General features: G+C 41.2%; 2 protein-coding genes across 2 annotated transcripts; both read left to right on the top strand.

Moving 5' to 3' along the window:
* Nucleotides 1–64,862: 64,862 nt before the first annotated feature.
* LOC147635163 (uncharacterized) lies at nucleotides 64,863–65,444 on the top strand. The gene has a single exon (XM_086803251.1). It carries the CDS (start codon nucleotides 64,863–64,865, stop codon nucleotides 65,442–65,444), a length of 582 nt encoding a protein of 193 aa, XP_086659377.1.
* Nucleotides 65,445–92,964: 27,520 nt separating this feature from the next.
* LOC147635162 (protein ANTAGONIST OF LIKE HETEROCHROMATIN PROTEIN 1-like) lies at nucleotides 92,965–129,375 on the top strand. The gene is made up of 2 exons (XM_086802346.1): nucleotides 92,965–93,413; nucleotides 128,173–129,375. The coding sequence occupies exons 1-2, from the start codon at nucleotides 93,263–93,265 to the stop codon at nucleotides 129,216–129,218; spliced, it is 1,197 nt and encodes a 398-aa protein (XP_086658472.1). The 5' UTR covers nucleotides 92,965–93,262; the 3' UTR covers nucleotides 129,219–129,375.
* The last annotated feature ends 14,804 nt before the right edge of the window (nucleotides 129,376–144,179 follow it).

Genomic DNA, 144,179 nt, shown 5'->3' with positions numbered 1-144,179 from the left:
TACAAACCCTCCAAGATCCTCCTTAGGTGTCCTAGCACTTCACTCAGGGACCGCTTCATCGGCCCTCGTCCATCGTACCGAAAGCGTACCATTTTAACCATACTGAGAATGGTCAAGACCTGGGTAGGCTTTGCCGTGTCGTGAGCTGTCCTTTGAACACTCCCCGCCAGTTGTTGCAACCGAACTTCCCTTAGAACACACATATACCAAATGCTCCCTCTAGCATTTTGGCATAAGACAGTCCTTTAAGAAAACAGGGTTTCTATGCAAGTTTTCAGTTTTGATTTTCTTTTGAATACAATGAGTATATCTTAATTCCGTATCCCAAGACTTCTAGATCATAGGTCTGGATTCCCAAACAGAATTCCTTGAATTCTGAATTCTGAATTCTTGATCCTCAGATCAAAATCAAAGGTCTCAACTAATCACTCGACTTTTTTCCTTCCCAACCTTGGTTGACTTTCTTTTGTGAGCATTGAGTTGCTCGTGCTTGTTCAGGGGCTCTTGCTTGACCGTAACTGTGAGGTCGATGCCTCTGTTATAGCATGTGCCGTGGCCCTTTGCCTACTTTGTAGCCGGGTCAGAGCGTTGAGAGGGACTGCTCGAATGAAACCATCTCTCACACTTAGCACGTTAAGGCTGGTGCTGGGATTAGCTTCATGAGCCTTTCTAGATGATCCTAGTCTCAGAGCAGGGCGGAAAGTCTTATAAAGGTGATCAATACCACACCCCACACACAATGGAGCTGGGGTGGGAGTGATGGGCCTAGGTAGACCCACCTGCTTCGGTGTATGATGTCTTGGAAAGATGGACTTAGTTCTTGATCTAGTAAGGTTTCTAGAGCTCTTAATGAATAAACCATCCCTGAGACAGGTGTGGCTCTCCAGACTGGCAACTGGGTCTGGGTCTGGCTCTCGCTCTCGCTCGGGCAGACTTCCACTCTAGGATCTAGAGGCGGTTTAGGCCCACTTCCTTGAGGTTGATCCATATCTCTCACCCTGGGTTGCGGTTTCTCAGGCTGTGTGTTTCCCAGGATAAAATTACGAAGGCTTGATGCAAGGCTCTACCGAGAATGAGTTAAAGAGATAGGAGCTAGTTCCTGGACAGATGGTCTATCCATACACCGTGGTTCAGGCTCTCTTGCCTCAGGGTCTGGAGTCCCTCATCCACTACTGGGGAGGTCGCTTTCACTAGTACTTTCAAAGACAAGTACCATTTGACTCCACATAGCATTCACCGATGGGTCCGATCTGACTTGCGCAGGGGTATCTAGAGAGCTTACTTTGTCGAAGAGGGGGTTATTTCACACTAACCTACCCAAGCGTAGGTGCATGGAAATATGGGAATGCTATGCAGAACCCCCTCTAAGAAAGGAAATGATTTTTTTTTTCAAAAAGGAACGTCCGTATGTCTCAGAAATGAACGAGCATACGCATTTCAGGATGTAGTTTGAATGGGTGTTCGCTTCTAAGTGGGAGAAGGAACGGATATTCGCTTGCTACTAGTTTGGCACAAATGTGCACTTCAAGGATGACGAGATGGAACAACGGATGTTCGCTTCTAAAGGAGAAGGAACAAATATATGAAATGGTGTGGTAACTGTAACGGGCATGGCAATGTGAAGCCACGAGCATGAACTTCAAAAAATGGAATGGAACCGGCATTCACTCCTCAAGAGGGAGAAGGAACAGACATATGAAGTTATATGCTGAGTGGAACGGGCATGGCAATGTGAAGCCACGACGAGCTTTTGGTTTGGAGAAGGGACGGAATGGGCATATGCTTCAAAGGGGAAGGGAATGGATGTTTTCTCTCAAGATCTGGAATCAGGGAGGGAGGCTGGCGTGGCAGATGTAAATGTGCACTTGAACGGGCGTTTTCTCCAAGATGAGAAGCGAATGGGTAGGGCAAAGTTTGGAACGAACATTCGCATGGGAGCAAACGGGCATGGCACTATCAGACAAGGACTTTTTAAAAATTGATTGGCCTTAATGGCTATAGGTCTGACAGCCACCCCTGGATAACCTCTGATAGTACAGTATTCCCCTAGATTGAATGCACTTCAATGAACCTAATGCCCAATTAAAAACATTTAATCCAATTTTAATGCTTCTGCCAAATTTAAGCAGCAAATCTTGCCAAATTGGGCTTCAAGAAGCAGAAGGAACGGGCGTTGTAGATTTGGCATAGGTGTTCCTTGATGAGCGAATGGATGTGCACTTCTTAGAGCTACCTTGCAGAATGCAATTTTGCTTGGGATCTTCTTCAATCAGCAGTAGGCACCTTCTTAGGGTTTTTTGATGTTTTTGTTTCTACAAGGAGCTAGAGCTAGTCTCTAGCTACTTATTGATGCCTATAATGCATGGTTTAAGCTAATGAGTTAAGATTAATTAGATGATTAAATAAAAATGCAAACATGAAAAAAAAACATAGAAACCAAAAAATTGAAACTTGTTTGAATCTCAAGGGCAAAATTGGGGCACTCACTTGCTTCTCCCTGCTCTCGGTGAAGATTCCAATGTCTGATGCTCGATCAACACAAGGGCAAAATTGGGGCACTCACTTGCTTCTCCCTACTCTCAGTGAAGATTCCAATGTCTGATGCTCGATCAACAATCCAAACTCTAGGTAATCTCCGATAAAACACAAAACAAAACAATGTTAATCAACGTACCGGTGGATTTGCACTCCAACCAGGCTAAATCAAAGACTCTAGCTAATGAATCATGTGAAGGACCCTAAGATAAAGGCCTTTCCTGGGAGTGGCACCAAAAATGTTAATGGATTACTTACTTTGTCACACACACAAGAGAAGAAAGAAGAGAAAGGTGCATACAAGCATCGAACCCGATGGCACTTGGCCAACCCTATGAGGGTTAACTCCCCGATGTGAGGCCGCTATGGGCTCACTCCACGCTCTCCTTGTGCCACCTAAAGAGAGATCCAAGGCTAGGTAATGAGCAAGAGGGAAAGAGCTATGGAGAGCTCAATCTCTACCTCATGCCAATCGTATGAGAATAGGGCATGATAGATAGCAATGAGAAGGTAGAAGAGAAGAGAAGGGAGAGCACTACCATTCCTATTCATATACACTAACAATCTAAGCAAGCAAGCCACAACACAAGAAAGAAAGCAACCATAAACTTGAGTGAGAGAGAGAGAGAGAGAGAAGGAAAAACTCGATTGAGACAAATGGGATTGTCCCTTTTCATATTTCATCAAATGCCTTATATACATGAGCTCATATTTACAATGGCTGGCCGCCCAATTACAAGTGGGGACCCAAAACTAGTCTTCCTAGTTTTACTAGCTCTATGTACATCAAATCCTCATGACCGATGTTACACATGTCGTAAGCTCGATCGTCCCATGTCTCATTTACAAGTGAGTGCATTGCATAGGTACAAAAAGATGAGTTACAAAAGGTGTAGTAGCTGCACAAAGATCATGTTAACCAGGGTGACTAACAAGGCAGTACTTTGAAGGCGATGAACTCAACGTAGCTTTACCAATACCTTCAATGGCCTCCAAGTTACTGAAATCTTGGATGGGGAAGTCGGAGTGAGCATTGTTACCAAACAATGTTGGGAAAAATGGGGAGCACTTGCCTTGGCGATTGCTAGTTAAACTCGCTGATGGAGCCACCGCTAGATCCATTGGTTTATTAAGGGATCTTAAAATTAAGATTCTGGGAACCACCTACCACCACACTTTTGTGGTGTGATGAATTTTGGACGTCAGCCAGTTTCATATGACTGCATCCTTGGGGCAGACCCTTTATGAGAGAATCGAAGATGATCCATGACTTGGACACCAACCACATTTATATTTGAAGAAAAGATCTTACCTTCAACATCAATCTATGCACGTGGAAGGTACATTCCATGAGTGGCAAACTATTTGCAGAGGACTCGGTCATACCTACAAGAACTACTAAAGTTCATCTATGGCAGACATGCCATAAAATGCTGGAAGATAAAAGGGAGAGTGAGGATTGTGGCCCGCTCCCTCAGCCAGAAGACTCTGAGAACTGGATGCATATCCTTGCTACCTTGGATATCTTACCTCAACGCACTGGTACAAGGTTTGCCACAAAAAATGGGCAAGAGCTTACATCATTATACATGCTTACGCATTGTCAAGGTTTGCCCCATGGCAAATGGGCAAGAGCTTACGTCATTATACATGCTTAGTTCAGCATATCTGCCTAACATAGCCACCCAAGAGCTTGAACAGGCTGTTGGAGCGAGGCCATCAAAGAGTACACGCTCCCATAGGACTTACAGGCCAAAGGGATTCCCTGGGCTAGAAAGGTGTGTCTTCCTAGATAACTCAGAATCCCAGTGGTTGAAATATGTGGGTGTTGTGGAAGCACATGAGCATTTCAATGAAATGTGGCAAAAAGAGTTTACAAACAGCTCTCTTTTCGTCACACTACTGTCCCACGCTCCCATAGAACTCATAGGACAGAGGGATTCCCTGGGCTAGAAAGGTATGTCTTCCTAGATAACTCAGAATCCCATTGGTTGAAATATGTGGGTGTTATGGAAGCACATGAGCATTTCAATGAAATGTAGCAAAAAGAGTTTGCAAACAACTCTCTTTTCATCACTACTATCCCAAGCCAGTTGAACCCATTCAACCCAAACCAGTCCTCTAAAAGCTTTGCTGCTTTGCATGCAAGGCATGCAACAAAAAGTTAGCACTCACTTAGAAAGAAGCCAAGAAACTATTTATTAAGGATAGTGCTAAAGCAAAAGAGACAAGACAGGTGCCCAAGCACTTTAAGACCGATTTGTCCAATATGACTCGGCTCAGAGGTCTGCTTAGGGGGACAACCTGGGACCTCATATGACGGTATAGCTAAGGTCAAGGAAGTAAACTTAGCAGGCCCAGGTGAAGACCTGAGACCGGTATTTATTATAGAAGACCTTTCAAAGAAAGAAGAGTCCAACCTTATCACTCTCCTGACAAAATTCCAAGACTGTTTCGCTTGGAAGTACACAGATATGAAGGGTGTACCTCCAGAAGTAGTCCAACACACCATTTCAATGGTTGATGTAGCTATGCCGGTCAAACAACGAGCTTATCCTATGAACCCTAAGTACTCCAAGATGGTTTGGAAAGAGATTAAAAGACTTATCGATGTTGGAGTCATCTATGAAATCGAGCATATGAATTGGGTATCACTAATTGTAAGATAGTACCTAAAAAGAATGGAAAAGTTAGAGTGTGTGTTGACCTCAAAAAGGTTAATGCCGCCACCATTAGGGACCACTATCCCCTACCATTCACCGAACATGTGCTAGAAAGAGTAGCAGGAAAGGAAGCTTATAGTTTTCTTGACGAATTTTCAGGATACAACCAGGATCCCAAGGACCATCACAAAATGGCCCTTTGCCTATACCCCACTGAGTGGGGTACATATATATACCGAGTCATGCCCTTTGGGTTGACTAATGCCCCCGAAACCTTCCAACGCCTCATGTGTACCACTTAAAGGAATATCTTTGAGTGGGGTATATATATATACCGAGTCATGCCCTTTGGGTTGACCAATGCCCCCGAAACCTTCCAACGCCTCATGTGTACCGCTTAAAGGAATATCTTTAAAAGTTCCTTGAAGTCTTCATGGATGACCTTTGTGTCAATTCCTCTAGGAAGGAGCACCTAGCATGTCTACAGAAAGTGCTAGAAAGATGCAGGTTATATCACATCTCGTTAAACCCTCTCAAATGTCAATTTTGGGTTTGACATGGTGTGATCCTGGGACACATTGTCTCCAGGTAGGGAATTTCAACCGATGATAGCAAAGTGCAGCTCATTCTTGAGCTTCCCCCACCCAAAAACTTTAAAGGTGTCCAGCACTTCATGGGACATGTCGGCTATTATCCGGTGATTCATTTTCATGTATGCTAATATTGCTTGACCCCTTTACAAACTCCTTATTGTTTTTGAGTGGATATCAGCAACCTAATCCTGTGTGCTGATGTATGCCGCCGAGTCGATGTCGCTGCCAAGAATCTCTCCTTGATGAAGTGGTAATGTACCTCAATGTGTTTCGTCCACGCATGGAAAACTGGGTTCCTGGCCAACTGTACATTGCTAAGATTGTCACAATATATGACAACCTTTCTCTCCACATGCAACCCGAAATTAGCAAGTAGCTTGCATAACCAAGCTACCTCACATGCTGCCACCGCAGCTCCTCTGTACTCTGCCTCTGTACTACTCGACAAGGCAACTGTGGGTTGCTTCTTGCTAATCCATGTCACAAAAGCACTCCCCAATGAAAACATAAATCCACTGGTAGATCTCCTGTCTAAGGTGCTACGTGCCCAATCTGCATGTGTATCCATATAGCTCCAGTGGTACACCTGCTGCATAAAACAATGCATAATCAACAATGGCCCTCAAATACCGAAGTGTGCGTCGCACACTATCAAGATCTTCTTTGCGCGAAACTTGCACAAACTGGCTCTCTAAACCAACAGTGTAGCCCAAATCTAGCTTGCTGATCGTGACATAGATCAAACTCCCCACAATCTTCCTGTACATAGTGGGATCCTCTAACAAATAACCTGCATCCACACTAAGCTTGCCATTTTGATCTAATGGCATTGAGATTGGCTTACAATCAGCCATCCCATACTTGGACAACATGTCCAATGCATACTGTCTTTGTGACAGCCAAATACCCTCAGGTGTGCGAATGACCTCAATTCCCAAAAAGTAGCGCAGATCTTCCAAATCCTTCATCTCAAACTTCCTTTTGAGAAGACTTTTCACATGCTCAATCTCTTCCAAGTTGTCACCCCCAACAATAAGATCATCTACATAAATGGTGATGATCACAATACACTTATCACTCTTGCGCACATACAAAGAGTGATCTACATCTGCTATATGAAAACCATAGTGACAAGATACTCAGTAATCTTATCATGCCAGGCTCGTGGAGCTTGCTTCAGCCCATACAAGGCGTTACAAAGCTTACACACATACTCTGGGTGACATACTCTGGGTGACATGTATCCTCAAAACCTGGTGGCTGATCCATATACACCTCTTCTTGCAAGTCACCATGTAAGAACGCATTTTTGACATCCATCTGATGTAAAAATCAACCTTTAGCTTCTGCAGCTATTGCATCACAACTCTCACAGTTGCCATCTTTGCAACTAGGATAAATGTCTCCTCATAATCAATCCCATGTGTCTGCGCATATCATTTGGCTACCAATCTAGTCTTGTACCTGCTTATGATACTATCACTGTTATGTTTCACCTTATACACCCACTTATAGCCAATAGCTTTCTTGCCTTCAAGCAATGACACCAAATCCCAAGTCTCATTTCCATACAATGCATCCATCTCTTCATCCATAGCTTTCTCCCAATACACATTTCTAATAGCCTCATCAAAACATGTGGGTTCTACAACCTGCACAAATTTTGCCATATATGCATAGTGATGTGCCACATAACCATCATAAGTCAACCTCTGCACATGATTTTTGACTCTTCCAGATCTTCGTAACTTTTTATTCATGGCTTCCATAGCCTTCTTCACACCAGGTGTCCTCATTGCTAGAATCCCAAGCTCCTCCATCAAGGCTCATCTCCGAGCCACTAGAATCTCCATCAACAAGAGAATGCCTTGTAGAAATGTCAGGCATACCAAGGGGCTCAACCACTTTCTCTTTGCCTTTATGTGATGTACCAACTACATTTTTAGGACTGGTATTATGACACAGCCTGCCAGTCCATGGTCTATCAACATAACCATTGGATAAGGACTCTCTTGGTCCACTCAATGACTGTGATTGCCGACTTGCATTTTGTGCAACCACATTTCCACTTACATGAGCCCCAACAACATCCTTTTCAGTAGCATACCAGCTACTCATCTCATCAAATACAACATCCTTGCTTACCCTAAATTCACGAGTAGCAGGATTATAACATCTATATCCCTTTTGCTCAAGGGAATACCCAATAAACATGCATTTTTTTACTTTTGGATCTAGCTTGGTACGTAACTCATTTGACACATGCACATATCCAATATACATCCAAAAACTTTCAAGTGAGATAAATTAGGTTTCTTGCTAGTAAACTTATCATCTGGCATTACATCATGTATGGCTATAGTAGGAGTCATGTTCATGATATAAACTACTGTAGACACAGCCTCAACCCAATAGCTATGTGGCATATTCTTCTCAGCCATCAATGCTCGTGCTCTCTGTAATGTGCCTATTTTTTCGCTCAGCAAATCCATTTTTCTACGAAGTGTATCTACATGTAAATTGTCTCTGAATGCCATTCTTTTGCAAGAATTCAAAGAACTCATTGGAGAAATATTCTCCCCCTCCATCTGACCTTAGGCACTTCACATGCTTTCCTATATGTTTTTCAGCCATAACTCTGAAATTCTAAAAATGAGTGAACACTTCACTCTTCTACTTCATGAAGTATACCCACACTTTCCTCGTGTGGTCATCAATGAATGTTACATAGTACCTGCAGCCACCCATAGATATAGTCTTCGTAGAATCCCATACATCTGAATGCACAATATCTAGTACATTCCTGCTCACATTTCTGTTATGTGGAAATACATGTTTTGTTTACTTTCCAAATTGACATGCTTCACAAAATTTCTACATACCTTCAACTTTAAACTTAGGCAGCCCTGTCACACAATTTGTTTAGTCTGCATAGATTTCATTCTTTGCACATTGACATGCCCAATTCTTTTATGCCAAATTTCTATATCTACAACAACTCTTGAACCATTTGCAAACATTGCAGCACTCACTTCAGGCATATTTACATTCAATGTAAACATTCTGCCCACTCTATTGCCTTTTGCAACCAACCTGCACTTATCGTTAAGGTATTCTACATAACAGCCCATCAGGGTTAAACCAAACTTGCAAACCTTGCTCAATCATCTAGCCGATAGAAACCAGATTCTTTGTAATGTTTAGAACATTAAGTACATCTACAAGGTACTTCACCTTACCATCCTGCATAGACAATGGCACATCCCCAACATGGACAATAGGATGAGCAATGTCATCCCCTATTTTAACAAAACCTGGTCTTTCAAGACTCTTCATTTCCTTGAACCACTCACCATGACTTGTCATGTGGTTCAAAGTACCTGAATCAACATACCATACATCATCCTTACATGATGCTACATCATTTCTAGACACAGCATTAACCACATGTTGCATAACAAACAACCTCTCATTATCCTTATTATTTCTATTAGAGGATGCATAGTTGTTTTGCTACACTTTTCCATTTCGCATGTCACTCTGCTTATAGCAATTTGTTTGCACATGCCCAGGCTTACCATAGTAAAAATAGCCTCATGTATCATTATGATGCCTTTGCCAATTACCCACAACCTCATTGACTCTCCCTGCCTCTAAACTGGCCTCTTCCACCTGTCAATATTGGTGAAAGTATCACTTTTATAATAAAAAAATTATTTCCAATATGCATCTTTCTATGCATAGAATTTAATTCTAATGAAAATCACACTTTTATAATAAAAAATAACCAATATGCATCTTTCTGTGCATAGAATTTAAATCTAATGAAAATCACTCTTTTATATAAAAAAATATCCAATATGCATCTTTCTATGCATAGAATTTAAATCTAATGAAAATTACTCTTTTATAAAAAAATATCCAATATGCATCTTTCTATAAAAATATCCAATATGCATTTTTCTATGCATAGAATTTAAATCTAATGAAAATTACTCTTTTATAAAAAAATATCCAATATGCATCTTTCTATGCATAGAATTTAAATTTTAAACTTTCCACTTTTAAAAGAGAAACAATATGAAAAGTTTAATTCTAACAATTTGATTACTTATAAAGGATAAAGAAAGGCTGAATTTAAGAATGAAGAGAGGGGGAAAGCCTTTCCAACAAGGCATGACATCATTTTTTCATTTTAAAGAAAACAATTAGAAAACCATTAAAAGGAATAAAGAAAAAGTAGGATTTCTAACTTACATGAATTTCTGTGAGCTTTCCTTTGGCTTGATGGTTTGAGGGATCTACTCTTGTTTGCAACAAGAGTGGCCACCAATTCTTTTGAAGAGGGAAATGTAAAAAACTAATGAATTATCAATAAATTCATTGTTTTTGGCTCTGGGGAGGAGTAGAGTAACAGTGCATAAAACACTATTATGCTTCTACAAAGGGGGAGGCTTTTATTTATAGGAAAAGTGAGCTTCTAACGAAGCAAACTGATTCTAGAATTTTCCAGATCAGTTTGGTCAATTTTTGACCATTTTTGGTTCAGTTTAGCTTACTTTTTGGAACTAGACTTGAATTAGGAGAGAGGAGAGATGAAATATCTCAATATTTGAGAATTTAAAACTCCACCACACATGTGAAATAGGCGCCTCCTTCATGAGGGGGAATCCCCACTCTGAGGTGTCAAAAATTCATTTTTTTAGTATTTCCTTTGGTCCTTAGTCCACTCTTCATCTTATGTGAGTATTTACTCATTTTTAGGGGGGGGGATTTTCTTTATTTCTTCAATTTATCTCCTCCATACATTTGGATGAATCTGATTGGCCCCTTAGAACCTTAATTTAAAATTTTCAGAAAATCTGGACCCTTAGGATAAGGCCTTTTGAACAGATTCTAATTTATTTCTAATGCACCTTTTGAAAATCTTTTTGAACTTTTGTTTCGAGGGAATTTATTTTAATAAGAAGAGATATTTTTCCATCCAAAAATATCTAAAATTTGAATAATCTCTCTCTAGAATATTTTCTCTCTCTAAGCCAAAATAGGTAGAAACAAGATCTTTTATTAATCTGAAGAGGGGATTGATTATAAGAGAAGATACTGGACATCTTGAGGGGATGGGGAGGAATCTTACATTCTCTCCCACTTGAAAAACATGAGATATCCTCATCTCGCAAACTGCGGGTAATCCCGCAAACAGATCGGCTTCTTTCTCCTAGGTGGCATCTTCAAAAGGATAGAACTTTCATTCAACCAATAATTCTCTCAGAATTCTATTCTTGAGAACTTTTCTTGAACATCAAGGATTTCTTCAGGTTGGAGTTCCATCTCCCTTGGGTTGAAGAAGTTAAGATTTCATCATCAAGCACATGAGTCGGGCTTGGTATATACTTTTTAAGAAGGCTGATGTAAGAAAGCATTATGGGCCCAAGGCCATGGACAACTAGTAAGTAGGTGTGAACTCTTGGGTGGAGTATAAATACCAATGTAAATGGGATTATGGCTCATTCATGATAATGTTATTTGTTCCAAGAATCAATGGTGAGCTTCTCCCGTGAGATGCTAAGTGGTGACTCCTTCATGAGCCACTCCCTTGGTGAGGGACTAACCCACCCCTGTTATTTTCTTTCATTGGTATCAGAGCATGGCTTTTGATCCATGATTTTTAATTTTTCTTTTCTTCTTCTCATTTCGTGAAATTTCTGCTTCATTTGATTCATGGGGGAAGGGGATATGGCTAAGGTAGAGTTTGTGGTTCAAATCTGAGCACATGGACCTATTTTTTTTTTGGAATGAGTGGACCAAATTGGGGAAAATTTCTAATCTTGATTAGCAGTTGTTAATCAAAAACGTTTTTTGTTTGGGAGCTTTCTTGCAAACCCTAGCCATGGAATCTCAACATGAGCAAAGGGAATTGAGTCTCTCATGTATCTAGCAATGTTTTATGAAGTATTTCACCTATTTTCCATGAGCAATGGGGCTCCCAATGTGGCTGAAAATCACTACCAAAGCTGCCCACGTTTTTCACCAAAGTGACCCTAATCTTCATCTCCTTCAACAAATTCAAGCATTAAGGCTTCCCGGGTGACATTGGTGAGTTGCTCCATCACTTCCTTACAATTTTGAAGCATTCTTTCAAGCTATGGAGTGAATTAGGATTTTATTACACATAAAACCCCCATTTTCAGAAATTGGACTTTAATCATGGCCATTCATGCTGCTCTTTATGCATTATGAATGCTTGAATGCTACACATAGCCATTCAATGCTATGCCTTGCATATTGGCATAAGTGAGCATAGCTTTGGGCACATTTGGGGGATTGAATAAAATGTTTTGGGTTGGAAGCCTGCTTTTTGGTGACACCGTTTTCCATTGCCGGTTGCACGTTTTTGGTCATAACTCTCTCATACGAACTCCGTTTTTAGAGTTCTAGTACTCAAAACGACCGGCTCGTCGTCCTCTTCGAGACGAGCTATAGGTCTTGAGGTGCAGGATTCAGCAAGTGCTCTCTGTTTTCACTTTTGTACTGGATTTTCTAGTCCCGAGCGGGAACTCGCGCCCAGAACGCGACCCGAGTACACCGCTTCATAACACTTGGATGTTGTTGATGTATGTGGAAATGTATTGACATTGCCATGAGTGGATGTGATGAAGGAAGCACTATGAACCATGTATTATGATATGAATGAGCATGAGTCATGCTATAAATCAATTGTAAGTCAACTCTACTCATTCATTTGAGCTTGTAACCACATTCCACTCACGATTGTACCCCACTTTATTCCTAGAATCTAGAATGAAGTAAGGGTACCTTGGCATTTGGAGGAGAGGCCAAGGGGAGAATGTCTTGAATCTTCCTTGCCGTTAGTGCCGAGTAACGCGGTAAGGAAGAGGATTAGGTACTTGGTGGTAAAGAAATGGCCTCAACCTTCACCTTGGATGTAAACTTGGTGAAGGGGTGAGAAGTGCTTGGCCGGGAGATCGGCAAGCATCGACGCGCTTCATCGACCACTTCATTCGACTTGAGCAAACAAGCAAATCCTCTACATCGACTTCTTATGCAAAAGGACAAAATTGATGCCATAAGGTCACATGCTCAGATGGAAAAATGATTTAGGATTGATTTGCTTACAGTGGTCAAATGCATAAGGATTTTAATACTTGATTGAGATGCTTTGATTTGATTGAGATTTGGTGCAAAAAGAGGGGAGACTATGGCAAAATTTTTGTAAAATTTGCCTACTTGCAGCCAGGACAAATCCTTGAATTTCTAGGGTTTTTCAAAAGCTTTTCAAATCTGTCCTGAAAGCCCTTCAATCTACCCGAAAACCTCTTTCAAACAAGCTAAAGATCACTCAAATCGGAGTAGTATTGAGCGGTCAAAGTCAAGAGTTGACTTTCAGCTAGAATAGTTGACTGGTCAAAGGCTGTTGACTTTTTCAAATCTATTTTTGGGGATCCTTACTCATCTCGTCAAGAGCTTCGCATCGATATAAAGATCACCCAAATCGGATAAGAATTGAGTGGTTAACATCAAGAGTTGACTTTCAGCCGGTATAGTTGACTGGTCAAAGGTTGTTGACTTTTTCAGATCTATTTTTGGGGATTCTTATTCGTCTCGTCGAGAGCTTCGCGTTGATATAAAGATCACCCAAATCGGATACCGTTTGAATAGAGAAAAAAAAATCAAGTAAGTGGTCTTTGCAAAGGGGGATCAATTAAGCGCATGGAAATGACTAGAGGAGGTCAAAACAAGGGAGCCCGGAATGAAAATGATCAAAGACAACCGGAAGCAATGATGGCAACGAGTTCATCAACGAGGAATGAAGAAAGTTCAACCATAAAAGCACCATCTCCAGATGAATCTCAGCCAATGGAAATGCCTCAATCTTTGGGAACTACTCCGCTAACAGTGGACATGATGTTAATGGCTATGGAGAGTATGTTTCAAAGGATTGAAAATAACCAAACAAATCGGCAACAACAATTTGGTGAACACCTCATGGAACGGTTCGACAAGCGACACCACTACCTGGATGACGTGATGCAAAGAGGGTTAAAAGACTTGGAGAAAGCCATTAGTGCATTGGCTCCTCTCAAGCTCAACCAAGAAGCCGATATGAATGCAATGGATGGTGTACATTATGATGCCAAACATGATGGAAAGCCTTCTATGCCAGAAGAGAACAAAGTAAGACAAATGATGCCACCTCAAATGATGCCACATTCTTCTTACATGGACAAGGGCAAGAGACCTATGGGTGATGCTTCTTATGAGAGATCCAATGCCAGTATTCCAAGAACTTCATCCTTTATGCAAGATGCAAGAAGAGGGTATGAACAGAAGGGATTTAAAGATGCAGGTGATTGGCAATTGGAAGATGAGCAAATGCATAGACACTTGGGTGAAGGAAGAGGATTTGATGATCCAAGAGCACGGCAGAGGGGTTCAAGAATGCATGGTGATTTTAACAATGCTGTGAAGGAGAAAATCATATTTAATAAGTTCAAAGGAGAATCAAATTCTATCGAAGACTTTGAAGAGTGGGCAAACAAGATGGATCTCTACTTCGAAATCAGCCCAAGGAGCGAGATTGCCAAAGTCTACTTTGCCTCACTTCATCTTGAAGGTTTTGCTCACACTTGGTGGAGGAGGAAGCAATCTCATGGTTATGTCATCACTACTTGGGAAGAATTCAAGAATGACATGGCAGAAGAGTTTACTTCTCGCATGCAAAGGGACAATCACATTGTGGAATGGGACAAGCTAGAGCAAATCACTACCGTGAAGGAATATTCTCATAAGTTTCTAAAGCTTCTATTATACTTGGACGACTTTGATGAGCATTATCTTGTTGTTAAGTATATAAGGGGCTTGAAAGCTCCTATTGGTGGTGATGTCAAGTCTCATGAACCCGCCACTTTGAAGAAGGCAATGATGCTTGCAGAAATTCATGAAGAAAAGTACTTGACAAAGTGGGCTAGCAAAGGGAATATCAAAGGGGAAGTGATCACAAGGACTGAAATGGGTTCTCATGCAAACACAAGACCTAACCTTCCAAGATTTCCTACCGTGTATGGTAGAGGGTCTAATAGACTTCCATTTAAACCACCATTTATGTCCAACAAAGCTACATACAATGAGTCCAAGCCAGCAAATGGGGGTTCAAAAAGCAAGGTTATCAAGGAGGACCGTTTGCATGAAATGAGGCTCAAAGGTCTATGTTTCAAATGTGGAGAAAAATGGAACAAGGATCACTTCAAAGTATGCAAATCCAAGGATATGTCCATAAGCTACATTATCACTGAGGACAATGCTAATCATGAGGAGGAGGAATTCCTTGAATGCAATGATGTCTTAGGATGGGGAGATCCTCATGAGGGTGGAGGTTCTCATGATGATGGTTTTGATGAAGAAAATCCCGAGTTTCCTTTTGATCCGGGTGGGAAACTAAAGTTTGCTCATGACAAAATGGATGATGGGATGCCTCTATGCGTGTGGGATGAAGACAATAGTGCACATACTACCTTGTGTACAATCTCTCATGATGCTTATGCGGGAAGTAAGGGTGCCAACACATTGAGATTGAAGATCAAGGTGAATGGGAGAACAGCATATGCACTCATTGATACTGGAAGCACGCATAGTTTTGTCAATAAAAGGTCTTTGAACACTCTCAAAATGCAACCAACTTCTTTACCAAACAAGCACATGGTGCAAGTGGCCAATGGTGATTCAATGAGTTGCAATATGAAGTGTCAAAGTACAGAATTGGAGTTGTCCAAGAACTACTCTTGCAAAGTTGATCTTTTGGTGATTGAGTTGGGACCAATTGACATAGTACTTGGATGTGATTGGCTGTCCACTTTGAACTCTTTTACCATGAACTTACAGAAAAGTTTCATGAGTTTTGTGCATCATGGAAGGGTTATTACATTGAATGGAATGCAAGGGTCCAAGCTCTTCATGATCAATGCTACTCAAATGAAGAAAGAGTTCAAGAAAGAGGGCTATGTTTATGTACTACAGCTTTGCAAAGAGGAAGATAATAGCAAAAAGGATTGCATCGAAAATGTGGACATGGTTAAGCTACTCAAGGATTATGAAGATGTGTTTACCATGCCAAAATCAATGCCGCCAAAGAGGAGTGTTGATCATGCTATTGATTTGGAACCAAATGCCAAACCAATCAACAAGCCTCCCTATCGTTTGTCAAAGGTTGAAAAGGAAGAGGTGGCAAAGCAAGTCAAAGAACTCATTGACATGGGATGGGTTGAACCAAGTCAATCTCCTTTTGCTTCTCCGGTGCTACTTGTGAAGAAAAAGGATGGTACTTTTCGCATGTGCATTGATTACCGTGATTTGAATAAGATCACCATCAAAAATCGATTTCCAATACCAAGGGTGGATGATCTTTTGGATGAGTTGAAGGGTGCCACATGCTTTTCAAAGATTGATTTGCGTTCCGGATACCATCAAATAAGGATGAAAAGTGGTGATGAGTTCAAAACAGCATTTCGTACAGAAAGGGGTCTTTACCAATTCATGGTTATGCCGTTTGGATTATGCAATGCACCGACAACTTTTCAAGCATTGATGAACAAAGTGCTTCAACCTTTCCTCTACAAGTTTGTATTGGTCTTTTTCGACGACATACTTATCTATAGCAAAGATGAGGAAGTGCATTTGAAGCACGTGAAAGAGGTTTTGGAGGTCTTGAGGCAAAACAAGTTGTATGTTAAGGAGACAAAATGTACCTTCATGGCACATGAGGTGGAATATTTGGGTCACATTGTGAGCAAGGATGGCATTTGTGTGGATCCAAAGAAAGTGGAATGTATTAGGAATTGGCCGGTTCCTTCAAACACTACTCAATTGAGGGGATTTTTGGGGTTATCTTCATTCTATAGGCGCTTTATTGCCCACTATGCAGAAATTGCAGCCCCAATGACGGATAAATTGAAGAAGGAAACCTTCTTTTGGGATGCCATTGCCAACAAAAGCTTTGAAGATATGAAGAAGATGCTCACATCAGCACCTATTTTGGTATGTCCAGACTTCACCAAACCTTTCACAATAAGGGCGGATGCAAGTGGAAGAGGGATTGGTGCGGTACTTTACCAAGACCATGGAGTCATTGCTTATGAAAGTAGAAAGCTGAATGACAAAGAAAGAGAACTCCATGTGTATGAGCAAGAGATGATTGCTATACTCCATGCTATCAAGAAATGGCACCATTACTTATATGGGAGTCATTTTTATGTGAGAAGTGATCATAGGGTGCTGAAGTATTTCCTCACACAACCCAATTTGTCTCCTAAGCAAAGAAGGTGGGTAGCAACACTACAAAACTATGATTTTGAAATCACATACACAAAGGGCAAAGAAAATGTGGTTGCCGATTCCTTGTCTCGTATGTGGGCCTGCTCATTGTATGCTACTTCTGAGGTGCATAAAGATTGGATCATGGAGATACAAGAAGAGTACTTGTTTGATGAAGAAACCTCACAAATAGTGCAGAAATTACAGCAAGGTGTATGTGAAGAGTTACCCCATTATGAGCTGAAAAACGGTCTCCTCTACTACAAAGGAAAAGTCTACTTGGTTCCTACTTCATCATTTATCAAGAAGATCATGGAAGAGATGCATTGTACTCCTATGGCTGGTCATTTGGGTGTCTACAAAACCTTTGATGCAATAAGGAAAAGTTTCTTTTGGAAGGGGATGTGGAAGAGCATTCATGCTTATGTAAGTGGGTGCCGGTCATGTCAATTGAACAAGGATCCTACACATAAACCGGGAGGTTTGCTTCAGCCATTGCCCATTCCCGAAGGCAAATGGAGTCATATATCAATGGATTTCATTACTAACCTTCCGCGCACAAAGAAAGGGTGGGACAGCTTGTATGTTGTGGTGGATAGATTGACCAAAGTGGCCCATTTCATTCCTTCCAAGGTCACATATTCAGCCCAAAATGTTGCCAAGCAATTTGTTGATGGGGTTTTCAAGTTGCATGGTATGCCGTCACAAATTGTGAGTGATCGCGATGTCAAATTCATGAGCACTTTTTGGAGAACATTGTTTGAATATATGGGAACCAAGCTTACTCCAAGCACCGCCTATCATCCCGAAACCGATGGTCAAACAGAAAGAGTAAACAAATGGGTGGAAACATATCTACGCCACTATTGTCATGATACTCAAAGCACATGGGATGATTGGTTACCTTTGGCTGAGTTTGCTTACAACTCAACATATCATGTGAGCATTGGCATGTCACCCTTTGAGGCTTTATATGGTTACAAGGTCAATTTGCCTATGTTGGTGGGTACATATGAGACTTCTAACCATAATGCCAAGGAGGAAGCTGAAAGGATGCAAGCTTTGTTGCAACAATGCAAAAGTAATTTGAAGGTTGCACAAGAGAAAATGAGACAATATGCCAATGTTCATCGAAGACCATTGGAATTCAAACTGGGAGATTGGGTTCTTTTGAGAATACCAAAGTCAAGATATGCGTCTTTGAAGGGAAGCACAAACACCAAACTAGCTCATCGCTATTATGGTCCTTATCAAGTGATACGAAGAGTTGGGGAGGTTGCATATCAACTCTTACTTCCATCTACAACAAAGATTCATGATGTGTTTCATGTCTCTCACTTGAAAGGATATGTGGGTATGATCGATCAAATGGTTGATGAGTTACCTCCAATGAATGAAGAGGGAATGATTGAATACATTCCAGAAGCTATCTTGGGTACAAGGAAAAAAGTACTTCGCACTCGTACCTTGGTAGAGTATCTTGTTCAATGGAAGGGTTTACCTAAGGAAGAAGCTTCATGGCAACCTATTTCAGCATTGGAGGGATATGAAGCATTGATAGAGCAATATGGGTTGGTGTAAATTCAGCCACATGGAACATTCTTCTCCGAATTTGGGGTATTCATTTGAGGTTTCGAGGACGAAACCATTGGGGAAGGGATGGTTTGTAAGAAAGCATTATGGGCCCAAGGCCATGGACAACTAGTAAGTAGGTGTGAACTCTTGGGTGGAGTATAAATACCAATGTAAATGGGATTATGGCTCATTCATGATAATGTTATTTGTTCCAAGAATCAATGGTGAGCTTCTCCCGTGAGATGCTAAGTGGTGACTCCTTCATGAGCCACTCCCTTGGTGAGGGACTAACCCACCCCTGTTACTTTCTTTCAGCTAACATGAAATACATTATGTACTTTAAGATGAGGGGCAGAAGAAGTTCGTAGGCTAAGTCACCTACTTTCTTTGTAATCAGATATTGCCCACAATATCTGGGGGATAACGTCCTGTACTTCCCAAGAGATAGAGAACTTCTTTTGGGGCGTACTCAAATGAAGACCATATCTGCTTCTTCAAATTTTCTATGTGTCCTCTTCTTATCTGCATACTCTTTCTGTCTATCTTGGGTAGCTTTTATATTTTTGCGAATTGACTGCATCTGCTGCTCCATGTCATCAAGCATCTGTTTGGACATCTCGACCCTAATCAATGGGTCGGACCAAGTTAATGGAGTTAAACAATCTTGTCCATACAGAGCTTTGAAAGGGCTCATCCCAATACTTTGGTGATAAGAAGCATTGTAGGCGAACTCGACTAGGTGCAGAGAGCTTAGTCACTTCTTGGGTTCCTTGCCACAGCATGACCGAAGTATATCTTCGATTACTTCGTTCACCCTTTTAGTTTGACCATCGATCTCGGGGTAGTAAGGTGTGCCGAGATCCAAGAAAGTTCCTACTGCTTCGAAAAATGTAGTCCAGAATCTTGACGTGAATTTGGGGTCTCGATCACTTACTACTCTTCTGGGTAGGCCATGCAATCTGAAGATTTCCTTGAGGAACACTCTGGCCGCATCCATTGAAGTGTAGGTTTCTTTTATTGGAATCAAATGGGCAACTTTGGTTAGTCTATCACAACTACCATTAAGATGGAGTTGTAACTTGATTGCACTGAAGGTAATCCAGTAATAATAAAATCCATACTGATACATTCCCACTTCATCTGGGGGATGTCTAATGGATGTAACTTCCAGGCATTTTTACTCTCTCTCCCTTGACTTTCTGACATGTCAGACAATGACGTACATGATTAAGCACATCCTTTTTTAGACCAAGCCCAAAAGAAGCTTTTCTTCACAGACATGTAGGTTTTAATGAAACCTGGATGTCCTGCAATAAGGCTGTCATGGGCTTCATTCAAAATTTGACCCTTATATCCCTCATCATTGGGAATGCATAGCCTGCGATTATAATACATAATTCCATCATCCAGGCTGTACCCTTGAACTCGGTTCAACTCCTGTGGAGTTTTGCTTTCCTGCGCATAAGTAGGGTAGCAATAGGGCCAGAGAATCTATCCTGCATGATCTTCTCACTTGCTTCAATAATCAAAAGAATTTGACACTATAGTAATTGTAAGCAAGCAGGCTTTTCTACAGAGGGCATCTACTACCACATTTTCTTTGCCTGCATGGTACTTGATTTCAAAATCAAATTCCTGCAGGGTCTGCATCCACCTTCTTTGGCGCATGTTGAGATCCTTCTGAGTGAAGATCCACTTTAAGATCTCTGATGATCTGTCATCAGAGTGAATCTTTGACCCAATAGGTAATGTCTCTACACTTTGATGATCTGTCATCAAAGTGAATCTTTGACCCAGTCGGTAATGTCTCCACATCTTCAGGGCATATACTACTGAAAGTAGTTCCAGGTCGTGGACAACATAATTTCTCTCATGCGTTCTAAGTTTTCGGGATTCATAGGTCAATGCATGACGTTCCTGCATGAGTGCGGCTCCCAGGGCAAAACCACTGGCATCAGTTTACTACCTCAAAGGGTAGAGAGAAATCTGGCAACTTCAGAATGGGATTGGTTACCAAGGCGGTCTTCAGCTTATCAAAAGCACTTTGGCACCTCGCAGACCATTGAAACGGGATATTCTTCTTGAGAAGATTAGTCAGGGGGAAGCTATGAGAGCATACTTTGGTATAAAAATTCTATACCAACCAGTTCTCTGACTTCTTTCACTGTCTTTGGTTCAGGCCAATCTATGACTGCTTGGACTTTTGTGGAATCTGGGGAAATTCCATCTTTGGATACCAGAAAGCCCAAGTATTCAACATGGTCAGCAGAGAAAGTGCATTTGCTCTTTTTCGCAAAGAGTTGGTGCTTCCTTAGAATCTCAAGAACTTTTCTGACATGAGCTTCATGGTCAGCTGCATTGTTTGAGTAAATTAGAATATTATCAAAGAAAACAAGAACAAAATCATCCAAGTATTCTCTGAGAAATGATTGAATGTAGCTGGGGCATTTGTCAATCCAAATGGCATGACAGTGAATTCATAATGCCCATACCGAGTATTGATGGTGGCTGTCCTCGTGATATCTTGCTCATTAATCCTGATCTGATAATACCCATATTTGAGATCTATCTTTGTGAAGATCTGGGCTCCACTTAACCTGTCCAGAAGCTCATCAATTCTGAGGATACCATACTTGTTCTTAACTGTCAGCAGCTGATTGAGGCCTCTGTAGTCCACACAGAGTCTTAGCGTCCCATCTTTCTTTTTCTGAAAGAGAACTGGCGCACCCCAAGGTGAAACATTGGGTCTTATAAACCCTTGTTTTCTAACAGCTGTCTAAGCTGTTCTTTGAGTTCGATGGCTTCAAGAACTGGCATTTTGTACGTGCGCAAGGCTACTGGCTGAGCTCCGGGGGTCAATTCTATCACATGATCTACTTCTCGAATTGGAGGCATCTCTGTTAGTTCTACTGGGAATAAATCATCATAATCACTTAACCATTCAGGTTCTTTAGCTTTTAACTTTGAGTCTACTGGATTCATTTTGACAACATAAATGAGCTGCTTCTTTCTAAGTCCTTTCAGTAACTTAGAAGCCTTTATTAACTATAGACTTGGAGATCCTGAAATTCCAGTACCTTGAACTTATTTCCGTGAAGGTCAGGGAAGGAAATGGTTCCATTATGACAGTGAATGTCAGCTTGATTTTTGTGGAGCTAATCCATTCCAAGGACTCGTCGAAAACTCCCAAAGGTATAACTCTAAACTGACAGTCAGTTAAATTCCCATCTAGATTAAACCGAATACGATTTGTCTCAAGGTGAATGAAAAGAATCTTCCCACTCGCCAATTCAACTTGCTTAGGTTTCCCTAATTTCTGTTCTAAGACTAGCTTACACAAACATCTTGGGGAAATGAAAGAATGAGTACTGCCTGAATCAATCAAAAGCTTAAAAGGCTTACCCTGATACTCAGCTGGAGTATGGATGACTGAGAAATTGGCGATTTGGCCCTTGGTTTTCAATTGTTGCATAAATCTGTCCTCTTTCCTCTTCCACTACTTCTGCTATTGTGACTGCTTTGGGTGCTGCAGTAGTCTGAGGCGAAACTCTTTCTCTTTGGTTGCCCCAGTTCTGGGAAGGAGTTTTGAGGCTACTCTCTGGACAGAGGCAGATGGCTGAGCTGGAGTTCTCCTGGGATTGCCCTGATTTTGACGAGATGGACCCTGATTTGACTGATAGGAAGGAGCTGGTCTCTGCACTCTCGGTCCTTCACTTCCCTGTCCCCTTGACATGGTAGGAGTCGGGCAGTCTTTCAGCTGGTGACCAAAACCTTGACGTCCAAAACACCGGTTCTCACTTCTGAGCTCATCCCTCTGAATCCTTGAAAGAGGCGGGGCTCCTGAGAAAGTGTTTTGGGGAAAGGGTCTTCCTTCACTTCTAAATCTTCTGGTATCCTAATTTTTATTTGGGCCTTGCTGCCTCTTTGGGGGAGGAAAGTTTGAAGTACCTTCCGGGGTATGTAATCTTTTAAAGTTAGACAGGTTTGGCATTCTTCACTAAGGTGTCCAATGGCTCGTTCATTCCTCGAATGAATCTGGCCACCATCAGCTGCTCTTCATCCAATTGTGGTGAATATTTGAGGAGAAGGGCAAAAACTTCATCTGGCTATCCTGCTTTAGTTCCAAGAACTCATTCATTTTAGTTTCAAGGAAGCCCGGAGGACAAAACCTCTTTTTGAGGTAAGCTTTAAGATCGGTCCAGGTCTGGGTATTTCGGTCGAGACGGTTAGTCTTGCAGTGATTCCTCCAAGCGACCCTCGCCGTTTCCACAATCTTTAACCTAGCGAGAGCCATCTTGCTTCTCTCATTGTAGCCAGTTACATCAAAGTATTCTCTCATTGTAGCCAGGTTACATCAAAGTATTCTCTCATTGTAGCCAGGTACATCAAAGTATTCTTCCATAGCCTCAATTATTCACTTTTCCACTACTTCACCTAACTGCTCCCCTTCACCCTTGAAGGAACCAGGTTGGGATCTGTGCAGGGCTTTTTGAATATCTAGATCTAACTCTTCGACACATCGGTTAAGGGATCTGGTTGACTTATATGGGCTGCGCGCCTCATGATTCTGACAAAACGAGATTTTCGTCAACTTAACTTTGACAACATATTTATGATTATTTAATTTTTGCGATTTATTCTTTGAACAAATAATTATTTCATCATACTTCATGAAACAAGATTTACTCTGATAATTTTATTAACCATATTCATAATCATGAAAACAATTTGAAATTTTTTTGCAAAACATCATTTATTATCAAAAGTTTTCGATATATACATAGAGCATCATGGCTCCCAAAATCACTGCCTCAATCGCGTACGCATAAAGAAGCGAAACTCCAAAGGAGACATACCATGGTACACACGATTCATTACAGAAAGAGTTCTGTAATTCTACTTCTAGGGATAAAGCGGCTAAGAAGCCTAAAAACTGGGCATGAAATTCGAAAGTTCCTGGGTGAATGATCAAAGAGTTGTACATGCTGAACAAACCCTAGCCTTATCATAATCATGGCTAAGGAAATATTTTGCCTGAGCCTCTGATGCTGATTGGTACTGATATTAATACATCGTCCTCCAAAGAACCACATATACCAACGTCGCTCAACAGGATCAGGAAAGTAAAGACTCTCAAAATGACGTGCGAGTCTCACTCTGCTTACTCGGGTCGTAGCAGAGTTGATGAGGTGCTCGAATGCAAAGGCTATCATATCCTGACTCTGGGAGAGTTTAGGAATTCGAGATAGATTTGGGGTATCCATCTATAAATTTCCAATTCAACTTATGAGTTTTCAATTTTTGAAGTTCATTCAACATAATATTAACAAGTGAAAACATTATTTCTCAGATTTACTTTAAAATTTTAAGCAATTTCTGTGCTGTTACGTAAATTTACAAACTGTGGGATCCCACTACCCCCCTCTGCGCATCGGATTCTCGGATGGTAGCAGCAGAAGTAGCTTCCTCTTGCGCGGGCAGGGTTTCTCACTCGAGGCCTCGCCCTCGAATGTCCGGGCACAAGACTAAGCTGGTGGTCATTCAGAAAACCAAAACCAGGAAAATTTCCCATGCTCGGAAAACGGGGACGATTCCACCATTTTTTATTTTCTTAACAAATTTTTCTAACGAGGTCAAGATACTGAACTAACCTTCATCTAATTAAACCAGATAGAAGGAAAACTAATACAGACTTAGCTTGAAGGAATTAATGCTTTTTTTCTAATTGAATTAGGCACAGTCGTTGATCTATTCATTAGAGTAGTCTATTCGTTGATCTATTCATTAGAGTAGTCTATTTGTTGATCTATTCATTAGAGTAGTCTTCAAGCTTTTATTTAACTACTCAAGTTCTAAGCGTATTCCTATTAATCAATTTTATTATTAAAACTCTATTGATTCCAGCCTACCCCATCCGGCCCATGGGTTAGCCACCGCCCAACCACTAGAATTAGTAGAACCAGACAAGTACTCACCCACCCATAATTGAATGCCTTTCTTAACTTTTGCTTTAGAATACAGATACGCACACACTCCTCTTTAAACTTTAACTTTTAAAACAATCCATTGACAAACAATTATTGGTTACAGATGTCATAACTCAAAATTGTCATTCAATCCTTGTTTCTTACAAAAAAAAACAGTATCACTCTGGACTCTCTGTTGAGACCAGCTGGTCAGTAATGAGATCCAATAACAGATTACAATAAACATTGGTCCATCATATAATATATATCTTCCACGACATACGCATGGGTGTCCTAAGCACCGCGAGCCCGTGCATCGCCTGGTCAGAACCCTCTAGGATCCTCCTTAGATGTCCTGGCACTTCACTAAGGGACTGCTTCGTCGGCCCTTGCCCATCGTACCGAAAGCACTCCATTTTTCACCATACCAAGGCTAGTCAAGACCTGGGCAGGTTTTTACGCATGAGCCGTCCTTTGAAGACTCCCCCCGCCAGCTGTTGCACCCGAACTTCCCTTAGAAAAACACATATACCAAATGCTCTCTCCAGCATTCTGGTGTAAGACAGTCCTTTAAGAAAACAGGGTTTCTATGTAAGTTTTCAGTTTTGATTTTCTTTTGAAGACAATGGGTATATCTTAAATCCGTATCCCAATACTTCTAGATCGCAAGTCTAAAATTCCAACTGAATTTCCTGAATTCTGTAACCTTGATCCTCAGATCAGAATCAAGGGTCTTAACTTGATTTCAGATTCGGTGAGTAATTTGAGTGAAATTTTCCTGAACTGGTCACATTGTCTTTTCTTGAAACTGACGAAGGAGATTAAGTCTTGGTCATAGTCTGATTCAGGGTTTAAGTCTGGAAAGGTTCTTCCTGAACTAACTTTCTCGAAGGGTAATATTTTAATTACTACTTTATTGAATTTCATCTTGGTCATAGTCTGATTCAGGGTTTAAGTCTGGAAAGGTTCTTCCTGAACTAACTTTCTCGAAGGGTAATATTTTAATTACTACTTTATTGAATTTCATCTACTGAGTATTTTGGTTAACTGAATTTAAAACTAATCATGAATTCCTATGAGGAATAAATTAATCATTTATCTCAAATTTCGACTTCGATAGTTTTTCTGAATATTCTCATTACCATCTTAGAGAATATGAAACGGTAGATATTTCTCTCATAGAGTATTTACTTATTCATTTACCAATATTCATGGGATTTAAACATAGGATTAAAGAGAACTCTTATTTTCATATAAAAAATTATGTATATATCTATTTATGCATAAAATCCAACTTCTAATGAAATAACACTTTTATATAAAAGAAAATCCTTTTATGCATCTACTTATGCATAAAAATCAATTTTGATGAAAGTAACACTTTTATAATAAAGAAATTCTTTTATGCATCTATTTATGCATAAAAATCAATTTTGATGGAAGTAACACTTTCATAAAAAAATAATCTTTTATGCATAAAAATCAATTTTGATGAAAGTAACACTTTTATAATAAAAAAAATCTTTTATGCATAAAAATCAAATTTGATGGAAGTAACACTTCAATAATAAAAAAATTTCTTTTATGCATCTATTTATGCATAAAAATCAATATTGGTTAAAGTAACACTTTTATAATAAAAAAAATTCTTTTATGCATCATTTTATGCATAAAAATCAATATTGATGAAAGTAACACTTTTATAAAAATAAAAAAAATCTTTTATGCATCATTTTATGCATAAAAATCAATATTGGTGAAAGTATCACATTTATAATTAAAAAAATTATTTCCAATATGCATCTTTCTATGCTAGAATTTAGCTCTAATGAAAATCACACTTTTATAATAAAAATAACCAATATGCATCTTTCTATGCATAGCATTTAAATCTAATGAAAATCAATCTTTTATAATAATAAAAAATCCAATATGTATCTTTCTATGCATAGAATTTAAATCTAATGAAAATCACTATTTTATAAAAAAATATCCAGTATGCATCTTTCTATGCATAGAATTTAAATTTTAATAGAAATAACACTTTTATATTAAAATATTTCTACTATGCATTTTTCTATGCCTAGAATGAAAATAACACTTTTAGAATACATAAATGGTGGGGATTACTTTTTTTGAATAATAAAAGATAAAACTTATTTCACAAAATTTAAGAAAATTTTGCCATAACCTCCTTTGTATGGCTGACCATTTTTCAATTTTTTGTATCCTCAAGATACTTAACAATTATCCCAAATGGTTTAATGCATTCTAAACTAATCAAATTAAACTTTTAAAAGAGAAACAATATGAAAAGTTTAATTCTAACAATTTGATTACTTATCTAGGATAAAGAAAGGCTGAATTTAAGAATGAAGAGAGGGGGAAAGCCTTTCCAACAAGGCATAACATCATTTTTTCATTTTAAAGAAAATAAAAATTAGAAAACCATTAAAAGGAATAAAGAAAAAGTAGGATTTCTAACTTACATAATTTCTGTGAGCTTTCCTTTGGCTTGATGGTTTGAGGGATCTACTCTTGTTTGCAAACAAGAGTGGCACTGAAGAGGGAAAGGTCAAAAACTAATGAATTATCAATAAATTCATTGTTTTTGGCTCTGGGGAGGAGTAGAGTAACAGTGCATAAAACACTACTCTCAAATATATGTGCATTCTTGGTTGCAACACTATAACCAAATGCAACTCGTGCTAGCTCGATAAATTGCTGCACAAAATTCTCAACATTAGGCAATGTTATAAACTACTTTATCAATAATAACCAAGAATATATTGATGTATTTTTGAAAATACCAAATATTAAAAGGTTTACATCCCATTCTACATGTTGTTCACTTCTCTTTACAACTCCTTGGTGAGGCTTTGCAGGTCTATTAAATGCAATCCATTGATCCTTTACTTACTTCATGATATGAAGATTGCCACATTATATTTTGAGATTCTAGGTTTGCCATTCGACACAGCTCCAAAACGATCCTTTGGAGGAAAATTTTACACTGTTCTCTCACCACCCTTTCCATATAATACTTCTTTCTTTGATTCATGGCTTTATCAGTCACACTCTCTATGAAAACCCTGGCTACATAAATGGAGTGTTCAACTAGAAAGTATCCAATACTTGTATTTATGAATATGGTATATCCTTACCATCTCCAAAGGTTTGCCAGTGATATAGGTGGTTTAGAATTCAATCCAAAGTCGAGAGCTATTTTTTTTGACATGCTTCTTACTCAATTTTCTATAGACATATATAATTGTAGGAGCTTGTACACAATTTCTCACTGGGATATGGAAAGTCTCTTGTAATCTAAATGGGTATTATTGCTCATAAGTGACCAATCCAAAACAACCTTCACTAGTCTTTTTTGTAAGCTTCTTCTTTGTCTCATCATAGTCTCCCACAAAAGCAGTATCAAACAATGGTAGAACCTTTGGTTGTGTTTGTCACCAAAGTAGATGATGTTTGTGGTTTCTAATTCATTTTTTTTGTTTCACCTCTAGCCTCATCCTTTGAAAGATTGGCTTGGACCTTGTAAAATCCATCTATGCATTATATGATCATCCTCCTCCTCCTCTATACACCAAACACTAGTTTGGTAGTAATAGGACATAAAAGTATCCATGGAAACTAGTTTGGTAATAGGACATAAATGTGTCCATGGACATAAAAGTGTCCGTGGATATATTTATGTCCTCATTACAGACCAACTTTATGGAATTTTTTTGGAACACATGGATAGTGATAATCAAAGGTTTTCTTTTTTCATATCATCAAGTACATAATAAACAAAAATTGAGATTTTTTGGGATCACATTGGTTACCTCTAGATTTTTCAAATTTATAAGAATTCATAGGCCAAATTAGAGTCGTAATGTAGAGCTGTTTGGACTGTATCTGGATCAATGGATTTAATTAGCCAATTTCTCATTTCTTTTCAAAGTTTTTAGACAGATGTATGGTGCAGCACAATCCATCTCAAGTTAAAAAATCAATTAGAACTATAAAATTTAGGTTTTAATGAAAATTTTAAGGTATTTAGCTATCTCAAAAAAAAACTTTGAGGATTTTTATAGCTAATCAAAAAATCATAGACTAGGACCAAATCTTGCACACATGTTCTGTACAATGTTATACTTTGCTGGTGCAATCACATAAACATGTATCCTTTTAGACACTTTGTTTTAGATGAAAGTTTACAAATTTTGAACCATATTCATTACTATGGAATAAGAGACTACTTTATGCAATTTTATATAATAATAAACACTATTTTCATAACTTTCTCACTAGATAATCCAAATGTAAGTAAGAGTTCATGTACATTGTTTGTTATCACTGCAATTTTGAAAGTTAAGACCATCACCTTGTTTGCTAACTAAATTAAAATGTTTAGATATATATTCTTGACAGATTAATTTAGTGGAGATATTGATTTATTAGTATAGCTAAAGTAATCACCATATAAGCTCACACTATTATCGTATTTTGGGCGTCAAAGAATCAACAACTAAAAAGAGATTCTAAGTGAGAAATTTAATTGAATTAATTATTAATGTAATAATTTTTTAATCATAAAGAATCTATCTCTCATCTCTTAAATACTATATAAGGTTTAGGAGAAATTTATAATGAGTCGAGATCATTTTTTTCTTGCATATAAGAACCTACTTTGTAAATTCGTAACCTGTTTGGACTATTGTGCTGGATATACCTCTACTTATGGTGATTTATCAATTATATTTAAGGTTATTTTTATCATTTTAATAATTTTATAGGGTTTTTCACGTTCATGAAGACATGCCTTAGAAGAGAAATGCTAGAATATCCCTCCTATTCACAAACCCCTGAAAAGGCATATTTATGTCCTACTGAGCTACCAGACTAGTGTTAACATAGATTGAGAACCCATCAGTCTTCATCTTTGAATCATCATAATTAGATGCATCCAAAACTAAGATTTATTGGAGTCTCTAATATCCACACAAATGTGTGGAACTCTTTCTTTTCCGACAATCCCCTCAAATAATGCCTATACTATACCAAGACTTTTGTATGCCTCTTTCTTGGGCTATAATGAAAACAATCACACATGTTTCATTGGCTTCCCCTATTGAATTTTATGCATAAAATGATGCATAAAAGAATTTTTTATTATTATAAAAGTGTTACTTTCATCAATATTGATTTTTATGCATAAAATGATGCATAAAGAAATGTCTTTTATTATAAAAGTGTTACTTTCATCAAAATTGATTTTTATGCATAAATAGATGCATAAAAGAATTTTTTTTATTATAAAAGTGTTACTTTCATCAAAAATTATTTTTATGCATAAAAGAATTAATTATTATTATAAAAGTGTTACTTTCATCAAAATTGATTTTTATGTATAAATAGATGCATAAAAGAATTTTTTTATTATAAAATTGTTACTTCCATCATAATTGGTTTTCATGCATAAATAGATGAATAAAAGAATTTTTTTTAATATAAAAGTGTTACTTTCATCAAAATTGATTTTTATGCATAAAAAGACGCATAAAAGGATTTTCTTTCATATAAAAGTATTATTTCCATAGAAGTTGGATTTTATGCATAAATAGATGCATACATAATTTTTATATCAAAATAAGAGTTCTCTTTAATTCTATGTTTAAATCCCATGAATATTGGTAAATGAATAAGTAAATACTCTATGAGAGAAAATTCTACCGTTTCATATTCTCTAGGATGGTAATGAGAAAATTCAGAAAAACTATCAAAGTCGGAGTTTTAGCTAAATGATTAATTTATTCCTCATAAGAATTCATGATTAGTTTTAAATTCAGTTAAGCAAAATACTCAATGAATGAAATTTAGTAAAGTAGTAATTGAAATATTACCCTTCAAGAAAGTAGTAATTGAAATATTACCCTTCAAGAAAGTTAGTTCAGGGAGAACCTTTCCAGACTCAAACCCTGAATCAGACTATGACCAAGACTTAATCTCCTTCGTCAGTTTCAAGAAAAGACGATGTGACTAGTTCAGGAAAATTTCACTCAAATCACCCACCGAATCTGAAATCAAGTTAAGACCCTTGATTCTGATCTGAGGATCAAGGTTACAGAATTCAGAAAATTCTGTTGGAATTTTAGACCCGCGATCTAGAAGTATTTGGATATGGATTTAAGATATACCCATTGTATTCAAAAGAAAATCAAATCTGAAAACTTGTATAGAAACCTTGTTTTCTTAAAGGACTGTCTTATGCCAGAATGCTGGAGGGAGCATTTGGTATATATGTTTTTCTAAGGGAAGTTCGGTTGCAACATCCGGCGGGGAGTGTTCAAAGGATGGCTCACGCGGCAAAAACCTGCCTAAGTCTTGACCAGCCTTGGTATGGTGAAAAATGGTTTGCTTCTGGTACGATGGGCGAGGGCCGATGAAGCGGTCCCTGAGTGAAGTACCAGGACACCTAAGGAGGATCCTGGAGGGTTCTAACTTGGCGATGCATGGGCTCACGGTGCTTAGGACACCCATGCGTATGTCGTGGAAGATATATATTATGTGATGGACCAATGTTTATTGTAATAATCTGTTATACTGGATCTCGTTGCTGACCAGTTGGTCTCAACAGAGTGTCCAGAGTGATACTATTTTTTGTCAGAAACAAGGATTGAATGGAAATTTTGAGTTATGACATCTGTAACCAATAATTGTTTGTCAATGGATTGTTTTAAAAGTTAAAGTTTAAAGAGGAGTGTGTGCGTATCTGTATTCTAAAGCAAAAGTTAAGAAAGGCATTCAATTATGGGTGGGTGAGTACTTGTCTAGTTCTACTAATTCCAGTGGTTGGGCGGTGGCTGGGGCTAGAATCAGTAGAGTTTTAATAAAATAAAATTGATTAATAGGAATACGCTTAGAACTCGAGTAGTTAAATAAAAGCCTGAAGACTTCTCTAATGAATAGATCAACAGCTGTGCCTGATTCAATTAGAAAAAAAGCGTTGATTCCTTCAAGTTAAGTCTGTATTAGTTTTCGTTCTATCTGGTTTAATCAGATGAAGGTTAGTTTAGTATCTTGACCTTGTTAGAAAAATTTGTTAAGAAAATAAAAATGGTGGAATCGTCCCCGTTTTTCGAGCATGGGAAATTTTCTCGGTTTCGGTTTTCTAAATGACCACCAGCTTAGTCTCGTGCCTGGACATTCGAGGGCGAGGCCTCGAGTGAGAAACCCTGCCCCCCGCGCAAGAGGAAGCTACTTCCGCTGCTGCTACCATCCGAGAATCCGGTGCATAGAGGGGGGCAGTGGGATCCCACAGTTGGTATCAGAGCGCTGTTGTAAATTTACGTAACAGCAACAGAAATTGCTTAAAATTTTAAAGTAAATCTAGGAAATAATGTTTTCACTTGTTAATATTATGTTGAATGAACTTCAAAAATTGAAAACTCGTAAATTGAATTGGAAATTTATAGATGGATACCCTGAATCTATCTGGCATTCCTGAACTCTCCCAGAGTCAGGATATGATAGCCTTTGCATTCGAGCACCTCATCAACTCTGCTACGACCCGAGTAAGCAGAGTGAGACTCGCATGTCATTTTGAGAGTCTTTACTTTCCTGATCCTATTGAGCGACGTCGGTATATGTGGTTCTTTGGAGGACGATGTATTAATATTCGTACCAATCAGCGTCAAAGGCTCAGGCAAAATATTTCCTTAGCCATGATTCTGATAAGGCTAGGGTTTGTTCGGCATGTACAACTCTTTGATCATTCACCCAAGAACTTTCGAATTTCATGCCCAGTTTTTAGGCTTCTTAGCCGCTTTATCCCTAGAAGTAGAATTACAGCACCTCTTTCTGTAATGAATCGTGTATACCATGGTATGTCTCCTTTGCAGTTTCACTTCTTTATGTGTACGCAATTGAGGCAGTGATTTTGGGAGCCGTGATGCTCTATGTATATATCGAAAACTTTTGATAGTAAACGATGTTTTGCGAAAAAAATCCAAATTGTTTTCATGATTGTGAATATGGTTAATAAAATTATCAGAGCAAATCTTGTTTCATGAAGTATGATGAAATAATTATCTGTTTAAAGAATAAATTACAAAAATTAAATAATCATAAATCTGTTGTCAAAGTTAAGTTAACGAAAATCTCGTTTTGTCAGAATCATGAGGCGCGCGGCCCGTGCAAGTCAACCAGATCCCTTAACCGATGTGTCGAAGAGTTAGATCCGGATGTTCGAAAAGCCCTACACAGATCCCAACCTGGTCCCTTCAAGGGTGAAGGGGAGCACTTAGGTGAAGTAGTGGAAAAGTGGATTGAGGCTATGGAAGAATACTTTGATGTAACTGGCTACAATGAGAGAAGCAAGATGGCTCTCGCCAGGTTAAAGATTATGGAAATGGCCAGGGTCACTTGGGGGAATCACTTCAAGACTAATCGTCTCGACCGGAATACCCAGACCTGGACCGATCTTAAAGCTTACCTCAGAAAGAGGTTTTGTCCTCTGGGCTTCCTTGAAACTAACCTGTCTCAATGGCCGAAGCTTACCTCAGAAAGAGGTTTTGTCCTCCGGGCATACTTGAAACTAACCTATCTCAATGGCCGAAGCTGTAAGAATGGCAAAGGACTTTGCCAAAGCCTTTGTAGTTAAGGTCCCGCCGAAGCCTGCACCCTCTAACTTTAAAAGATTTCAAACCCTGGGAAGTACTTCAAACTTTCCTCCCCCAAAGAGGCAACAAGACCCAAATCAGAATCAAGATACTCGCGGTGTCAGGGTTTTGGTAACCAACTGAAAGACTTCCCAACTCCTGCCATGTCAAGGGGACAGGGAAGTCAAGGACTGAGAGTGCAAAGACCAGCCCCTTCCTATCAGTCAAATCAGGGTCCATCTCCTCAAAATCAGGGCAATCCCAGGAGAACTCCAGCTCAGCCATCTGCCTCTGTCCAGAGAGTAGCCTCAGAACTCCTTCGCCAAAACTGGGGCAACCAAAGAGAAAGAGTTCTGCCTCAGACAGCAGCCAAGGTAGTCACAATAGTAGAAGTAGTGGAAGAGGAAAGAGGACATATTTATGCAGCAATTGAAAACCAAGGACCAAATCGCCAACTCTCAATCATCCATACTCCAGCTGAGTATCAGGGTAAGCCTTTTAATTTTTTGATTGATTCAGGCAGTACTCATTCTTTCATTTCCCCAGGATGTTCCGTGACCTTCACAGAAATAAGTTCAAGGAACCGGAATTTCAGGATCTCCAAGTCTGCACTTAGTAAAGACTTCTAAGTTACTGAAAGGACTTAGAAAGAAGCAGCTCATTTATGTTGTCAAAATGAATCCAGTAGACTCAAAGTTAAAAGCTAAAGAACCTGAATGGTTAAGTGATTATGATGATTTATTCCCAGCAGAACTAACAGAGATGCCTCTAATTCGGGAAGTAGATCATGTGATAGAATTGACCCCCCGAGCTCAGCCGGTAGCCCTGCGCACGTACAAAATGCAAGTTCCTGAAGCCATCAAACTCAAGGAACAGCTTAGATAGCTATTAGAACAAGGGTTTGTAAGACCCAGTGTTCCAGAAAAAGAAAGATGGAACGCTAAGACTCTGTGTGGACTACAGAGGTCTCAATCAGCTGACAGTTAAGAATAAGTATCCTACCCCCAGAATTGATGAGCTTCTAGACAGGCTAAGTGGAGCCTAGATCTTCACAAAGAAAGATCTCAAATCAGGGTATTATCAGATCAGGATTAATGAGCAAGATATCCCAAAGACATCAATACTCGGTATGGGCATTATGAATTCCCTGTCATGCCATTTGGATTGACAAATGCCCCAGCTACATTCAATCACTTAATGCAAGACATTTAATCACTTAATGCAAGACATTCTCAGAGAATACTTGGATGATTTTGTTCTTATTTTCTTTGATGATATTCTGATTTACTCAGAATGTAGCTGACCATGAAGCTCATGTCAGAAAAGTTCTTGAGATTCTAAGGAAGCACCAACTCTTTGCAAAAAAGAGCAAATGTACTTTCTTTGCCGACCACGTTGAATACTTGGGCTTTTTGGTATCCAAAGATGAAATTTCCCTAGATTTTGCAAAAGTCCAAGCAGTCATAGATTGGCCTGAACCAAAGACAGTGAAAGAAGTCAGAGGATTCTTGGGATTGACTGGTTGGTATAGAATTTTTATACCAAAGTATGCTCTCATAGCTTCCCCCCTGACTAATCTTCTCAAGAAAAATATCCCGTTTCAATGGTCTGCCAGGTGCCAGAGTGCTTTTGATAAGCTGAAGACTGTCTTGGTAACCAATCCCGTTCTGAAGTTGCCAGATTTCTTTCTACCCTTTGAGGTAGTAATAACTGATGCCTATGGTTTTGCCTTGGGAGGCGCACTCATGCAGGAAGGTCATGCAGTGGCCTATGAATCCCGAAAACTCAGAACACATGAGAGAAATTATGCTGTCCATGAGCTGGAACTACTTTTAGTAGTATATGCCCTGAAGATGTGGAGACATAACCTACTGGGTCAAAGATTCACTTTGATGACAGATCATCAGAGCTTAAAGTGGATCTTCACTCAGAAGGATCTCAACATGTGCCAAAGAAGGTGGATGCAGACCCTACAGGAATTTGATTTTGAAATCAAGTACCGCCGAGGCAAAGAAAATGTGGTAGCAGATGCCCTCAGCAGAAAAGCCTCCTTGCTTACAATTACTGTAGTGTCAAATCCTTTGATTATTGAAGCAAGTGAGAAGATCATGCAGGATAGATTCTTTGGCCCTTTTGCTACCCTACTTATGCAGGAAAGCAAAACTCCACAGGAGTTGAACCGAGTTTAAGGGTACAGCCTAGATGATGGAATTATGTATTATAATTGCAGGCTATGCATTCCCAATGATGAGGGAACTAAGGTTCAAATTCTGAATGAAGCCCATGATAGCCTTATTTTGCAAGACATCCAGGTTTCATCAAAACCTACATGTATGTGAAGAAAAGCTTCTTTTGGGCTTGGTCTAAAAAAGGATGTGCTTAATCATGTACGTCAACATCTGACCTGTCAGAAAGTCAAGGCCAAGAGAGTAAAAATGCCTGGGAAGTTACATCCATTAGACATTCCCCAGATAAAGTGGAAATTATCAGTATGGATTTTATTACTGGATTACCTTCAGTGCAATTAGGTTACAACTCCATCTTCGTGGTAGTTGATAGACTAACCAAAGTTGCCCATTTGATTCCAGTAAAAGAAACCTATACTGCAGTGGATGTGGCCAAAAGAATAGTAAGTGATCAAGACCCCAAATTCATGTCAAGATTCTGGACTGCATTTTTCGAAGCAGTAGGAACTTTCTTGGATCTCAGCACAGCTTACCACCCCGAGACCGATGGTCAAACTAAAAGGGTGAACCAAGTAATCGAAGATATACTTCGGTCATGTTGTGGCAGGGAACCCAAGAAGTGGCTAAGCTATCTGCACCTAGTCGAGTTCGCCTACAATGCTTCTTATCACCGAAGTATTGGGATGAGCCCTTTCAAAGCTCTGTATGGACAAGATTGTTCAACTCCATTAACTTGGTCCGACCCATTGATTAGGGTCGAGATGTCCAGACAGATGCTTGACGACATGGAGCAGCATATGCAATCAATTTGCAAAGATATAAAAGCTGCCCAAGATAGATAGAAACAGTATGCAGATAAGAAGAGGACAGACAAAAAATTTGAAGAAGCAGATATGGTCCTCATTCGAGTACGCCCCAAAAAGAAGTTCTCTATCTCTTGGGAAGTACAAGAAGTTATCCCCCAAATATTGTGGGCCATATCTGATTACAAAGAAAGTAGGTGACTTAGCCTACGAGCTTCTTCTGCCTCCTCATCTTAAAGTACATAATGTATTTCATGTCAGCCTTCTTAAAAAGTATATACCAAGCCCGAATCATGTGCTTGATGATGAAATCTTAACTTCTTCAACCCAAGGGCAGATGAAACTCCAACCTGAAGAAATCCTTGATGGTCGAGAAAAGGTTCTCAGGAATAGAATTCTGAGAGAATTATTGGTTAAATGGAAGTTCTATCCTTTTGAAGATACCACCTAGGAGAAAGAAGCCGATCTGTTTGCGGGATTACCCGCAGTTTGCGAGATGAGGATGTCTCACGTTTTTCAAGTGGGAGAGAATGTAAGATTCCTCCCCATCCCCTCAAGATGTCCAGTATCTTCCCTTATAATCAATCCCCTCTTCAGATTAATAAAAGATCTTGTTTCTACCTATTTTGGCTTAGAGAGAGAAAATATTCTAGAGAGAGATTATTCAAATTTTAGATATTTTTGGATGAAAAAATATCTCTTCTTATTAAAATAAATTCTGCTGAAACAAAAGTTCAAAAAGAAATAAATTATAATCTGTTCAAAAGGCCTTATCCTAAGGGTCTATCTAGATTTTCTGAAAATTTTAAATTAAGGTTCTGAGGGGCCAATCAGATTCATCCAAATGTATGGAGGAGATAAATTGAAGAAATAAAGAAAATCCCCCCCTAAAAAAATGAGTAAATAATCACATAAGATGAAGAGTGGACTAAGGACCAAAGGAAATACTAAAAAAATAAATTTTTGACACCTCAGAGTGGGGATTCCCCCTCATGAAGGAGGCGCCTATTTCACATGTGTGGTGGAGTTTTAAATTCTCAAATATTGAGATATTTCATCTCTCCTTTCTCCTAATTCAAATCTAGTTTCAAAAAGTAAGCTAAACTGACCCAAAAATGGTCAAAAATCGACCAAACTGATCTCGAAAATTCTAGAATCAGTTTGCTTCGTTAGAAGCTCACTTTTCCTATAAATAAAAGCCTCCCCCTTTGTAGAAGCATAATAGTGTTTTATGCACTGTTACTCTACTCCTCCCCAAGCCAAAAACAGTGAATTTATTGATAATTCATTAATTTTTGACCTTTCCCTCTTCAAAAGAATTGGTGGCCACTCTTGTTTGCAAACAAGAGTAGATCCCTCAAACCATCAAGCCAAAGGAAAGCTCACAGAAATTATGCAAGTTAGAAATCCTACTTTTTCTTTATTCTTTTTAATGGTTTTCTAATTTTTGTTTTCTTTAAAATGAAAAAATGATGTTATGCCTTGTTGGAAAGGCTTTCCCCCTCTCTTCATTCTTAAATTCAGCCTTTCTTTATCCTAGATAAGTAATCAAATTGTTAGAATTAAACTTTTCATATTGTTTCTCTTTTAAAAGTGAAATTTGATTAGTTTAGAATGCTTTAAAAGTGGAATTTGATTAGTTTAGAATGCTTTAAACCATTTGGGATAAATTTTAAGTATCTTGAGGATAGAAAAATTTTAAAAATGGTGTTGGGATAAATTTAAGTATCTTGAAGATAGAAAAATTTGAAAAATAGTCAGCCATACAAAGGAGGTTATGGCAAAATTTTCTTAAATTTTGTGAAATAAGTTTGATCTTTTATTATTCAAAAAGAGTAATCCCCACCATTTGTGTATTCTAAAAGTGTTATTTTCATTTTAGGCATAGAAAAATGCATAGTAGAAATATTTTATTATAAAAGTGCTATTTTCATTGAAATTTAAATTCTATGCATAGAAAGATGCATATTGGATATTTTTTTATAAAAGAGTGATTTTCATTAGATTTAAATTCTATGCATAGAAAGATGCACATTGGATATTTTTTTAATATAAAAGAGTGATTTTTATTAGATTTAAATTCTATGCATAGAAAGATGCATATTGGTTATTTTTTATTATAAAAGTGTAATTTTCATTAGAATTAAATTCTATGCATAGAAAGATGCATATTGGAAATAATTTTTTTTATTATAAAAGTGATACTTTCACCAATATTTATTTTTATGCATAAAAGAATTTTTGTTTAATTATAAAAGTGTTACTTTCATCAATATTGATTTTTATGCATAAAATGATGCATAAAAGAACTTCTTTTATTATAAATGTGTTACTTCCATCAAAATTGATTTTTATGCATAAGTAGATGCATAAAAGATTTCTTTATTATTATAAAAGTGTTACTTTCATCAAAATTGATTTTTATGCATAAATACTCGGTATGGTCATTATGAATTCACTGTCATGCCATTTGGATTGACAAATGCCCCAGCTACATTCAATCACTTAATGCAAGATATTCTCAGAGAATACTTGGATGATTTTGTTCTTGTTTTCTTTGATGATATTCTGATTTACTCAAAGAATGCAGCTAACCATGAAGCTCATGTCAGAAAAGTTCTTGAGATTCTAAGGAAGCACCAACTCTTTGCAAAAAAGAGCAAATGCACTTTCTCTGCCGACCATGTTGAATACTTGGGCTTTCTGGAATCCTTTCCCCAGATTTTGCAAAAGTCCAAGCAGTCATAGATTGGCCTGAACCAAAGATAGTGAAAGAAGTCAGAGGATTCTTGGGATTGACTGGTTGGTATAGAATTTCTATATACCAAAGTATGCTCTCATAGCTTCCCCCCTGACTAATCTTCTCAAGAAGAATATCCCGTTTCAATGGTCTGCCAGGTGCCAGAGTGCTTTTGATAAGCTGAAGACCGCCTTGGTAACCAATCCTATTCTGAAGTTGCCTGATTTCTCTCTACCCTTTGAGGTAGTAACTGATGCCAGCGGTTTTGCCCTGGGAGGCGCACTCATGCAGGAAGGTCATGCAGTGGCCTATGAATCCCAAAAACTCAGAACGCATGAGAGAAATTATGCTGTCCACAATCTGGAACTACTTTCAGTAGTATATGCCCTGAAGATGTGTAGACATTACCTACTGGGTCAAAGATTCACTTTGATGGATAGATCATCAGAGCTTAAAGTGGATCTTCACTTTGATGACAGATCATCAGAGCTTACAGTGGATCTTCACTGAGAAGGATCTCAACATGCACCAAAGAAGGTGGATGCAGACCCTGTAGGAATTTGATTTTGAAATCAAGTATCACCAAGGCAAAGAAAATGTGGTAGTAGATGCCCTCAGCAGAAAAGCCTCCTTGCTTACAATTACTGTAGTGTCAAATCCTTTGATTATTGAAGCAAGTGAGAAGATCATGCAAGATAGATTCTTTGGCCCTATTGCTACCCTACTTATGCAAGAAAGCAAAACTCCATAGGAGTTGAACCAAGTTTAAGGGTACAGCCTGGATGATGGAATTATGTATTATAATCGTAGGCTATGCATTCCCAATGATGAGAGAACTAAGGGTCAAATTCTGAATGAAGCCCATGACAGCCTTATTGTTTGCAGGACATCCAGGTTTCATCAAAACTTACATGTCTATGAAGAAAAGCTTCTTTTGGCCTGGTCTAAAAAAGGATGTGCTTAATCATGTACGTCAATGTCTGACCTGTCAGAAAGTTAAGGCCAAGAGAGTAAAAATGCCTGGGAAGTTACATCCATTAGACATCCCCCAGATGAAGTGGGAATATATTAGTATGGATTTTATTACTGGATTACCTTCAGTGCAATTAGGTTACAACTCCATCTTCGTGGTAGTTGATAGACTAACCAAAGTTGCCCATCTAATTCTTGTAAAAGAAACCTACACTGCAGTGGATGTGGCCAGAGTGTTCCTCAAGGAAATCTTCAGATTACATGGCCTACCCAGAAGAATAGTAAGTGATCGAGACTCCAAATTCACGTCAAGATTCTGGACTGCATTTTTTGAAGCAGTAGGAACTTTCTTGGATCTCAGCATAGCTTACCACCCTGAGACCGATGGTTAAACTGAAAGGGTGAACCAAGTAATCAAAGATATACTTCGGTCATGCTGTGGCAAGGAACCCAAGAAGTGGCTAAGCTATCTGCACCTCCTAGTCGAGTCTACCTACAATGCTTCTTATCACCAAAGTATTGGGATGAGACCTTTCAAAGCTCTATATGGACAAGATTGTTTAACTCCATTAACTTGGTCCGACCCATGGATTAGGATCGAGATATCCAGACAGATGCTTGACGACATGGAGCAGCAGATGTAGTCAATTCGCAAAGATATAAAAGCTACCCAGGATAGACAGAAATAGTATGTAGATAAGAAGAGGACGGACAGAAAATTTGAAGAAGCAGATATGGTCTTCATTCGAGTATGCCCCAAAAGAAGTTCTCTATCTCTTGGGAAGTACAAGAAGTTATCCCCCAGATATTGTGGGCCATATCTCATTACAAAGAAAGTAGGTGCCTTAGCCTACGAGCTTCTTCTACCTCCTCATCTTAAAGTACATAATGTATTTCATGTCAGCCTTCTTAAAAAGTATATACCAAGCCCGAATCATCTGCTTGATGATGAAATCTTAACTTCTTCAACCCAAGGGCAGATGGAACTCCAACCTGAAGAAATCCTTGATGTTCAAGAAAAGGTTCTTAGGAATAGAATTCTGAGAGAATTATTGGTTAAATGGATGAAGATGCCACCTTGGAGAAAGAAGCCTATTTGTTGTTGCGGGATTAGCCCCAGTTTGCGAGATGAGGACGTCTCACGTTTTTCAAGTGGGAGAGAATGTAAGATTCCTCCCCATCCCCTTAAGATGTCCAGTATCGTCCCTTATAATCAATCCCCTCTTCAGATTAATAAAAGATCTTGTTTCTACATATTTTGGCTTAGAGAGAGAAAATATTCTAGAGAGAGATAATTTATATTTTAGATATTTTTGGATGGAAAAATATCTCTTCTTATTAAAATAAATTCTGCCAAAACAGAAGTTCAAAAATTTTTTCAAAAGGTGCATTAGAAATAAATTATAATCTGTTCTCAAAAGACCTTCTCCTAAGGGTCTAGATTTTTTGAAAATTTTAAATTAAGGTTCTGAGGGGCCAATCATATTCATCCAAATGTATGGAGGAGATAAATTGAAGAAATAAATAAAATCCCCCCCCCCCAAAAAAATGAGTAAATACTCACATAAGATGAAGAGTGGACTAAGGACCAAAGGAAATACTAAAAAAATAAATTTTTGACACCTCAGAGTGGGGATTCCCCCTCATGAAGGAGGCGCCTATTTCACATGTGTGGTGGAGTTTTAAATTCTCAAATATTGAGATATTTCATCTCTCCTCTCTCCTAATTCAAATCTAGTTCCAAAAAGTAAGCTAAACTGACCCAAAAATGGTCAACAATTGACCAAACTGATCTGGAAAATTCTATAATTAGTTTGCTTGGTTAGAAGCTCATTTTTCTTATAGATAGAAGCCTCCCTCTTTGTAGAAGCTTAATAGTGTTTTATGCACTGTTACTCTACTCCTCCCAGAGCCAAAAATAATAAATTTATTGATAATTCATTAGTTTTTGACCTTTCCCTCTTCAAAAGAATTGGTGGCCACTCTTGTTGCAAACAAGAGTAGATCCCTCAAACCATCAAGCCAAAGGAAAGCTCACAGAAATTCATGTAAGTTAGAAATCCTACTTTCTCTTTATTCTTTTTAATGGTTTTCTAATTTTTATTTTCTTTAAAATGAAAAAATGATGTTATGCCTTGTTGGAAAGGCTTTCCCCCTCTCTTCATTCTTAAATTCAGCCTTTCTTTATCCTAGATAAGTAATCAAATTGTTAGAATTAAACTTTTCATATTATTTCTCTTTTAAAAGTGGAATTTAATTAGTTTAGAATGCTTTAAACCACTTGGGATAATTTTTAAGTATCTTGAGGATAGAAAAAATTGAAAAATAGTCAGCCATACAAAGGAGGTTATGGCAAAGTTTTCTTGAATTTTGTGAAATAAGTTTTATCTTTTATTATTCAAAAAGAGTAATCCCCACCATTTGTGTATTCTAAAAGTGTTATTTTCATTCTAGGCATAGAAAAATGCATAGTAGAAATATTTTATTATAAAAGTGTTATTTCTATTAAAATTTAAATTCTATGCATAGAAAGATGCATATTGGATATTTTTTATAAAAGAGTGATTTTCATTAGATTTAAATTCTATGCATAGAAAGATGCATATTGGATATATTTTTTTTATAAAAGAGTAATTTTCATTAGATTTAAATTCTATGCATAGAAAGATGCATATTGGTTATTTTTTATTATAAAAGTGTAATTTTCATTAGAATTAAATTCTATGCATAGAAAGATGCATATTGGAAATAATTTTTTTTATTATAAAAGTGATACTTTCACCAATATTGATTTTTTTGCATAAAATGATGCACAAAAGAATTTTTTTATTATTATAAAAGTGTTACTTTCATCAATATTGATTTTTATGCATAAAATGATGCATAAAAGAATTTCTTTTATTATAAAAAAGATACTTTCATCAAAATTGATTTTTATGCAAAAAAAAAGATGCATAAAAGAAATTTTTTTATTATAAAAGTGTTACTTCCATCAAATTTGTTTTTATGAAGTGTTACTTTCATCAAAATTGATTTTTATGCATAAATAGATGCATAAAAGAATTTTTTTATTATGTATTATAAAAGTGTTACTTTCATCATAATTGATTTTTATGCATAAAAGAAATTTTTTTATTATAAAAGTGTTACTTCCATCAAAATTGATTTTTATGCATAAATAGCTGCAGAAAAGAATTTTTTTATTATAAAAGTGTTACTTTCATTAAAATTGATTTTTATGCATAAATAGATGCATAAAGGGATTTTCTTTTATATAAAAGTGTTATTTCCATGGAAGTTGGATTTTTTACATAAATAGATGCATACATAATTTTTATATCAAAATAAGAGTTTTCTTTAATCCTATGTTTAAATCCCATGAATATTAGTAAATGAATAAGTAAATACTCTATGAAAGAAAATTCTATCGTTTCATATTCTCTAGGATGGTAATGAGAAAATTCAAAAAAACTATCGAACTCAGAATTTTAGATAAATGATTAATTTATTCCTCATAGGAATTCATGATTAGTTTTAAATTCAGTTAAGCAAAATACTCAATAAATAAAATTCAGTAAAGTAGTAATTGAAATATTACCCTTCGAGAAAGTTAGTTCAGGGAGAACCTTTCCAGACTCAAACCCTGAATCAGACTATGACCAAGACTTAATCTCCTTCGTCAGTTTCAAGAAAAGACGATGTGATCAGTTCATGAAAATTTCACTCAAATCACCCACCGAATCTGAAATCAAGTTAAGATCTTTGATTCTGATCTGAGGATCAAGGCTACAGAATTCAAGAAATTCTGTTGGAATTTTAGACCTACGATCTAGAAGTATTGGGATACGAATTTAAGATATACCCATTGTATTCAAAAGGAAATCAAAACTAAAAACTTACATAGAAACCCTGTTTTCTTACAGGACTGTCTTACGCCAGAATGCTGGAGGGAGCATTTGGTATATGTGTTTTTCTAAGGGAAGTTCGGTTGCAATAGCTGGCGAGGAGTGTTCAAAGGACGGATCACATGGCAAAAACCTGCCCAGGTCTTGACCAGCCTTGGTATGGTGAAAAATGGTGTGCTTCAGGTATGATGGGCAAGGGCCGAAGAAGCGGTCCCTTAGTGAAGTGCCAAGACACCTAAGGAGGATCCTGGAGGCTTCTGACCAGGCGATGCCCGAGCTCCCGGTGCTTAGGACACCCATGCGTATGTCGTGGAAGATATATATTATATGATGGACCAATGTTTATTGTAATCTGTTACTGGATCTCGTTGCTGACCAGCTGGTCTCAATGGAGAGTCCAGAGTGATACTTTTTTTTTCTGAGAAATAAGGATTGAATGGAAATTTTGAGTTATGACATCTGTAACCAATAATTGTTTGTCAATGGATTGTTTTAAAAACTAAAGTTTAAAGAGGAGTGTGTGCGTATCTGTATTCTAAAGGCATTGAATTATGGGTGGGTGAGTACTTGTCTAGTTCTACTAATTCCAGTGGTTGGGCGGTGGCTAACCCATGGACCGGATAGGGTTAGGCTAGAATCAGTAGAGTTTTAATAATAAAATTAATTAATAGGAATACGCTTAGAACTCGAGTAGTTTTAATAATAAAATTGATTAATAAGAATACGCTTAGAACTCGAGTAGTTAAATAAAAACCTGAAGACTTCTCTAATGAATAGATCAACGGCTGTGCCTGATTCAATTAGAAAAAAAGCGTTGATTCCTTCAAGTTAAGTCTGTATTAGTTTTCCTTCTATCTGGTTTAATCACATGAAGGTTATTTCAGTATCTTGACCTCGTTAGAAAAATTCGTTAAGAAAATAAAAATGGTGGAATCATCCCCGTTTTCCGAGCATAGGAAATTTTTCCGATTTCGGTTTTCTGAATGACCACCAACTTAGTCTCGTGCCACCCAAAGAGTGAGAACCCCTGCCCCACGCAACAGGAAGCTACTTCCGCTGCTACCATCCAGGAATCCGGTGCGCAGAGGAGGGCAGTGGGATCCCACAGTTGGTATCAGAGCGCTGTTGTAAATTTACGTAACAGCAACAAAAATTGCTTAAAATTTTAAAGTAAATCTGGGAAATAATTTTTTCACTTGTTAATATTATGTTGAATGAACTTCAAAAATTAAACACTCATAAATTGAATTGGAAATTTATAGATGGAAACCCCGAATCTATCTGGCATTCGTGAACTCTCCCAGAGTCAGGATATGATAGCCTTTGCATTCGAGCACCTCATCAACTCTGCTACGACCCGAGTAAGCAGAGTGAGACTAGCACATCATTTTGAGAGTCTTTACTTTCCTGATCCTATTGAGCGACATCGGTATATGTGGTTCTTTGGAGGACGGTGTATTAATATCAGTACCAATCAGCCTCAGAGGCTTAGGCAAAATATTTTCTTAGCCATGATTCTGATAAGGCGAGGGTTTGTTCAACATGTACAACTCTTTGATCATTCACCCAGGAACTTTCGAATTTCATGCCGAGTTTTTAGGCTTCTTAGTTGCTTTATCCCTAGAAGTAGAATTACAGCATCTCTTTCGGTAATGAATCATGTGTACCATGGTATGTCTCCTTGGAATGCATTGGCTCCACAAAAATAGAAGTAGAATTGGCCAGTGGGAAGATTCTTTTCACTCACCTTGAGAGACAGATCGTATTCAGTTCAATCTAGATGGGAATTTAACTGACTGTCAGTTCAGAGTTATACCTTTGACGGGATCCTTGGAATGGATTGGCTCCACAAAAATCAAGCTCACATTCACTCTCATAATGGAACCATTTCCTTCCGTGACCTTCACGGAAATACAGTTCAAGGAACTGAAATTTCAGGATCCCCAAGTTTGCAGTTAGTAAAGGCTTCTAAGTTACTTAAAGGACTTACAAAGAAGCAGCTCATTTATGTTGTCAAAATGAATCCAGTAGACTCAAAGTTAAAAGCTAAAGAACCTGAATGGTTAAGTGATTATGATGATTTATTCCCAACAGAATTAACAGAGGCTCCAATTCGGGAAGTAGATCATGTGATAGAATTGACCCCCGGAGCTCAGCTAGTAGCCCTGCGCATGTACAAAATGCCAGTTCTTGAAGCCATCAAACTCAAGGAACAGCTTAGACAGCTGTTAGAACAAGGGTTTGTAAGACCCAATTTTCACCTTGGTGTGCGCCAGTTCTCTTTCAAAAAAAGAAAAATGGAACGCTAAGACTCTGTGTGGACTACAAAGGCCTCAATCAGCTCATAGTTAAGAATAAGTATCCTATCCCCAGAATTGATGAGCTTCTGGACAGGCTAAGTGGAGCCCAGATCTTCACAAAGATAGATCTCAAATCAGGGTATTATCAAATCAGGATTAATGAGCAAGATATCTCGATGACAACCATCAATACTCGGTATGGGGATTATGAATTCACTGTCATACCGTTTGGATTGACAAATGCCCCAGCTACATTCAATCACTTAATGCAGGACATTCTTAGAGAATACTTGGATGATTTTATTCTTGTTTTCTTTGATGATATTCTGATTTACTCAAAGAATGCAGCTAACCATGAAGCTCATGTCAGAAAAGTTCTTGAGATTCTAAGGAAGCACCAACTCTTTGCAAAAAAGAGCAAATGCACTTTCTCTGCCGACCATGTTGAATACTTGGGCTTTCTGGAATCCTTTCCCCAGATTTTGCAAAAGTCCAAGCAGTCATAGATTGGCCTGAACCAAAGATAGTGAAAGAAGTCAGAGGATTCTTGGGATTGACTGGTTGGTATAGAATTTCTATATACCAAAGTATGCTCTCATAGCTTCCCCCTGACTAATCTTCTCAAGAAGAATATCCCGTTTCAATGGTCTGCCAGGTGCCAGAGTGCTTAGAGTGCTTTTGATAAGCTGAAGACCGGCTTGGTAACCAATCCTATTATGAAGTTGCCAGATTTCTCTCTACCCTTTGAGGTAGTAACTGATGCCAGTTGTTTTACCCTGGGAGGCGCACTCATGCAGGAAGGTCATGCAGTGGCCTATGAGTCCCGAAAACTCAGAATGCATGAGAGAAATTATGATGTCCACAACCTAGAACTACTTTCAGTAGTATATGCCCCTTGAAGATGTGGAGACATTACCTACTGGGTCAAAGATTCACTTTGATGAGGACAGATCATCAGAGCTTAAAGTGGATCTTCACTCAAAAGGATCTCAACATGCGCCAAAGAAGGTGGATGCAGACCCTACAGGAATTTGATTTTAAAATCAAGTACCGCCCAGGCAAACAAAATGTGGTAGCAAATTCCCTCAGCAGAAAAGCCTCCTTGCTTACAATTACTGTAGTGTCAAATCCTTTGATTATTGAAGCAAGTGAAGATCATGCAGGATAGATTCTTTGGCCCTATTGCTACGCTACTTATGCAGGAAAGCAAAACTCCACAAGAGTTGAACCGAGTTCAAGGATACAGCCTGGATGATGGAATTATGTATTATAATTGCAGGCTATGCATTCCCAATGATGAGGGAACTAAGGGTCAAATTCTGAATGAAGCCCATGACAGCCTTATTGCAGGACATCTAGGTTTCATCAAAACCTACATGTCTGTGAAGAAAAGCTTCTTTTGGCCTGGTGTAAAAAAGGATGTGCTTAATCATGTACGTCAATGTCTGACCTGACCTGTCAAAAAGTCAAGCCCAAGAGAGTAAAAATGCCTGGGAAGTTATATCCATTAGACATCCCCTAGATGAAGTGGGAATGTATCAGTATGGAATTTATTACTGGATTACCTTCAGTGCAATCAGGTTACAACTCCATCTTCGTGGTAGTTGATAGACTAACCAAAGTTGCCCATCTGATTCCAGTAAAAGAAACCTACACTGCAATGGATGTGGCCAGAGTGTTCCCCAAGGAAATCTTCAGATTGCATGGCCTACCCAGAAGAATAGTAAGTGATCGAGACCCCAAATTCACGTCAAGATTTTGGACTACATTTTTCGAAGCAGTAGAAACTTTCTTGGATCTCAGCACAGCTTACCACCCTGAGACTGATGGTCAAACTGAAAGGATGAACCAAGTAATCGAAGATATACTTCGGTCATGGTGGCAGGGAACCCAAGAAGTGTCTAAGCTATCTACACCTAGTCGAGTTCGCCTACAATGCTTCTTATCACCGAAGTATTGGGATGAGCCCTTTCAAAGCTCTGTATGGACAAGATTGTTAAACTCCATTAACTTGGTCCGACCCATTGATTAGGGTCGAGATGTCTGACAGATGCTTGAGGACATGGAGCAGCAGATGCACTCAATTCGCAAAGATATAAAAGCTTCCCAGGATAGACAGAAACAGTATGCAGATAAGAAGAGGACAGAAAATTTGAAGAAGAGGATAGACAGAAACAGTATGCAGATAAGAAGAGGACAGACAGAAAATTTGAAGAAGTAGATATGGTCTTCATTCGAGTATGCCCCAAAAGAAGTTCTCTATCTCTTGGGAAGTACAAGAAGTTATCCCCCAGATATTGTGGGCCATATCTAATTACAAAGAAAGTAGGTGACTTAGCCTACGAACTTCTTCTACCTTCTCATCTTAAAGTACATAATGTATTTCATGTCAGCCTTCTTAAAAAGTATATACCAAGCCCGAATCATGTGCTTGATGATGAAATCTTAACTTCTTCAACCCAAGGACAGATGGAACTCCAACCTGAAGAAATACTTGATGTTCAAGAAAAGGTTCTCAGGAATAGAATTCTGAGAGAATTATTGGTTAAATAGAAGTTCTAATCTTTTGAAGATGCCACCTGGGAGAAAGAAGCCAATCTGTTGCGGGATTACCCCCAGTTTGCGAGATGAGGACATCTCGCGTTTTTCAAGTAGGAGAGAATGTAAGATTCCTCCCCAGCCCCTCAGGATGTCCAGTATCTTCTCTTGTAAAATCAATCCCCTCTTCAGATTAATAAAAGATCTTGTTTCTACCTATTTTGGTTTAGAGAGAGAAAATCTTCTAGAGAGAGATTATTCAGATTTTAGATATTTTTGGATGGAAAAATATCTCTTCTTATTAAAATAAATTTTCCCAAAACAGAAGTTCAAAAAGATTTTCAAAAGGTGCATTAGAAATAAATTATAATGTATTTAAAAGGCCTTATCCTAAGGGTCAAGATTTTTTGAAAATTTTAAATTAAGGTTTTGAGGGGCCAATCAAATTCATCCAAATGTATGGAACAGATAAACTAAAGAAATAAAGAAAATCCCCTCCCCCAAAATGAGTAAATACTCACATAAGATGAAGAGTGGACTAAGGACCAAAGGAAATACTAAAAAAATGAATTTTTGACACCTCAGAGTGGGGATTCCCGCTCATGAAGGAGGTGCCTATTTCACATGTGTGGTGGAGTTTTAAATTCTCAAATATTGAGATATTTCATCTCTCCTCTCTCCTAATTCAAGTCTAGTTCCAAAAAGTAAGCTAAACTGACCCAAAAATGGTCAAAAATATACCAAACTGATCTGGAAAATTCTAGAATCAGTTTTCTTGGTTAGAAGCTCACTTTTCTTATAAATAGAAGCCTCCCCCTTTGTAGAAGCTTAATAGTGTTTTATGCACTGTTATCCTACTGCTCCCAAGAGCAAAAAACAGTGAATTTATTGTTGATAATTCATTAGTTTTTGACCTTTCCCTCTTCAAAAGAGTTGGTGGCCACTCTTGTTGTTGTTGCAAACAAGAGTAGATCCCTCAAACCATCAAGCCAAAGAAAAGCTCACAAAAATTCATGTAAGTTAGAAATCCTACTTTTTCTTTATTCCTTTTAATGGTTTTCTAATTTTTCTTTTCTTTGAAATGAAAAAATGATGTTATGCCTTGTTGGAAAGGCTTTCCCCCTCTCTTCATTCTTAAATTCAGCCTTTCTTTATCCTAGATAAGTAATCAAATTGTTAGAATTAAACTTTTCATATTGTTTCTCTTTTAAAAGTGGAATTTGATTAGTTTAGAATGCTTAAAACCATTTGGGATCATTTTTAAGTAACTTGAGGATAGAAAATTTTGAAAAATGGTCAGCCATACAAAGGAGGTTATGGTAAAATTTTCTTAAATTTTGTGAAATAAGTTTTATCTTTTATTATTCAAAAAGAGTAATCCCCACCATTTGTGTATTCTAAAAGTGTTATTTTCATTCTAGGCATAGAAAAATGCATAGTAGAAATATTTTATTTATAAAAGTTTTATTTCCATTAAAATTTAAATTCTATGCATAGAAAGATGCATATTGGATATTTTTTTATAAAAGAGTGATTTTCATTATATTTAAATTCTATGCATAGAAAGATGCATATTGGATATATATTTTTTATAAAAGAGTGATTTTCATTAGATTTAAATTCTATGCATAGAAATATGCGTATTGGTTTTTTTTTATTATAAAAAAGTGATTTTCATTAGAATTAAAGTCTATGCATAGAAAGATGCATATTGGAAATAAAATGTTTTATTATAAAAGTGATACTTTCACCAATATTGATTTTTATGCATAAAATGATGCATAAAAGAATTTTTTTAATTATAAAAGTATTACTTTTATCAATATTGATTTTTATGCATAAAATGATGCATAAAAGATTTTTTTAATTATAAAAGTGTTACTTTCACCAATATTGATTTTTATGCATAAATAGATGCATAAAAGAATTTTTTTAATATAAAAGTGTTACTTTCATCAAAATTGATTTTTATGCATAAATAGATGCATAAAAGATTTTTTTGTTATAAAAGTGTTACTTCCATCAAAATTGATTTTTATGCATAAATAGATGCATAAAAGAATTTTTTTTAATTATAAAAGTGTTACTTTCATCAAAATTGATTTTTATGCATAAATAGATGCATAAAAGAATTTTTTAATTATAAAAGTGTTACTTCCATCAAAATTGATTTTTATGCATAAATAGATGCATAAAAGATTTTTTATGCATAAATAGATGCATAAAAGAATTTTTTTTATTATAAAAGTGTTACTTATTTTTATGCATAAAAGGATTTTCTTTTATATAAAAGTGTTATTTCCATAGAAGTTGGATTTTATGCATAAATAGATGCATACATAATTTTTATATCAAAATAAGAGTTCTCTTTAATCCTATGTTTAAATCCCATGAATATTGGTAAATAAATAAGTAAATACTCTATGAGAGAAAATTCTACCGTTTCATATTCTCTAGGATGGTAATGAGAAAATTCAGAAAAACTATTGAAGTTAGAATTTTAGATAAATGATTAGTTTATTCCTCATAGGAATTCATGATTAGTTTTAAATTCAGTTAAGAAAAATGCTCAATGAATGATTAATTTATTCCTCATAGGAATTCATGATTAGTTTTAAATTCAGTTAAGGAAAATACTCAATGAATGAAATTCAATAAAGTAGTGATTGAAATATTACCCTTCGAGAAAGTTAGTTCAGGGAGAACCTTTCCAGACTCAAACCCTGAATCAGACTATGACCAAGACTTAATCTTTTTCGTCAGTTTCAAGAAAAGACGATGTGACCAGTTCATGAAAATTTCAGGGAGAACCTTTCTAGACTCAAACCCTGAATCAGACTATGACCAAGACTTAATCTCCTTCGTCAGTTTCAAGAAAAGACGATGTGACCAGTTCATGAAAATTTCACTTGAAAATTTCACTCAAATCACACCGAATCTGAAATCAAGTTAAGACCCTTGATTCTGATCTGAGGATCAAAGTTACAGAATTCAAGAAATTCTGTTGGAATTTTAGACCTGCGATCTAGAAGTATTGGGATACGGATTTAAAATATACCCATTGTATTCAAAAGAAAATCAAAACTGAAAACTTGCATAGAAACCCTATTTTCTTAAAGGACTATCTTACGCCAGAATGCTGGAGGAAGCATTTGGTATATATGTTTTTCTAAGGGAAGTTCGGTTGCAAAAGCTGGCGGGGAGTGTTCAAAGGACGGCTCACGCGGCAAAAACCTAACCAGCCTTGGTATAATGAAAAATGGTGTGCTTTTGGTACGATGGGCAAGGGCCGACGAAGCGATCCCTGAGTGAAGTGCCAAGACACCTAAGGAGGATCCTGGAGGCTTCTGACGAGGTGATGCACGGGCTCATAGTGCTTAGGACACTCATGTGTATGTCGTGGAAGATATATATTATATGATGGACCGATGTTTATTGTAATCTGTTACTGGATCTGGTTGCTGAGCCAGTTGGTCTCAACGGAGAGTCTAGAGTGATACTGTTTTTTTTGTGAGAAACAAGGATTGAATGGAAATTTTGAGTTATGACATCTGTAACCAATAATTGTTTGTCAATGGATTGTTTTAAAAGTTAAAGTTTAAAGAGGAGTGTGTGCGTATGTGTATTCTAAAGCAAAAGTTAAGAAAGGCATTCAATTATGGGTGGGTGAGTACTTGTCTGGTTCTACTAATTCCAGTGGTTGGTGGGCAGTGGCTAACCCATGGGCCGGATGGGGTTAGGCTGGAATCAGTAGAGTTTTAATAATAAAATTGATTAATAAGAATACGCTTAGAACTCGAGTAGTTAAATAAAAGCCTGAAGACTTCTCTAATGAATAGATCAATGGCTATGCCTGATTCAATTAGAAAAAAAGCGTTGATTCCTTCAAGTTAAGTCTGTATTAGTTTTCCTTCTATCTGGTTTAATCAGATGAAGGTTAGTTCAGTATCTTGACCTCACTAGAAAAATTTGTTAAGAAAATAAAAATGGTGGAATCGTCCCCGTTTTTCGGGCATGGAAAATTTTCCCCGTTTCGGTTTTCTAAATAACCACCAGCTTAGTCTCGTGCCTGGACATTCGAGAGCGAGGCCCCGAGTGAGAAACCTTGCCCCCCACGCAAGAGGAACACGTAAGAGGAAGCTACTTCCGCTGCTACCATCCGAGAATCCGGTGCACAAAGGGGGGCAGTGGGATCCCACATTTGGTATCAGAGCGCTGTTTTGTAAATTTACGTAACAACAACAAAAATTGCTTAAAAATTTAAAGTAAATTTGGGAAATAATGTTTTCACTTGTTAATATTATGTTGAATGAACTTGTTAATATTTCGAATGTAGTTGATATGATTTTAAATTCTGATTGAGAAATGATGAGTTGATTTGGATTCTGATTGAAAAATGAAGATTTTTGAATTTTGGCTGAATTGTAATAACTAAGCAAAACCACAATGAGGATGAATGGGACGAGTCCCTGTGATAATGTTTGTAGCTGGAATGACGTTAATGACTTCAACAAATCACTATGAGATTAGTGGATTGTGCTGGCAGATTATTGCTGTTAACACTTAACCCAGCGGATCAAGTTAAGGGGGTGTCAAATTAAAAATTTCCATGGCGGACTATTCATACGATCTAATGGACCATTATTGTGATAAGGATTCGAATGTTATGATCTGAGTGAATTGTTATCTAATATGATGAGTTTTATATAAGGGATCTTTATCCCGGGATTCTGTTGGATTCTCCATACTATAAGGAACCCAGAATCAGTTGGATCTTAAGGAAAAGAATTCTCCTCTAGTTTTATGAGATGAGGACATCTCGCGTTTTTTAAGTGGGGTAGAATGTAAGATTCCTCCCCAGTCTCTCAGGATGTCCAATATCTTCCCCTGTAATCAAATCCCTCTTCAGAAAAGAAAGATCTTGTTTCTACCTGTAATCAAATCCCTCTTCAGAAAAGAAAGATTTTGGCTTAGAGAGAGAAAATGTTCTAGAGAGAGGTTATTCAGATTTCGGATATTTTTTGATGAAAAAATATCTCTTCTTATTAAAATAAATTCTCCCAAAACAGAAGTTCAAAAAGATTGTTAGAAGGTGCATTAGAAATCAATTATAATCTGTTCAGAAGGCCTTATCCTGGGGGTCCAGATTTTTGAAAAATTTTAAATTAAGGTTCTGAGGGGCCAATCAGATTCATCCAAATGTATGGAGGAGATAAATGAAGAAATAAAGAAAATCTCTCCAAAAATGAGTAAATACTCACATAAGATGAAGAGTTGACTAAGGACAAGGATATTAGTTAAAAAAAGAAGAGATATTTAGTGAAATGATGCATTTTTGACAGCTCAGTGTGGGTTCCCCTCATGAAGGAGGCGCCTATTTCACATGTGTGGGTGAGTTTTAAACTCACAAATAATGAGATATTTTCATCTCTCCTCTCTCCTGCTTCAACTAGATTCAAAAAGTAAGCTAAACTGACCTAAAAATGGTCAAAAATTAACCAAACTGATCTGCAAAATTCTAGAATCAATTTGCTTGGTTAGAGGCTCACTTTTTCCTATAAATAGAAGCCTCCTCCTTTGTTAAAGCTTAATAGTGTTTTATACACTGTTACTATGCTCCTCCCCAGAGCCAAAAACTGTGAATTTGTTAATAATTCATTAGTTTTTTTACCATTCCCTCTTCTAAAGAATTGGTGGCCACTCTTGTTGCAAACAAGAGTAGATCCCTCAAACCATCAAGCCAAAGGAAATCTCCTAGAAATTCATGTAAGTAAGAAATCTTACTTTTTCTTTATTCTTTTAATGGTTTTCTGATTTTTTGTTATCTTTAAAATGATAAACAGATGCTATGCCTTGTTGGAAAGGCTTTCCCCCTCTCTTCTTCTTAAATTCAGCCCTTCTTTATCCTAGTTAAGTAATCTAATTGTTGGAATTAAACTTTTCATATTGTTTCTCTTTTAAAAGTAGAATTTGATTAGTTTGGAATGCTTTAGACCAATTGGGGATAATTTTTAAGTAATTTTTGGATACAAAAATTGAAAAATGGTCAGCCATACAAAGAAGGTTATGGTAAAATTTTCTTAAATTTTATGAAATAAGTTTTATCTTTCATTATTCAAAAAGAGTAATCCCCATCGTTTGTGTATTCTAAAAGTGTTATTTTCATTCTATGCATAGAAAAATGCATAGTAGAACTAATTTTATCATAAAAGTGTTATTTCTATTAAAATTAAATTCTATGCATAGAAAGATGCATATTGGTTATTTTTTTATTATAAAAGAGTGATTTTCATTAGATTTTGATTTTATGCATAAATAGATGTATAAAGAATTTATTTTTATTCCAAAAGAGTTATTCTCATCAATTTTGATTTTATGCATACATAGATGCATAAAGAATTTATTTTTATTTCAAAAGAGTTATTCTCATCAATTTTGATTTTATGCATAAATAGATGCGTAAAGAATTTATTTTTATTCTAAAAGAGTTATTCTCATCAATTTTGATTTTATGCATAGAAAGATGCATAAAGAAATTTATTTTTAGTTCAAAAGAGTTATTATCATTAAAATTAAATTTATGCATAGAAAGATGCATAAAAGATTTATTTTTATTTTGAAAGTGTTATTCTCCTTAAAATTGAAATTATGCATAAATAGATGTGTAAAGAATCTTTATATCAAAAATAAGGATTCTCTTGCATTCTAAGAATAGATGTGATGAGATGTGATGCGAATCAAATAGATGAGAATGGATGGATGGATAGATGTGATGAGAATGAGAGGTAAATAGAAGTGATGAGAATGAGAGGTAAATAGATGTGATGAGATGGGATGCGAATCAGATAGATGGGAATGAAGGGATGGATGGATGCAATGAGAATAGGAGTGACGAGAATGTGAGGTGAATAGATGTGATGAGAAGTAATGTGAATCAGATAGATGAGAATGATGTGGATGGATATATGTGAAAGAATGGATGTGGATGTATGAAAAGGATGGAAGTGGATGTATGAGAAAGAATGGATGTGGATGTATGAAAAGGATGGAAGTGTATGTATGTGAAAAGATGGATGTGGATGTATGTGAAAGGATAGATGTGGATGTGTATGTGATAAGTATGGATGTGGATGTATGTGGAAGAATATATATGGATGTGAATGTGATGGATATGAACGAGGATAGAGGCAATGAGATGGAAGTAAATTGGATAGATATAAATGATAAAGGATGTGAATGAATGATAAAGGATGTGAATGAATGATATGGGATGTGAATGAATGTGTTAGCATGTGAATCAAGATGTGAATGAATGATAAGGGATGTGAATGAATGTGATAAGGGATGTGAATGAATGTGTTAGCATGTGAATCAGGATGTGAATGAATGTGTTAGCATGTGAATCAGGATGTGAATGAATGTGTTAGCATGTGAATCAGGATGTGAATGAATGATAAGGGATGTGAATGAATGTGTTAGCATGTGAATCAGGATGTGAATGAATGATAAGGGATGTGAATGAATGTGATAACCTATGAATCAGGATGTGAATGAATGATATAGGATGTAAATGAATGTGATATAATGGAAAATGGATGTGATAAGATGCGATGTAAACTTGATAGATGGTAATGTATGTGAAGTGATGAGATGTATGGGTAGATGTAAGTGGATGAGATCTGATGAGGATAAATGAGGTAGATGTAAGTGGATGAGATGTATGGGTAGATGTAAGTGGATGAGATCTGATGAGAATAAATGAGGAATTAAGTGTTGAGGTAGAAAAAGATGTGATTAGATGAGAATAGGAATACTTATGAAATTGTGTGGATAATGTGGATTGATGTGGATGGATGTATGAATGATGTGGATTGATGAGTGGATGATACAAATTGATGTGGATTGGTGTGTGTATAATGAGTGAATGATGTGGATTGATGTGTGGATAATGTGGATTGATGTGAATGGATGTGTGGATAATGTGGATGGATGTATGGATGATGTGGATTGATGTGTGGATGATGCGATTGGATGTGATTTGATGTGGGAATGATGTGATGTGATAGGAATCGATGAAGAAAATAAAATTGTGGTAAGATGAGAAAAGATGGGGACTAATGTGAAAGGATGGGGACTAATGTGAAAGGATGCGGAGTAATGAGAAAAGATGGAAATATTGTTGGAACTGTATTTATATGCGAAACCTATTTTTAAATGACTGTTTTATGTCAAGAATGCTGGGGAAGCATTTTGACCATCTTGTAAATGAGGTCGTGGAGACCTATCTATTAAAGTTGCAATTGCTGACGGAGAGTCAATGGAGGACGTCTCGTGTAGCAAGGTTGGCCGAGGTCTTGACCAGCCTCGGTTTGATTTAAATGGTGAGCTTCCGGTACAGTGGATGAGGGACCAAGGAAGCGGCCTATGAGTGAAGCACTGACGGAGAGTCAACGGAGGATGTCTCGTGTAGCAAGGTCAGTCGAGGTCTTGACTAGCCTCAGTTTGATTTAAATGGTGAGCTTCCGGTACAGTGGATGAGGGACCAAGGAAGCGGCCTATGAGTGAAGCGCTAGGTGACCTGCGAAGGATCCTAGAGGGTGCTGACCATACGGTGCTCGGGCTCTGGGTCACCGAAGATACCCACAAGTACGTCGAGGAAGATATTAGAACAAGGAGTAAGAGTTGTTTTCTGAATTCGGGCATGGATCTAGTTGATTGACCTTGCTGGTTCTCAACAGATGAGTCCATGGCTCCTTTATATGGATCTATTGGTTGATCTTGCTGATCTTCAACGGATATTCTATCTGGATATTTTTATGTGATTATATTGCAGGTACTATGAGCTAGGAACTATTGAAAAGGCCCCTGAGTAAACAGGTGGTGAGCGTTCTGGTTGCCAAAGATGCCATAGGTACACCGATGAAGGAAGGAATTGGAAGTTAGGATTCAACTGGATAATTAGAGGATTATGATCAGTAACACTATGGTTTCATTAAATGATTGTTTTAAAGATTATTGAATCTGTGAAAAAGGCAAGTTCATATTGGGTGTGTAAGGAGTGTGACTAGTTTTATGTTTGCATGAATATCTGGCTAGGGGACCTGGGAACTCTTTTCCCTGGTACCCGGGACAAAACCTAACCAAAATTCCTAATTGGATCCCATCACTACAGTGGTTGGACGGTTGGCTAACCCATGGGACTGGCTGGACTGATGGATCCCTAAATCGAGACTCAATTTCTGTATAGTACGATAGATGAAGTAAATCCCGAACAAAAATTGTTCTATGGAAAAGAATCAACGGCTGTGCCTCTCGATGAGGAAAAAAGCGTTGGTCTCTATGATCCAAGTACAATCTTTTCCCTGATCTGACTATGGGACTTACGGGTTCGGTCGTCAGATCAGCTCTGTTAGTTAAGTCTTTTGACTACGTTAGAGAAAAGTTATCCTAGAGGAATCGCCCGGGCTTTCTAGGCAAGGGAAGTTTTTCCGGGTTCGGTTTTGGAAGAAACGATGGATTAGTCTCCTGTCCGGATATCCGTTGGGCGAGGCCCCGCGTGTGGGACCCTGCCTTGCGCAAGAAGTGCTACTTCCGCTGCTGCTAGAACCCTTGAATTCGTTGCGCGGTGGGGTCAGGGATCTTACAAAATCAAATTTCGAATGCCCGTTATCTTTTGATCTGAAGAAGCGAATGCCCGTTCCATCCTGCAACTCTGAAGCGCACATCCATGCTAATCCATAAGCGAGCGCCCATTCCACACAACACTAAATTTTGAATGCCCGGTCTCTTCTTTTCTAAAGCGAACCCCCGTTCCATCTTGTCATCTTTGAAGTGCACGCCCGTGCTAAACTGGGAGCTAACATCCGTTCCTTCTCTCCCTGAGAAGCGAATGCTCGTTCCTATATCATTTTGAAAGTGTACGCCCATTCACTCACAAGTGTACGGCTGTTCCTTTTGATATATATATATATATATATATATATCTTTTCTCTTAGCACAACACTTCCATATTTCCATGCACCTACGCTCAGGTAAGTTGGCGTGAAATAACCCTCTCTTAGACGAAGTAAGCTCTCGAGATGCCCCTTCGCAAGTAAGATCGGACCGATTAGTAAATACCGTGCGGAGTCAAACGGTGCTTGTTTTTTACAGTACCAATGAGAGTGAAGACCTCCCCAGTAGTGGACGAGGGACCCCAGACCCCAAGGCAAGAGAGCCTGAACCATAGTGTATGGGCAGACCATCTGTCCCCACCCAGGAACCAACTCCCATCTCTCCAACACATTCTCAGCAAAGCCTTGAATCGAGGCTTCAAAATTTTATCCTTGGAAACAGACAGTCCAAAGATCCATAACCCAAGGTGAGAGATATGGAATAACCCCAAGAAAGTGGGCTTGAACCGCCTCTAGATCCTAGAGCAAAAGTTGGCTAGAGTGAGAGCCATTAGACCCAGACCCAATTACCAGTCTGGAGAGCCATATTTGTCTTAGGGGTGGCTGATTCATTCAGAGCTCTGGAAACCTTATCGGACCAAGAACCAACTCCATATTTCCAAAGGCCTGAGACATCACACCAAAGAGGCTGGGTCTACCCAGATGCATCGCAAACGACCAAGCCCACTTGTCTATCAGTAGTACCCACCTCACCCAGTATACCAAATGGGACCACGTGGACCACAATCCAGTCCTCCTAGAGTGCAAAGACCTCCGATAGTCCATTGTCCACCTGGACCCACTTCTCCACAAACCATTCCCCATTATCCACCTGGACCCACTTCTCCGATAGTCCATTATCCACCTGGACCCACTTCTCCAAAAACCATTCCCCAACTAGCACTGCCGCTCCTGCCATGATAAGGTTGACACCTGAAATATTAAGATTAGCCATGGAAATAAGGAGGGGGTAGCCGCCCCCCACGGACATCGCCCCCCTGCACTTGCTCAACCGAGACCGGAACAAACCAAACCAGCCAACATCTCTAAGTTGATCAAAAAGTTTGATGGTACAGGTGACCCCATTATTCACCTAGAGATGTTTAATCAGATTTGTGAAGCATTTGGCCACGTAGATGACCAGGCTAAGATAAGTGCTTTTGGCCTTACCTTGGATAGCAAATCTTGCTAATGGTTCATATCTTTGAAGAAGAAAGATAAAGCTTCCTTCGAAGCTTTCAATGTGGGGTATTCTTGTCAAGGTACCCGATGGAGCCTAGTCGAACACCTGAATAACATCAAACAAAATGAGGGTGAAACCATTAGGGATTACATTAATAGAGTCAGATATCTCAATTCACGCTGCAGTGCTGTGGAGATAAGTTTTCTAATGAGAGATTAATTGGGAGATTTTTGGAGGGACTCGCGATATTCCTCTGCATAAATCCTTGTTTGCCTTAGACCATACCTCCTTTGAACAATGTTGCAGGAGTGCTTTGAAGTTTGAGGACAACTTCAAGGGAACACGTTCCCGATGACAACTCCATGAAGGTGGATGAGAAGCCTCTTTCAAGACCACTAGCACAAAGCCTAATGAAAAGGGGTAAAGTGTCGACGTCTTGACAAAGTGTAGAAATGACCCAGCAATGGAGGATCAACCAAGCCCAGGATCGAGGGGCCATCCACATCTTTATCCTAGAAGGGAACTCGTATGGTGCCCGATCTATCAAGAAAACCATACTAGCACACTGAGTGTCCTCATCTGAGACCCCATCCAAGCCTCTATTGTACATATTATGTAAAGTGGAGCAATCACGAAATCTCCAACTACTATCTCATCACAAGGTTGCTCTAGCTTGAGCTTTGCCTCATGCATTGCCCTGCCAATCCCAGGCAATTGCTAGCTTTGCCAGCTCTAGCATATCATAACGCACCTCAACTTGGCCAAGAAGTGGGCCAAAGAGAAATCCTTAGGGTACTAGAAATGTCCTTGCCACCCCTAGTTCTTCCACCTCAGCCCCCATTACCCAGAGTCGCACCAGCTTGTCAAATGACCCTGATGGAACTCTTTGAGGATGAGAATGAGGGAGAAATCCTAGAAACTCCCACTTATGAAACCCAAGAGCCAACAAGCCCACCCTCACAAATCCTAAGTCACTATATCATGGGAGGGTGATCAAATGTACCCTGTGTACTTAGCAGCCCCAATACTGCGAGCTAGGGACATGAATCGGAGAAAAGACCACCCATACAGTGCTATGATTATAGTGGACCTCACCGAGTGGTTGAGTGTGGTATCGATCACCTTTATAGAGACTGTCCCACTGAGACCAAGACCAACTGGAAAGGCTCGTGAAGCTAATCCCAGCGCACCAGCCTTAACCTGCTGAGTGTTAGATATGGTTTCATTCAAGTAGTCCCTCTCAATGATGTGACCAAGCTACAAAATAGGCAAAGGGCCGCCGCACATGCTGCAGCAGAGGCATCAACCTTGCAAAATCAGGGTCAAGTTAGAGCCCCTGAACAAGCACGAGTAACTCGTTGCTCACAAAAGAAAGCCACCAAGATTGGAAAGGGAGAAAGCCGAGTGGTTACCCATTGACACCCGCCAATTACCGAAAAAGCTCACTAAGTACCCTAATCCTATTGAGGAAAAGGAGAGACTCATGGCAGTCAAAGAATTAGTCCATGAGTGCTAAGCCCAAATGGAAGATGAGCCTCCTACGGCCTTCCTTGAGCCATGCCCATCTGTCTCAAACTTGAGATCATCCGAAGAAGCTCAAGCTTACTCTGGAGAGCTTCTAGACCAACCACCTTCACAAAGACTAAACTGAAGCCGTAGTTTCTACTCTGCAGCAGCTACCTCCCAGCAGGGAAGTAAAGTAGCCAAATATTTCAGGAATCTAGGGGATGATCATCTTAGGAAAACCAATACAGAAAGACTTGTTCACAATCCCTACACTTCAAAAAGCTTAAGAAAAAGCAAACTCAAGGGATAACCTCTGTTCCACAAGACATTGCGAGTCTCTCTTCTTTCCTCTCTTCTCAGATCCAAATCCATATCGGCACCTTGCTCCAAGGTAGCCCAAGCCTATGGAACCACTTGAAAGACTAGATGGAGGGACGTCTCAGAGCAGGCATACGAGCAAGCATGTATGAATCCATGGAGCCCGACAACTCTAATGAATTCGTCGAGGAAGATGAATTTCATATACCTCATAAGGTAAGAGGAATCCCCATGGTTCGAGTGAATAAACTTGGGTAGTACTTCGAAGGTGATAACCTCAATGTAGTCTTACTAATAACCTTTGATGGCTTCCAAGTTATTGCAATCTTAAATGGGGAAGCTGGAGTGAGCATTGTTACCAAACAATGCTAGGAAAAATGGGGAGCACCTGCCGATTGCTTGTTAAACTCACTGATGGAGCCACCGTTAGACCCATTAGTATAGCAAGGGATCTAAAGATCAAGATCCTTGGAACTACTTACCGCCAAACCTTCGTGGTGTTGAATTTTGCACGTCGTCAGACAGTTTCTTATAAGACTGCATCCTCGGCAGACCCTTTATGAGAGAATCGAAGATAATCCATGACTGGGACACTGACCACATTTACATTTGGAGAAAAGATCTTACCTTCAAGATCAATCTATGTATGTGGAAGGTACACCTCATGAGTGGAAGACCATTTGCAAAGGACTCCGTCCCACAAACTCGATCCACGGTTGTCCGTCTATGCTAGACATCCAAAAAATGCTTGAAGATGAAAAGGAGAGAGAGAATTGTGCACCGCTTCCAGAGGCAGAAGACTTTGAGAACTAGATGCATATCCTTGCTACCCTAGATATCTTACCTCCACATGCACTGGCACAAGGTTTGCCAACAACAACGACAGATGGGTAGGAGATCACATCTCTATACATGCTCAATTCAGCATACTTGCATGATGTTGCCACCCAAGAGCTTCGAACAGGCTGTTAGAGCAAAGCTATTAGGGAGTATATGCTCCCATAGAACTCACAGGCCTAAGGGATTCCTTGGGCCTTAACAATACCTCTTCCCAAATGATTTCGATACCCGTTGGTTGAAATATGTGGGTGTTGTGGAAGCACATGAACATTTAAATGAAATGTGGCAAAAAGAGTTTGCAAACATCTCTCTTTTGGTCCACACTACCATCCCATAGCCCAGAAAAGCTTTGCCGCTCCGCGCACAAGGCACGCAACAAAAAGTTAGCACTCGTTGTTGAAAAAGAAGCCAAAAGGCTAATTGATGAGGAAAGTGCTAAAGCAGAAGATAAGACAGGTGCCCAAGCACTTTAAGACCTTCCAAATGGCCAACCAATTTGTCCAATATGTTTCGGCTTAGAGGTCTGATAGTGGGCAACCTACTCGGGGGGTGCACTTCTAAAAAATCATATGTATCACGTGCGTTCAAGGGGCATTTAAAAAACCCCTTAACTAAAATTCCCCCCAATAAAACCATCCCTCTTTACTTATGAACTAACGGATTTTTTTTTGAAGTTGAATTAAAATACCCCTCTTGTTATTGTAATCTTGTTAAAATTTTTTCAAAATTTGAATTAAAATACCCGTCCTTTTGATCGCACGTGGTACACTAAATTTTTTTAAGGTGAACCCCCCAAGGCAACCTAGGACCTCATATGATGGCTAGCTAAGGTCAAGTAAACTTAGCAGGCTTTGGTGAAGACCCGAGGCCCGTATTCATTAGTGAAGACCTATCTAAGGAAGAAGAGACCAAGCTCATCGCTCTCTTAATTAAATTCGAGGACTGCTTTGCTTGGAAGTACATGGATATGAAAGGTGTTCCTCCAGAAGTGTTCTAGCACACCATTCCAATGGTTGATGGAGCCAGGCCGGTCAAACAACGAGCTTATCCTATGAGCCCTAAGTACTCCAAGATGGTCCGCAAAGAGATTGAAAGTCTTATCGATGCCAGATTCATCTATGAAATCGACCATACAGAGTGGGTATCACCAATCGTGATAGTGCCCAAAAAGAACGGAAAAGTGAGAGTATGTGTTGACCTCAAAAAGGTCAATGCCACCACCATTAGGGACCACTATCCCCTAACATTCACCAAACATGTGCTAGAAAGAGTAGCGGGAAAGGAAGCTTATAGCTTTCTTAATAGATTTTCAGGATACAACTAGGTGTGCTCATTGATCCCAAGGACCAGCACAAAACGGCCTTTGCCTGAGTGGGGTACATATGCATACCAAGTCATGCCCTTCAGGTTGACCAATGCCCCCAGAAACTTCAAATGCCTCATGTGTATAGATTACAAGGAATATCTTTGAAAATTCCTTGAGGTCTTCATGGATGACCTTTGTGTCAATTCCTCTTGGAAGGAGCACCTAGCATGTCTGTGCAAAGTGCTAGAAAGGTGTAGGCTATATCACATCTTGTTGAACCCTCTCAAATGTCAATTTTGGGTTCGACACAGTGTGATCCTCCTAGGACACATTGTCTCCAGGCAAGGAATTTCAACCAATCACAACAAAGTGTGGCTCATTCTCGAGCTGCCCCCACCCACAAACTTCAAGGGAGTCCATCGCTTTATGGGACACGTCAACTATTATTGGCGATTCATTTTCATGTATGCTGATGTTGCTTCACCCACCTTATTGTTTTCGAGTGGACTAAAGAACGTCAACATGCTTACACCACACTCAAAAAAAGCCTTGGCAAGAGCTCCAATCCTCAAATCTCCCAACTGGGATCTCATCTTCCATGTCCACATTAATGCCTCAGCATTTGCTATAGGATGTGTGCTAGCCCAACTAGGTGAACACAAGATGGACTTCCCCATCAGTTTTACCTCAGCATTTGCTATAGGATGTGTGCTAGCCCAACTAGGTGAACACAAGATGGACTTCCCCATCAGTTTTGCTAGCCGCCAAGTCAACAAAGCTGAGAGGAATTACACCACAACCGAGAGAGAGGGATTAGTGATCATTTATATAGTTAAGAAGTTTCACCATTATCTTTTGGTGACTGAGTTTGTTTTCTTCATAGACCACCAAGCCCTTTTGTACCTGGTAAATAAACCCTATATGACAGGCAAAATCACCAGGTGGCTGCTTATTTTGCTTGAGTTCGACTTCACCGTACGGTAAGGAAAGGCTCTCAGCATGTTCTTGCAGACCACATGTCAAGGATCCCAAACGGGCTAGTGGGAGTAGACGATTTACCAGATGTCGCCCTATTCCAACTTTGCTTGATTCCTGAATGGGGCAAAGAAGTGGCTCAATTTCTACCCAATGGCTTACCGGTTGATCCTCTCCTTAACAAGGACCGTGCCCATCACTTAATCAAAAAGCGATCCCTTACCAACTTATCGTCGCAGGCCAACTTTACAAGCGGGGTAAAGACAAAATCCTATGACGTTGTGTTTGGGAAGACGAGTATGTCTTTCTCCTTGAACATGTTTACTCTGCCTATGCTGGGGGGGCACTTTGTAGCAGATATCACTGCTCGCAAGGTTCTCACAGCTGGGTCATGGTGGCCCACTCTAATGGTTGACGCTATTGAGTATGTCAAACGATGTGATGAATGCCAGTGTGCAGCAATTCCTCGTTTCAAGGGTCACATGCCCCTGAACCCCATTGTGTCTTTACAACCATTTGAGAAATGGGGCATAGATTTCGTTGGACCTATTAGTACAGTAGAAAAATGGGGTTCACATGCCCCATTTGAGAAATGGGGCATAGATTTCGTTGGACCTATTTAGTACGGTAGAAAAATACACTCAAGCCTGATATATAATTACTACCCCCCACGGATTATTGCACCAAGTGGGTAGAAGCTCGCACAACCCACAAGGCTGATGCTCGATCAATGGCTAAATTTCTCTATAAGTCAGTGATCACACGCTTTGGTTGGACTCTCGAGCTTGTCAGTGTGATAGCGGGACACATTTCATCAACGAGGTAATTAAATTCCTCTTTTACAAGAGTTCCTTGTCACCCATAGAAATTCCTCCCCATATTACCCACAAGCAAATGGCCAAGCTGAAAGCACAAACAAAACCCTGTGTGTCATTCTTACCAAAACCGTGGAGGCTAGCCCGCAACAATTGGGAACAGAAGTTACTGGCTGCACTTTGGGCTTATTGAACTTCATATAAGGCAACAACCAACGCTACCCCTTTCAGTTTAACCTATGGTACTGAAGCGGTCATGCCCATGGTTCTTAGTCCCTAGTCTATGTGTCGCAATGCACAAAAAACTCATCGAAAATGCTCTAAGCTGTCACCTATTTGGGCTTGAAAAGCTCAATGAAACATGCCTTTTTGCAGTCTATAGCATGATTGTAGAGAAGTTAAGGCACAAACAATGGTTTGACGAAATAGATTAATGAGGGAGATATGGTCCCCTTATTCAATACCAAAACACACAAGAAAAAGCTCAAGCTCAGAGGCTTAGGACCTTTCCTAGTCTCTGAGATAACACCACAAGGCGTAGTGTGCATTGAAACACTTGGTGGTATTGAGATGGCTGGTTACTTTAATGGTAGCAAACGCTGCTAACGGACCTCTCATAATGGTAGCAAACTTAAAAGCCATCTCATAATGGTATTGAGATGGCTGGTTACTTTAATGGTAGCAAACTTAAACGCTGCTAACGGACCTCTCGTAGAGGCCACCTTAAAAGCCATCCATGATTAAAAAACAACGAAAGAAGGACCATGAGGATATGAAAAAAACTACGCAAAAAGAGGCCAAAGCAAGGCAAGTCAAGCCAAGCTTAGGCAAAGACATAGCATGGTCAACATGGCCCAAGTGGTTGACTTAGAAGAAGATTGGGAGGTGAAGCCAGCTCGCGGTTGTGGTTAGGAATGACCACCTGACAAGTTTTGTCCAAAAATTAGCTCTTGTTGATACAGGGTGTTGATACAGGGGCTAGTTACAATTTGATGTTATATGAAACTTGGCGTTCCCTTGGGGAACCCACACTAAAAGAAACCCCTGCCATTGTCACAATAGTTGCCTCACAGCATGTTCATTGCATAGGCACAGTCACACTCTTATTCCACATTCGAAATAATCCCTTAGAAGGGAAGTTTTATGTGATGCCTTTAGGAACAATGCGTGAAGAGATCCTCCTGGGCAGGGGTGGATGGGACATAATCGATGCAACATCGACTGGGATGCATGGATGACGACCCTACAATTGGCTTCTGAACAAGTCACTGTTCTATTGATGGACGAAGAGCTAGTTTTCGTTGCTCCCCCATGTCGAGCACTCCCCATTCCACCACCCACACTCATCCCGTCACCTAACCCCTATCAGTCTGTCCCTCTAAAAAAGAGGCCGCTCAGCATGTCAACCACATCAATGCCTCTCACACCCACACCACCACCACGCACGATAACAACTCAGTCTCACATTACCAAATCTTAAGCTGTTGCCCCACCAAGTCACACTAACCACACTAACATTGCTAACTATATTAACACAACTCCACAGGGTCTATTCTCTTGCCACTCGGTGCCTAAAAAACTTCTCAAAGGAGGGCGCATCTCAATTGTGGATCCCAAAAAGATCCAACCATCCCCCTCCATAGTCACACAAAGCTCCTCGTCCCCAACGTCGGCCATCCATTCACCAATCTGAAGTCTACAGGGTATAGGACCAACGTAAACCCAAGCGCTCTCCAAGGAGCTCCAACCCTCGACCCACAAAATCAACCTCGTGGGGTGGATCCCAAAACCTCTTCTTTGTGCCCAACATTTCTATGAAGGCAATCCTAACATTTGGATCCCCAAACCTCCCTAACCTAAACCTTCACCTTATGTCACTCCGCAGTCTCCCACACTTCAATGGGTACCCAAGGCAACATCCACAGTAAATACTGCTTAGGAGAAAGGAAAGCATAAAGTCCAGGGTGACACTACAACCCCCGTGCTGCCACTGACAAAGTTCCTTACAGATATACCTTCAACGTTAGCAACCCCCCCACCACTCAATGCGAGGCTCGAAAGTACTACTAAGCTACCATCCAATCCTTGAGCCTCAGGTACTTCCTTACCACCTGCCTCGGAATCCCTTAAGGAAGTCACTCCTGCCACCTTGCTGTCACCCCAATTGGAATAGATTTCTCACCTTGGCAAACTGGGCACACGGTCAGTAGAAAACCCGCAATGGGGTGCTAGCAGCATAGCCTCTGTGTACAAAACCTGTTTCAAGGTGCACAAAAAAAAAAAAAGAGAAGCCATGGCCGTTCCAAATTTGCCCCGGTCATTTCTTCTTCAACAAAGTACCCATGACCGTTCCTTCTTCAATTTGAGCTCACGGCCCGGCTGTGCCAACTCCTGATGAATGCCCATGGCCGTTCCAAGTTTTCGCGAACGTTCCTTCTTGATTCCGTGAGCGAATGTCTGTTTGCTTACCCAGTTCGAAGACATGCCCGTTCGCTCACGTTCCCACGCCCGTTTGCTCTACCTTTTTGGATGCCGCGGTCGTTCGTCTGACTCGCCATAGCCATTTCCTGCTAGTGCCACATCTGTTCCCTAGACTTGCCCGGCCATGCCGCATTCAGAGGGATCGAATTTTCTTGCATCACTGGGCTACCAAAATAGTTTATCTTACACTATGGGGGAATCCTTCTCCCAGTGCTATAAATATGGGCCCCTCTCTATTTTCTCACTTTTACCTAACCTTAGATCTAGTTATGGCGTTGAGAGGGGCCATATGGATGAAGTCATCTCTTATACTCAATGCTGGTGCTGGGATTAGCTTCATGAACTTTTCTGGTTGTTCCTGGTCTAAGCGGACAATCCTTATACATATGGTCTATCCCACACCTAATGCATAAAGGGGTTAATATGAAAGCACCTACAGAGGTACTTGTGATCCCTTTCTTGATTGGACACTCAGCCACTCGATGAGGTCTTGCACAATGATAGCATTGCGTGGGTGGTCATTTCGTTATTGTAATCATGTCTCGGCCCGTGGTATTGGGGAAACTAAGTATATTGAGAACATTTGATCGCCCTCCATCACGTAGTGGCTTAGAATTTGGAAGGGTGGATTGGTCAGCTCCATAGGTTTGTAGGTAGAACCTTCAGGAACTTCCCCCTCGTCCCCTTCTTCAAAGATTTTCGTCAGGGTTAGCTGATGACAAACATGTGTGACTCATGGTATTGGGGGTTGAGGTGGGAGAATTAGGGGTGGTAAGGGCATTTCGGGTACCCTCAGAGTTCCTCCTGGGCCACTTCTTGGCCTGGTTGAGGTACATTGTGAAGCGTAGTGCTAGAAAAGCCAGCAGTTGCCTTGGGTTTGCAAGAAAGGCTTGAGGTAGAGCACGGGCTTGAGCAGCCCTTTGCTGATAGAAATTCATGACTTCATGATTGCCTTATCTTTAGCAATATGTGCAATAGAGGGTGGAACGGGGTCTCAAATGTGGACACTCCATGATGGTATAATTACCTTGACAAATCGGGCACCATACTAGCTCCCTCTTTGGATAGAGATGGGGTTGGCCAACCTGATCTCAACCTTAGCTGGTTCTCCAATGTTGGGTCATTTGCTGCATTAATGCAATGGCCAACTGCTCGACTTGTTGTCTAAAAGTGGAATCTTTGCTCTTTCCATCAGATCTTTGTGCTGGTGGTCTTAAATGAGACTTCTGATGTACCCTCATGGAGTTCTCGGGAACGTGTTTCCTTGAAGTTGTCCTCGAAGTCCATAGCACTCCTGCAACATTGCTCGAAGGAGGTATGGACCAAGGCCTACAAAGAATAGGGGTACGTCATCCAGACCTTACAGAAATCTCCCTATTAACCTTTCATCAGAGAACTTGTCTTTGGCACTACAGTAGGAGTGGAGATATCTGACTCTGTTGTTTTGACGTAATCTCAAATGGTTTCCCCATCCTTTTGTCTAACATTGTGCAACTGCTCAACAGGACTCCATCTAGTACCCTGATGAGAAAACCTTGAAGGCCTCTTTCATTAGGAATTTTTTGGACCCAAAGAGGGCCTCTTGGATTAACTTTTGATTAGGAATGGACCAATAGGAAGAGGGCTGGGTGCACATTTTTTACTTCTTTGACCCTAGGGGGCCTAGGCTTTGGTTTGCTAATGGGGCCTAATTACTACTCTTGTCCCCCTACCTCATGGGCCCAAACTTAGAGGTCCCCCCACCTAGAATCGCGCAGATTAAAAACCCTAAAAATTGAAATTTTTTATTTTATTTTCCCAAAAGTGTGTTTTCCCTCTCAAACTTCCCCCCAACATACTCTAGGTTTGGAAAGCTCATTTTGAACCTCTTTCTTCCTCTTCTAAGTGACAGATAACCGGAGTGAGGAGACACACACACTGTAGACACCAATAGGTGGGGATAAACAATGAGTGGTGTGGTACCTCTCCAAGTACACACAGTAGTATATATATCTATGGATAAGGCTAGGACCACTAGGCACTAAGTACGAAGCATACTTAGTGTACTTAGCAGTACTAGACTAACAAACTGTTACATAGGGTGGCCAGTGCCTTTACCCCAACAACCTCCCACTTAAAGGCAATGTGCCCTCAAGAGAAAGAAAAGAAAAAACAGCATATACATCATAATGTACAAGACCAGTAGACTGGCCTTAACCTATACCCATTAGCCGTCTGCAGTATGCAAACCGCTCAGCAGCCAATCCTTTTGTCAACAGATCTGCCGGACTGTCATCAGTGTGAACTTTCACAAGCTGAAGTTGCTTGTTCTCAAGCACCTCCCTGATAAAATGATACTTCACGTCGATGTGCTTTGTCTTTGCATGAAAAACAGGATTTCGTGCCAACTGTATGGCACTCTGACTGTCACAATGCAACAATGGAGTATCACTAGAGTAGCCCAAATCTGCCACTAGCCGAGATAGCCATATAGCTTCCTTGCATGCCTCAGTGGCTGCAATATATTCAGCTTCTGTAGTAGACAGAGCAATGCATTGCTGCATTCTAGATACCCACGACACTGCACCTCCAGTGAAAGTGAAAACATATCCGGTAGTAGACTTCCGGGTATCAGGGTGACCGGCATAATCAGAGTCTGTATAACCCTGCACTTTTGCATCTTGACTGCCGAAACATATACACAGGTCCTGTGTACCCTTTAGGTATCTCATGACACCTTTCACTGCATCCCAATGCTTCCTGCCAGGTTTAGCCATGTATCTACTAACCACTCCCACTGCAAACGCAATATCGGGCCTGGTTGCAACCATAGCATACATGAGACTGCCACACGCTGATGCATACGGAATCTTTGACATCTCAGCCCTCTCGGCATCTGTCTGAGGGCTGTCCAAAGCACTGATTTTCACATAAGGAGGCAATGGAGTACCAATACTCTTCCCCCCCTCCATGTGAAATCTCTGCAAGACCTTGCCAATGTATTCCTTCTGAGACAAGTATAGCAACCGCTTTTCCCTATCCCGAAGTATCCGCATGCCCAATATATGGTTGGCATCACCAAGATCCTTCATATCAAAGGTCTGGTGCAATCTTTTCTTCAAGGCATCTATCTCCTTATGAGATTTTCCAGCAATCAACATATCATCCACATACAAGATGAGGATCAGTAAACTGCCATCTGAAGCTTTCTTGGTATACAAGCAGTGATCAATGTCACTTCTCCTATAACCTTGGGTTCGCATGAATGTATCAAACTTATGATACCATTCTCTGGGTGCCTGCTTAAGACCATAAAGACTTTTCTTCAGTCTGCACACAAGCTTCTCCTTTCCCTTCACTGTAAAACCTTCTGGCTGCTGCATAAAAATCTCTTCATGTAAATCACCATGAAGAAATGCCGTCTTCACATCCATTTGGATCAAGTCCATATCTGCATGTGCAACCAATGCTAATACAGTTCTGAGAGTTGTCATCTTAACGACGGGAGAGAATATCTCATCAAAGTCAACACCATATTCCTGCTTGAACCCCTTGGCAACCAGTCTGGCTTTATGCCTTGGCTTTTCACCAGGTGTGACTTTAAGTCGATAAACCCATTTGCATGGCAGTACTTTCTTGCCAGTAGGCAAGGGTACCAATTCCCAAGTGCCATTTTTGTGAAGACTATCCATTTCAGATTTCATAGCAAGATCCCATTGAACCTTGTCTGCCCTCTGCCTAGCCTCTCTGTAGCATGAAGGCTCTCCACAATCAGTGAGCATTAGATAATCAAAGCCAGGAATAAATCTGTCTGGCTGCCATGTCGGTCTTGTTGACCTTCTAACCTGATGACCATTATCAGGAGGTGGCTGTCCAGCCTGTTCATTACCCAATTCTGGCTGCATTTGCATGTCAGGAAGGTCAACTAACTGTGGTACATCGATTGGGATATAATCTGCCATATCTGGCTGTCCATTTGGACCTGCTGCAGCATCATTTAATGGCTGATTATGCTGCTGTTGTGGCTGATTTACAGCCGGTTTGTGTTGCCCATGATGCATGTCATCATCAATAGTTACTTTTAAAGGTCCCTGCTGTACAACAGGTTCCTTGAACATGACGGTTTCATCAAATACGACATCATTGCTGCGTATTAATTTTCTATTTGTGGGATCCCATAATCTGTAGCCCATCTCACCTTTGTCACCATACCCTAGGAAAATGCATTTCAGAGACTTTGGATCCAATTTAGTTCTGTCCTCCCTGCGTACATGCACATACGCGACACAACCAAAGACCCGTAGGTGTTTGTAAGACGGAGGCTTACCCGTCCATGCCTCTTCAGGCACACCACCACATAATCTCTTATTCGGTGACCTATTTATAAGGTGCACAGCTGTCTTTACAGCTTCAGCCCAAAAAGTGTGGGGCAATGCAGCATGTGACAACATAGATCTGACCTTTTCTTGAATGGTCCTGAACATTTTCTCAGCGGTCCCATTCTGTGGAGGATCATACGGTGCAGATAACACCCTTTGAATGCCCTTTGCCTCACAGAATTCCTGGAACTCTTTGGACAAATACTCTCCACCATTGTCAGACCTCAAAGCTTTCAGTTTCTTGCCTGTCTCATTTTCAACCAGTGCAACAAACTTAGTGAAAGCAGTAAAGGTATCACTCTTTCTTTTAAGAGTGTAAACCCACACTTTGCGGGTGGCATCATCTATAAATGACAAAATGTACTTTGCTCCTCCTAAAGATACAGTAGGCATCTCACATACATCGGTATGGACAAGCTCCAAGAGCTGTAATTTCTGATTTGATGCCCTCTTATGAGGAATCTGTACTTGACGACCGTAGAGACAAAATTCACATTTCTTTAAATCTGAAAATTTTAGACTCGGCAAGTAACCAAAATGAGCCAGTTGCTCCATTCCCTTAACACTCATATGGCCAAGCCGGCTATGCCACAATGAAATCTTTGGCAGCTCGGCGGCATTTACATCGGAATGCGGACAATGTCCTGCATGAAGTGAATACAAAGTGTCAAGTTTGGGACCTCTGGCTATAGCCATTGCCCCTTTGCTGATTTTCCATTTCTGATTACCAAAAGTGGTATGATAACCATCGTCATCCAACAACCCTGTGGAAATCAAGTTCTTCTTCACCTCAGGAACATGCCTAACCCCTTTGAGCATCATCTGCTGGCCATTCTCAAGCACAAGTCTGACATCACCAATACCAATGATCGAACATGCATGGTTATCACCAAGAAATACAACTCCCTTCTTCCCAGCTGAATATCTGACAAACAGATCTCTGTAAGGAGTAACATGGAAAGAAGCTCCTGAATCTATAATCCAAGAATGCATATCTGATCCATCACCAGCATGAAGTGTATGAGCCTCCAGTGAAGAGGTGAAGCATACCTCACGTCCACTGTCACTGTCACTAACATAAGTAACATGCAGCTCCTCTTTTTCTTTGCCCTTAGACTTGCCTTGAGCCTTGCCTTCTTTGGCTCTTTCGTCGTTCTTTTTCTGAAAACATTTTTTCTCTGCATGTCCCTTCTTGCCACAATAATTGCAGACAAGATCTTTCTTCGAGCGGGACTTGCTCCTTTCTCTTTCTTTGTCTTTACCACGTGTCTTTGACCTGCTGCGTGTATTCAAGGCATTTGACTTCCCAATAGCATTATTCTTTCTATTCATCTCTTCCTGTAGAAGAGCGCTCTCCACATCTGCAAATAACAGTATGGCATTCGAATTGCTAGTAGAAGTCCTGAATGTATCCCATGACTCAGGTAGAGAACATAGGATGAGTGTAGCTTTCAGCTCATCATCGAGCTTCAACCCTTGGTTGATCACCTGGCTGAATATGCTGTTGAACTCAATAATATGAGTGGACATAGGTGTCCCCTCCTTCATCTGAAGCCCAACAAGCTTCTTCAACCAATAAGCTTTGCCCGTGGCACTTTTCTTGGCATATGTATCCTCAAGACGCTGCCACATTCTCCACGCAGTAGGTTCATCTCTGATGCCTACAACCAGTGAATCAACAACTGTAAGCATTATGGTTGACATGGCCAAGTTGTCCATCTTCTCCCACTGCTCATCAGTAATGTTAGAGGGCTTAACACCCTTCTCCTTTATAGGTTTGTACTGGTCCTTCTGCATCAACACATTGTAGCACTGTGTCCTCCATATGTCGTAGTTTTTAGCTCCTTCAAGCTTCTTTATCTGGAACAAGGATGACACGTCGCTGCTGGAACTCATGGTAAAGAAGGAAGAGTTTGTTCCTCAATGGAACTGCCTGACTCCCTGTAGGCGTGCAATTAAGCACTAGTCACTCCAAGAAAATTCTCCCGCAGCGGAAGTACAGTCAAAAGTGAACTGTGTACTGTTTTAGTGGCACAAAACCACCTGAATATTCTTCTCCCACTTGCTGCAGAAACAGTACAGCAAGCTGATTCTGCTGTTTTTACTGGCGAAAATGCAGTACAGCTGCGTATAAACGCTCCAGAAAAAATCCCAGAACTGATATAATGATTTACAGCTGCACTTTTTTGAATTCTGCTGGTCAAAACAGGTCAAACCTGCTGTTTGACAGTCCCAGACTGTCAGAAAAAAGTAATTTTCTGATTTTTTATGAAGATCCCTGATTTTAGACCTCCAATTGCTTCAGTAACTTCCCCCCCGACTGAATATACAGTCTAGAGGTGAAGTGGCTCAAAAGCCCTCTGAATGCGTGAAGATAATCAGAGATTTGACCAGAAGATCTAAATCAAATTTTGCACTTTCAGTGCATAATTGTGCTCCACAAGATAATCTGCTGCATGTAGAATACTCCCACTTGACAGATTGCCGGTCAGGCTACAAAAGCCCCAATTTGACAAAAGTCAAAGTTGGACAAAATTGAACAAATCTGCCCCAAAAGTGAATGTACTCACAACAGCAAATTACAACATTTGTCCCACGGACAATGGCATCAAAAGCCCCTTGAATTGACAGCACATTCCGTGCATTAACACAGTAAATGGCATCACGCTGCTACTGCTCACAAGGCATTTGACTGCATATCCATTTGGGTTGCATCCAACATAGCATACGCTACAAGTATCAAGCATAGATCTGCCCAATGCATACACTCAGTGCCAACATTGACGTACAATCACTGGCCAAGTGATAAGACCTGTCTCGACACTGTTTGCGGCATAAGCTAAGCCTCAGTGCGAGTGTAAGCCCTGCCACAAGTAGAACACCTGCACCTGTACGTGTATATGCACAATACGCGGTACAAGGAAATGAAAATGGCAGGAATGGAAAGTACAATGCAAGTAATACAAAGTACCTGGCTAATGTGCCAATGGCAAATGTGAGAGGAGCAGCCCACAACAGTAATGATCAGATGATCAATGCGTAGAGCCAAGATCAACACACAGACTAGCAATAGGATCTCCACAAACAGGAGCAGCATCAAGGAGAAAAATGAGCAGATAGCTGCTCACAGCTGGTATATCGCATTGTGCAATACTTTCTAGCGCAAGAACAATTTACTAAAGAACTCTTGCATATTCCAAGGCTTGAGACTCGAAATTATCTGCCTCAATCACAAGCTCTGCTTCTCACTCGCAATGGACAGGTCGGCCAGAAGTAGATCAGCCCCCAACTCGCCCAGCCATTGGTATTTTGTTCAAACAAGCACTAGATGCTTTGCTGCAAGTGCTCCCAGCTTTCCCAAAAAATAAGCTTCAGATGGCGGCCACACAGCAGCCAGCACAGATTGCACCAGCAGCATGGAACAGCCCGCCAGAGATGCACCAGCAGTAGCCAAACGATGGCAGCAGCAGCATGTCGTCGATCAAGCTGGACAGCAAGGAGTCGCCCAGCAGCAGCCAAACGATGGAGAGCAGGTCGTCGACCACAGAGGGAGCAGCCAGCTCAGAATCGGCAGCCCACAACTCAAGCGATGATCAGCCTCACAGAGAAACGACCAGCAGATCGAACTCGTCAAGGCCTCCAGCGTGAGAGAGAAGCGAACAGCAGCCCTCAAGCTCCACGATTGAGCTCAGACAACTCGCCCACAGCAGCCCGTCGGCTCTCCAAACGAGCTCCTCAACAGATCCGCTCACAGCACCATCGAAGAGGGAGAAGAGAGCATCATGGGGAAGGGAGCCTTAGCTCTGATACCAGTTGACAGAGAACCGGAGTGAGGAGACACACACACTGTAGACACCAATAGGTGGGGATAAACAATGAGTGGTGTGGTACCTCCCCAAGTACACACAGTAGTATATATATCTATGGATAAGGCTAGGACCACTAGGCACTAAGTACGAAGCATACTTAGTGTACTTAGCAGTACTAGACTAACAAACTGTTACATAGGGTGGCCAGTGCCTTTACCCCAACACTAAGCTCTCCATATTACTGTAGAAACTCCATACCTCTCAAGCTCTCAATATTGCTGTAGAAACTCCATACCTCTCAAGCTCTCCCTCCTTGTCAAGCTCCCTCAGTCTCAAGCTCCCTCTCCCTCTTTCTTCCTTTTCTAAGCTCTCCATTGCTGCAGAAACTCCATCCCTCTCAAGCTCTCCCTCCTTCTCAAGCTCCCTCCCTCTCAATCTCCCCCTCTCTCTCTCTCTCTCAAGCTCCCTCCCTCTCCATTGCTGCAGAAACTCTATCCCTCTTTAGTTTACTCTAGGTTCAGGAAGCCTATTCTCAAACTCTAACCCTCTTTAAAGCTTTCCATTCCTGCACTGAAAACCCTAAACTTTCTCTCCTCTCCACTCCTCTGTTGTAAAACAAGCTTTTCTTTTCCCTTCTTCTCTTTTCTTACCACCATGGCCTCTTCCAGTAATGTGAGAAGACCTAGGGAAAAGGTGGAAGAGCTTGTGCTGCATAACACAAGAGATGAGAATGGAGTTTGGGCTCCAACAAGATTCAGGGTTGGGGCTTGGGTCTACATGCAGCCAAGCTCTAAGGGATCACATCGAGTGCATCAACTGGGGAATATGCTGAAAAGATGCAGGGGGGAAGAGAGCTTGAGCTCTTGCAAGCACACACACACACTCACAAAACCCTAATAGAGAACACACAAGGTGAGAGGCTGAAAATCTTCTTCTTCTCTACTCAACACTCAACACACCATATACAAGATAAGAGTACATATAATATGAAAGGTACTCAACCAATACATACACGGGTTCTCTATAGTGTGAACCCGACTAAATGAGCTGGCGCTATAACTATGCCAGTCTCTAGAATGGCTGTCACACAGCCTGTCATCCCACTGGCCGCATATCACCCAAGATCTCACCAACCATGCCAGTGGTGTAAGTGTGGGGCCTATCCCCCAGGCGGGTCATCAGTGTGGGGCCTATCCCCCAGGCGGGTCATCAGTGTCCACCGCCTCACTAGACGAGCTCGATATCTCAACACTCCCCCTCGAGCTCAACTCCATCTCATGTACACCAAGCGAAGCCCTGAATCTGTGGAGCTTCTCTGTACCCAATGCTTTGGTGAAGATGTCAGCTGCCTGATCCTCTGTGCTGACATAAACAAGATCAAGGTCTCCTGCCAAGACCTTCTCTCTGACGAAATGGTAGTGAACCTCTATGTGCTTCGTACGAGCATGAAAGACTGGGTTCCTGGCCAACTGTATACTGCTAATGTTGTCACAGAAAATGACAACTTGTCTATCCACTGACCCAAATCTGCAAGTAGCTTCCTTAACCAAGCTACCTCACATGCTGCCATAGCAGCTCCTCTGTACTCGGCCTCTGTACTCGATAGAGCAACCGTAGGCTGCTTCTTGCTGCTCCAAGTCACAGCAGCACTCCCCAAAGAAAACATGAATCCACTAGTAGATCTTCTATCTGAGATACTACCAGCCCAATCAGCATCTGTGTACCCATGTACACATATCTCTATCCCAGTCTCATAGAATAGTCCACAATGCAAAGTAGACTTCACATACCTCAGTATGCGTCTCACTGCATCCAAATACGGTTTCCGTGGAACCTGCATAAACTGACTCACCAACCCAACAACATAGCTCAAATCTGGTCTGGTGATCGTCATGTAGATCAAACTTCCTACTATGCTCCTGTACATAGTAGGATCCTCCAAGATCTCTCCTGAATCTGCACTCAACTTGCCATTCTGATCCAATGGCACATAAATAGGCTTACAGCCTATCATACCATACTTAGACAACATAACCATGCCATACTGTCTCTGCAGTAATCCAATACCATGTGGTGACCTAATCACCTCAATGCCCAAGAAATATTTGAGCTCCCCCAGATCCTTCATCTCAAACTTCTGTCTTAGCAAGATCTTTACATCAAAGATCTCTGCATCATGGTCCCCCGTAATGATCAAGTCATCTACATAGATGACAACAAGCACAACTCCTCTATCACCATGTCTCACATACAATGAGAAATCTGCATTGGCTACATGAAAGCCAATAGTGACAAGATATTCAGAAATCTTGTCAGACCATGCTCTTGGTGCTTGCTTTAAGCCATACAAGGCTTTCTTCAACCTGCAAACATGCTCGGGGTGACCCACATCCTCATATCCGGGTGGCTGCAACATATACACCTCTTCTTGCAAATCCCCATGCAAGAATGCATTCTTTACATCCATTTGATGTAAAGACCATTGCTTTGATGCAGCCACTGCTATCACAACTCTCACCGTTGCCATCTTGGCAACTGGGCTGAAAGTTTCCTCATAATCAATCCCATATGTCTGCACATATCCAATCTAGCCTTGTACCTGTTTATGCTTCCATCACTGTTATGTTTAACTTTGTACACCCACTTGCATCCAATGGCTTTCTTGCCTTCAGGCAATTGCACTAAATCCCAAGTTTCATTTCCATATAGTGTATCCATCTCCTCATCCATAGCTTTCTCCCAACACACATTTCCAACAGCCTCATCAATGCATGTGGGCTCAACAACCTGCACAACCTTTGCCATATATGCATAGTGATGTGCCACATAACCATCATAAGTAAACCTCTGCAAGCACAGGGTTCTTCACTCTACCAGATCTTCGTAGCTTTTCATTCATGGCTTCCATAGCCTTCTTTACACCAGGTGTTCTCATAGCTGGGATCCCAAGCTCCTTATCAAGGCTCATATCTGAGCCACTAGACTCTCCATCAACATGAGAATGCCCTGCAGAAATGTCAGGCATACCAAGGGGCTCAACCACTTTCTCTTTTCCTTTACGTGATGTAGTAATCACATTTGAGGACTGGTATTATGACACAGCCTGCCACTCCATGGTCTATCAATAGACCCACTAGATGAGGACTCTCCTGGTCCACTTTAAGACTGTGATTGCTGACCTGCATTCTGTGCAACCACACTTCCACTCACATCAGCCCCGACAGCTTCTTTTTCAGCAGCATACCAGCTGCTCATCTCATCAAAGACAACATCCCTGCTTACCCTCAACTCACGTGTAGCAGGGTTATAACACCTGTATCCCTTTTGCTCAAGGGAGTATCCAATAAGCACACATTTTTCAGCTTTTGGATCCAGCTTAGTTCTCAGCTCATCTGGCACATGTACATATGCAATGCATCCAAAGACTTTCAGAATGAGACAAATCTGGTTTTCTGCCAGTAAACCTCTCCTCTAGAGTTACATCATGTATGGCTGCAGTTGGAGTCCTGTTCATGATGTATACTGCTGTAGAAATAGCCTCAGCCCAATAGCAATGCGGCATATTCTTCTCTTCCATCAATGCTCGCGCAATCTCAGCAATGTGCCTGTTTTTCCGCTCAGCAACTCCATTTTGCTGCGAAGTGTATCTGCATGTAAACTGTCTCTGAATACCATTCTTCTTCAAAAATTCAGAGAACTCATTGGAGAAGTACTCTCCCCCTCCATCTGACCTTAGGCACTTTACATATTTCCCTGTTTGCTTCTCAACCAAAACTCTGAAACTCTGAAAGTGAGTGAACACCTCACTCTTCTCCTTCATGAAATATACCCACACTTTCCTTGCTAGAAGAGATCCCCAACCCCCCTCTTAACAATCCCGAATGGCCCAAACCAGATGCTTGGACCATCTTATGCTTAAAGTTTAAGATGGTAAGTGATATCAAGACATCACTCAAGTTTTCAAAGGCATCTAGGTCAGTAGGGATAAATTGGTTTTGTCCTTTATATGTTTTTATGCACATGTTCAATTCCATGCCAATGCACCAAACAAAAACAATGTATATTTGTAAGGAGGTACGGTTTGACCTCCTTAAGATGGTAAGTGATATCAAGACATCACTCAAGTTTTCAAAGGCATCTAGGTCAGTAGGGCTAAATTGGTTTTGTCCTTTACATGTTTTTATGCACATGTTCAATTCCATGCCAATGCACCAAACAAAAACAATGTATATTTGTAAGGAGGTACGGTTTGACCTCATTCAAGGATTACTAGGAGAGGGTTGGGAGGTTAATGAGGGGTCACATCAAGGTGATGTGTACAAGTGCAATGTAGTAGATTCTACAGTGTCTTTTAGGTTCTTGAATGCACGCTCTGTTTTGTACATGCGTCTGCACTACCAAAGATAGATGCAAAAGCACGGGACATGGATCCCACTTCAAGCCTCAGAAGAAGAAATTATGCTTATTGAGGTAGCTGTGATGATGCAAAATGGATGGATTGAGCGAGTGGCACAGCAAGCAAGCATTGGAGCCTAGTAGACCTGCGTCAGCACTTTAGCATTATGGGCTTTGACAATGTGGAAGAGTCAAGTTTCAAGTTGATGAGAAGAAAGGTACATCTGATTCCACTACATGTCTAGTTTTAACCCTTACACTTTCTGGTTATTGTGCCACTTTCTATATTTTTCAGATTGGGAAGTGTAAGGAGGGGACAACCATGGGAATTATGTATAGGAAAATATTTTGATTTTTCCTTTGATTGCAGAGGGTGGTTGAAATTGACGCATTTGCTAGGAGAGGCGGCGGCAACAAAGACCAGGCCAAGGTCCATGGACATGATGCTGCGTTGGCGCACTATCTTGGTCGGCTCCTTGTGGATGGCATCGCCATTATCCACAGGAACTACACCCCTCAATCTGCCTTCGCTCTCTTCTTTTTGAAAGCCCTCTCTAAGGTGCTCTGTGTAGCCTCTATGGCATAGAGCACCAAATGTATAGTTCTGATTAAAAAATCCCTTGCCTTCGATGTTTTTGGTTCTGGATTTAGGGGTAAGCTTCTTGCTCGTATAGGTATAGCCAAAAGCATAGGCATAGAGGATCCTCAAGAAATAGCCCAATCACTCCTTGAGCACACTCTGCCCAATAACAAGAGAAGGAAGCTCAATATTGTAAGAAAGCTTTTGTAAAGATGATGTATCACTTCTTATTATGAATACAATACAGTTTTTGCAAACTTATTTTTATCAAGTATATCATTGTTTTTTTTAGTTTGTACCATCAATGTTTTTGTGAATGCATTAGAAATGACCCTAGGAGCCTGGGGGAGCAGTGCCAGAACACTGCGAATTTTGAGCCTGCACCGTTGCTGTAGAGCCCAAATTCGCACTATTTTGGCACAGCTTCCTCAGCCCTTCAGGAGCAATTTTGATGCATTGGATAATAAATAATATATTTTTACACATGATTAAAGATATTTTTATCTTGTAAATTACTGTTTTTCATAATCAATGTACTCAACTTCATCAGAAATTATTCTGAGTGGCTGGGGGAGCAGTGCCAGAATAGTGCGAATTTTGAGCCTGCATCGTTGCTGTAGAGCCTAAATTCGCACTGTTCTGGCATAGCTTCCCCAGCCCTCCAGGAGCAATTATGATGCATTGGGGATGAAAAATAATGTATTTTTACACATGATTAAAGGTATTTTTATCTTGTAAATTACTATTTTTTATAATTAATGTACTCACCTTCATTATAAATGCATTAGAAATGATCCTAAGTGGCTGGGGGAGCAGTGCCAGAACAGTGCGAATTTTGAGCATGCACTGCCGCTCTATAGAGCCTAAATTCGCACTGTTCTGGCATAGCTTCCCAGTCCTCCAGGAACAATTCTGATGCATTGGATGACAAACAATGTAATTTTACACATGATTAAAGCAATTTTTATCTTATAAACTATTGTAATTTTACACATGATTAAAGCTATTTTTATCTTGTAAACTATTGTTTCTCACAATTAGTGTACTCAACTTCATTATAAATGCATCAGAAATGGGAGCAGTGCCAAAACAGTGCAAATTTTGAGCCTGCATTGCTGCTGCAGAGCCTAAATTCGCACTATTATGGCATAGCTTCCCTAGTCCTCCAGGAGCAATTCTGATGCATTGGATGATAAACACTGTATTTTTACACATGATTAAAGGTGTTTTTATCTTGTAAACTACTGTTTCTCACAATTAGTATGCTCAACTTCATTATAAATGCATCAGAAATGATCCTGAGTGGCTAGGAGAGAAGTGCCAAAATAGTGCAAATTTTGAGCCTACATCACCGTGTTGCAGAGGCCAAATTCGCACTATTCTAGCACAACTTGCCTTGGGTGACAAACTGGCACATGATAGACACTCCATGTTAAACAAACATGATGACACTGAGACATTGTAAGAGAAACTTAAAATTTTAATTATTAGAAGGTTACAAATGAAAGCCATATAGACTTGTTACAAAGGGGGGTTTGAAACAAAAGAGTTGCTTCAAAAAGAAGGTTAACATCTAAGATCTTAAGATCGTGTCTCCCTCGCCTCGAATGTGCCGAGCTAGTTGCATGTCCTTGGCAGATATGGTAATCCTCTTTGCACGTATTGCAAGGAGGTTGGTGTCTTCAAAAAGCCCAACAAGGTAGGCCTCGGAGGTTTCTTGCAATGCTTCAAGGGCAATCCTCTGCACACAGAACTCTGTTCTATATCGTTGGAGAATCTCCTTCACTGTGCGAGCGAAAGGGGATCTTCTTATCTCAGCAACTCAGTGTTCCTCTAATAAAACTTGATTTCTTGATTTATTGTGATGATTGCAATTGAGATTGGAGAACTTGTAGTTAATCTTCTGCAGTATCCTAACAAGCCAAGCTCTCCTTCACCAACAAATTGCATAAAAGATGATAAATTACGAAAAGGAGGGTTTGCTCTTAATGGAGGGTCAATTAAATTGAGATGCCCATCAACCCAAAGATCTACATTTTTCTCCTTAGCTATCCTACGAGCTTGGACAGATTGTGCATCAGTAGGATGGGTTTTTTTAGAGCTGCCATACTCTTCAGGAATACGAATATGTAAATCAACCTTCCGTTTTCTAACTTCACAAGGGGCTACACACACAGCTTGCAAAGGCTCCATAGCTAAGCAGAGGAAGAAGCTAAAGCAGAGAGATCCTCAGAGGGAGAGAGAGAGAGAGAGAGAGAGAGAGAGAGAGAGAGAGAGAGAGAGAGACTATTAAAACTTTGCTGTTGGAAGTTTAACACAAATCCATTTTTCTAAGTAAAAAATGATATTTTTGATATACAAATATACTAACATGGAGTTTTTCATCAATAAATTATATTTATGAGAAAAATTAAAAAATATTAATTTTTGGGATCCCACAATTTTGAGATCTCATGGATGTAGTGGTTCCTGACAGTAGTTAGTTATGTTTATGGGGTTATGGGGACCTGACAGTTAGTTATGGATGCACTGGCTCTTGACAGGCTTCTGACATGACCCTTGAATTACAAGCTTTTTGGAGGAAAAATTTTATTTTCATCATACATATTGGTTGGGTGGTGTTTTTTCCACCTCAAAATGTAAAAAAAAATAAAAAATAAAAAATATTCACTTTTTGGCGCCCACCTAAATACAAGAATGTTTTGCTGATGTGGAAGGGAGATATGGTGGGAGTTAATGAGAAAGGAGATTTCAAACTGACAAGAAAGATTCAATTTGTAGAGAGTGAAGATAAAAAAATTCATACATATTGGTTGGGTGGTGTTTTTTCCACCTCAAAATGTAAAAAAATAAAAAAATAAAAAAATTTCACTTTTTGGAGCCCACCTAAATACGAGAATGTTTTGCTAATGGTCGAAGGGAGATATGGTGGGAGTTAATGAGAAAGGAGATTTCAAACTGACAAGAAAGATTCAATTTGTAGTAGAGAGTGGATTAAAAAAAATCAAAAAGTATGAGAAAAGTCAAAAAGTAAGAGAGAGAGTATGAGAATATTCCCTTTAAAAAGTGAAACTAGGGGGGTATGGCTGATGTGGCAAGGTAAAAAATAGGGGTCATCATAGACTTTGTCTCCCTTAAGCCCAGCTTTTTAAGCTCTAATCCCTTAAAATTAGGAATCCTTAGGAGGCCCTTTTTGGGTCCAAAAATTTCTTAATGTCAAGGCTTTGAAGGTGGCCTTATCCTCAGTTTTCAAGGACCTAAACCATTGGCCGGCTTTAACACATCTAGGGTGAGGCCAAAGGAACTCACCCTAATCTCATCTTCCACATGGCCAAAGGCTTCATATATCTGGTTGAACATCTTTAAGTGTGGGATGGGTCTCCAGTCCCATCAAACTTAGTGATTAGCTTCGAGATGTTTGCGGGTTTGTTCCACTCTATTATGGGTCTTGGTGCTGGTTGAGTTGGGGCTAGGGATGTGATGCCTGCAGCCACCCCCTCCCTATTTCCATGGCTAATCTTAACACTTCTAGAGCTAGCCCTGCCATGGATGGAGGGAGCACTGGTTGGGAATGATTGGTGGAGGAGCGGGGCTAGGTAAATAATAAACCATTGGAGGCCCTTGTCTCATGGGTGGGTAGGTTGTGCCTCATGTGACCCCATGTGATATCCTCGGTAGACTCCCCGTGGTGGTGGGTATTATTAATATACAGGTGGATTGGGCTATTGGGACCCGGCCGGGTAGGCCCTTTCTCTTTGGTATGATGTTTCCAGCCCTTGGGAAGATGGATCTCGCCCTCGGTTTTGTATGGGTCTTTGGGCCCTAAATGAATCGGCCACCCTTGAGACAGCAGGCATGGCTCTCCAAACTGGTGGTTGAGTCTGGGTTTGATGGCTCTCGCTTTGCCTATTTCCGCTCTAGGATCTAGAGACGGCATGGGCTCTCTTTCCTACTGATGTTTCATACATCTCGCCTTAGGATGTGGCTATGTGTTTCCCAGGATAAAGTTATGGAGCCTAGAAGCAAGGCTTCTCTGTGAATGTGTGGGAAAGGTAGGGTCTTGCTCCTAGGTAGGTGATCTGTCCATACACTGAGCTTTAGGTTCTCCTGTTTTGAGGTTAACAGTTTCTCATCCCGTGCGGCTAGGATGGTCTTCGCTCTCACTGGTGCTGTTAAAGACGAGCACTATTTGGCTCCAAGTGGTATTGATCGATGGGTCTGATCTTATGATGAGCGAGGGAGTTGCGGGAGAGTTTATATCATCAAAGAGCCCTTTGTTTCACACCAAGTTACCCAAACATAGGTGCATGAATGTGTGAAATTACTGTGCAAAACCCCCCTGTGAACGGTCTATATTTTTTTTGGGAATGGTATGACCGTACGCTTTGAGATGGTACAGGCGTACGCTTTAAAAGGGAACGGGTGTACACTTCTCAGGAAGTAGATGGCATGGGTGTACACTTCTCAGGAAGTAGATGGCATGGGTGTACACTTCTTGAAAAACATAGTCATGGCTTCAAGAAAGAACGGGCATGGGCTTTTGGATGGAGAAGGTATGAGTGTAGCAAGCATATGGTATGGGCATGGCAAGGTTGTTGTATGGGCATACGCTTTAGAAAAGAGAAATGGTACATGCATGGCACAAATGGCACGGACATACGCTTGCTGGAGCCGGGGCAAAAGAGAATGACACAGGCATGGCGAAACTGACACGGGCATGGCAGTTGAAGGGAACACGTTGAAACGGGCGTACGCTTCTAAGAAGGAACGACCGTGGCACAAATGGGACGAGCGGTCACTTCCAGATTTCAAAGATTTTTCAAAGAATTTAATGCTATAGGTTTGACTGCCACCTACAATATTCATTGACAGTGCACTTGTACCCCTTGGTTAAATGCAATTTATGCCTACTTAATGTAAATATTTTCTTTTTAATCTAAATGCTACCAAATTAATGGCTAAAGATTTCCCAAGATTTACCCAGGAGGAATGGAACAGGCATGGCAAGTTTGCCCAGCCATGTCCTATGAATGGAATGGGCGTTCACCTCTCAGAGGTTCATCCAGAATGGAACAGGCATAGCAAGTTTGCCCAGCCATGTCCTGTGAATGGAATGGGCGTTCACTTCTCAGAGGTTCATCCAGAATGTGATTTTTGCCTAGTTTCCTCCTACAGATTCAGGTCTCTTCGCAATGTTTTTTTGGATTTTTGTTTTGATAGGGAGCTAAAGCTAGTCTCTAGCTACCTACTATTGATGCCTAGAATGCGTAAAGAAACCTAACAAATTAAGACTAATTTGATAATTAAACTATGGTGAAAACTTAATGAAAGATGAACAAAAAATCAAAAGTTGTATAAATGTCAAGAGCAAAGATTAAACACTTACTTGTGTCTCCCACACTTGGTGTGAAGACCTCAATGCTCTGATTGACCTCCACACCACCATCAATCAAACAAGCAACAAACTCAAACACAAGCAAACAACCAGTGGATTTGCACTCTAACCGGGCCAAATGAGGACTCTAGCAAATGAAATAAGTGGAGGACCCTAAGCTGAGTGCTATCCCCAGCAGCGCGCCAAAGATGTTAATCCAAGCATACAACCTTGCACACAAGAGAGGGAGAGAAGAAGAGAAACAACCATGCAATGGCTGAGTTGGAGATGTGCACTTAGCCAACCCTAATGAGGGTTAACTCCCCTTTGTGAGGCCGAGGGGCGCACTCAACCACCACTTGTGTCACCCAAGTGGAGATTCAAAAGCTACGTGAAGAGCAAGGAAGGATGGAGCTATGGAAAGCTCAACCTTCACTCCATGCCAATACAAGAGAGGGGAGAGGAGAGGAGAAGCTAGATCATCACCATCCCTAACATGAATACACAACCATAATTAAACATGCAAGCATTAACCATATTAGGATGTATCCACAAGCTCAAGAGAGTGTGAGAGAGAGAGAGGCAAAACTCAAATGAGACTAATGGGATTGTCCCTTTTTATATTTCATAAAATGTCTTCTATACAAGAGATCTCATTTTACAATGACCGACTGCCCATTTACAATTTGGGGGCCCAAAACTAGCTTCCTAGCTCTATGTACATCTCTTTCCTATGATTGGCGTTGAAAAGATGTAGGGGAGAAGAGAGCTTGAGCTCTTGCAAGCACACACACACTCACAAAACCCTAAAAGAGAGCACACAAGGTGAGAGGCTGAAAATCTCTTCTTCTTCACACAACACTCAACACACCATATACAAAGATAAGAGTATACACAATATGAAAGGTACTCAACCAAATACATACTAGGGTTCTCTATAGTGTGAACCCAACTAAATGAGCTGGCGCTGGCTGTCACACAGCCTGTCATCCCACTGGCTGCATATCACCCATGATCTCACCAACCATGCCAGTGGTGTAAGTGTGGGGCCTATCCCCCAAGCGGATTATCAGTGTCCACCGCCTCACTAGATGAGCTCGATATCTCAACACTCCCCCTCGAGCTCAACTCCATCTCATGTACACCAAGTGAAGCCCTGAATCTGCGCAGCTTCTCTGTACCCAATGCTTTGGTGAAGATGTCAGCGACCTGATCCTGTGTGCTGACATAAACAAGGTCAACAACTCCTGCCAAAACCTTCTCTCTGACAAAATAGTAGTGGACCTCTATATGCTTCGTGCGAGCATGAAAAAACTGGGTTCCTGGCCAACTGTATACTACTAATGTTGCCACAGAAAATGACAACTTGTCTATCCCCACTGATAGACCCAAATCTGCAAGTAGCTTTCTCAACCAAGCTACCTCACATGCTGCCATAGCAGCACCTGTGTACTCGGCCTCTGTACTGGATAGAGCAACCGTAGGCTGCTTCTTGTTGCTCCAAGTCGCAGCAGCACTCCCCAAAGAAAACATGAATCCACTAGTAGATCTTCTATCTGAGATACTACCAGCCCAATCAGCATATGTATACCCATGTACACATATCTTTGTCCCAGTTTCATAAAATAGTCCACAATCCAAAGTAGACCTCACATACCTCAGTATGTGTCTCAATGCATCCAAATGCGGCTTCCGAGGAACCTACATAAACTGACTCACCAACCCAACAGCATAGCTCAAATCTGGCCTGGTGATCGTCATGTAGATCAAGCTTCCTACTATGCGCCTATACATAGTAGGATTCTCCTGAATCTGCACTCAACTTGCCATTCTGATCCAATGGCACTGAGATAGGCTTACAGCCTGTCATACCATACTTGGACAACATGTCCAAGCCATACTGTCTATGCAGTAATCCAATACCATGTGGTGACCTAATCACCTCAATGCCCAAGAAATATTTGAGCTCCCCCAGATCCTTCATCTCAAACTTCTGTCTAAGCAAGATCTTTACATCAAAGATCTCTGCATCATGGTCCCCCGTAATGATCAGGTCATCTACATAGATGACAACAAGCACAACCCCTCTATCACTGTGTCTCACATACAGCGAGAAATCTGTATTGGCTACATGAAAGCCAATAGTGACAAGATATTCAGAAATCTTGTCAGACCATGCTCTTGGGGCTTGTTTTAAGCCATACAAGGCTTTCTTCAACCTGCTCGGGGTGACTCACATCCTCATAACCAAGTGGCTGCAACATATACACCTCTTCCTGCAACTCCCAATGCAAGAATGCATTCTTTACATCCATCTGATGTAAAGACCATTGCTTTGACGTAGCCACTGCTATCACAACTCTCACTGTTGCCATCGTGGCAACAGCGGTGAAAGTTTCCTCATAAATCAATGCCATAGGTCTGCGCATATCCTTTGGCTTTCCATCACTGTTATGTTTTACTTTGTACACCCACTTGCATCCAATGGCTTTCTTGCCTTCAGGCAATTGCACTAAATCCCAAGTCTCATTTCCATATAGTGCATCCATCTCCTCATCCATAGCTTTCTCCCAACACACATTTCCAACAGCCTCATCAATGCATGTGGGCTCTACAACCTGCACAACTTTTGCCATGTATGCATAGTGATGTGCTACATAACCAGGTAAACCTCTGCACACGATTCTTCACTCTCCCAGATCTTCGCAGCTTTGCATTCATGGCTTCCATAGCCTTCTTTACACCAGGTGTTCTCATAGCTGGTATCCCAAGATCCTCATCAAGGCTCATCTCTAAGCCACTAGACTCTCCATCAACATGAGAATGCCTTGCAAAAATGTCAAGCATACTAAGGGGCTCAATCACTTTCTCTTTGCCTTTATGTGATGTACTAATCACATTTGCAGGACTAGTATTATGACGCAGCCTGCCACTCCATGGTCTATCAACTGAACCACTAGACAAGGACTCTCCTGGTCCACTCAAAGACTGTGATTGCTGACTTGCATTCTGTGCAACCACATTTCCACTCACATCAGCCCTAACAGCTTCTTTTTCAGCAGCATACCAGCTGCTCATCTCATAAAAAACAACATCCCTGCTTACCCTCAACTCACGTGTAGCAGGGTTATAACACCTGTATCCCTTTTGCTTAAGGGAATATCCAATAAACACACATTTTTTAGCTTTTGGATCCAACTTAGTTCTCAGCTCATCTGGCACATGCACATATGTAATAATACATCCAAAGACTTTCATATGAGACAAATCAGGTTTTTTTGCCACCAGTAAACCTCTCCTCTGGAGTTACATCATGTATGGCTGCAGTTGGAGTCTTGTTCATGATGTAAACTGCTGTAAAAACAACCTTAGCCCAATAGCTATGCAGCATATTCTTCTCTCCTATCAATGCTCGTGCAATTTTAGCAATGTGCCTGTTTTTCCGCTCAACAACTCCATTTTGCTACGGAGTGTATCTGCATGTAAACTGTCTCTGAATACCATTCTTCTTCAAAAATTCAGAGAACTCATTGGAGAAGTACTCTCCCCCTCCATCTGACCTTAGGCACTTTACATATTTCCCTATTTGCTTTTCAACCATAACTCTGAAATTCTGAAAATGAGTGAACACCTCAGCCCTCTCCTTCATGAAGTATACCCACACTTTCCTTGTGTGGTCATCAATAAATGTCACATAATACCTGCAATCTCCCATAGACATGGTCTTCGTAAGACCCCATACATCTGAATGCACAACATCTAGTGCATTTCTACTCACATTTCTGTCATGTGGAAATACATGCTTTGTTTGCTTTCCAAATTGGCATGCTTCACATATTTTCTGCATACCTTCAACTTTAAACTTTGGCAGTCCTGTCACAATTCCTTTAGTCTGCATAGACTTCATTCTCTGCACATTCACAAGTCCAATTCTTTTATGCCAAATGTCTGTGTCTGCAACAATTTCTGAACCATTTGCAAATATCGCAGCACTCACTTCAGGCATGTTTACATTCAATGTAAACATTCTGCCCACTCTGTTGCCTTTTGTAACCAACCTGCACTTGTCTTTAAAGTCTTCAACATAACAACCATCAGGGTTAAACCGAACTTGCAAACCCTGCTCAATCATATGGCCAACTGAAACCAAATTCTTTGTTATGTTCGGAACATGAAGTACTTCTGCAAGGTACTTCACTTTGCCATCCTGCATAAACAATGGCACATCTCCAACATGGGCGATTGGATGAGCAGTGGCATCCCCTGTTTCCACAAAACCTAGTCTTTCAAGGTTTTTCATCTCCTTGAACCACTCCCCATGACTTGTCATGTGGTTCAAAGCACCTGAATCAATATACCAACATCATCTTTATGTGCTGCTTCAACATTTTCAGATATGGCATTAACGACATGCTGCATAACAAACAACCTTTCATTATCCTCATTGTTTTTGCTCGAGGACGCATAGTTGTTTTGCTACAATTTCCCATTTTGCATGTCAGCCTGCTTCTTATAACAATCTGCCTGCACATGTCCAGGCTTACCACAATAAAAGCATCCACATGTATCATTATACTACCTTTGCCAATTTCCACGACCTCTTTGACTCCCCCTGCCTCTGAATTGGCCTCTTCCACCTGCATGTTGTCAATTCTGGGACTGTTGTTGTTGCTGCTGGCCATAATTCTGATTACCTGTTCGGCCACCTGGCCACGTCCACGGCCTCCTCTACCTCATCCTCTTTCTAAACTTGTGTAGAAGGCCTGTTGCTCTCAACTGTTTTTGTTTTGTGAAGGCTGTTGGTCTTCACCCAAACTCTTCTCTTCTATAATCAACATAGACACCAAATCTGTGAAATTGGGAATGTTTTTCCGAGTCTGAATAGACGTCTTGAGATGAACGCCTTGTATTGTGGCTCGAGACCAGGTGCGGTTAATCTTCTGGTGGTGTTAGATTTCAGCTAGCTCTCAAAAACTACTAATTTTAGCCAAAAAAAGGTTTTTTCGTCGTGCACCTTAAAGTACACTTCTTAAGAGCTAATAGGTCCCATCGGCCCACAAAATGCCTTATTGTAGCCGAAAAGTTACCAAATTAGAATTCTTGTATATTCATGACGTGCACAACACCAAGGCAATGATGGATCCATTCTATCTCTTAAAAACTACTAAATATAGCATGAGACGGATTTGGTGTGTAGTCCCAACAAAGTTATGATGAGAAAAATCTCATAAGAGAGAGAGAGAGAGAGAGAGAGAGAGAGAGAGAGAGAGAGAGGGTTATATTAAATGTCTTCAAAAGACCGAGTGGGTCTATGAGACCAAGTGATACAATAGTGTCCATGCAATCTCATCATGGTACAAAAGAAAACAAAGATGAGAGCTATGAGCAGGGAATGTCAAATCCGAGCCATATGATATAAATTGGGACCATCATTATCATACAACCTATGGAGCTAACCCCTCAGTAGGGGGAGGGGGCCATCAAGGATATCGATCATGGGGTTAGCGTGTAGAAGGCTCAATAGATCTGCCGGGTAGTGTGGGAAGGTGGCTCTGTGCCTCTAAGATCTCCTTAAGCTGGGGTTGATGTTTGTGTTACTGGCGTGGTCCAGGGAGTCTGGGACGTGGGGCTTGCTGTAGTGCCATGGCCCGGTCTAGAGTCACACCAGAGTGGCATCTGGTAGAGGGGTTAGGCACTTGAGAATGTGTGGCTCGATGAGGCTGTGGGTATGTCATCCATGGCTAGTGGGGCGTCCTCTCGAGGTCGGAAGAACTGAGAGAGAGAGAGAGAGAGAGAGAGAGAGAGAGAGAGAGAGAGAGAGAGAGAGAGAGGTGGATGAACAAGTAGAATATAAAGAGTGAGGTAGCTTTTTGTAGAGGCTTCTATAAAAGAAAAGCCTTTAAAAATATATATCTATTTATATTGGATGAACAGGTAGACAAAGAAGGGAAGGGGGACGGGTTGAATATGTAGCCTTTTGCAGAGGCAAAAGCCTTTAAAAATATATATCTACTTCATCTTCCCCTCTCTCTCTCTCTCTCATGTAATAGGACATTGAAATATGTCAGCTAGCTACTTGGGAACACATCTTAGATGATAGCTAGCTACCTGGGAACACATCTTAGATGATTTTACATTGACCCGCTCGATTTTGCAGCTAGCTACCTGGGATAGAGGGTAAAACACATCTTAGATTATTTTACATTGACCCGCTCGATTTTGCAGTTAGACCGGCAACACTACTTGTACTTGTGTTTCAGCTTTTAAAGGATGCCTCTTATCGGTTTAGGCAAGTAGGCATGACATGCCCGGCCTTTTGCTTTTTGAGCACGATGGACTTTTTTTCCAAAAGAAATTGGGTTCATTTTCTCCGAAATTCTCTCTCTTCGGCGATTGCAAAAGATAGAGAGAGAGAGAGAGAGACATCTTTTTAACGGGGGCAAAAGAGAGAGAGAGAGACACGATTATACTGTATATTACAGCAGAGACTCGGGAGAAAGAGAGCCGTCTCTTCGTGCTTTCAGAGGACGCGGTAACATAAAGTTCACATTTTATTTTGAGAGAGAAAGAAAACCCACAATATATATATATATATATATCTATCAAATAAAGGCCAGTTCCAGGCTATAATGGCTCCATGGAAGGAATCACTCGGAAGGAAGAGGAAGAGGGACAAGCTGGACGGCTCCTTAGACTTCCCAGAAACCCCTTCCCAGCGGTTGGGCGAATCAGACTGGTGGCATGACCTGGTGGAGAGGCTCTCTTCCACATTAGATGAAGGTTAGCTCATCAAACGAACATTATTATCCGTTTTTTATTTGATGTGTTTAACATACGATTGTTAGGTTTTAGCTTGTAATTTGATACTCTTGATTGAGAGAGCTGACCATAACGGGAACAGGGATAGGTGGGCAGTCGGCCAATGTATACCCACCCACCACCTTCCTGGTTGCTTATTTAGTCTGCGTTGCCTGGAGCACACATTGGCCCAGTTATTCATGTCGTGTTGCTTGCCTATCTGGTTCTAAGATAGGCAAGCACCTGGTTTTGCAAGGGTTTTGGCCACTCGGTGTCCTCGTCAGTTTATCCATAGTAAACAGGCCCAGTTTGCACTTGCTTATGTCAGTGAATGGACCTCAGTGTATGATATGAGGTAAAGAGTTGTTGCTCAGGGGAGTCTTTAGAGTACCTCTATGCCCTAGGATGCAAAGTTGTCAACTTGCATAGTCTACAGGGTGGACAAACTTATTTGCACACCACAATCACCTTTTTGTTGATAAAGTTGGAGTTATTTTCATGTTCTGCATGTACCTACGATGAATGCTAGAGGTGAGCCGTGGCTATTAGGACTTGAGAATTGATTGCTGTGAGGCCATCTCGAAGGAGTTCGTCCCTGTGGATTATCAGCATGATTTGAAGAGCCTATGGGAACGCTTTGCTTAGAAGCATGGCGAATTGATAACTGACTACCTTGCCCAATTTTGGAAGCTTCCACGCGTGCTCGCAAGGATTGTCTTGCGGTTGGAGCAGGTTGAGTTTTTTGTGTATGGTTTGAAACTTTCCTTGTACACCTGTTCGTGCACATTGCCCCCATAACAAGAGAGTCTCTAGTATAGGGCTGATGGAGCATTGATCTAAAGTAGGTGTTTGGGCTGAGGTCGGAGATTAACATTTCAGTATCATTTTGTACTTAGAGGAGAGTATGGTTGTAAGAGCCAGCTGAAGGATCACCTGATACACAAGCTAAACACACAAGGTTAGAACAACATAGAGGGGTGCAGGCGAACTCACTTCCCAACCGTAGATTCCATCCAGAATCTCCCCCGAGCCAAGGGCTAAAGTTCCACTTCCCATAGGCCAAGCCAGTTAGCCCTGGCATCCCATACCACCAGAGCTTGTTCCAAGGGACTCTCCGGCAAGATTGCTTTTGTGAACCGCCATGTCCATGGTAGGAGTAGACTACTCTAGTCCAGGCATAGACCGACTGTCAAGTTTAATAGCATATGACCTCAATAACCTATAAGTCACTTATATAGAGACTACTGCTGCCATAATTAACCATCTAGTCATAAATAGCCAGTAACCATTGATTGTCAATAATAATGAACCTATCCACTTGTAACCTGCGTAAGCCTTCCCCTTATCTTAGGGCTCCCCAACCTTGCCCAAATCAGGACCTAATCTTGAGGATTAGCATTAGGTACATAGCAACTGTTGTATCACACTTTCTTGTACATAAATATATAGTACTTTAATCTTGAGGATTAGTGTTAGGTACATGTTGTATCACACTTTCTTGTACATAAATATATAGTACTTTAGGTAGTTGATTCTACTGCCCTTCTTTCTTTGTTATTCACTTGCACATTAGACACAAGTCTACCACAACAAAGGTATCTTGCTTCAATGCATGTACTCTTTCTCTGGTAGCATACGTACCATTTCTTGGTGGTTCGGCGCTGTTTTGTTGGTGGGTTGATATGTGGGATTCCATCTCCTCAATCAATTTGGTGTACCCTTCTATTGGACTAGTCTAGCTTAACCTTCTTGATTGTTATGGTGTACCCTTCTTCTTGATCGGTTTGGCGTATCCTTCTTCTTGATTGGTTTGGTGTATCCTTCTTCTAGATCGGTTTGGTGTACCCTTTTTCTTGATGGGTTTGGCCTACTCTTCTTGTAGAACACTTGTGCTTATTTACTAGGGTTTTCAGAGATCGTTTGAGTTCCCCATAGTGGGAGTGGTCAAGTTTTTCCCAGACCACAATAAAACCATCCACTATGTGTGTGGGAGATGTTTCCGGTTGCTCTTGGAGGCTATAAACAAACCGTCCTTGGAGGGATAGGATTCACAATGAAATGGGAGTGCAATTGGCTTGTGAAAACCAATCACACAAGCAAAATTTTTTTCCCTCTTTTTTTTTTCTTGGTTGAATCTCTTCACCAAAAGGCAAAGCTCTGATACCACTGTAACATGCTTACAGATAGGATTTTACTTCGATAAGGAATATTCAGCACCTTGGTTCTTGAGGATTGCACAATGTAGCGGACAGAGAGAGAGAAAGAAAGAAAGAAAGAAAGAAAGTTGTATTAGCGTCTACTAGAGGCCGAATTCAACCTATGAGACAAATCAATGTACAATTGTCAATGTCTTCTGGATGTCCAGAAAAAAAGGACAAAATGAACATGAAATAAAGTATGAAAGTACTGAGCTAGTGGGGGGTGTGATGGATGGAGCACTACTGCTAGAGGCTCAGTATGCAACCTATATGCGTAGGGTATACAAGAATGCAATGCAGATTTGTCTAGCTCCAACCAGTACCATAATGGGGGTGTAATATGTGATACATAAGCGATGGCCAGGCAAAAATACCTCGGAGCATGATATCCGGGTGTGAGTGTCAGTGAGCTAGCCGCTCCTGGATATGGTGTTGATGTCGAGCCTGTATTTCTGTGATCTCCCTTTGATGTAGTCTGGGAGTCTGGTAGCCTGGTGCTCTCGGTCTCCGTTTGGCTCGGAGGTCTGCAGCGCGCTGAAGTTTAACCCCCTCCTGTGTCAGGGTAGGCACTGGGATATATCTCTGGAAGAAATCAGTGAGTTGGAGCTGTCACCCACCTCTCCCTGTGGTATGAGTCCGTATCAGTGTCTCTCTGTGGCGCTGTGTCTCTAACAAGAACTGGCCAAATCTTTGCTGGTTTGCGGACTCCATGATCTGGCGGAGTGAGGGATGTTCACTGAAGATAGTGGTGTATCTCTCTAATGACACTATATGCTGTGCATCTGCATACATAATGTTCCTCACTCTCAACCTCCTCCTGGCATAGTCTGCATATCCTGTCTGCTCTAGGGATCCGTGCTGCCCTACTTGCCTCAATCTCAAGCTAGTGTGATGACACTCTGAGTTGGCCAATCGCCACTCGGGCATTGTGAGGCATGTACACATCCATGTATCGAGGTCTTTGTATAAATCCATCCGCCTGTCTCTCTAGCATGGCCAGAGTTGCATACCCTCGTGTGAGTCTTATCCCCTGGCTGCCTGTGCCATAGTAAATGTTCCTGGCGGAGTCGTAAATGTAATCCCCAGGTACACATATGAGTTACCACCTCTACCTGTCCTCTTGCTAGTGTGAAGATGGCCTGTCGTCGAACCGGCCCTGAGGTGTGGAAATCCCAAGGTTCACTGTAAGTCCCCTCTGTGTGCAGAAGTCATCCAATGCATGGAGATGGTGCTGTAGTCCCATCCGCGACTCAGAGACCATAATAATATCATCTGCATATAGCATAATGTGGACTGTGGTACCTGAGATGTCTACCCCGTCCCCACCACCGTGACCAATGAAGTCAACCACCTCATCGATGTATAGCCCAAATAGTGTAGGAGAGAGTGAGAATATTTTATCACCCAAGGAGAATAATATCATGTACAATTTTTGAGGGCCTTACTCTCCCCACGGGAGATGCCGGATTATCCATATACAAATGCCATAACACAGCCCAACACAAGGCAACCAAGCCGGAACACAGGCTGTCGAAATGCCGAGCCACCAATATAAACCATATACCTCCGTGTGGGTACTGATTCTTCCCCAAAAACCACGGGCCCTCATGCAATAGAGCAAGTAAAACTCTCCATTCAGCTGGTACAACAAGTACAATGGCCAGTACAATAGGTACAATGGTTGGTACAGGAGGTATAGTGGTTGGTACAGTAAGTACAAGGGCTGGTACAGCTGGTACAGCGGCTGGTACAGCAGGTACAATGGATGACAATGGCTGGAAATCATAATAAAATGATTAAATACCCTTGCTGTTAGTATTTCTTCGCGATGGAAGCCTCCAAAACAGTCCCCAACAGCTGGTATACTTCATGGGCAGCCTTCAAGAGAGAAAAAGACAGTAGCCATCATTAGGGCAGCCTGTAACGGCAAAGATTGCTTATTTTTCTGATTTACTGAAACCCTCTTCTAGGTGTTGAGGACAGGGAACTACATCTTGGAGAAATCTTCTTCCTCTCCTTTCAATTTCCCACCCTCCCTCCCTTTCTTCTTGCTGTGCACAGCCTGAGAGGAGGACTTGTTAATTTTTTTTTCAGCCCCTTTTCTTCAGAGAAGGTTTCTTGTCAGAGGATGTGGCTTCACGAGATTTCTCTACTGCTGCTCCTCCTCCTTTTGATTCTCCAGCACCATCATAGCTTGGATCCCCTGCTCTCGCCGCTCCACAGGTGGTTCCTATTCCCAATTTTTCCTCTCTGAGTTTCTCTCATCCAGGTCTTACTCCCACCCCTACGCACATACCATCCTACAATCCTCCCCAAGTCAGTGACTCCATGAAGCTTACCGCAACCAACTATCATACTTGGTCTTTTTACACTTAGTTGTTGCTGGAAGGAGCCGGTGTGTGGATGGCTATCTCCACACCTCACTTGGTGGACCCTGCTTTGAGAAGCATATTGGATGCTCGGGCTCGTCTTATCATCATCCATTGCATGACTCCATCCATACAGGCATAATTTGTCTCCTCCCGGAGTAATGCTCATCAGATGTGGACAGAGATCCAGAGGAGGTATGGGAGAGTTTCGGCAGTGAAGATTGCCAAATTGGAGTCAGATCTAGAGAAGCTTACCATCACTGAGTCAGATAACCTGATCGAGAAGATTGGAGAGTTTTCCCGTATCAAGTTGCAACTTGAGGAGTACGGGATCACCATCAACAATCCCATCCATAAACTTCTTGGTAAGTTGCCTGCTTCCTTTGATTCTTTGAGGGATAATATTTATTTCCGTGATCCTCTCCCCCCTTTTGAAGAGGTCACGAGTTATCTCCACGACAAGTGCATGCTCCGCGGAAAAGGCAAGTCAAGGGCAAGGGCAGAGGCAAAGGTGGAAAAGGGAACTTTAACAACAATAGCAACAACAACAAAAACAAAGGCAAAGACAAGGGTAAACAGGATTCTAAGGAATCCAAGGACAAAAGCAATGAATGTGATTATTGTGGCAGGACAGGTCATACTGAGGCTCGCTGCTTTGCTCGTTGTGATGATTCTCGAGCAGCAAAAGCCAAGTATAAAGCCGAGGATGCTTCTAAAGCATCTAACAGGACAACACCACAGATAAAGGCAAAGTTTCAGAGGAGGGATCAGGAGGGATCTACCAAAGTTGCATACATGGCAATCATAGATTCATCCACTTCTATAAAAGATTCATTCCTCGTGATCATAGATATGACTTCTTCTGAAGAGGTTAGTGTCACACCTGAAGCGGTGGAATGGGTTGGTGATAGTGGTGGTTCTGCCCACATTACCACTCAGGCCCATATCTTGGAGGACTACCAGACTATCTCTTCTTCAGTTCGTATCGGTGACAACTCTTCGCTTCTTGTCACCGGTGGTAATGTTTCTTTGGGTTCCTCTGCCACCTTACATGATGTTCTGCATGATGAATTTCCAAAAATCTGTTTTCAGTATACAAAGCTTCTCAGAAGGGACTTGGTGTGTACTTTGATGATGAGGTCATCGAAGTAATCGACAGGAAGACTCTGTCGGTTGTTGTTGATGGAGTCCATGATGGGGGTCTCTACAAGATTACCAATTTTTCTTCCCAGATCCCTCACACTGATTCTCATATTCATCAGTTTTTCTCACCCATGTTGGCTTTGGTTTCTAAGGCAGATACTTCTTTGTGGCATTCTCGCTTTAGTCATGTACCCATTGCTACCTTACAGAAGTTCCATTCTAAGCAGGTTGTTAGTGGACTACCTCAGCTCAGGTCTCTCTCACACATTTGCTCATCTTGCATGATGGGCAAGCATCATCGAGATGCATTTCCAGAGGAGGCCACTCATCGAGAAACCCGAAGACTGGAGCTTATACATGTAGATCTTGCAAGATCTATGGAGGTTGAGTGCCTTGGCAGGGCTCGATATTTTCTTCTTCTTGTGGATGATTTCACTTGCAAAGTCTGGGTATGTTTTATGGCTCGCAAGTGTGATGCTTTTGCCAGTTTCAGGACTTGAATCGCAATGGTGGAAAATCACTTTGGGAGTAGAGCTTCATTCCTCCGGACTGATAATGGTGGCAAGTTTGTACCATTTGATGACTTCCTTACTTCGAAGGGCACTCACCGACAGACTACAGTTCCTTACACTCCTCAACAGAATGGAGTTGTGGAACGAAAGTACTGGACCGTCAAAGAGATGGCTCGTGCTTTGTTGCATCATGCAGGTCTCCCTCTTGCTTTCTGGGGTGAAGCCGTGGCTACCTCAGTTTATCTCATTAACCGCTCTCTCCCAAAAGCGGTTGAGGGGATGATTCCGGAGGAGGCCTTTACAGGACACAAGCCTTTTGTATCTCATCTTCGTGTTTTCTGCTGTGTTGCTTATGTGCATGTCCTAGATAAGAAAAGGACCACACTTGCCCCGAAGTCAAAGAGGATGATCTTCACAGGCTACAGTATGAGATCCAAAGGGTACCGCTTTTGGGATCCGGAGGTTGATGACATCATCATTTCCCGTGATGCTCGATTTGATGAGAGCTTGTTTGGCATTGATTCCTCTCCACTTGATGCATCTTCTGACTTTCTGGATGATCCATTCTCGACAGATGCTAGTGATCTTTTACCTCTTCCACGTCCAGCTCCTCCTCCTCCCCCTGCTGCAACCCCGGTGCCAGCTGCTCCTTTACAATCACCCGTTCCAGTTGCATTAGCTTTTGCAGCTCCCAGTCCCTTTACGAGTCCTGCTTTGACTCCGAGATTACCCTCACCAGTGCTTACCTCATCACCACCCTCAGTAGCATCGGATGAGTCCTCTACTGTAGCTGGATCGTCTTCTTCACGCTTTGAGAGGAAGGCTGGCCTACCTTGGTGGGTTCAGCAACTCTTTAGAGATTCTGGTCTCACTGATGCAGAGCTTCTAACCAGATCTCTACCACCACCCTTGGCCCTCGCCGTTCATCTCGGGCTTCCACATCTCATCACACAGTGAATTATGCTCTCATGAGTTCTCTCTAGGAGATTGATGAGCCTGAGAGTCCAGAGGAGGCTCTTTCACAGCCGTAGTGGTGGCAAGCCATGGAAGCAGAGATGGCCTCTATTGAGAGGAATAACACTTGGTCTTTGGTAGCACGGCCTTTACATCGTCGTGTTATTGTGTGAAATGGATTTTCAAAGTCAAGTTTCATGCAGATGGTACTTTGGACGAGTACAAAGCCCGCCTTGTTGCACGAGGATATGCTCAGAAGGCAGGCGAAGACTTTGATTAGACATTTGCTCCTATAGCCAGGTATACCACCATCAGGATTGTTTTGGCTTTGGCTGCACACTTCAGATGGCCCATGTTCCAGATGGATGTCAAATCCGCTTTTTTGAATGGAGATTTAGAGGAAATCCTATCTTCTCTCCTCTACTAAGGCACTCTAGATTCATCAGATTCTGGAGCATTTGTGCTGTGCCGACACTTCCCCGGTTACTATTTTCTCGGATTCTCGGAGTGCTATTGCTCTAGCACAGAATCCTGTGATATGGGGAAGATCCAAGCATATTGAAGTGCATTATCATTTTGTACGCGACTGGATCGAGTTGGGCCTTCTTTGTCTGGCCTACTGTTCTACCAAGGACAATGTGGCTAATCTCTTCACCAAACCACTTCCGAGAGCTACTATGGAGGTGTTACTTCAGCATGCTGGTATTGGACCGCCCCTCTGGCGCTGAAGAGGAGGTGTTGGATTATATCATCTCCAGAGGGTCTACATGACCTTTTTCGTGCTTGTATTGGCCATTTATGAGGCCCTGCATTGGCATATCTTAGCAGAGATTATTCAGCATTTTTCTACCATTTTTTTCTGGTAATTTTGGGCATTTTATGTAGCATTTTATGCTACTGCCATGCTGTCGGCCTGCTATAGCTGGCTGACCAGTATCCTGGGGGAGTATATAAGGGCTGGCTCCCTTTCCCTGTCGGCCTGCTATAGCTGGCTGACCTGCATCCTGGGGGAGTATATAAGGGCTGGCTCCCTTTCCCCCAATTCACCTCATTTTTCAGCATTCAGTTGAGGTCATTAGCAGCTGCTACCGCTTCTCACCATTGTACAGCACCTACGGGCTTCCCTCGTGCTTAGATTTCAGCAATAAACATCAGTTTCCAGCATTTATAGGTCTTGTACCTGGGCCTACATCTGTGTTCTATATTTGCTTCACTTTCTTTCAATTGTGACGTGCATCCATGCCTGTGGTACATGGTGACAAACTGGCTCATCAACAGTGCAAGAATCATGTACAGAAGTAGTACCTTTTAGGATTTATTTGTCGTATGCCGTGACCCCGTTGTGAGACCAGTTCGGGACATGTGAGGCACGAGCTATGTAGGTCAGTCTCCCAACCTTAGAGTGTCAGGTCAGTCCTCTTAACCCACTGTGGAGATTTCAGCAAGTCATCATCATATAGGGCATGTAGATGTCAACCATAGCAATAGATGCATGTAGGGCATATAAGTACATTACATATAGAAAGGGGCCAGTCGCAAGGCAGCCCCAAGAGGTGGCTATCCTTGCAAGGGGTAGCCAACCCCTTGCCATGCCAACAAGATCATGTCGCCCAGGTCCTTTGACTTGGGGCTCTAGTCGGCTAGGCCAATGTAGACTTGGGTTCAGTCGGCCAGATCTGGTAGCCACCCGACTAGCTATAGGCGGTCGACTAGCATCTTATGCTAGTCGTGATCAATTGCTGCAGTCGACTAACATTTAATGTCAGTCGTGGACACTTTCTGCCAGCTGACAGACTTTAAGGGGCAGCCGATTGGGCACCCTTGAGCATATAAAAAGGCAAGGCATATTCAGTCCATAAATCATGAGATATAAACCATAGCTTATCATTAGAAGTAAAGCATGTGTGCCTAGGCTTGTGCCTGTGCATACTTACAGCCATACTTGTGCTCTTAGCCCAAGGCAAAGAAGCTCAATCTCTTCAGGAGTTTTCAGCACACCTTCCCTCAGTCTTGAGCCGGTGTATTTCTCTCGAAGATAGCTTCAAAGTCGCCTAAAGCTTATGCACAGTTCTGTCCACCGTTTGGTCTCTTTGTCCTTGCGTTTGGCGGTCAGTCAGTCAATTTGTCCGCTCAGTCTTGTGGATATAGTTCAGCTTCTATAGAGTTCTCCAGAAGAAGAAATAAAGTGAATACTCCTGCTTGCAGGGGTGGTCCTTCAGTGGGTAATTCGAGACCCCATCTGGTGTCATCTCTACTACATCTGTTTCAGATTCATGTATGTTGTTTTAAAGGATTGCTAAAGACTCACTAAACTCAGGTTTAAAGAAAGGCTTCGTTGTTTCTCACGGTCCTAGCTCGGCGTGTGTTACATTGGTACTAGAGCTTGGGACGTGATTTAACCAGGCAACCTAGGGTGAGGGCATCTTGTGGATGGTAAAGCTGAGATCGGGAAAAACCACTTACCCATCCACAATGGCATCAAGCTCTGAAGACATCACTAAAGAAGAAGACCCATTCGAAGAAACATTTCCGCAAAAAGAAGACGAAGACAACCAAAAGCTAAAGGAGAAAATACGGCTACTCCAGATTTAACTCGAAAGAGTGCAGATGGAAAAAAAATTGGCAGACTTACAGGCAATCTTGGCCGAGCAGGAGACACCTAAATAACAAAGTTCCTCAATGGAACAATGGCGTCGATGGATGATTGAAAAGGAAGAGCGAGACCGTGAAGCAAGACTGGCCGAACAACTGGCCAAGAAAGCCAAGCGCAAGGCCAAAGAGGAGCGATTGCGAGCGGAGCTCGAAGCGAAGGCAAACCACGAGCATAGGCCCGAGAAGACTTGAGGAACCAGTTCCAATAGACACTCTGGACTCTGGTAACTTCTTTCCACCCTGCTCAATCCTCCACAACTCCAGCCATAGCCTCGACAACAGTTATTCGTGCCTCACCGAACTTCACCAGGTACGACGGCAAGTGCAACCATTCGGTTGTGACTCAGTTTATTCACCAGTTTGTTGCCCACTTTCCTCTTTCAAAAATCACAGAAACCCAAGACAAAGTCCATCTGGCACTTCCACACCTCATCGGTAATGCAGTCACTTGGTGGCAACATTGGTCTCGTTTGCACATAGATCCTTACAGCGGCTTACCGGACTATGATTGGGACACCTTTGTGTCCGATTTGAAAACCAGGTTTCTACCTCTGGAGTACATGACAAATCTAGAAGATGAGTTCTACAAACTCACCCAAAACGGTTCCCCTGTGCTCACTTACTCCAACAAGGTGATCACATCGGCTCAACAGTTGGGGAAGTCCGAAGAGGAGAAGCTCAAGTAGTTCATTTGGGGATTGGATCCACACATTCGGTTCCCCGTTCGAAATTTTGAACCTCAAGACATATGACAGGGCTTTGACTCTTGCATAGAATCATGAGATGATGCTCAATGGAGGCAAAGCCCAAGACTGCTCCAGTCACACCAGCAGTCAGGTAAGGTGTAACCATTTGGTCCTCCATGCTCTTTTCACATGATAGAACTCATGCACGGACACATGGACAGGATGATGGACATAGGGAAACATGGTTCCTAAAGTTGGAATTGGAAAAAAGCACTCGTCTGGGTCAAACAGCAAGAAAAAGTAAAAGTCAAACTTTCTTGACCAAAAAGCTGAGGGCACCGTTGGAAAGACGGCATCAAACTGAGTCAAAAAGCTAAAAGCCGCTTTTGCAAAAAGTTGCTCCAGGGCCAAAAAGCAAGGCCTTGAAGATTCTAAAAGCATGAATCAAGAACTTTGAAAGCAAAAGCAAGGAGGCAAAGCAAAAGCAAGATAATAAAACAAAAGCTAGGTATAAAGGCAAAAGCAAAGCATGGTCCCTCAAGTATTTAAAAGGAGTTAGTGCAGCGCCAGACGAAAGGGCAAGGAGGCAGCGCAGTTGTGGGCAGAGGCAGTGCAACTGGCGGGCGGCGGCGCTCTGCTGCCTGCTGACGAAGGCGGCGCCATACACAGTGCAGCACAGTAGCAAAGTAAAGGTGCTGTAGATGGCGGTTGTCGTGCAGAGATAGCTCTCAGTTGGAGGCAGCAGGGTGGCGCAGGCAAAGGTAGCGCACAAAGGGAGGAGCAACAATGGATACAGGCGTTCCAGAGGTGGCCGCCAGTAGAGAGGAGGTACTTAGGTGATGAAGAAGATGATGAGGATAAGTCTCTTCTCCAAGTTCTCCAAGAGTTCTTCTATGATCCACCAAGACTTGTACTTAGCTTGTGCGCCTGCGCCATCAAAGGTCGCTTGGTGTCCGTTCAGCAAACAACCACCTGGCTGCGCCGCCTCCCTATCTTCTACAGCTACCTGTGCTATTGATTTAGAAGCCGCCACTGTCTGCACTCTGCCCTGTGCACAGCTTGCAACCCCCGCTTCAACCTTGAGCACCGCCTGTGCACTGCTCTTTGCCTAGTAAGCAACACTTCCGCCTTTGACAAGAGCACAACCGCCTTGTGCCAACTTTGTTTGCAGCAACCCTCTCCACAAGTGTGTTCCTCTTGAACATCGCCACCCTCTATAGACTTCCAAGAAGGAGGGGAGTTATCTCGTGGAGACACTTTCTAAATATTTTGGTGTGAGCACTTCTGAGATTACCTTGTCCGGATTGGATTGAGAACAAAGAACTTTTGTGGATATTTGGGAACATCAAACATTGGATTTCAGTACTAACTAGCCCGGTGTAAGTCTCTTGTGGGTCATCCTTGTGGTGAGCTCAGCATCAGTTATCTTGTGCCTCGACATCGACCTCAGCCCGATCTCGACATCAACACCTGCGTTTGATATTGTATTCATTTGTTGTATTGGTCTTGGCTTGGAAAAGCTTGTGGATTGTTCCTGAAATAAATTCCTGAAGAGGGGGCGGGGCTTGTTCCCTGCTGAGCATGGTGTACCGTGTGAAAACCCCTATTCCCATCTCTCTCTCTCTCTCTCTCTCTCTCTCTATCTATCTTTCTCTCTTGTACACGTGGTTGCATCTGTCACTGCACGCTCCGTTGGGCTTACAATGGTATCAGAGCAGGATTTCTCTTGAAGAAATCTTTTCTGGGGTGACAGAACCATGTCGAGAGTTGACGGAGACCAAGGGCCTCAAGAAGGGAACAACTTTGAAGACAACCCAGGACATCCAGAAGAGATCCAAGGCCGCCAATCTGTCTCTCATGAGATGGCAGTCATGACATCAGCTGAATATCGAGAATTTCAAGAGTTCAAAAGGTATCTTCAAGATGAAGAGTTCTTAGCTTGGAGAGCCAAGAAGGAACAAGACTACAGAAGAGCCTAGATTGTCAAAGACTTTATCAAAGACCAGACCACCGAAGCTGAAGGTGTGGAAGCCGCTAAAGCCTACTTACGAGGTAAAGGGGTTTCCTATAGAGAAGAACCCAAAGCCACTCGATCCATCATTCATGGAGGACAGAGAGAAGCTACTCCTAGACCCGCTCTATCAGATGAAGCCTCTTCTAGCCAAGCAAAAGAGAAGAAGGCAAAGGAGCCTTCAACCGGCAAAGCAGACTTCAAGCCATGAGAGAAAAGCGTAAAATTTGATACCTTTTATGGAAAGTGGGACACTCAGACAACCCTATCCTTCATCAAACAGTTTGACGCCGCCATTGGAGGAGAGGACTTCTCCGAAAAGTCCAAACTCCGCATGGTCCGTATGCACTTGAAAGATGGTGCAAGAAGGGACCGAACCTACCTCATGGGCTGATTTCAAAACCATGTTCAACAAGGAGTTTCTTTCCGCTACCTTTGAGGCAGATGTACAAAAGGAATGGGATGAGGTAAAGCAAAAAGCGGGAGAAAGTGTGGCAACATATCTTAATAACTTTTTAGCGGCCAGCCGTCTCATTGAAGTTTACCTCATATATTCCTATTCCACCATTGATGGAAATGCAAAAGTTTGTAAATGGATTGCAACCAAAGCTTTATCAAGCAATCTATATGATGGGACCAAAAACCTTGGAAGAAGCCCAAGACAAAGCCTTGCAAGCCGAAGCTCTATATATGCCTTGGATGGTGGGCAAATCAAAGAATGAGAATCGAGACACGTCCCAAAAGAAGAAATCAAAAGGGGGATCTCAAGCAAGGAATGAGCCACAAGAAAAGAACAAAAATGAGGAAAAACCCCCATTGTATCAAAAGAAGCTATCCCGCAAGCAACTCGAGGATTATGTCAAAGAAGGTAAATGTTTCCAATGTGGAAAGAAAGGACTTATGGCTGCAAAATGTCATGATAAATCAAGCCAAGAAGCCAAACCGCCCCAAAGTAATGCACTACCTAAAGAACTTCAACATCAAGATGATACTCCATCGGAGAAGAGGCAACTCTTCAAAGCTTGGGGCAAAGTGGAAAACCAACCAGTACTTATCCACTTCGATAGTGGTGCTACCCACCACTACATCCATCCACGAGTGGTTGAAGCCATGAACCTCCCTCCGGAAAGGTTCGGAACTCCTATTATAGCAGGTGCCGCTTTTGAAGGAGTGTCAACCAAGGTGACTCCTATTTTGGGAAAGCTCCGCTTACAGATTGGAGACTATGTGGATCATGAGAACTTTGTGCTTGGCAAAGTTGGACATTGTAATGTGATTTTGGGTATGCCATGGCATAAGAAGATAGATCCGGCCATTGATTGGGCTGGAAATAAGATTAGGTTTCCTTTTAAAGGCAAGAATGTAACTTTTGATGTAGGAGTTGAGGGGAATTCCATTCCACTCATTAGTCATGTACAAGCTCCTAAAGCAATAAAGCAATCTATTTCCTTGTACTTGATATATGTAAGAGATCCAAAGGAATCTGAGGGTGATGAGTCACTCTCGACTCTTGATCATGAAAGGAAAGATTTTCTAAAGAAGTATGAGGATTGTTTTGCAGATACTCTTCTAGGAGAGCTATCTCCAAAGAGACCGGAAGATCAGAAGATTGATATCATGCTAGGAAATTCACCTAATAGACCTCCTTATCGAGTGAGTCAGGCTCAACAAGAGGAGATTATCAAGCGAGTGACAGAGCTTTTGGAAAAGGGTTTGATTTGACCTAGCTCATCACCTTTTTGCTCCCCAGTTTTATTGGTTCATAAAAAGGATGGTTCTTGGCGTATGTGCATTGATTACAAGGCTCTTAATAAGATCACTGTAAAGAACATGTTTTCTATTCCTAGGATTGATGATATCTTGGATAAATTGGATGGACCATATCCAAGTGCTTTTGATGCTCTTCTTCATTCTTTGAATGCACAATAATATCATCAAAGAAAGTAGCTGCAAACTTTCTATGTGCTTGAAATATTCTTTCCATCATTAGGTTGAAGATAGTCGGGGTGGTAAGACCAAAAAGCATCACCAAATACTCAGAGAGTCCAAAGGTAGTCCTAAATGCGGTCTTGTGAATGTCCTCTGGAACAATCCTGACTTGATGGTATCCACTCTTCAAATCAATCCTACTGAAAATAGTGGCTATTTAAGGAATTGCGGAAGCACAAGCTGTATGTGAATGGCAAGAAGAGTGAGTTCTTTTTGTCAGAGATTCACTCCTTGGGCCATATAGTGTCAAAGGAAGGGGTCATAATGGATCTAGAAAAGGTCAAGGCTATTGTGGAATGGCTAGAGTTGACTAGTGTGCATGCAGTTCGAAGTTTCCTTGGCTTATGCTCTTATTACAGGAAGTTCATCAAGTGGTTTGCTGTAGTAGCAAGTCCACTACATGATTTGACAAAGAAAGCCGTGGGACCAAAGCTGAAAAGAATCCTTTGAAGCACTAAAATTTTATGCTAGCAAAGGACCGGTATTGATCATTCCAGATTTGTCGAAGCCATTTGTGTTAGAATGTGATGCTTCAGGAGATTGCATTGGAGCAGTCTTGAACCAAGAAGGCCTATGAGAGTCAAAGACTTCAAGGAGCCGAAAAGACCGCACCCACTTATGAGAAAGAATTGATGGCTATCATACATGCCTTGAAGATTTGGAAGCATTATCTTATGGGTGTTGAGTTTGTTATCAAGATAGATCATCAAAGTCTTAGGTATTTTATGTCTCAACCTAAGCTATCAGAAAAGCATATAAGATGGGCTAGCTATTTGGCCCAATTTCATTTTCAGATTATGCATACTCATGGGAAAGACAACAAAGTAGTAGATGCTCTATCTCGAAGATCCATGACCCATGCAGTTTCCATTGGGATATCATTTAGACTTCACTATGATGAAAGATCTTTATGCTACAGATGAAGATTTCAAAGACATTTGGGACGGGTTGCATAATGGAGACTTGACTTCTTATGTCATCAAGGAAGGGTTTCTTATGATGCAAACCCATTTATGTGTGACCAAGGATTTGTGATCAAAAGTAATGGAAGAATGCCATGCCTCACCTTATATGGGACATAGGGATATCATGACAACAACTCAGGCTTTGGAAAGTTATTTCTTTTGGCCTAGTATGAGAAGGGATATTGAGCAATATGTTCGAGAATGTTTGGTTTGTCAGAAGGTCAAGTTTGATCGACAAAAACCCGCAGGATTGTTACAACCTTTGCCAATTCCCAACATTCCATGGGGAAGTATTGCCATGGACTTCATCTTTGGATTCCCAAAGTCAGCATTTGGAAATGATGGAATTGGGACTATTATTGACATGTTCAGTAAGCAAGCCCACTTCATTCCAGTGAAGAAGACCATCCGTGCAGATCATATGGCAAGATTGTTTATTCAGCAGATCTTCAAGCATCATGGATTACCCAAATCCATTGTAGGGGATAGAGATCCTCGGACTACCAGTTTCTTTTGGAGAGCACTTTTTGACATGGGGACAAAGCTGAATTTTTCTTTGGCTTATCATCCTCAAACAGATGGGCAAAGTGGGATTGCCAACCTCACTATATTGGATATGCTAAAGTGTTATGCTCTCGGAGCAAAGGATCAATGGGAGAAGTACTTGCCATTGGTCGAGTTTGCCTATAACAACACTGTTCACTCTTCGACAGGCAAAGCTCCTTTTGAGATTATCTATGGCAAACCGTTATTGCTGCCTATTTTGAACACCAAGGAAGAGATCTTCCATGTGGACGAGTTCGTTCGAGATTTGGATACGTCCTTTGCACAAGTTTGGAACGCTATTTAGATATCTCAAGCCAAGCAAAAGAAAGCTACAGACAAGCATAGAAGGAAGGTCACTTTTGAAGAAGGGGATTAGGTGTTATTGCGATTTGAAAAAGCAAGACTTAGAAAGTCAAAAGCTAAGGAGCTCAAGGAACCCAAGCTTCCCCCCCAGGTATTATGGACCTTTTCAGGTTACCAAGAAGATCAATGATGTATGTTATCGTTTGGACCTTCCAGATCATTGGAAGATACATAATGCCTTCCATGTCAGTTTATTGAAGCCATATACAGGACTATCCCCAGAGGAGCCTGTATTGGTGGATCCACCTGAAGTGGAAGAACAAGAAGAAATCTTACAGCCGGAACAGATTGTATACCATTCCGTGTGAAAAAAAGAGGAAAGACAGTGGTCATAAAAAAATTCCTCTTGAAGTGTAAGAACTATACGCCTATGGATGTGAAATGGATGCCAGAAGAGTACTTCAAGGACTACCCAGATATTCTTCGAGCTTATGATGCAGCAATTGGTCAAGATGTATTTGAAGTACAGGCTTGAAATGTCTTGTGATCAAGACAGATTTAAGAGGGAGGGATTATAGCCCTATCCCTCTTCATTGTATATATTTATACTGAAATGGAATTGATCATTATCTTGCTTATGTAATGGTCTTGTTGTCAGTTTATTGAAGCCATATACAGGACTACTCCGAGAGGAGCCGGTATTGGAGGATCCATCTGAAGTGGAAGAACAAGAAGAAATCTTACAGCTGGAACAGATTGTATACCATTCCGTGAGAAAAAGAGGAAAGACAGTGGTCAGAAAATTCCTCTTGAAGTTTAAGAACTATTAGCCTATGGATGCGAAATGGATGCCAGAAGAGTACTTCAATTCGAGCTTATGATGCAGCAGTTGGTCCATATGTATTTGAAGTATAGGCTTGAAATGTCTTATGATCAAGACAGATTTAAGAGGGAGGGATTGTAGCCCTAGCCCTCTTCATTGTATATATTTATACTGAAATGGAATTGATCATTATCTTGCTTATTTCTTGATTGGATATGCTCTAGTTTGGGTGGCAACGATGCCAGAAAGCCCAAGGAGCAAGATTTGTATATGGGAGGCAACGATGCCAAAAGACCCATTGGACGGCAACGATTCCAGATATTTTGGACTTCGTAGTCGGGTGGTCATTGCGACCAGACACTGGCTGCGCCGGCTCTCTATCTTCTACAGCTACCTGCGCTGCTGATTCAGATGCTGCCACTGTGTGCACTCTGCCCTGTGCACAGCCTGCAACCCCCACTTCAACCTTGAGCACCGCCTATGCACTGTTCTCTGCCTAGTAAGCAACGCTTCTGTCTTTGACAAGAGCACAACCGCCTTGTGCCAACTCTGTCTGTGATATGCAGCGGAAGTCTTTGTATTGGTTGATCCTGTCACACAATATGCTCACACCGTCTTCTGTATCTTGAGTTTCGTGAGTTTAGCAATCCACTTTAATTACTTCAAACTTTAAAGAGATGAGAGAGAGATAGATGAGAACTGTACACCAGATTGGGTCCCGAATTACCCACTGAAGGGCCCCCTATCCCGATAACGAGATAGTATTTGCTTTATTACTTTAGAGAGAATGACTTTGGACTGTAGATAAGCCAAACGCAAGATCTCGGAGGATCGGAGTATGGCTGATCTGTACACTGTTGTAGAAACACCTCAATGACTTGATCTCGAACCTATGCACTCTTCCCAAGGGCATGAGGAAGGGCTGCACACCTGAGGCTCAAAGAAGAAGAAGGTGGACTGTTCTACACACTGTTAGAATGCTGAAAACACATATGAATGCTGAGTTACCTTCACTAGATGACTGCTGAATGTGTTGATGATGCAGAGAATGCTGGACACTGATGCAAACAACTGTTTCAGGGCTGGAAACTGTTGTAAACTGTTGCTTCAAAGCTGGATTCTGCTGTGGACAGAAACGCTGAGGGCTGGAGAGGACTGTGGACTGAAACGCAGCAGCAACAGATGATTTCAGGGCTGGAAACTGTACGGCTGGAGCAAACGCAGCACTGCTGCTGTGCTGGACCAGAAAACGCAGGTATGTAGGCTGAATGCTGCTGGTTTTCAGGCGTGGAACTGAGCTGAGTCTGGGGCTGAACTATGGGCATGAACTGATGCTGAATTCAGGCTGATTAGAGACTGAGGACAAACACCTAGGGCTGGACTGAAGCTATGGTTCTCAAGGGCTGGAGAAGCAAGCTTATGGGCTCTAGGGTTGGATTAGTCTTGGGCTGAAAGCAAGAGAGAGGAGAGCTCTTAGCACAATGAAGACTGAATGAGCAAAAGAGGCTCTAGGCAAGCCTATTTATACTAACTGGAGGTTGGTCATTTAATAAACTTAATATTTATAAATGCCCAATAATGCAAATAATGATAAATAAATACTAATAAATATGGAAAAAATACCAGATAAATCCCAGTAAATTCCCTAAGGCTTTGGGGATGTTCTAAATGATGCACAGGCATATGTATGCATATTATGCAAGATGCAGAGTGCTTTCTGATGCAAACCCTAAGGCTTCTACTGACTCTACATGCATGAATGATTCTCTCCAAGTGGGTTAAGGGACTTGACTGACTGACTGACCCACTAAGGCTGAGGAATGACCTACGTAGCTCGTGCCTGACTTATCCTGGACTGAGGATGTACAATGGGGTCACGGCGTACGACAATTATCATCCTATTGGGTTCTAAAACTGTACAAATGTTGCACTTCTGATAATGAGCCATCTTGTCACCATGCACTGAGTGTAGAGTGCATGTGACATTCCCTCCTGATTAGCTTGGCGGCAGGTTCATGGCTTCCAAGTAGTCCGCCAATAACTGGGGGTACTCCTGGAAGAACTCCTCGTCGAGCCATACGGCTTCGTGGGTGCCTCGATCTCGGAACTTCGTATAGAACTGACGAATCCGTCGACCGGAACCATGCTTCCATCGATGAAGAAGGATTTGCTCAGGCTCAATAACTTCTGCCTCGTCTACCACGTCTGGCTGCTGTTCATCTGAAACATCAAACACTTCTGGACCAACATATGGTTTTAGCCAAGAAACATGGAAAACATCATGCATTGTCCAACTGGCAGGCAACTTTAACTTCATTGAGACATCACTTATCTTCTTAACTATTGGAAAAGGGCCAAAACTACGGAATGAAAGCTTGGGACAACGTTTGTCCACTTGTTTCAATCTCTGCTTCATGATACGCAAATAGACCCAATCCCCTTCCTTGAAGTGGACATCTCGTCTAGATTTATTTGCCTGTCTGCTATATGCTTCCTGAGCTTTGGTCAAGCGGTCTTTGACTGACTCAATGATCTCGGAAAATGCTTCCGTGGTTTTATTAGCCTCTAAAGATGGAGACACCATTCACGTCAAAAGAGAAGAAAAACGGCGACCAAAGGCTGCTTCATATGGAGTCCGTCCAACACTGGATGAATGAGTGTCGTTCAATATAGCTTGGACCAACGGAAGATAGTGCTCCCATTTGGACTGCTGGTCATGACAATATGACTTGAGGACATCAAAGGCCAATTGATTATAAATTTCTGTCTGGCCATCTGTCTGGGGATGGAATGCACTAGACAACTGCAACTTAGTTCCAAAGTTTTCAAATATTGCCCTCCAGAAATGCGAGGTAAACTTGGAATCTCTGTCTGATGTTATGGTGCTAGGCAAACCACAAATTGGATACCAATGCTTGAGAAACAGACGGGCTACGTCCTCGGCTGTGGCCGTATGCTTGCATGGGATGAGCATGCAGAACTTACTAAAACGATCCACAATGGTAAAACACTGAGTGTTACGGGATCCAGTGGATGCTGGTAGAGGCCCTACAAAGTCCATAGATATGTCGATAAAAGGTCCGTCGGGGATAGGCAAAGGTTGAAGTAAACCTGCCTTCTTTGTATGGGGAACCTTGACTTTTTGACAAATCTTACAGGCTTGTACATGTGCATAGACATCACGCCTCATCTTTGGCCAATAAAAGGACCGTTCTAATTTCTCGAGGGTACTGTTGATACCCCTATGTCCTCCAACTAAGGAGTCATGGGCATCATGGAGAAGAGCGGAACGCTTTTCTCGAGTAACACAGAGACGGTTCTTGTAGAACAACCAACCGTTCTGTACTGAATAGTGGCCAGGCTCAGAAGTGAGGGCCAAACTATACTGAGTACCAAACTCAGGGGAGTCGACATATTGGTCTTTCATACTATCTAAGTCCTTTCCCGTGATTTCGAGAATGGTAGCTTCTTGAACTGCCTGGATGCTGGACTTTCGACTGAGAGCATCTGCTACTGGGTTATGCTTACCAGGGATGTATTCAATCATACCTCCAAACTGTTGGAAGATTTGACTCCACCTGGCCTGTCGATCACTCCACTGGGCACTTGGCATAGTCTGAAGCCACTTAAGTGCTTGGTGGTCTGTTTTCACTGTGAAAGCCTGTCCATAAAGAAAAGGCTTCCAATGTTTGAGCACTGTGATCACACCCAAAAGCTCTTTGTCATATACTGAATAATTCTTTTCAGCGACATCCAACTTTCTGCTGTAATATGCCACGGGTCTATTGTCCTGCTGGAGGACTGCACCTATGGCTACATTGCTGGCATCGGTGATGACCTCGAAAGGTTCGTCCCATGATGCTAACTTTAATATAGGTGCTTCTGAGGCAGCTTTCTGGAGTGCACGGAATGCATCAAGTGCCTTACCTGTAACTGAGACTTTCTGCTTGCGAGTCTTCACCCCCTTGAGCAAGTCGGTCAGAGGTGCTGCAAGGTTGGAAAACTGATGGACATGTGTGCTATAGGCCTGACAAAGACATACGAATGAACGGATTTCTTGGGCGGTCTTAGGAATATCCCAATCTAAGATCTCTTGAACCTTTGAGGGGTCCAGTCTAATCCCATCGGAACCGATGATGTAGCCCAGATACTGAACTTCCTTAACACCAAAGATAGACTTTTTGGCATTTATGTAGAGCTGATTATCTCGCAAAAGTTACAAGACTTTCTCCACATCTTTCTCATGCTGCTCCGCAGTGGCTGAGAAGACTAGTATGTCATCAAGGAATATGAAAACACACTTCCCAATGTGGACTGCGAAAATCCTAGACATCATCTTATTGAACGTTGCGGGTGCATTTGTAAGCCCAAAAGGCATGACTACGAACTCGTAGTGACCACGCTCTGTCCTGAAAGCTGTTTTTGGAATGTCAGCTTCAAAAATGCGGACCTGATGGTAATCACTCTTGAGGTCGATCTTAGTGAAAAATTTAGCACCGTCTAAACGCTCCAAAATGTACTCTATCCTGGGCATAGGAAACTTGTTCTTGATAGTGAGTTTGTTTAATGCCCTGTAGTCTACACAAAGGCGTGCAGACTTGTCCTTCTTTTGGACAAATAGGATAGGTGTAGCAAATGGGGAGGAAGAAGGCCGAATGAATCCGGCTCGGAGAAGCTCAGATAACTGCTTTTCCAACTCGCTCTCTAAAGTCTTGGAAAGACGATAGGGAAACCTGCTAGGAGGGTCTGATCCAGGGACCAAATCAATGTGATGGTCCTCAAGGCGAGAGGGTGGGAGACTGGGTGGGAGATCGTCCCTAAGCATAATGTCCTGGTGTCTGGATAGGAGGTCTGCTAACTGAGGGACTGAAGATGTAAGGGATGCTACTAATGAGGGAGGGGCTGTTTGAGCACGAACATAAAGGAGTGCTCCTTCTGCTCCCTTGCGGATAGCTCGTCTGGCCTGGAGATGTGAAATCAATGGGATGCCAAGAATGCTTCTATCCCCACGAATCATGACAGGCTCAGGAAAACCTTTACAAATAGTAAAAGTGTCCTGCCCCCAATCGGGAATAGGCTCATACTGACGGAACCACTGAATTCCTAAAATCATGTCACACCCTAACAGAGGGGAGATGATGAAATCTCGTTGAAATGAGGCCTTCTGAACTTCAAAGGCAAACTGCTGTGCCTTCTGGGAAATGTGGGTGCGAAGACCAGGTGTAAACCCGTCCACATCCAAATGATATGGGACTAAAGTGCAGTTCAATTTATTAGCCAACTGGGGAGAGATGGCGTCTTCAGAACTACCCATATCGAAAAGGACTACAAACTGTCGGCCCTGGGCAGAGCCATAAGCTCGGATAAGGCTCTTCTGAGCAGCATCGCTCTCACCCTCACCCTCCTGCTTAGCATCAAATACCACGGATGGCATAGGATGCATGGAAGGTAAAAGTTGAACTGCATTTGAGGTAGTAGGCGGGGCTGGAGGAGCTGGGGAGGCTGTGGCAACTGTGGCAGAAGGAGCTTTGGCAGCTTGTGCCGCTTGCCATTTGTGGCAATCCTTCTTACCATGCCCTATAATATGACAGAAAAAACATCTATTTTCTGACTGATACTTCTTTTGCTCCTCTGGAGGAAGATAACTTCCAGTAATGCCTGCTTTAGCCTTTTCATCAGGGGTTTTCTTAGGTTCTTTATCCTTCTTACCCCCTGAACTGGAGCTATTACTGCTGTCCTTCTTAGCATCTTTAGAAGATGCGTTACCTTTCCCTGACTGTGCAGCTGATTGCTGTTGCTGGGGTTTGGTACTAGACTGAGATGTCTGCTTGGGCTTGCCCCCGTTGAGCTTCATTTCTTCGTTCTGAGCGAGAGTCAGAGCCCGGTCATATGTACTTGGTTCAAAGTTACGAATTGTGAACCGAATGTTGGAGTCCAATCCACGAATGAATTGCTCCATCTTGGCCTGCTCAGATAACCCTAACTGCTGTGCTAAAGTAATAACCTTACCGGAAAACTGAAGCACTGGGGAACCGTTCTGTCTGAGTCCATAGAACTCGTCTTTCAGACCGGTCATGTACTGGGGCGGGAGAAATCTGGTCTTCAGGTCATGGACAAAGATGTCCCAGTCAAAGGCTGTGACACCTGTGGCCTGGTCAGTATGAATACTAGACCAATGCTGCCACCAAGTGACTGCCTCACCAGTGAGATGGGGAGCCGCTAAGTGGACTTTGTCTTGTGGGTCTGTGATCCTAGCTAATGGAAAATGAGCATTAAATTGATGAACAAATTGATTAACTGAAGAATGATCACACTTACCATCATACTTGCTGAAATTCGGTTGACTGCGAATGATGGTGGTTGAAGCTGCTGCGGGATGCTGGCTGGTGACACCTATGACTGGGGAGACTGAGGAGAGCTGCTGATACCTCAAGTGTATGGCCTCCTTTTCCTGTTGGTGTTCGAGTAACATACGTTCTCGATCAAGCTCACGTTGGTGTTCCCGAGCGGCAAGTTCAGCCTGACGCCGGTCTTCGTCGATCCTGCGTTGGGCTTCCTCATAGTCCCGTCTTTCTTCTTTTTCTCTTCGCCTTCGGGCCTCGTCCTCTCTCCTTTGTTGTTCCATCTGAAAGAAGAGGGAGATGTAGTCGGGTGCTGCTGGAGGTGTAGAAGGACGTGCTGCTGCTGCCTCCAAGAGTTGGAGACGCTCCATGAGTTCCTGAAGAGGGAGCGGGGCTTGTTTCCCGTTGAGCGTGGTGTACTGTGTGAAAACCCCTATTCCCATCTCTCTCTCCCCTTTCTCTCTCTCTCTCTCTCTCTCTCTCTATCTTTATCTCTCGTACACGTGGTTGCATCTGTCACTGCATGCTCCGTTGGGCTTACATAAGGAGTCCATAAGATCCATGTCACCGTATAATCCAGTAACAAACAAGCTCAAGGCACACAAACATGTGCCACTCCACATGACCCTTGACGTACACATAAGTCCCCTGCCAACCATGTATCATGTCCGCTTTACCACTTGCACTCCGTGTTGGTACTTTGACCACACACCTTGGATGAGAGGTGGGCTCAAGTAATAAGATAAAACAATCACTTACAGGCATAGATAGCCGTTCCATAAGCATTTCTGCTACACATAGTTTATAGGTATTTCGGCCACCAACTCACACTACCCTCTCAAGTGTCCATGTTCCCTTCCATCTGCACTCTATTGTTCCACCGACACATTGTAGAAACAATCTTCAAGAGAGCACGTAGGACGAGAACACTACACAGGGTATGCTGTGCTCGACATTGCCCTTTGAAGTGCCCATGTTCCCTTCCATCTGCTCTCTATTATTCCACCCACACATGGTAGAAACAATCTTCAAGAGAGCACGTAGGGCAAGAGAACACTGCACAGGGTATGTGAACCATGAGTAAAGAGAGCCATAAACAATGTTTCCTTGAAACCATCTCTAGACAAACAACAACACTTTTCTCCTTGCATAGCTATGCAAGGGATAGTAAACATAAAAAACACTTCATAAATAGCAAAAGCATCAACTATGCAAACTCAAAGTATACTTAGCTTTTCTTTGCCAGGTTGGTCATGAAGCCAAAAGAAGTATCTCCTCACCATATCCTTAAGATATCCCGAGATGTATCTCCATATAGCTTTCCTATAAGCTTGATAATATAATCCACAATATCCATATGGAAAGAGTGCTAAACACGTTCACTTAAAGCCAACTCCATACTTCCAAGATAAATTCTGTGAATTCATAAATCCTTAGACCAAGTTGTCTATTGCTCATGCTCTTGCTTCATAGGCTATGAAGTGGCTGGCCATGCTTAGCAGCAATGATGGTAAGTGTGGTCCCCACTTGAGATCTTTTCTCTTCCTTATTGATAGAAGGAAGCCTCTGCTTCGAAGAAAGCCTATGCTCTGATACCAATGTAACTTCCGGAGGGGCCCCGGGGTTTCGCAAAACACTTGACCATTAATGTAATTAAACATTGAAATTGGCCATAGCCTTAACACATATCCATCATTACTTTGCATAAAACATAAAAGTTGGACAAAACATCCACAAATGCTGAAAATGGAGCTTGTACATGTGACACCGCATAGAGGTCGGAATGGGCTGACCCCCCCCTTGCATTTTATTACCCAAGGAGAATAATATCATGTACAAGCTTTGAGGGCCTTACTCTCCCCATGGGAGATTCCGGATTATCCATATACAAATGTCATAACACAACCCAATACGAGGCAACCAAGCCAGAACACAAGGTGTAGAAATGTCGAGCCACCAATATAAACCATATACCTCCGTGTGGGTATTGATTCTTCCCCAAAAACCACGGGTCTTCATGCAATAGAGCTGGTACAACAAGTACAACTGTCCATTCAGCTTGTACAACAGGTACAATGGTTGGTACAACAAGTACAAGGGCCAACTGGTCATTTGGTTACCCAACTGGTCCATCCTTGCTTTCTCATTATGTGTATACATTGGACTGGCGTCCATGAGAGCTGTGCAGGGGATTGATGCGAGTCATGTGATACTATGGATTTGGCTTTCCGCTGGGACTTGTGCCTGTGTACATGCTCGAAAATGCCTAGAGGATTGGTATTCCATTGGGTTTGGTACTTCATGTACTTGCGTGGAACATGTCTATTTTGGTATAGTCTCATGAATGGGGATTGTCCATACCAATGTTGCATTGCATAGCATCTTGTATTGTGCTTGTTGTTCATTAAATCTTACTATATTGAGTAGCATTGTGTTCAACCGAACATTTCACACGGATCGGTGGAAAGAAGAATGTAGTGGCAGATGCATTGTCACGAAAGAAGAATGTAACAGCTATTTCGGTTGCCTTTCATGGGGACTTGTCTGCGATGCAGGATTTGTATCAAAACGAATCTTGATTTTGCCACTATTTGGGCTGATTTGATGGCTGAGGGTTATCTAATGAAAGATAATTGCCTGTGTGTGGTGTCTAACATGAGGCAAAAGGTTTTGGATGAGTGCCATGCTTCTCCATATGCCAGTCATAGAGGCATAATGCCTACTACGCACATGATTGAGCGGTATTTCTTTTGCTCAGGTATGTGGAAGGACATAGAGGTACATGTATATGCATGTATCACTTGTCAAAAGATGAAGTTTGATAGGTAAAAAGCACTAGGGTTGCTTCAGCCATTGCCTATTTCCATGCAGCCATGGAAAAGTATTACAATGGATTTGATTATGGATTTACCACGGACCCAACAACAATCGGGGACAGGTTTAGCATGCAAGCTCACTTCTTACCGATCAAGAAGACCATCAAAGCTGAGCATATGGTTAAGCTATATCTTGCATAAGTGTTGAAGCATCATGGAATGCCGAAGTCCATTGTAGAGGATAGAGATCCCAAGACTACAAGTCTCTTTTGGTGGGCCTTGTTTGACAATATGGGCACCAAATTGGACTACTCACATCAGCTTATCACCCCCAAACGGATGGACAAAGTGAGGTTGCAAATTCAGCTGTGTTGGACCTCTTAAAATGTTATGTGGTAGATCAAAAGTCTTCTTGGGAGAAGTACTTACCGCTTGTGGAATCTGCATACAACACCATGGTGAATGCATCTACGGGAAAGGCCTCGTTTGAGATTGTTTATGATAAGGTGATTTTACCACCCATCCTTTGCACAAAGGATGAGATATTTGCTGCTGATGAGTATGTAAGAGACTTGGATATTGCCTTTGCTCAAGTGCGGATAGCCATTGCAAGGTCACAACACACACATAAAAAGGATTCCGATGAGCCTGACAAAGAGGGTGCGTACCCTAAACTTGCAACCAGGATAGCCATTGCAAGGTCACAAGACACACATAAAAAGGCTGCCGATAAGCATAGAAGGCAATTTGATGTCAAAAAGAATGATTAGGTATTACTGAAATTCGAGAAAGAAAGACTTAGAAGAGGCTTGACAAAGAGGGTGCGTGTCCTAAACTTGCAACCAGGTACTATGGGCCTTTTCGAGTGATCAAGAAGATGAATGAAGTGACTTTTAGGTTGGCAGTTCCTAGTCATTGGTATATACACAATGCTTTTCATCTGAGTCTCGTCCGCAAGTATGTAGAGCCGGAGCCCAGTGAACTGGTCATTGAGGATCCCCCAGAAGTGGATGAGTTTGAGGAGATTTTGCAGCCAGAATAGATTGTGTATCACAAGGAACACAAGCTTGCTGGAGGCAAACTTGTTAGGCGTTACCTTGTGAAGTGCATGAACTATCTTTCCATCGATGCTAAATGGGTAGATGAAGGGTTGTTTAGAGATTGCCCGCACTTGTGATGCTTTTCAGTTGCGGACAATTGTTTAGAAGCTGTGCAAGGGGGGGAGGAGGAGGATTGTCACCATTTGGCCACCCAACTCGTCCACCCTTGCTCTCTCATTATGTGTATACATTGGACTCATGGTAGTTATGCAGGGGATTGATGCTAGTTATGTGATACTTTGGATTTGGCTTTCCGCTGGGACTTGTGCCTGTGTGTACATGCCTGGAAATGCCTGGAGGATTGGTGTTCCACTGGGTTTGGTAGATAAGGCGGTGAAATGCATTTTCGTGGGCTACAGTCATGAGAGTAAGGGTTATAGACTTTATGATCTCTCTACTCACAAGATTACCATAGTAGAAATGTCATATTTGCTGAAAATTTGGTTCAGCGTCTTGCCTCTCCACATAAGCAAGTTTTTGGTGACCTGGATGACTTGATTCGTCATCGTGTGACATTCCTACATTCTGAAATTTCTGGACAGTAGAGTTTGGAACAGCAAACACCTCCAGATGAGCTTGGAAATCAGCCCATAAATGAGCCTTATGGACATATAGGTGTTGATGAAGGTGTAAGGGATGAACGGACAACCATACAAGAGGCTAGAACAGTCCTTAGATGGCTGATCTATACCCTTGAAGAAAGCAAGCTTGGTGCTCCTTTTGAGAGCAAGACGACAAGGGCAGCAAGAAGAGGTGAATCTAGCAGCCATAAAGTGGATTATGCTTGCATGGATAGCGTGTTTGATTCTGAGGAACTGTCCTCTTATGAGTAGGCTCATGGCAATAAGTGATAGAATGTGCAGCGGAAGAAGGGAAAGTGGAAACACAGGAGAGAGAGAGAGAGAGAGAGAGAGAGAGAGAGGTGAGAACGTGCTCTCAATATCATCACCAAAAGAAATACATGTCCTGAGCAAGAGGGGAGAACCTCGTAAGTGAGGGACTGCAACTAGACAAGCTAGGCAAGCAATGAATATGTGAGGGAGGCATGCCGGCTATATATACTACTACATGTAGGCAGCTGATTGGAGCAAAAGACCTCCACGACTGGGAAAAATATCCAGGACAATAAATGGGGAATAAATATGGGTAAAATATGAGTGAGGGTGACCAGCCCCTTTGATTAACATGGCCAGCCGTAGAGGCTAAAATAGGACACCAAATAGGAAGCCAACAAGAAGGGGATGATGTCTAACACCCCCTCTCAGCACCGGATGTTGAGCAAACTCCAAAAAGCTAGAGACGCCGTCCTCGATTAAAGATGAAAGACTGCAGAAACAGGTACCAAGAAAGCTCCACAACCAATCTCCTTAGCAACTCAGCTACAAAAGAAACAGAACAAGCTGCTAGGTACACCGCTCCTCTAGAAGAAAACAACCATATAGGCTACGACGTGCTGCTCCAAATAATGGTTCCAAACCCAAGTGTAAGAACACTCCCCAAAGTCGAATGTCCTGTATCCAGCCTGGAGAAGGAATGAAAAACCTCAAAACCAACCAAGATCAGATCCTGTATATAATCAATCCTGGGAGAAGCAAGTTTCTCCTCAGTGGAACCCTCAAAAGAAATAGAGTCAATCTGCTCCAACTCTGTAACAAGAGTAGCCAAATGCTGTATAAAAGCATCCTCTGAAAAGGTCGGCATCGCAAGATGTAAAGACTCTGTAGAAAAGATGGGGTCCATGTGCTTAAACTCCATAACATGAGTTGCCCAATGCTGTACATAAGTACACACCACTGAGGTGGGCATCACAAGATGAAAGGACTCCACATCCCCCTCTGAAAAAAGATATAACCTGATTCTGATCCAAATCCAAAACACTCCGGAAGTACCATTGTGCCCCAGGCATGGTTAGCAACCACAGATCCAAAGCATCCCACTGGGTCCAAAAAACCATCCTCCAAAACAATTAACCTGCAGAACTGGTAGGGGGAGGGGCATCCTCAGAAACATCACAAAGAGATGCAGAGATAGACTCCTCACAATGAGGAAGGGAAGCAGGAATATAAACTGCAGTGGTAACAAAGTCCTCAAAAGCATCACAGATAGACTGTTCCAGAAGTAGAACGAGATCCCAAGAATCAGCAACAAATAAAGGATCCTTGTGAAAGGATCACACCGCAAAGGGCAAAACACCCTCCTTGTTCTGCAAATACTGCAAAGAACACAAGCTTGGAAAAAATAAACTCTGCTCAGGATCTCTGAAAAGATCACTGCTCTCCTCGAGAAAACTGGAAAACTCCTGTCACAGAAGAAAGTCTCCACGGATACAAAACAGCTCCCGAAACAGATCCTCAAGTGAAGTAGCTGGAGAAAGGTCCCTTTTGAGTGTAGAAAACTCTTGTGGGAAGCAAAACGCAGCCAAAACACTGCTATCCAACAAAAATAGCACTCCACCACCAACAGAAGGCAAGGAACATGTAGAAATCGGGAAAACGTGTAGGCGAGGAACAAAACACAAGTATAGATGCTCCAAAATCAGCAAAACGTTGACTGAAATCTGAAATTCAGAATCCTCCTCAAGCACCAAACTGCCTCCAAACCCACAATCCAAACAAGAAACCCCCTCTGCAAGTGATCTGTGTCCACTGGTGAAGAAAACGTAGCCAAACAAGGGCTACAAACCTGAAAATTCAGGTGAACCAGTGTCCATACCTCCTATGAGGAAAAACGCTGAAGAGAAGATACCTTTGGGTCCAATAGATGAAGCCCAAGTGAAGTTAGAGCTACCAGCAAGATCGGTTCAGAAAAACGCAGCAACCATGGCTGCAAATCTGAAAACGCAGAGGTATAAGGGGCTATAGAACGGGCTGAATATGGAAACGCTGAAGCCTTAGATCAAGAACTGCTGCAGAGAACAATCAAAGGGGGGGGGGGGGGTGGCACAAAATATAACCAGAAGGTACAGTCAAAAGGGAGCCCAGAGAGCTCCAAGATCAGGGCTGGGAAAGCAAGCCCAAACAGGCCAAAAGACGCAGCCTTTTTGGGACAGCTATGTTGCTGTCCAGACCTTTAAAAAACGCATGAGAACCCTGGAAGATGCCACCAAGAAGGGCAGGTATGCTGTCCAGAAAAACACCCCTGTCAGGCGGGCAGGTATGCTGTCCAGAAAAACACCCCTGTTAGGCTGCAAACTGCAGCCCGCTGAATGGGTATCAATCAGCCCTTGAAGAAACGCAAGCTTCAACGCATGAACACAAAAAACACAGATATGAAGAGGTAGAGTAGGGACCATCCAACGCTGAAAATCAGTGGCGCTCTGATACCATGATAGAATGTGCCGTGGAAGAAGGGAAAGTGGAAACACAGGAGAGAGAGAGAGAGAGAGAGAGAGAGAGATGGAAACATAGGTGAGAACCTGCTCTCAATATCATCACCAAAAGGAATACATGTCCCGAGCAAGAGGGAAGAACCTCCTAAGTGAGGGACTGCAGCTAGACAAGCTAGGCAAGCAATGAATATGTGAGGGAGCCATGCCGGCTATATAAACTACTACATGTAGGCAGCCGCCTGGAGCAAAAGACCTCCACGACCTGGAAAAATACCCAGGACAATAAATGGGGAATAAATATGGGTAAAATATGAGTGAGGGGTGACCAGCCCCTCTGACTAACATGGCCAGCCCTAGAGGCAAAAGTAGGACACCAAATAGGAAGCCAACAAGAAGGGGATGATAGCTCAGTAGCTTTGATGCAAGTGAGCCTTTCGATGCTACCATGTATAGCCAGGCTGTGGGATACCTTATATACTTGTATTCGACACGTCCATATATAGCTTATGGTGTTTCCGTGTTGAGCAACTTTATGCATAGCCTAGGGACTAAACATTGGCAGGCTATCAAGCGCATTTGCAGATACCTCCAAGGTACGCAGACTTTTGGATTGTTTTATGCGAGGGGATGATTTTCAGCTTTGCACTTACAATGATTTAGATTGGACTGGCGACGTTGATACATGACAGTTGACCAGGGGTTTTTACTTTTTGTTGGGGAATTCTTCCATTTCATGGCTTAGCAAAAAGCAACCTACAATGGTGACATCTTCATGAGTACAGAGCAGTCTTCATAACCACAGTTGAGTGCATATGGTTGAGGAGGCTACTTGATGACATGTATGCATGCCATCAGCAGGGTGGTACTCCCCTACTTATAGACAATCAGAGTGCTATAGCTATTTCACGGAATCCAATTTTTCACGCACGGACCAAGCACATAGAGGTACGTTATCATTTTGTGCGGAACAGGCTTTATGGAGGTGATATTAGCCTCATCTATTGTCCATCACAAGACAACCTGGTAGATCTCTTCACGAATGTGCTTCCTCGTGAGAAGTTCAAAGCTTTCGCAAAGCTTTGGGCTTGATTCCTTTGGGGGAGTGATCTACTTTGTACATATACATTTCCACCACAAGGGGGATTTGTAGGAGATACGCACATTTGTAGTGGAATTGAATGTAGGAGTTAGGAGGTAATAGTGCTAGGCACACGGCCTTATAGCATTTAGTTTGAGTGGTTAAAAAAAAAAACCTTAGAGTCACTTACACTTTTATAGGGACACATGGCACATTATGCTTGGACCCCTTTGGGCCTTTGATTGAGGGGCTTTTACTTTAGCTAATGAAACAATCCTCACTCATACACTTTGTATTTAGATTTATGAGGAGAAATGAGGCCTTCTTGTTTGTGGATAAAACTAATTAAGTTTGTTAACTTGATTGTTTTGCCATAATCTTATGTTTGATAAAATCTTCCACTTTTGAAAAAGTAAACTTTTTTTGTATGAATTTGTCTACTTTTCCATATCATGCTTTGCATGTGGTTGTGCTACTTTGTGTTATGGGTTGTATTGAATGTTCCATTTCCATTCAATTATCTATTTCAGTTGTCTTATGTACCTTAGCTCACTTGTAGACCAAAATTATGTTTTATTCAATGTTTACGTGAAGCAACAAACAAATTTGGAATTTCCAGACAGCCAACATTATATGCTCTTTAAATGGCCTTGGATGGATCCAAAATCTCATGTCGGGATACATCTATGGGTGGGCATCCATATGAAAGAGAAATCCTCAAGTAAAGCATGCAACTATTTCAACAAACTTGGTCATGGATGTGAATATTGCAAAATCCCAAATCCTATCATGTGTATTCCGTGGAGGGGAGGGTATTTTGTGAGGTTTATAATGAATTTTCAGATATTTTTCTAGACTGCACTATCTTATGGATTGCTTCCTATGAGAAGTGATAATCATAGGATCAAGCTCATTCCTCGAACACAATCCATTTTAAAGAATCTACGCCGATTGAGTTTCATGGAAGCATGCGTTGTGAGGCAACTTTTTAGAATATATCCACATGGAGGATATTCGGCCAAGCATGCCCCTTTGGGGAATGCGAGTGATTCTAGAATCTTTTCACAAATGTGAAGTCCTTGGACATATATGCTTTATGGATTTTATGCATTATGAGATAATGCCATTTTATGTTGCACTTAGTGGATGTTGGCAACTATGCTATTGGTGATGCTTTGCTCCTAGAACGACCTGTAGCTTTTGTGAGTCAAAAGCTAACGTTTTTTTTGACAAGGTAACCTTGTGATGTATGTATATAATTCCTCACTTTGGTATTTCTGCAAGGCTTCTACCTTTTGTGGCTAGAAGGTGCTTTAAATGAAGTTGTTGTGAACTTCAATTTTGAAATATGATAAGGGAAATGATCCATAGAGAATACAAGGAAAGCAGTCGATAAACTCACTGGCCCAACCCATAGGCCATCCCCGAGTGTAGGAGAGCTAGATGGGTAATTATACTTGAGTTTGACCCCTTCCATCTCGCGAGTCGCAAGATGCCTACTGGTCATGGCCTGTACTATGTCCAGCAGACAGCTTGTATAGGCCTCATGCCTGTTAATAAAGATGCCTTAACAGATTACCGACAAATTCTCCAATAGCCAATTTCCAACTTGTGTTACATCTTGCATGACCTATAGGATGATATTAAAACCATCCCTTAGCCTTCCATGCAAGGGATTTGTAACACTAGCCATCAGTGAGATTGTTTGGAGTCGTCCTTTCCTGCCATGTATCACTTTACTGAAATTTATTATTCCTAAACTAGGGTTTTGGGTTGCAGGCTGCTCAAGTTGGCTTCTCCCATAAATGGGGGTTTACAACAATAGTGAGTTGGAACTTGGGATCATGTAGGAAGGGTGGGAAAATTAATATTCAAGACTCGTGTCTGTTTTGGCTGCAACTTCTCATTGGAGTTTGATCCCATGGTATAATGCATGTGTGTGTGTGTGTGTGTGTGTGTGTGTGCGTTCACGTGTGTTAGGGGTATTTTGGCACAATTGGGCATGAGTTAAAGAATTTGGGCATGTTCTTGGATTCATCTAGGTAAATCTTTATGCTGCATTAGCAGACATACAAATTTCACATTGTGAAGTTTTCGTCCAAGTTGCGGGCGGGTTGATATCGTGTTAATTCTTTCTATCTTTAGTGGTGCATGTCCTATCAACTACCTTTTTGTTATAATAATTCTTTCTATTTGTTATGATCTCTTAGTGCTAGGTTTCATTATGACTGATTTTGCCCTGCATCTTCGGAGCTCTATCAAAAACTCAGTACATCCTTTGTATGAATGTATGCTCTTATGTGTGTGTGTGTGTGTGTGTGTGCGTGGGGGGGGGGGGTGTGGGAGCATATTATGATACCAAGCTCTACACCCACTATTGGGCACTGATGACATTAGTGGGGATGTCGTAGTATCTAGTCCTTACTATGCATGATAGAGTTGATGGTTTATTGTTTTGTGGATGACTGCCATGAGGCTGTAAATTGCACTTTCTTATAAGGTGAATTTGGGCATGTTCCTGGATTCATGTAGGTATATCTTTATGCTGTATTAGTGGACATGCAAATTTCACGTTGTGAAGTTTTCGTCCAGTTGATATCGTGTTAATTCTTTCTATCTTTAGTGGTGCATATGCCCCATGAACTACCTTTTTGTTGTAATAATTCTTTCTATTTGTTATGATCTTTTAGTGCTAGACTTTATTATGGTTGAGTCTGCCCTGCATCTCCGGAGCTCTGATAGAAACTCAGTACACAGACCTTTGTATGAAGGTTATAAATTACACTTTCTTATAAGGTGAATTTGGGCATGTTCTTGGATTCATCTAGGTATATATAAGTTAAAGAATAACAAGCATTAAGCTCTTGGTTCTTAAGACAAGTGCATAGATGCTACGTGACAGTGATGTTATGTTTTTTGCTAAACAGGGAATGATCCCGATTATTTCAGGAGTATCTTTCGAGTCTCCCGGAAGACATTCGACTACATATGCTCTCTAGTAAGGCAGGACCTCGTATCCAGGCCTCCATCCGGTTTGATCAACATCGAGGGAAGACTGCTTACTATTGAAAAGCAAGTGGCAATTGCATTGCGGAGACTGGCATCAGGTGACCCGCAGGTCTTAGTCGGAGAACACTTTGGGGTGGGCCAGTCGACGGTTTCTCAAGTGACATGGCGGTTTGTTGAGTCTATGGAAGAGCGTGGTCGACATCATTTGAAGTGGCCGGACGCCTTGGAGCTGGAGAAAATCAAAGCTGGCTTTGAACAGCATGATATACCGAATTGCTGTGGAGCTATTGACGTGACACACATCATCATGACATTGCCCTCTGTGGAGTCTTCGGCTGATTGGAATGATAAGGAGGACAATTACAGTATGGTTCTGCAGGCCATTGTGGACCCAGACATGAGGTTCCGTGATATTTTGACAGGGTGGCCTGGAAGCATGAATGATTCCCGACTACTGCGAAATTCTGGGTTCTTCCGGCTTTGTGAAAATGGGCAACGGCTGCATGGGCAGCCCAAGCAACTCTGTGACAGCAGCCAACAGGTTTGTGAGTTTATAGTGGGGGATATGGGTTACCCACTTCTGCCATGGCTGATGACGCCCTTCCAAGAGGATGACCTTACTGATGCCAACACCACTTACAATGAAAAGCATGCATCTATGGCGGGCATAGCTGAGAAGGCGTTGGCACGGCTGAAAGGAACATGGCGGATCCTGCACAGGGTGATGTGGCGCCCGGACAAACACAAGCTTCCACGCATAATCTTGGTTTGCTGTTTGCTGCATAACATTATCATAGATCAAGGAGACGAGTTATTGCCTGGTGTTGCTCTGCTAGAGCATCATGATAAGGGGTACAAGCAGCAGATCTGCCAATATATTGATCCTCGAGGAAAGGCAGTTAGAGACACTTTGGCAGGGTTCCTGCATGAGAAACATCAACCCTTCAGTGGATATTCTTCATGAATATATCTCTTTTTCTTACATAATTATTGATACCTTACTTAATAATAGCCAAATTCTTATGTGAAACCGAACCCAAAGTCGAACCCTGACCCTCACCCTAAACTAAATGCATTGACTTAAAACCTAATCCCCCTAACCAAAAGACCCTTTACGTACATAAGTTCTTCCACAATGTGCAACGCAAACATAACCTAATCCAGGTACAATTTAAAAATTTACAAGGGGGTTTTGGAAGTGTGTTGGGTTCTAGATTATTTACAACTGGATTATTTACAAGGGGGTTTTGGAAGTGTGTTGGGTTCTAGATTATTTACAACTGGATTCTAATTTGAACCAGTTGTCTGAGTTGGGTTCTAGATTATTTATAACTGGATTCTAATTTGAACCAGTTGTCTGAGTGTGAGCTAGGGTTAAAGTTTCCTTGGGCTGTATTAGGGTGTTTTTGAGCTAGGGTTAGAACTTCTTTGATCCGAGATAGGGGCTAGGTAGGATTTTTTAAATTCATTTCATTTTCTTAAAGGCCATCTTAGTCTCCCACACTGGTTGTAGCTAGCTCCTAACAGTATTTGGCTGTATGAATACCTGAATTGTGGGTCTCATTCCTTTCTACTTGTGAGTTGGGCTTTTCAATATCCTTCTACTTACGAGCTAGGGTTTATAGAAAGCCTAGGGTTTTCAGATTCATTTTTGCATGTATGACCTATAGATATGAGATACAGTGACTCCCATTTGTGGAGATTTAGGCTTATTTGAGATCTAAACCAAGTTTGACATCCATTTCTAGTGTGGTTCTCCAAAATCATTTCCCACGGTTAAGCACTTTTTTCTTAATTGAGCGAAGATTTTAACTATTTGTACCATGAGCTAGGGGTTTTGGAAGCACCTCTCTCTCTCTCTCTCTCTCTCTCTCTCCGTGTGTGTGTGTGTGTGTGTGTGTGTTTGTGTGTGTGTGTGTCTCTGTCTCTCTCTCATTCATGTAAGGCTAAAATCTGAATCTGTAGGCCATGTCCAGGCCCTCTCTCAAGGTGTGCTTACATTATGGTATCATACAAAGAAGTCGCACTATGGGATGAATGGGTAGTTGGCTTCACCTTCGAGGTAGTCCTCTTCTATTTTTGCACTTAAAGCACCGCATACAAGGTTGGGGGCTTTGTACTCCTGAGTTTCAATCTTCATGTATTTTCAAGACCGCATGCATTTCATGCAATGTTGCATTACGCACGAATGTCTAAGAAGAAATACACGTCCGTGGTTGCTTTCACATTTTTTTGGGAAAAAAATTGATTGAAATTTTTTTGAGAGCTTTGGAGTATGGGTCTTTCAGGAAAAAAAAAAAAACCGTAATTGTTGCATGCGGTGAAGCCTTGGTACTTGATCCAGCCCTAAGCCTAGTGATTAGGAACATTAATACAAATACAATGAATATACAGGAGAGAGATGAACTTTATTTTCAATACTTTGATATGGTACAAAAAGATGCATATGTCTCTACAAGTGCTATGGCCTTCCAAAAGAGAACGGACTTATGACTTACTAGACTATCTATTGACTGACTTTGACCTGCCCCAAGGTGGGGAGCGGATGATTATGCCTATCTACAGGCCTGGCCTTTTATGGGTCAGATGAGTAGTTGTCGGCCAGTTCTATTTGTCCACAACTGGTATAAAGATGCTAAAAACCCGGAGTGCTCATCTCGACCAACCTTGCTGATGCCCATTTCTGAATAGCAAAGCGATGGCCAAGCACTCTTGTGTGTGGGCTTGTTAGAGGTTGAGTCTGAGTGATGCTTCTAAGTCTGCTAGTGCCCTAAATGTACTCTATAATTGCTACCTAAATCAGGAATTAGATAGCCATGACCATAGTTGTGCACATGACAATAATGTTGAGAATTTTTTTCTTTCTCCAACACAACATCATTAAAATTAACATTTTTTGAAGGTCCAAAAGCTAGAGGAATGCAGTTTTGAGTCTGTAGATGTTGTGTCTTAACAAAAAATCCTAGAGATTCTCATATATCAAGAGAGAATTGCAAGAAAATACAATTTTTGTGTTAACACAAATAGCAAGACGTTCAAAGAAGAACTCAACAAGAAGAAATGGATAATAGTTTCAAAGTGTAGCTGTAAGTTGATGTTACAATTGATGGGTGGTTACTATCTTCCACTCATGCGTTGTTGTGAGGGAGCTTAGTTTTGATCTTGAAAGATATTGAGATGGAGGATTGTTCTCGCAGATTCAACTTCTTTCTTTGATTGGAAATCTTATGTATTTGGAAAATTCTAGTGCTGGGCACCCGCATCCTTTCTTTGAAAGATTACTCCGCAGGAATAGAGAATTTTGTTGAAGGGGGGCCGGTTGTTTCAGTTCCAGAGTGGTGTCTTGTGTATATGATTTTTATTTTTCAGCATGTGATTATGTTTAATGGTTGTGGCCGTTGTTTGAATATTTAAGTTCAGATTGATGGTCATGTAAAAGTGTGTTGAAGATCTTAGTCCTCTTGGCCCGATTTGCTTACATTGGTATTAGAGCACATCTTCTCTTGTTGACTAGGAAAGAGACATCTTCTCTTGTTGACTAGGAAAGAGCTTCAATAGACACCCACGATATGGACAGATCTGTCTTGTTGGGCCATGACTTGCAGAAATTGTTTGAGAATATGGCTTCAGAGTTTCAAAAGACTCTAGATGCTTAAAATAAAATTTTTAATGGAAGAGTTGGATGAACTTTGGAGCGGTTGGCTTATTGAGAGGCCTTGTTGAGATGCTACCGTTGTTTCCTTACGTGGAGAAGTTACTCCGTGGCAAGGTGGCCAGAGTTATGGTCCTCAGCTAAGTACTACATTAGATATCAGTTGTACCTTTTGTTACATACATACATACATACATACATACATACATATATATATATATATATATATATATATATATATATATATATATATATATATATATATATATATATATATATATGCTCCTTTCCCTTATATATATATACATATATATATACATACTCATCCTTTCCCTTTTTGCTTTCTTTTAAGCAAACTCATCCTTGTTTGAAAAGGTAAGGAGAAAGGTATCTGTTTTGAAGCATCTGAAGATGGGATGACAAATCTGGAATTGGTTTATGGAACTATTTTGAATATATTGGTGGATCTGGCCACTGCCTATATCTAGCTTTCTTAAAATACGTCCTACATCTAAGGAAAAGAGTTTTTATTTGAAATTTGGATCATTCCATAGCAACAAATATTGTATTTTTTTTTGGGATTTTGTCTCCCAGACTTCTTTGATATCTATTTTGATGAATATCGGTGGCTGGGATTAAACCTTGTGCCGTGCATAGGTGAGATTGACACCTGAAGCATGGCTAGTCATGTTGAAAAACTAGCATGGACAGCACTGCCTAGAGGGTTGTTCTCGAGTTTCAGTGCTCATGAAGCCTCTAATAGATCACGCAGTGCTTGGTGGCTAGAATAGCTCCTGGTGGGAGTATTCTTTGACTTGAAGAGCGGTGCTCTCATTCATGGTTGTGGCAGGATGCTACAGATAGCTTTGGTACTCCTAATTAGACGAACGAGGCTTGTATGACTGGTACCTGTCTGACTCAAGAGGCAGTCAAAACACCGAGCGACTGAAATCGAGTGAGACTAAAAACCAAGCAACTGTAAGAGAAATATATAGTTTTGTTACATGAAAAGTCCCTTTCAAGAAAGTCTATCTCATACCTCTTAGAAAAAAAAAGGTCTCAAGGTTGGAAGTTGCAGTGTGCATGGTGCTGACATTCAAAGGAGGCTATGGAGCCCTTGTCTGTTAAGGTTTTGATGAAAGGTGTTTGAGATTTTTGAGGGAGAACATGGCAAGTCATCACCAAACAAGCTCTCTTTTTTAAAAAAGTTCTCAAGGTTGGATGCTGCATTATGCATGGTGCCGACATTGAAAGGAGTTTGAGATTCTCAAAGGAGGACACAATAGGTTATTACCAAACAAGCTCGTTTTCTTTTTAAAAAAAGGTCTCCAGGTTGAAAGTTGCAATATACATGGTGCCGACATTTAGGGAAGGCTATGGACCCCTTATCTCTTGAGTAAGACATTTGAGATTCTCAGAGGTAGGATGTGGCAGGTCATAGGCATGCAGCATAGTTAGTGGCATTTGAGATTCTTGAGGGAGGACCCGACATGGCCATTATTTCACATCTCTAGAGTTTGAACCATAGCAAGTGGTAAACATCAGGACACTCCATATGTTGTTTTGCAAGTTTAAGGCGGTTTCATGATTTACCGTTACGAGATGCCTAATAATTCGTTACGAATGAGATTGCCAAAAGATTAATTGTTACTATGGCTTCTGCCTAAACCTCTCTCCTAGTCTATCTTTCGCTTTTGCTTACCTTAATTCATTCTCAAGAATTCGCCCTCTAAGGTGGTGCTCTTCACATTACAAGCTCACACCTACGCAACACATGAAGCGACCTTCACTGCGCGAACCTGTATGTGCTCATAGCACACTTGGCTTCTGTATCTACATAGCCTGCCTTCATGGTGGGTATTGATGGTATTCAAATGACTCATGGTATCCAAATTAAATTAATAGAGTTATAGTTATGATGATACCCTTTGCTCCCTCCTCAGCTGGCTTTGACGACATCCATTGCGGCATTCACGCTGTTACAACTGGCCTTTATGCTTGCATGGCCTTTGCAGCTTGTACACGAAAGAGTGTCCGCGCGTGTGCCTGGGCATGTGTGTGGACACCACGTGTTAGGGTTAGTATAATTGTGATCTTTTTTTATAGGATAGTTTAGGGATCAAGGAAGCCGGTAGCTTGTAAAATAGTTTAATTCCTTTTTTTGTGAAACTTTGTGACGGCTTCAAAAAATCTCTCAATAGTTGTGCATCACTAAGTGTATTGGTGAGAGCAGAGAAGACCAGGATACCACAAGAAGTTGCCTGCCTGAATGGGAAGCTAAGACGATGGGATACTCAAGAAAACTGAATCAATTGGACGTTTTATGTCAATTTTGTGGTTCTTTCAGCCCTCTCAGTGAGGAGCCTATTTCTGTAAAAGGTGTTTCCGTCTCACAACAGTTGGAATGCAACGAGTGAGCACCTTCATGTTCTGTTGAATACACTACAGGGTTTTTTTGGGGCTCTTCATGTTCTGTTGAATACACTACAGGGTTTTTTTGGGGCTCCCAAAATGTCTATCTTAATGTTCTTCTTTGTGCTTGCGTGGAAAGACTCGGCCTCCATCTTCTTGGGCATTTTTTAATTTATCACTAAGATAATACTTATCTATTATATGAGAAATATTCCCCACTTGAATCCCTTTCATGAAAACCTCAACAGAGATAAGGGACCCATAGCCTCCCCCTGAATGTCGGCACCATGCATACTGCAACTTCCAACCTTAAGACCTCTTTTTTTCAAAGAAAAAGAGCTTGTTTGGTGATGACCTATCGTGTCCTCCCTCGAGAACAAACCTCAATGGACAAGGGGTCCATAGCGTCACCCCCTAAATGTTGGCACCATGCATATTGTAACTTCCAACCTTGAGACCTTTTTTTTCTAGAAAAAAGAGGTATGAGAGAGACTTCCTTGAAAGAGAATTTTCATATAACAAAGCTATAAATTTCTCTCACAGTTGCTTAGTTTTTAGCCTCACTTACCATTAATCTAACACTTAGTTCCAGCCATCCCTAAATTCATATGTTCTAATGTGTTTAAATGGATAACTTGTAAGTAGTTTTGTGCTCGTAAGCTAGTATGGCTGGGACATGATGGCTGTGATTTGGCGTGAGCAATTACTGGGAAGGTTTTTCTTTTAGTATTTTGGCATTAGCGGGATAGCTAATGATTTTGGTATTTTGGCCATGATATTTACTACGAGGTATTTTTGTATTTTATTAGCTGCCCACTTTTGTTATACATGGGTGTGGATCTATTTAATTGGATTGCACGTGAACTAGTCCTTAGGGGTTTATATGTATTTTTCCTTAGTGATTTCTATAGGAAGGATTTATTCAAGATTTTGGTAAAAGCAACTTTTATTTATTTTTGCAAAGGGGCAAGCCCATGTAAGAGCGTGCAACTATTTTTTGCATATAGGCTATTTTTGTTAATAAAGACATAAAGACCCAAGAAGTGGGAGGATGTCGACACTTCTTTGAGGGGGAGGGGAGGGGGGGGGGGGGGGAAAGAGGGAGGGGGGGAGGGAGAAGATTGCATCTAATAGTGTGTTGAAGATGATGTGTACTCTATCTCTTGTTTTTATTTTTATTCTCAATCTTTTCTATTTGATTCAAGTCTTTGGTTTATTCCTTGATGTATTTGTGAGTTTGTTTAATTTCTTCAAAAAGTACATGAGGTCCTTTGACACCTGTGGAGGTTAAGATTTGATATGGAGTCTTTACAGAGGTTTAATTGGCTTGGACATGCTTGAAAGATAGCCACAAAACATAAGTTTCAAAGGGATTTTATTCATTTATATGGTTTATAAGGTTTATGATATATGTGTACACATTCACAGAAGTTTGGGCACCCAACAATTAATAACTTATAAGTGAATACACACTAGATATGGACTATTTCAATGAATTATGGACAAAACACAAGTTCGGGCACTTTGGAGCTACAAATAGCTCCACGAGTTGCAAAAGAGCATGGGAAGTTATTTTGAGTTGGTCGACGGGTAAAAGAAGAGGAGAGAGCTATGTTTAGCTAGCCAACTTAATGAAGTGGGTAATTTCAACTAATCGTGATTGCATACCTGCATACGTCTGGCATGAACATGGGATTTTCCTTCTCTCTTGCACTAACATTAAGGGTGGTGGTTTATTGTTTTTTTTGTTCTCGATAGTCTCACAGCAAGCTATACAGTACTCTCTCTACATAAGTAAGGCTTCCCTAACTCATCCCAAATAAGAACAAGCTCTTCTTTTTCAAGTGTTTACGTGCTAAAAACGGAAATTTTAAAACTAGATAGCATGGTTTGATAAATGTGACTCTTTATGCATGCTTTTGGGTGCTAGAGATGTTTTCATGGTGACTCGTGCATAGATGGCACCCCAAGGAGCAATTCATTGTGAGAGGCTCCTTGCTTTGCAAGATATCTTGGATTACAAGTGTAGATTTCTAAAAAACCTAGCCTTGGATTATAAATGTAGAACTTAATGAGTTTTTGGGATAGTGATCTCACATATTCATCTTCTTTATTTGATTGGAAATCTTATGTCCTTGGAATATTCTGGTGCTAGAAGATTACTCCTAAGGAATAAAGAATTCGATCGAAGCGGGGCCGGCCGTTTCAGTCCTAATGTGGTGTTCTATGCATATGATTTTATTTTTTAGCATGTGTGATTATGTTTAATGATTGTGGCTAGTGTTTAAATGTTTAAGTTTAGGTTGATGGTTATGCAAAAGTTTGTTGAAGGCCTTAGTCCCCCCAACCCGGTTTGTTTACATACCCAGTTTTACTAGACCCAATGGACCAAAGGGTAATGATAGACCTAACATTAGTGTAGCTTCTAGACCCATATCAGGTCATTTGGACGCTTGTCCAAGCCTTGCAACTTGAGGATAATGTGTCTCGGCCCTTTATGCTTAATGTGGTCGATATTGATATATCATCTTACAATCACATGTAGCTTAGTTGGGATGATGCCAAGCCACCTAAGTCATCTTTAAACAATCTGTCTACACATGACCTTACAATGGTATCCAAATCGAGCTCTATCGGGTGTTCGTAATACTCTATGACACATTGGTTGCTTCTTATAAAGGAGCCTTACTTTGTAGAGCTAGTCAATAATCGCACAATCAATCATGACAATGGTGGAGCATTGATATCCAACACCTCCCCTTGATGTCCAACCTTGATTCAATGTTGAGTTAATGAAGATGCTTCAAAAGATCTCTTCTAAGCTGAGTTAATGTTGAGTTAATGAAGATGCTTCAAAAGATCTCTTCTAAGCTGAAAATATTCGTATAGTTCTCTGTTGTTGGATAGTAGAGCATCTTAGTCTCTCCATCTATGACGAGCTCGTGCACAAAATGATTCTAGATCTCAATGTGATTTGTGTGAGCATAGACCATCTCAACCTCTCCATCTATGATGAGCTCGTGCATAAAATGATAATGGATCTTGATATGCTTTGTATGAGCATAGAACATTGGGTTCTTTGCAATAACCATGCAACTTTGGATGTTGCATTGCAACTCTATTGGTTGTCGCTAGATTGCACCCGTGTCCCCCAAAATCCTCCTAGGCCAAACTTTTTCACATGAAGTAAAGCATTCCACTTTGTATTCAATCTTTGTAGAGGAAAGAGCAACTGAAGTAATTGTAGGCTGCTTTTAGTTGATTCACGAGATAACTCAAGATCCAAGGAAGAATCAATAACATGTTATATTATCTTGATGTCATAGTCTCTTGCCTAATCTAAGTCACAAAACCCAGCTAAGGTCTTTTCCAAGTGTAGGAAATGACGTGCTCCTACCTCAAAGGTACTTTAACACCCATATTCTTGCGTTCTAGTAGTTCTCTCGAGGCTGTTTGAAAACCTTCTCAACATAGCAACTGCATTGCTAATGTCTAGTCATGTGTTGCACAAGAGCCTCCTATACTCCTATACTGCTTCATATTCACCATTGGAGAAGCATTTTTGTAGATAGCTTCGCATCAATGGAAGTTCCCATTGACTTGTACTCAACCACACTAAATGAATTCACAATGTCCCATAGTTCAAGTTAGATGAAAATACAACTGCTCTTGTTAGACCTCCACCCCCAAATAAAAATCTATTAGCCGAGCTTTGTCATTTGAAAGTATTCACTCAACATCTCCTTTATTTGCAAGATCTTATTTTTATGGTTCCCTATTAAGATGAGGTTGTCCACATAAAAAATGATGATCATGTACTTGCTCTACCTAGAGAAAACAAACAAATTTGCAAGTGAGACTTTTTGAAAAATCAATATTCACAATGGGACCATCAATCCGTGGTACCGCTCAGATGCCTTGTTTCAACCCATTTAGCGCCTTTTTGAGTCTCTAAACTTTATCTTCTAAATTGGGGATCACAAATTCTAGTGGCTACACCATCTACATCTCGTTCTTGAGATGTTTGCTTAATCCATTTGCATGATTTTCCATCTCTCTTCCCCTTCTTGAAAGACTTATAAATAAGGCGGTACCCTAATAAACAACTATTAGGATGACTCACGTGTTTCTAGCCAAACAATTGGCCTCAATTTTTGGTAGTTGATCTCTTATTCTATGGAACAACACAGTTAGCTCTTTTGCTTGTGCTGGATAAGAATTTCGATTTGGATGGATCTGACAAAATGAGATCTGCTACTCAAAACTAAACTTTCTAATATTTTCTCAGTTGCAGACAAGTGTTTATGTGAGAAGGAGGGAATGCCACCATTTGTTCCACCCTTATGATTTAGATAGTGTATGGTGAGCCCGAACTTATTTTTACAAAGGATGTGAAGGGGGAAATTTCCAAGGTATGATGGGTTGCTAGGCATTCTAGAACTTGTGTGGACTATGGTTTCACACATACATGGTATGATGTGCACAAGTACAAGCTCATGTTCTATGAGATACAAACATTTTACATGGTAGAAGATACCTGTGGAGGTTAAGATTTGGTATGGAGCCTTATAAAGGTTTAACTAGCTTGGATATAAATGAAAGATGGCCACAAAACATAAGTTTCAAGGGATTTTATTCATTTATATGGTTCATAAGGTTTATGAGTATATGTGTACCAATAATAACTTATAAGAGGTGGACTATTTTAATGAATTATAGATAAAACAAAAGTTTGGGTGCCTAGAAGCTCTAAATAGTTCCACAAGTTTCTAAAAAGAGTATGGGAAGTTATTTCAAGTTGGTCGACTTGTGAAAGAAGGTAGGGGAGCCATTTTTAGCTGGCCAACTTGATGAAATGGGTAATTTTAGTTGGTTGATTGCATACCTGCATACATCTGGCATGAGCATGGGCTTTTTCTTCTCTCTTGCATTGACGTATAGGGTGGTGGTTTGCTATTTTTTTTTCTAGATAGCACCATAGCAGGCTCTACAATACCCTCTCTCCTTCATATGCATAAGAAGGGCTTCCCTGACTCATCCCAAACAAGCACAAGCTCTTCTTTCAAGTGTTTTTAGGCTTTAAAAAAGATTTCATAATAGGATAGCATGGTTTATCATGATACATGTCTCTTTATACATGCTTTTGGGTGCTAGAGATGTTTTGATGGCGACCTGTGCATAAACGGTGCCCCAAGGAGCGATTCATTGTTGCGAGAAGCTGCTTGCTTTGCAAGATATCTTGAAGACCTAGCCTTGGGTTACAAGTGTAGATCTAGCCTTGGATTACAAGTTTAGAAGTGAATAAGTTTGTGGGATAGTATTCTCGCAAATTCATCTTCTTTCTTTGATTGGAAATCTTATGTACTTGGAAAATTCTGGTGTTGGGCACCTGCATCCTTTATTTGAAAGATTACTCCTAATGAATGGAGAATTCCATTGAAGGGGGGGGGGGGGGGGTTGCCATTTTTGGTCCCAATGTGGTGTCATTTGCATATGATTTATTTTTCAGCATGTATGATTATGTTTAATGGGTGTGGCAAATGTTTAAATGTTTTAGTTTAGATTGATGGTCATGCAAAAGTGTGTCAAAGACCTTTGGTTACATACCCAATCTGGCTAGACCCAATGAACCAAAAGGTAATGATAGACCTAACATTAGTGTCGCTTCTAGACCCATTTGAGATCATTTGGGCGCTCATTCTCAAGCCTTACAGCTCGAGGATAATGTGTCTTGGCCCTTTACGCTTAATGTGGTCCAATATTGATATATCATCTTACATTGACATGTAGCCTAGTTGGAATGATTCCAAGCCACCTAAGTCATCTTTGAACAATCTCTCCACATATGAACTTACCATGGTATCCAAATCAAGCTCTATTGGGTGTTCATGCTACTCTATGACACATTAGCTTCGTCTCATAAAGGAGCCTTATATTGTAGAGTTAGTCAATACTCACACAATTAATCATGACGAGGGTGGAGCATTGATATCGAACACCTCCCCTTGATCTCCAACCATTGTTGAACTACCTTGGTTCAATGTTAAGTTGATGTAGATGCTTCAAAATATCTCTTCTCTAAGAGACTTGGTAAAAACATTTGTATAGTTATCTATTGTTGATAGTAGACCATCATGCACAAAATGATTCCGGATCTCTATGTGCTTTGTGTGAGAATAGAACATTGGGTTCTTTACAATCATCGTGCAACTCTGGTTATTAAATTGCAACTCTTTTGGTTGCTCCTTGATTGCACCCATGTACTCCACAATCCTCCTAGGTCAGACTTTTTCACATGAAGCAAAGCATTCCGCTTTGTACCTAAGCCTTTGTAGAGCAAAGAGTAGCTGAAGTAATTGTAGGCTACTTTTAGCTGAAGTAATTGTAGGCTACTTTTAGCTGATTCACGAGATAACTCAAGATTATAGTCACAAGAAATGTTTCAAGTTTTTTTTTCTCCCGTTTCAAGGTTTTTGAGGTTTTGTTTTAAAAGGTTTCGTTCCCTACTTGAGGTTTCGAAAGATCAATATTTTTATTAATTATAAATATATGAAAAAACATATAAAGTCACCTAAAAACATATTATGATGATGAAAAAAACCTTAAGGTTTTGAGGTTTTTTAGACAAAGGAGATGCTACACATGGACATGATTTTCCCTTTGCGGCCACTTGTTGGCAAGTTCTAGGGGCGTGTTTGGACCAAGAGGGTAATGTTTTGTGCAACTAGGGACTCATGATGGTCTGGAGAGGTGTGCATAGTTTGCGCGCATCCTTTTATGGTCTTTTTCATTTGGCCTAGTTGGTAGTTGGCCAACTAGTCCTATAGACACCTTTATAAGAGCAAGTTTGAAGGTCATTCTCGGCATGGTCCATATGCAAGAATATGCAAAACCAGAATCCAGTGTAATAGGTTTTTGAAACTGTTTTGAACTTTCGAGGTTTCAAAAGTTAGAAATAGGTTTGTTTGTGACTATGCTCAAGATCCAAGGAAGAATCAATAACCCATTATAGTCTCCTAATGTCATAGTCTCTCACATAATCCAAGTCACAAAACCCAATTGAGGTCTTTCCCGAGTGTAGGTAATGTCGTGCTCCTATGTACCTCAAATGTACTTTAACACCCACATCCTTGCGTTCTAGTAATTCTCTCAAGGTTGTTGAGAACCTTCTCAACAACCTTCTCAAGGTGTGTTGAGAACCTTCTCAACACACCAACTACATCTCTAATGTCTAGTCATGTGTTGCACAAGAAGATGAGACTCCCACAATTATCCTATAGTTCTATAGTGCTTCATATGCACCATTAGAGAAGCATCTTTTGTAGATAGCTTCGCACCAATGGGAGTGCCCATTGACTTGTACTCAACCACACTAAATGCCTTCACAATGTCCCATAGTTCAAATGAGATGAAAATACAATTGCTCTTGTCAGACTTCCATCACCAAATAAAAATCTATTAGCCCAAGTTTTGTCATTTGAAAGTACTGACTCAACATCTCCTTCATTTGTAAGATCTTCTTTTTTTGGTCCCCCATCAAGATGAGGTTGTCCACATAAAAGGTGATGATCATGTACTTGCTTTGCCTAGAGAAAACAAAAAATTTGCAAGTGGTTTTTAAAAGATCAATACTCACAAAGTAACTACTCACAAAGTAACTACTATCAATCCGTGGTAATGTGCTCCGGTGGCTTGTTTCAACCCATTTAGCATCTTTCTGAGTCTCCAAACTTTAGCTTCTAAACTAGGGATCACAAATGCTATTGGCTGCACTATATACATCTCCTTCTTGAGATGTTAGCTTTCTTGAAGAAATTTGTGCAAAGACCTTCAACTTTTCCATATGAATCATATCGATAGTAGAGTATCCCAACATATAACCAATACACCTTAGAAGGACTAGTATACATTCCCTACACCTATGTTAACCACTCCGGTTAACATAACCTTCACGTGGCTACTACGCCTTTTGTAACTCATCTTTCGGGCAATGTGCTAATTGTAAATGAGACATGGGATGACCGAGCTTACGACATGTGTAACATCGGTCATGAGGATTTGATGTACATAGAGCTAGTAAAACTAGGAAGACTAGTTTTGGGCCCCCACTTGTAATTGGGCGGCTGGACATTGTAAATATGAGCTCATGTATATAAGATATTTGATGAAATATGAAAAGGGACAATCCCATTTGTCTCAATTGAGTTTTGCCTTCTCTCTCTCTCTCTCTCTCTCTCTCTCTCTCATTTGACTTTATGGTTGCTTGCTTGCTTGTGTTGTTGCTTGCTTGCTTGATTGTTGGTGTATGTGAGTAGGAACGATAATGCTCTCCTTTCCCTCCTTCTCTACCTTCTTCTTGCTATTTGCCATGTCTTATTTGCATACATATGGCATGAGGGGGAGGTTGAGCTCTCCATAGCTCCATCCCTTTTGCTCTCTACCTAGCTTTGGATCTATCTTTGGGTGACACAAGGAGAGTATGGAGTGAGCCCCTAGCGACTTCACATCGAAGAGTTAACCCTCATAGGGTTGGCTAAGTGCCATTCACCAGATTCGACCCTTGCATGCACCTTTCTCTTCTTCTTTCTCTTGTGTGTGTGAGGAAGTATGTTATCCAACCACTAACATTTTTGGCGCTGCTGTTGGGGAAGGCATTTAGCGTAGGGTCCTTCACTTGATTCATTAGCTAGAGTCTTTGATTTAGCCCGGTTGGAGTGCAAATCCACCGGTAGGTTGATTAACCTTGTTTTGTTTTGTGTTTTGATGATGATTACCTAGAGTTTGGATTGTTGATCGAGCATCAGAGCATTCGAGTCTTCACCAAGAGCGGGGAGAAACTTGTGAGTACCCTTACCTTGCCCTTAACATTCAAGCAATTTTTTATTTTTGTGTTTTGTCTTCATGTTTACATTTTTGCTTAATCATCTAATTAATTTCAATTTGTTAGCTTAAATTATGCATTACAAGCATCAATAAGTAGCTAGAGACTAGCTCTAGCTCCTTGTTAAATCAAAAACACAAAAAAACCTTAAGAATATACCTGAATCAGCAAGAGAAAGAGGAAAATCCCAGGCAAAACAATATTATGCCTAGCTCCTCTGAGAAGCGCACGCTCGTTCGCTTCTCAGGCCATGGACGTTCTAAATCTGCCACGTCCGTTCATCTGTTTGCAAATCTGGTAAGATCTGCTGCCTAAATTTGGCAGAGCATTAAAATAAGATTAAATGCATTTAATTGGGCATGAAGTGCATTCAATCTAGAGGGATATTTTACAAACAGAGAATATCTAGGGAGGTTGTCAGACTTGCAGCCACACTAAGCTCCAATCAATTTTGAAAATTCCTAGTAGTCAGATTGTCCCACGTCCGTTCCTTCACCCTTGTGAAGAGATCCGTGCCTTGGCAGTATGAGAGTGAGATGTTGCTGTGCGTTGTGATAGTGTGGGTGTGACAGGGATTGATATAGTTGGCAAAATTAGTGGCCTGTTTTTGGGGGAACGGAGTGAGAAGGGTGAGGTGTTGGGGTGACTGTGGGTGTTGCATTGGGGAGTGCTTGGGATGGGAAAGCAGCGGGAACTAGCTCTTCATCCATCATGAGAACAATGACTTGGCTAAGCCAGTTGTAGGGTAGTCGTCCGTACACCCCAGTCGATGTTGCATCTGTTATGGCCCATCCATCCCTTGCCTAGGAGGATCTCTTCACGCATTGTTCCTGTCGGTATCGCATAAAACTTCCCTTCCAAGGGATTATTTCTGATGTGGAGTAAAAATGTGACTGTGCCAATGCAATGAATATGCTACTATGAGGAAATTGTTGTAACAATGGTTGGGGTTACTTTCAATGTAGGTTCTTGAGGGAACG

Source organism: Cibotium barometz, chromosome 9, assembly GCF_041138505.1.
Source record: "Cibotium barometz isolate CiBa-2024 chromosome 9, ASM4113850v1, whole genome shotgun sequence".
In the NCBI taxonomy this organism is placed as follows: Eukaryota; Viridiplantae; Streptophyta; class Polypodiopsida; order Cyatheales; family Cibotiaceae; genus Cibotium; species Cibotium barometz.
This window is presented reverse-complemented; position numbering and strand designations above follow the sequence as displayed.

Excerpts from the sequence above, each read along its gene's own strand:
- LOC147635162 (XM_086802346.1), top strand. The coding sequence starts at position 93,263 with ATGGCTCCATGGAAGGAATCACTCGGAAGGAAGAGGAAGAGGGACAAG. Across the intron at positions 93,414-128,172 it reads CTCTTCCACATTAGATGAAG|GGAATGATCCCGATTATTTC; the intron begins GTTAGCTCATCA and ends TTTGCTAAACAG.
- LOC147635163 (XM_086803251.1), top strand. The coding sequence starts at position 64,863 with ATGTCAAGGATCCCAAACGGGCTAGTGGGAGTAGACGATTTACCAGAT.